Consider the following 144179-nt stretch of genomic DNA (forward strand, 5'->3'; position numbering starts at 1 on the left):
CTAAAAGGGAAGACAGACTCTACTTTTTTATTATAATAATATTTCATCTTGGTTTGAGGATATATTTCAGAAGGTCCAGATAAGACCATAGGATTATAAGAAATGGGAGCAGAAATAAGCCATTCAGCCCATTGAATCTGCCTCACCATTTAATCATGAGCGGTTTTATTTTCCCACTCAGCCCCATTGTCTGGCCTTCCCCATAACTTTTGATACACTGGTTTATTAAGAACCTATCAATCTCTGCCTTAAATACATGCAAAGACTTGGCCTCCACAACTGCCTGTGGCAAAAAAAATCCACAGATTCACCACCTTCTGGCTAAATAAATTCCTCTGCATCTCTGTTCTAAGTGGCTGCCATTCAATCCTGAAGTTGTGCCCTCTCGTCCTAGACTCTCCCACTATGGGAAACAACCTTTCTACATTTACTCTCTCCATGCCTTTCAACATTCAAAATATTTCAATAAAATATTTCTCCCAAATTCTCATTCTCCCAAATTCAATAAGGACAAGTGACATCAAAGGTTGACACTTTCATTCCCGGAATCATTCTTGTGAACTTCCTCTGAACCCTCTCTAACGTAAACACATAATTTCTTAAACGAGGAGCCCAAAACTACTCACAATACTCTAAGTGAGGTCTCACCAGTGCCTTATAAAGCCTCAACATTACATCCCTGCTCTTATATTCGATTGCTCTTGAAATGAATGATAGCATTGGATTTGCCTTCTTTATCACCAACTCAACCTGCAAGTTTATCTTCAGGTTATCCTATTCATAAAATAGTCTGACTGTTTATTTCTTTCACCGAAGTGCATGACCGTACCCTTTCCGATTTTGTATTTCACTTGCCACTTCTCTGCCCACTCTCCTAATTTTGTCTAAGTCCTTCTGCAGCCTCCCTATTTCCTCAACACTACCTTTGTATCATCTGAAAACTTGACTGCAAAGCTATTCATTCCGATAATCTAAATCATTGTTACGCAATATAAAATGAATCAGTCCCAACACCAACCCCTGTGGAATACCACCAGCAACCGACAGCCAAGCAGAATATGATCCCTATATTCTGATTCTCTCCTTCCTGTGAATCAGCGAATGCTCTACCCATGCTAGACTGTTTTCTGTTATACCATGGGCTTCATGTGCGGCACCTTGTCAAAGGCTTACTGAAAATCCAAATACAAAACATCCACTGCATCTCTTTTATCCAACATGCTTCTCACTTCTTCAAAGAATTCAGAAAGGTTTGTCAAGCAAGATTTTCCCTTAAAAGTAATCATGTTGGCATTAACCTATCTTGTCAAGTGCTTCCAAGAACTCCATAATCTTATCCTTGATAATCGACTCTAACATCTTCTCAACCACTGATGTCAGGCTAACTGGGCTATACTTCCCTTTCTGCTGCCCCTCTTCCTTCTGGACATGTACGATTTTCCATTCCTCCGGGACCTCGCCAGAATCTATTGATTCCTGAAACATAATTTCCAATGCCTCCATAATCTCTACAGCTACTTCTTTCAGAACCCAAGGGTGTAATCCATCTGATCTTGGAGACTTATCCACCCTTAGACCATTCAGCTTTCTGAGCAACTTCTCCCTTGAAATAGTAACACCACTCACTTCCCTTCCTGATACCCTTCAGCATCCGACACACAGTGAAGACTGATGCAAAATGCTAATTTATCTGCTTGTCTCCCATTTTTACATCTATAGCTTCATTTTATAGTGGTCCTGCCTCTACTTTTTAAATACTTTTGTATCCTCTGATATTGTTTGCTAACCTACTTTCATACTTCCTCTTTCCTCTCCTTATGTTTTTCAGTTGCCTTCTTCAAGTTTTTAAAAAAACTGCCTAATCCTGTATCTTCTCCACTAAATTTTTCTTCCCTCTATGTCCTCTCCTAATTTTATTTCGGCTTTGACTTCCAGTTGTGGCATTTTTCCATTTGAATATTTCCTCTTTTTTGGTATGTATCTATCCTGCCCCTTTTTCATTTCTCACAGAAACTCCATCCATTACTGCTCTGCTGTCCTCCATCCTCATGCCCCCTTCCAATCTATTTTGGTCAGTTCCTCTCTCATATCACAATAATTCATTTTATTCCTCTGAAATACTGACACATCTGACTTGAGTTTCTCCTTGGTAAATCTCAAATTAAACAGTGATCACTGTCTCCTAATTGTCCCTGTTCCCCAAGCTCTCTAATTATCTCTGAACAACACCCAATCCAGTTGCAGCCGATCCCCTAATGGGTTAATCAACAAATTGCTCTAAAAAGCTATCTCATAGGCATTCTACAAATCCTCTCAAGATTCAGTCCCAATCTAGATTTTCCAATCTCCTTGCATGTTAAAATCCTCTATGGCTACTAAAACATTGCCCTACTTACACGCCTTTCCTTTTTTCTGTTGTAATTTGTTGTCCACGTCCCGGCTGCTGTTTGGAAGTTTGTATATAATTGCCAACAATGTCCTTTTATCCTTGCCATTTCTTAACTCAGCCCACAATGATTCTATATTTTCTGATCCTATGTTACCTGTAACTATTTAATTTTACTCCTTACCAACAGAGCCACACCATCCTGCTGCTTACCTGTCTATCCTTTTGATACACTGTGTATCCTTGGACATTCAGCTCCCAATGATATCCATCCTTTAGCCATGACTCTGTGATGGTCACAACATCATAACTACCAATCTGTAGATGTACTGCAAGGTCATACACTACTTCTTGTGCTGTGCGCATTTAAATATAAAATCTTCAGTCCAGTATTTGTTACATTTTTAAACTCTGTCTCTGTTGCATTGCAACTCATCCCACTGACCGTAATTTTGCCCATCTGCCTCTCCTTCTACACAAACTCCCTACCAGCTATCTCTACTAGTGCCCCGACCACCCCTTCCTCTGCATCTTAACTTTCGTTCCCACTCCCTTGTGATTCTAGATTACCCCGCCTCCCCAAACTGGTTTCATTCCACCCTATTAGCATCAAGTTCCATGCCACTGTGTTGCTGTATATATACGCAACAGCTTGCAGATATTTATTTGCTTCAAGCTGAATCACAATTATTATTAGAAGACATATTCATGAGATAATTATAGTGGCAGCTCACACGTTCCGACTATCGCCAGAGTAACCTTCGGAAGCCCAAGTGTGGATATGGTTGGCCAGAATACAAACCAGGAGCAGCTTAATATTTTTCAAGTAGCTTTAGCAGTCAACGGTCAAAAAAGTGTTTAGATTCAAGAGGAGTAAAGTTGAAATCAATTTTTAATTCTCCTGCCAAGGAAAGGATTTCAGAAATTAAAAACGTCAACAGCTGTGGTTTCCATTGAGTTATTTCTTCATAATATTGGCACATGGATCAGATACATATATGCAGAAAAGTGTGTGTGTGTGTGTGTGTGTGTGTGTGTGTGTGTGTGTGTGTGAGACAGTCTGCAGCTGACTTGGTTCCTTTCTTTGGCTGAGGACAAGGACAATTATTGAATTCTGCCAACTACACTTCAGTTGATTAAAACCGAACCTGCACTGTTTCAGGACTAAGCCCTAAAGGAACAAAGTCATTAAGCCAGAACATTGCTTTAACTTCTTTCATTCTAAGTGTCCAAACTTTGTTCAATTTATTCATAGTTAATTGATTTGGCAGCCCACAGTTCAGTTTGTTAATTTATTCCCCAACCATATCCCTTTTACACGAGGACAAGAATGAGAGTCATGGTGGAAGAAGTGGGCATCTTTATCTTTGCTATGTGGCCTGCCGGGTTTTTCTAGCATTATGTTTTTATTACAATCATTGCGACTGTAAATTTTGTGTTTCACTCATGTGCAAATGCATTTTTCCCCCATATGAAGCTGCCTCCACATTTAGGCACACCAAATGTACAAATCATTCAGATGGAAACTGCCCAAGCAACAACACTTTACAAACGTGCAGATAGGGTGGCACGATTGATGTAGTGGTTAGCACAACACCCTTACAGCACCATGAAATCGAGACCAGACCTGGATTTGAATCCTGTGCTGCCTGTAAGGAGTTTGCATGTTCACTCCGTGCCTGCATGGGTTATCTCCGGTTTCCTCCCACCCTTCAAATGAGTACTGGGGGTGTAGGCTAATGGGATGTAAAATGGGCTGCATGGACTCGTAGGGCTGAATTGGCCTGTTACCGTGCTGTAAGTCTAAATCTTTTAGGATTACATTTCAGTGAAGAGTTAGGAGTTCTGTAAAATAGTACCTCCATAAAGCAAATTTGAATATCTGCAAGAGAACACTTTGCAGTTAAAAATCAGTACCTGTAACTGAAATGGCAAAGTCACATTGAATGCAAAGGATCAAGTATTTTAGGAGAAATTTAATTTTTTGCTGAAACCAAAATTATGTTGAAATAAAGCCTTGTGTTGATTAACTCAGCCCAAGGTACAAAGTACACAAATACACTTTTCAGAATTTTATATAGTTGTTTTTTCCTCTACAAAATTGTACTATATACTATAATTGTATGTTGGATATATTTTATTTTCCTAGCTAAATCAGTCACTGCAAAATCAACTGCCATTGTTATTCTTGTTTTTGTAATGATCCTTCATTTGCTTTATTGAGTCTATAGTCATACCATGGCAAGCAATGCATAAATAATTTGTTCATTTAATTATGAAATAAAAACAAAAGTTGCTGGAAATAATCAAGAGGTCAAGCTGCGGAGAGGGAAAACAAAGTTAGCATTTTAGGTCAATGACCTTTCATCAGAATGTTTGGATGTCGGCTCCAATTCCTGCAAAACACTCTGGAAATTAAAGGATGAAGGTTTTTAGGATTGTGGAGGCCACTGGCAATCAGTGAAGTTGCTTAAAATATAAATGTTTTTAGATATGTCCAGTTTTCACAATAGTTACTTATTTTCTCAATGTGGTTGTGAAATTATACTTGTGATCAGAAAGACAAGAAAATAACAATTGTCGTGCTTCTAAAAGAATGAACAAATATTTAACAAACAAATATAACCAGATGGCATTAGCATCAACTCCCTTGTCTCTCTCTCTCTCCTTCTGCCTCCTTTCCCCACCCCTTTGCCTCTCTATTCAGAGACCCACACACTCCCCATCATCTCAGCTATTTTCTCTTATGCCCTCCCACCCCTCTCCACATATGACTTCTTTCCGTTGATCTATGCTCCTCCCCTCATCTTTATTATTCAGGCATCTGCCAGATTTTTGCTCATACCTTGACGAAGGGCTCAGGCCCAAAACATGGGTTATATATATATATTTGCTTTCTATGGACGATGAGTTTTACGAACACTTTTGTATTCCACCCTACAACCACAGCATCTGCAGACTTTCCTGTTTAAGAACAAACATTTGAAATGTAGAATGTATAGGCATTTTCAGGTGGTCAATTGCCCCGCATGTAAAGCCGCATGTTTAGGCAATATGTGGTTGTTTTGAGGCCACCTGAATGTACAGGAGGTGCTCTTGAGGCGAGCTCCGTCACCCTCCTCCGAGAGGGATAATCAGCTCAGCTCAGTGGCTCCCCCAGCCACCTGAATGCAGCGGGCTGAAAGCAGATGTGAAAGGGTCAGGCTGCTGATCACAGCTGACACTGGGCATGAGCCGGAGTGGGCTCAGAGCTGCATCCTGTGCACCTTCAGGTGGCCAGCGTTGCACTTTAAACGCTGCCGCCTGAACGACAATTTAAAGGAAGGGCCGCTTCTGCTTCTTCAGGTGCATTCTTAGCGTAGAATGCACCTGAAAAAGCCTTATGGTAGTACTTTGCTGGATGATGGACATCTGAATTGTCCTTTTATCATTGACTGAATCTTGCAATGCTAAGTCTGACTGGAAACAATTGTGTCATTTCCGATGGAATGGCTTTGAAGTATGAGGGTTAGAGACAGTCATTGACCCATTACAGTAGCTTAATAGGACCTGGGGAACTTGATTAAGCAATTATGCAGTTACAAGTGAAAATTGTAATGCTAGCAAAGAAGTCAATAAAGGTATTAACTGTAAAATTAACTACCAGCATCAATTTCTTCTCCTTAGTGTGTATTATCAAGTCCAATCACATTATGTTTGTACTATTGGCAAGACTATACTGACATGAACATAATTAACTTATTTTTAAGGTCAGGCTTTTGTGGGCATTTACCTGAGAAACTCGTCAACTTCAGCATTTCCACAAAAATGGGCTGAAGTTGGGTGAAACAGTTCAGAATTGTAGCTCTGAATACTGGACTCCCAGTGGAATCTTATTAGACCCGTTGCAAGGAGCCATTTATTGTTTTCAATGGAGGGGAAAGGCCGTGAGTGACAAAGTTAACAGTATGTTAACCTAGATTTAAAAAAAAAATGATTTATGTATTTAAAGTTTTCAGAGTCCGCTCTATCACACAAACAGGATTGCTGACCTTCCTTTTTGTCTAACTGGGATCAGCAGTAAACTATTGTAAATAAATTCTTCTCTGAAAAGGGACATGGAAATATGGTTATCAGTAGAGCAGCAATAAAATTTAACTCCAGTTTGGCATTTCACTGACAATCTTCCTGGGAGACAATCTGTGGACAAAATGACATTGGGTCAAAGGGTCTACTCGACAACTTTCACTATATATCCAGTAACCAGGTTACCCTTTACAAGAGCTGAGTAGCCGTGTCAAAACATTGTTGAGGACGTCGAAAAAGACATTTACCATTGTATATATTTGGATGACAAAAGGCATAATGGTTGAAGCTTACTTAGATTGTCAAATGGGGAAGGGCCTGCATCAGAAAGAAGTCTCCACAGCCAGCAAGAGGACGAAAGGACTGCCGTCATGAGGCAATATTCACTTGTGCACTATGAAAATAACGTGGGGGTGGGGAGAGAGGGTCTTTAATGGCAGACTGTTTATGTGATGCTATGCAAAGCCTGTGCAAGAGTGGGATTGCTCCTTGATCTGCATTTCTTTATTGATTCATTGAAGAATTTGGATGCAAATAATGCAAGGAAAGGAAGCAGGAGTGGGATATTTTGCTCCTTTTACCCTCTTGACCATGTGGCTGCCTCAGCACCACGTACCTACATTAACCACACGTCCCTTGATTCGCTTCGTGTCTGGAAATAAATTGATGCATTCAAAAGGCTTTCTGAGTGAAACATGAAAGTCTGCAGACGGTGTAATTGCAGGGAAAAAAACCCCACCCTGAACTGCTGGAGGAACTCAGCGGTCTTTCAGCGTCCATAGGAGACAAAGTTTCTGGCCTGAGTCCTTCTTCAAGGAATAAGCTAAGTGAATAAGAAAAGGTTCTCTTTCTATTTGGAAATCACTTTAGTTCCCTGCCCTTGGGATGCCACCTTCAGTTCTTTAAAATAATGGTTATTTTTAAAAAAAAACCCTGTTTAACATCTTTTTAAACCTGCTGAAGGAATTTTTTTTCTCTCCTTTGTACCACAGAACATTTTGGTGTCTTCTTACACATGTGAAGAGGACAGGTGGAGAAATTTAAGAAGGTTTTGTCTCCATTTGTTTACAAGGAAAGCAATATGTTCTCCATTTGTTTTTCCTCTCCACAGCTTGACCTCCTGAACTAATGGAACCTTGATCCCAGTGCCTCTTTACAGTAGAACTGCATGCAGTTTTGGGAATAACAAGTCCATGTATCACAATGACAGGAAAACATCACACATTTTAACTGATTTGACTTAATGCGAACATATGCTTTGATTATCTTTCAAGAGAAGGTTGCTAAATATAACGATTGTTCAAATGAAAGAAATCAAACAGAAAGAGTGAAAAATACTCAGATTTTCAGCATCTGCACTATTTTAGATGCGATAGCTAAAAGTATTCTATAATTCAATTTTTGGGCAAAGTTTTTGCTTTGATGTAATTTCTCAATTCCTGTTGTTTCTGTGCAGGCTACTTTACAAAATTTCTGAGAACATTATGGGAATTTCATGGAGGCTGTAAAATGGACGTTGTAGATTCTCATTCTTTTTGGATAGGTGGTCCCTTGTATTGATTTTGTGAGCACCGTGCATTTATGCGCAGGAGTCCTTGGAGCCACCAGGGTGTATTAGTATTAACCCCAGCTGTGTCTGTTTCATTTTCCCTCTGTCTCTTCTCACAGAGACATTAACGTCAACCTCCGCTTTACAATAAATCCCTCCCCCTTCTTCCCCTTGTCATATTTCCCCCAGCTCTCTCTCTCTTTTCCGTCTCCTTTCACAAGTCAAAATCAATTCTCACTTCTCTTATCCTTTGTTGGTCTGAACTCCTCTCCCTGCCAATGTTCAGTGTCTTCCTTTTCTTTGCTTATTTGTTGAAGAAGGGCTCGGCCATGAAACATTGGAAATACATCTTTACCTCCTATGGACGCTGCGAGACCTGCTGAGTTCCTCCAACATTTCTGTGGTTTTTACTACAATCACGGCATCTGCTGACTTTCATGTTTCACCTAGTACTGCTCCAGACCCAGGTGGAATTAAATTGGGATTGGTCGCAGAACAGTTCAAGTCAGTTCATTATTATTCGATTGCACAATTACAACCCAATGAAACAGCGTTCTCTGCTCCTCGGTGCACGACCAGAAATAATGCAAATAAAGACAAACAATGCACATGCAGGTCAATACTATACTGGATATACCATACATTAAATCACAGCACAAACCTTCTACTGCCATTTGCAATTAAATTAACAACATTCAAAAATTCAATTAATAGACAATAGGTGCTGGAGTAGGTTATTCGGCCCTTCAAGCCAGCACCACCATTCACTGTGATCATGGCTGATCATCCATAATCAGTACCCCGTTCCTGCCTTCTCTCCATATCCCTTGACTCAGCTATCTTTAAGAGCTTTATTTAACTCTTTCTTAAAAGCATCCAGAGAATTGGCCTCCACTGTCTTCCAAGGCAGAGGATTCCATAGATCCACACCTCTCTGGATGAAAAGTTTCTCCTCAACTCTGTTCTAAATGGCCTACTACTTATTCTTAAACTGTGGCCTCTGGTTCTGGACTCCCCCAGCATTGAGAACATGTTTCCTGCCTCTTTTGTATCCATTCCTTTAATAATCATATATTTCAATCAGATCCCCTCTCATCCTTTGAAATGTCAGTGTATACAAGCCCAGTCACTCCAATGTTTCAACATATGACAGTCCCACCATCCCAGGAATTAACCTCGTGAACCTACGCTGCACACCCTCAATAGCAAGAATCCCCTTCCTCAAATTTGTAGACCAAAACTGCACACAATACTCAAGGTGTGGTCTCACCAAGGCCCTGTGCAACTGCAGAAGGATGTCTTTGCTCCTATACTCAACTCCCTTTGTTCAGTGCCTGCTGTACCTGCATGCTTATTTTCAGTGACTGATGAACAAGGAGACCTAGATCTCATTATACCTCCCCTTTTCCTAACTTGACACCATTCAGATAGTAATCTGCCTTCTCGTTCTTGCCGCCAAAGTGGATAACCTCATATTCATCTATATTAAACTGCATCTGCCCGCATTCTCATAACATCCTCCTCACATTTCACATTGCCACTCAGCTTTGTGTCATCTTTCAAATTTGCTAATGTTACAGTTAAACCCATCTCTAAATTATTATGTATATTGCAGTCAGAAGCACCGAAGTCTTGCAGTTCCCCACTAGTTTAATAATGAGTTTGGTGATTGGATCTGATGAAATCTACTCGGATTCCTGTCTACAATCAATTTTTATCTATGTTAATCTATCTATGTCATTACCCAACCCCCAATACCACATGCTCTAATTTTGCCCACTAATCTCCAATGTGGGACCTTATCAAATTGAAACAGTCCATTCTCTCCACAAAGATAAAGGAAGAGCTCAGAAAACCATAGTTTGTCTCCTTCAGCCAATTATATTGAGAATCTTTATTTGGTGATGCATGGTTTAAATACAAAGTGTCAGTTTGAATATTTAATTAAATAAAAACAACATGAAGCAAGCAAAATAGAGTGAAAGAAAGGGAAGGTTTTTAAAAAAAACACCACCAAGTTAAGATATATTCAATGGCAATTAAAGTCTAAATTCTATTCATTTAATGTTAAATGCTGCTTGTTTGGCAGTTATTTGTACTTGGCAAGTCCTAAAATGTTCCCCAGACTAGAATGGACAAGACCTAAATTTTCTGGAGTGATTAGTGCTCATTTATTACATAAATGTGTTAACTTAATGTCCTTTTAAATAATCTTCAAAGCTTTCTCCTGGAGAATTATTCTTAAAGCAAAACATATAGAGGAGTAGGTCAGCTAAGACTGGAAACTCCAGATTCCAACAGTTAACTGCATGGTGTAAATACCAGAAGTTACAATCAGATTATTCTTTAGCTGAGAACACAGTCTCAGTGTTATTTTTATCTTAAATTATCAAAGAACTATTCCACAGAAGAAGGCCACATAGCCCAGACTGTCCTCATTTTGTTGTTTTGGTTATTATGAAGAAACAATATAATTAGTTGTAAATTTTCTACTCACTACTGTATGGAACTCCAATCAATAGCACCATCTCCCTAGACTGCTGTGTTGAAGTGAATTAATACCACCCTGTGTCACAAGATCACTTGATTTCCATTACCCAATCACCTTTCTACTGATCTGAGCTTTTCAAATCCAACTGCCTGAGTCACCTGACTCCAATTGCCAGGTGCAGCCTTCAGTTAAAATCCCTGTTGAAGTCTGCTACAATTATTTATTGTTGTCTTTTTTTTCTTCCAGTTCAGAACATGAATCCTGTATAATCTGAGCACTGCTTGTTAAAGCTTGAAACCATTCAATAAGGTCATTGTGTTACATCACAAACATAACTACTTGGTATATAAATATAACTATTTTATGTAAAATATAAAAAAATTGTAATGAGTATTAAAATATCTCACTCATGGCTTGGCTTCATGAATCAAGATTTATGAAGGGGGCAGTCCATGTTTTCTGCAGGCTGCTGGTGGCTGATGAGACCAATGCGGGAGAGACATGCGCAGCCGCAGCGGACGCAAGGAAAATTCTGTTCTGGGTTTGGTCCTTCCTCCATCTCCTTTTGTCCTCAAGGCCAGCCCTACATGCGTCCTCAAAGGAGGAGATAGACTGGCGAATGGTGTGTTGCCAGGCTGCGTGATCGGAGACCAGAGCAGACTACTGGCAATGGTCAATGTGACAGGCACCAAGGTGTTTCTTCAGAGAGTCCTTGTATCTCATTTTTGGAGTCCCTCTGTCACGATGGCCAGTGGAGAGTTCACCATAGAGCACAACCTTGGGCAGGTGATGATCCTCCATTCTAGAGACAGTGGTAACCTCCACCTGCTCGAGGACTTCAATATTGGTGACAAAGTGACCAATTTTAAAGCATAAAATGTTTGCAAAGAGTTTGTAAATGTTTGATCAGTGTTCAAATTGATATACAGACACAGTAACAATTGTACTTCTCTAAACTGGCACTCTGTGGTCAAGCAACTTCTGTGATCCAACATGTTTTGAATCTACTGCCATTAGTTTGTGGATCTACCACCAGGACTGTGCTGTTAGCAGCGCTAATGTGCCAAAATCTGTTTACACTGCATCCGAGTGTTTTGGTGATGCAGTCCTGTTAATTTCTTATATTCAGCTGTATTTTAGCCCTGGTCATCGTGATACATAGGGGGTTCCCTTAGGGGTCCATTTCTGTGGTCCGGCAATGGCCAGGTCCCAAAGTCACTGGATTAAAGAGGAACACTTGTAACAGTAGTAATCAATACTCGCAAATTCTGACTCCTAATCGAGGCAGAATATTTTCCTATTGTCACAAACATTGACGAGCATCAGGCGGAAAGAAAGTGTTGGAAAGTAGTTAATAATGATTGAGCTGCATGTGAGGACTAACACATTCCATTCTTAAGACTCTATTGTTGGTCTTTGGGAGCATGATCATGTGTCAAGGGATTCATGAAACCACATGTCACAGGAATTTGGTTTTACCCTGCGAGAAATAGTTTTACTAAACCCAAGGATCTAATTTCTTATCAGCAAATGAACATACATGTTTAAACCTCCTCCCCATGTCCTTTGAATCATTTGCATAGCTGACTTGGATATGACTATAATTTTGTGCCTACTCCCATGGTAGAATACACATATCAGGGGGAACTATGTTCACTCGGATAACATCTAACAAGCGCTTCCAAGTAATCTCTGAACATGTAAAAACATTAAGGATGACAAAACCTCAGGTTTTCAAAAAGCTGCATTCTCTCAGACCTCAGCTATTGTGGCAATTCCAATTATCATCACTAGATGGAGCTATAGAATCATGAGTACGGTTTGCTGTCTCAAAATGGTGTTCGATTTGAGTTGGCAGCCTTAATTCTTTGAGTTGGATTTTTTTCTCTCTCCCAAAGCGCGTCCCAACTAAAAGTGGGCTGAGTATACGAGCTTAAATAAAATAACGCCAACACAAGAGAGAAACAGGTAAACATTCAGAAATCCTTGAAAGTCAATCAAAGGAGTTCAATGACAAGGCATTCCACTGAGAGACAAACCCATGCATATTAACTATGGGGTAGTGCATGTTAGAATAACAAAAGAGAAAGCTGAATTCTCAGAAGAAGACAAATAGGAAATATTAAGCAATGTTGACAGGAGAGGAGAAAAAAAAGAAACAGTGAGGAGGGAAACAAGAAATACAATTAAGAGAAGGTCATTCAACTCCTGATCCACCCACCATTCAATGCAATTATGAATAACCTCTTACCTCAGTGCCATTTAACCTCAACAATTGATTTGATTAATATCGAGAAACCCACTGAAAGATAATTCCATCAGAAAAAGGAAATTACAAAATCAAACCATCATGAGGTAGCAAAAAAATAATAAGACCATTCTGTCCACTCATTAATAACAACAAGATAAATTCACAGATAATATCAGAACATTGGCAGAGAGGTTGAATAATTGCTTCACGTTTGACTGAAGAAAGCCAGAAGAATATACAGTCATGAGAATGAGCTTCAAGAGATTGATAAATTTGGGATAGAAAGAAGAAAACAAGAATTGCTAACAAAAAAAAAATGAAGAGGACAAAACCCCAGCTCTGGATTTAGAGACACACGAGGAAGTTAAGGGAGACAGCAAAAGCACTAATTTATGCATGAAGGATCTCTGTCGAAGAGGGACAACCCTTGATGTGGTGCACATAATTGCGGGAAGAACCACAGAAGAAATGGAAATACACAACAAGTATGATGGCCGGCGTTTAGCTTGAAATGCCAACTCTGATTCTCTTCCCTCAGACTGACTGCTTCCACTTTTCATTAATGGAAACTAGATTATCTGACGTAACTTTTGTGATAGGATATCTGTTGGAAAGGAGATGAGAAATAATGATGATATTGAGAAACAGAACCTGGAGATATAATATTTGGTTAAAAAAATGGTCAGCCTACACTTAATAATACCTGATTAAAATTTGAACCAATAATGAAAAGTGCAAGCTGGTGTACTGTTGTTGATTTTTTTTGGGGAATCTATTGTATATGGTGGACATAAGACAAAGGCTGGTGCATGTGGGATTAGGGAACAAGGGGTTGAAAGGTAGTAAACAGATTTAAAGAAAGCAGAGTGTGGAGTGGAATGGTTATTCAGTCTCAAAGAAGATTCTTGTGCCATAAAAACCAGCCACTTTATCCACCAGGGTGCCAATCCATTGATGATGTGAACAAATCACTTCCAAAATATATTTAGAATGCTGTGGGTGAGTGGGAAGTGGCAGTGGTTGTACAAAGGCAGAATGCAAAATAGCCACAGGGGGCTAGGGAAATCCTGCAGTGGGAGAATTAAACTAAATATGTAATGATGAACATTGTTTTGTTTATTCTCTGAATATTGTAGTCGTGGACATCTCACATAGGTGAATGAGTGACCACTGATCCTTTTTGTTAACTAACATGGGGATCGTCCATGGATTGGAAAATGTTTGATTGTAAAATCTGAATTCCTTGCACTGTAATGCGAAACATGAGAGATAAATGATCTTTTTCATGCACTCTTATCTTAAGCAACTGGAGACATTTACCTTGATGTTTTATGTTTTCTTTGAAATAAATGACATGTCAGTCCTTGAAAACTATCAGTTCAGGAAATAAATTCCAGAATATTGAATGTGGCAATGTCAGTACTTTCAGAAGTATTGACAGTCCCGTTGAATCAGTTATGTTTTTTAGACTGCAATGTCGGGAAAATCTCTGAAAAAATATTATTATTTTGAAACATAATTACTGCCCATGTGGTCATTCACACTGGGCATCTTTTTAGACTGCAAGTGCAACAGTCCAGGTGGTTGGACATGCAGTAGAGTGAATGACCGACAACAAATTTTTCGGGTACGACTTACACTCCAGGCTCCCTCCAAAAAGTTGTAAGGATCCTGCAGGATAAATCGCGGTACAGGAATTGACTCAAAATTCCTGTACATTCCTTTTTAGACTGCCCGTGTAGTGGCAAAATTCCTTGATGGTGCCGTTACATGCTTGCAGCCTGAAAACCCCTAATGAGTATTTGGAAGATACTAATAAGCATGAAGTAGTTAACATCATATTCACCTTTTAGTGAAAAGAAAGTTTGTGGTTATGTGCATTGTGAGATGTGATAGCACTTTATAGAAGGAAGATGTTATCAGATAAGTACTATTATGTTGTCATGTAATGAAACAGAGATGCAGTATTTAGCCTTTAGCCTGCCATTAGGCGAGTCCACGCTGCTGAAGATCCAGCTGCGCTGGGTGGGTCACGTCTCCAGAATGGAGGACCATCGCCTTCCCAAGATCGTGTTATATGGCGAGCTCTCCACTGGCCACTGTGACAGAGGTGCACCAAAGAAAAGGTACAAGGACTGCCTAAAGAAATCTCTTGGTGCCTGCCACATTGACCACCGCCAGTGGGCTGATATCGCCTCAAACCGTGCATCTTGGCGCCTCACAGTTTGGCAGGCAGCAACCTCCTTTGATGAAGACCGCAGAGCCCACCTCACTGACAAAAGGCAAAGGAGGAAAAACCCAACACCCAACCCCAACCAACAAATTTTCCCCTGCAACCGTGTCTGCCTGTCCCGCATCGGACTTGTCAGCCACAAACGAGCCTGCAGCTGACGTGGACATTTACCCCCTCCATAAATCTTCGTCCGCGAAGCCAAGCCAAAGAAAGAAAGAAGGCAGACAAAGATTCCCCATTAGCATTGCCTGGCACCCCACTGCAGTCAGAGAAAGTGAAGTGGAAGAGAGTCCCCTCAGAGACAATGAGTGCCCCTGGTTTTGCCTCCAGTGCTCCTACAGTCTCTGTAGCTGCAGTGTTGGCACCAAGGGGGGGGGGGGGGATTTGTGTGCATCTTAAGCCCGCCCCCAATTACGCACAGCGACGTGCAGGCCAAGCCTTTTGCACAAAAAGGAAAAAACCTTTCTCGTTAAAATATATTTTTAATATTAAAAGTTACCTGTTCTCTAAATTAATTTAAACGAAATACAAACAGAAATAGGAAAGGAAAAATACTTACGCTCGTGACATCAGAAGTGAAGTTGAATTTGTAATGCATGTAATGTGCATGCACATGTGATGTCATACCGTGGCTCCACATTTAACAGGGGCAGGTGGAGTGTGACCGTGGCACCACCAGCACCCAACCCCCACCACTGAGCAGGTTTTACAGCAGAAATGTGTGTCCCTATGCTCCCCGCTAACACTTACCCTGGAGCTGACACTGTGCATAAGAGTCCAGTTCAATTCAAACCATCCTCAACCCGAGCCCAGATCCAAACCTCCGACACGAAGAGTTGACGATGCTGCAGAATTCTTTCCAAATTTATCAAATTGTTTGGCACAATTTAAAATCTCCACACAGATCATTCAAGTTTCCAAATGAGACTCAATGGAGATTGGCAGTTGATTCCGTAAAAATTCAGGAAATAGAGTTGGAGATACATAAGTAGCAGGGACCATAACACAGTACCCTGTCAACATCTCCATCCAGACTGTGGAATGCTACACATCTCTGTAAATAGGACCAGGACCAGCCTCATCTGCAAGGGTGTAGGGAGCTCCAAACACACTGACTATAAACTGTAATGTCTGTAGGACCGGTGCCAGACCAGGGCTAGGGTGCAAAAGTGGTGATGAAGTGTTTTATAAGGCTGGTGTTGGTGTTTGAGTGGCAACTTGGATCCATTCAAATTTGCCTATCATAGCCACAGATCTATGCCATCTCACTGGCTCAACACAAAGCCCTGGAACACCTGGATGCCAAAGATGCAATCATCAGTATGACAACAGTTCAGCATTTAACACCATCATCCTCTCAAAATTAATCAGCAAACTCCAAGATCTGAGATTCATCACCCCACAGTGTAATTGGATGTTGGATTTCCTCACTTCTAAACCACAATCAGAAAGGATTGGTAAGAACATCTCCTTGACAATCTCCATCAGTACCGGAACACCACCAGGCTGCTTTCTTAGACCCTGCTCTACTTGCTATACACCTATCACTGTACGAGAACAACACCATCTGCAAATTTGCTGACGATATCACGTTAGTGGGTTGTACAACAAGAGGTGATGAGTTAGCATACAGAAGGAAGACTGAAAACTTGGCCGAATGGGGCACCAACAGCAACCTCGCACTCAGTGTCACCAAAACCAAGGAACTGCTCGTTGACTTCAGGAAGGGTAAATGATTGAGTGATTATTGCAGGATCAGGCATGGAGAGGGTTAGCAAATGTAAATTCTTGGGAGTCACTATCTCAGCTACCCTTTCCTGGACTGAACTCACTAATGGCATTGTAAAGAAAACATGTCAGCACCTTTACTTATTCAGGAGTTTGTGGAGGCTTGGCATGACATCGGAAACCCTGGCAAGTTTCTACAGATGTATGGTGGAAAGTTTGCTGACTGGCAGTATCACGGGGACACCAATGACCCTGAGCATAAAGTCCTTCAAAAGGTAGTACATCACATGTAAAACCCTACCTATCACTGAGAACATCTATGGGGCAAGCTGATATTGGAGAGAAGCAGCAATCATCAAGGTTCCACACCACTTAGCATGCACTCTGTTCTCACTGCTACCATCAGCTGTTCAAAAACAGCTGCAACCCCTCTGCCATCAGACTCCTCAACAACAAACTATCAGGGACATTTAACGACTCTTACTTTTACACTTGATTGATTTTTTTTCTCTCTGTGTTGCACAATCAGTTTGTTTATATTTCTTTATTTGTTTACATGTGTATGTTAAGTCTGGTTTTTTTTTGCACTGCCAATAAGTTATAATTCTACCTCGCCCCCAGGAGAAAGAATCTCATGTTTAGATGTGATGACATATATGTACTCTGACAAGAAATCTGAAATCTGTAAATTGTCATTGATTCACCATGCATCATGACTTCTCAGGCTGGATGCTCATCCATTCTCCACAGTTGGCCAGGCCAGGAGTTGTAGCTGGTCCAGGATGAGCAGGAGCTTCACATGGGTCATCAATGCTGTATGTGAGATTCAAGTTGAAAGCAATCAGTGCTAGAATGACCTGACAGCAGCCAAACTGGAAGCACTACGCTTTGAGACAAGATTGTTCAATGGAAGCTCTTGTTGGGTGAAAGTTTACAGACAAATGTCATAACTTTGCCATTATGTATTATGACATTTTATTTATTATAAATGAAAGATGTTCCGTTTAGGGCAAATTCTTCACCGTACAGAGATAAGTTATAAAGACATGTCTGGTAAAGAGTGTGCACCTTCTCCATCCATTTCTGCATATGTTTTACCCAGGTGTTCCCATTTCCTCCCACCCTCTGAAACGTACGGGGTTGTAGCTAAATTTGGATATAATTAGGCGGCATGAGTGTAAATGGCCAGAATTGGCTTCTACAGTGCTGTAAATAAAATAAAATTTATATATATTTTAAACAAACATTAAACAGGGCTGATTCATTAAAGTATTAATTTCCATATTATTGTGGCAGTAACTGGGAATGACCTCCATTATTTACATCATCTATCCAAGGAAAAATTAGTTCATATAAAGCAGTGCTAATTTTCTTGGCTAAAAGTTAAATGTCTTGGATTCAATTGGCAGACGGAGCATAATGTGGGGGAATTTCAAATCATCTACTTTGGGTGAAGAATATAAATGCACAACATTATTCAAATAGAGAGACTATGGGACACTCTTGCAAAGGGATCTGGTTGTGTTGTTACATGAAATAGAATCAATTGACATGTGGCTACATCAAATAATTCGATTGAGTTGAGATACAAAATTCAATTGTATTGGACATTGACCATATTTAGAACGTTCTATGTGGTTTTGGCCTCAGGAAATCTGTCCCACTACAGTTCTTTTTGGCCCATTTGCCTGAAGTTCAATATATTTTAAATTTTCTCATTATGGCTGGAATTAATTTTAAATTCCTAATGACTAAAATGAAGTTTATTCATTTTATTTTTTATTACATTTATTGCAATCTTTTTAGGAATGAATAAAAGTACCAAATATTTCAATCACATTTCTCAAGAGTTTCTGAAAAAAAAACCATTGATAATTAATTTCTCCCATCCTACAAATCAAGGGCCAAAGTGAAGTTTGTTGTAATGATCATAACATTAAGAATTTGCATATTTCACATTATCATGATTAAATTTAGCTGGACTATTGTCTTTTTAGATCCTTCATTAACCCTCAGAATGTTGGCCTTGAAAGAGAAAGTTGTTGCACTTTGAAGGTCCTGTCTGTAATTTGCAGTCTGTATAAATGCAGTCTATAAAATATCCACAGAGACAGTGCCATGCTGTACCCCTCTCCAAGCTGAATGAAAACCTGTTTTCAACTGCTTCATAAAATTCAAACCACAAATTTATTTTATTTTTAAAAGCAGGTAGAATGTCAGATATTATTTCCCAAATGCCTACAGTTACTTAAGAATAAGTCTTTGTAAAATACAGTTGAGAGACAGATATTTAGAAATATGACGGAGTGCAATTCCATGTTATTCCTGTATAAAATCCATAAATCATAAACTATAATATGTTTCAGTAAAAATGCCAAACCATATCCCTGTTCAATAGTTTATTTCAAAATGAATTTAAAATGTTTTGTGAATATGCATTACATTTGAAAAATATAATTTGTTTTTACATCAATTGAACCTGATTCAGAGAAGTCTGGGCTGTAACATGACAATCTTTGCTTTCATTATACTTCCAAAGTTAGAATGATCATCGTTCATGAATTAACAGAAAGAAGTTATTTGGCCTCAACATTAGGTTATAATAATCACTGAAAGTATGTTGATTATCATTTTACCCATGCCGTCACTGAATGTGAATGACCTTCTTCCAACCTTGGTCAATTCCTAAAGATTCTCTAAAAATGCCATCTGCCATGATTTTAATAAAGAAACAATGAAGATCTCTATTTGACCCCATGCAGAACCTATCGCCTATTCCGTGGCATTCTGTCTTATATAAATCTGCCTATTCCATAACACTTTGTCAAAAGATTTCTGAATATTCACATACATGATGTTGAATAGTCAAACTTCATCCGCCAATCTTGAAACTTTCTTAAAAGATTCATCTCTGTTAAAGTTTGACCTTCTCTCCCAGAAGCCAAATTGAAAGTTGCAAGTAATCACTTCACTGGCTAAGTGGCCATAAATCCTTCTTGAATGATCTCTTCCAGAAACTTGCCTTTAACCTAAGTCAGGTTAATGGACCTATAATTTCATATTTGTGATGAATTCCCTTTTTGAATATTTTTACGGATGAGTGACTATTTGGATGTATTAAAACGTATCTTGACTCCTTCCAATAAAAATAAATTTTTAGTCATCAAACAGAAAAGATCCACCTTCTAGGAATGAAGCAATTAACTTTTCCATTTATCTTGAAATAATTTTGGAAATTTGGCTGAATTTTGCACATTTTATAGAATGCTCACATGAGCAGGTTTGAACCGAGCGGAACCTTGTGCTTTACGTGAAGCATTTCATAAAATCTTTCCTGCTGGGACTTCTAACAGCTTGGGCAACCCCAACTTTGCACTTCTGGGCCAATGTAACTGAAATAAATTATTTCACAATTGCCACGACTCTCTGTTGCTCCTTTGACACTTCAGCTGAATGTTAATTGCTTGTAGCTGAGCTTGTTCACTTTTCTGGCTCTCCTGGGAGGTATTTCCTCGAGTTTGTAAAGAATTGACCTTGTCCTTGACTGGTTAACTGCTTTGACAGTGTGTCACCTTCTGACCTTCTTTTGAATCTGGAAAGACACATGGCCTGAAATAATAACAAGCCACAAACCTTCGCCAAGTTTAAATATTCTGCAGTGGCTTTATTAAACAGAACTTAAGAAAATACAGTAAGTAGACCAATGTCTAGAAAAAGAAAACAGATAATTGTCTATTTCTTTTCAATCTTTGTATTGGTTTTAACATACACAAATTACAAAGTACATGTGATAGTAATGAAAAAGTAAATTAATATCAAATTACAAATATCAAATAACAGTAAACAAGCTACATATGGACCCATATATTAATATCAATGAGGTCGAGAGAAAAAAATCTATAAATTTTGAAAATAATTGAGAAAAGAACCCCAAAGAGAAAGAAGTTAAAATCCATTGTAGTAGCAGAACACCTGATTGTTTTTCTAGAGAAAAACATGCCATCACATGCGAAAACCATGGAGTATGAGTGGGAGGGGCACAGGATCTTTCCATTCAGCAAAATGGCCCTTCTAGCGATGAGGGAAGCATGGGATTGAGAAGAAGTCAAGGCTAAATCCATTGGCCCACTCACTAAGATAGCTAAGAAAGGTCGAGGAGTCGTTAATATCAAGAACTAAGGATAAAGTGCAAAATACGCCTTGCCAGAAATTAAAGAGAGGACATAAAACAGTCGCTTTACTAAACTGAACTTAAGGAAATACAGGAAGTAGATCGGTGTCTAGAAAAAGAAAACAAATAATTGTTTCAATGCTGTTAGTTTTATTAATTTCAATAAAGAGCTGCAATTTATATATTGGCATGAATCTTATCATCTGATATGTTCATCTTCCTATATCCTCCTCCAAGATTTTATCACTTACCCATCTCCTGCCTGTCTTCGGAATATGGGAGGAAACCAAAGCACCTGGAAGCAGTAATGGAGAGAATACTTAAGGTGGTGTGTGAGTGGGAAGGGAAGGTTGAGAACCACTGCTCGAGACCTAATTGTCAGTGAAATATTTTGCTAGAGAAAAATTGTCATTGGCCCATTTCCTTTGGCGTTCTGAAACCGTGCACATAACGAGTCAATGAGTTACGATTGAAACAGTGGTTCTCAACCTTTTTCTTTCCACTCACATACCACCTTAAGTAATCCCTTACTGATCACAGGGCACCTATGGCATAAGGTGGTATGTGAGTGGAAAGGAAAAGGTTGAAAACCACTGCACTAGTGCAACATCTTGACATCTCTTGTATGTTTTCAAACATTTGGAGTACATCATAAATATTTTCTCTTATTATATCATATAAACTCATTATTCCAGTGGTGGTTCCTGTGTAGATCAGCACCAGAAGTAATTCTAGATCTTATATGATCAACAGTAAATGCAATGGTTCTTTGTCAGAATGCAGAAGTGTGGAATTACCTATTTCAGGCTATCCATCCATAGGATGATTATGGTTCCTTTCAGTCAGTTGGTGGGGTTTAGTATGAGGATATCCCACTCCTCAGAAAGGAACAGCATATGCATGAATAGATTTAAGTGAGAAGGGGATGCACAGGTCCAAACCCACCCTCTCGACATCCCCTCCCGGATCCAGCAGCATGATGAGGTCCAAGACAACTGGGGAAAGTTGTTTTCATCCTGCAGGGTGTCTAGTGAGCCTGATGAGGGAGCCGGTTTAGTCACCACCCGACCATGTAACAGTTACATGGCCCTCCGACAAGTGACCTGACTAGAGGAATGACCTATACAAGGAAGACAAATACACCCTTTTATTTAAAAAAAATGCATCTGACAAAAATAGATTTGTTTGTGATTTCTCATGAATAAATGTACAAGGTTCTTGGAATATGAGTTCCTGAAGTGTGTACAGGACTTTCCAATATGTGAGTGAATGGCTGGGGCTGGATTAATCAAATATTGTTTCTGATCCTTGTTTTCTATGTTCTGGTTAAGGCGATGACTCATTTTGTTTATTCTGAGGTTCATTGCTATTTATTTTATTCTTTGGACTCTTTTTTGATGGATACAAATACAGAGTTAATGAACACAGACTGAAGTAAAGATGGGATCAGACAATAGGTAAGAAGAGAGATAGTGAAGGTTATTTCACCAGGGGATGTTGCCTCAAAAAACCTGAAACAGGCAAATCTTCAACCTTCACTTTGCAATCTCCATCTGATCTTTTTGTTTTCCATCATCTGGAGTTTGATTTTCAATCCCAGTTTTCCTCTGGTGCTGCTCCCATGGTAACGTTGAACCTGGAATTCTCCCTCACTGAGGCTGAAAGAAAAGTTTTGTCTTTCCAATCCTGAAAGATGTGGAATTTGGAGATGGTGCTAAGTCTTTAAAATGTTAATAAGAGGTGATCAAAGGATTCATTGTGGAATATAACATGCTGAAACGCATCCTTTCAAACAAATTAAATTCGCATTCAAACATTCAGACTGAACATCATGCTTGGTTTAAAATGAGCAATGATTGTATTTGAGTGACATTATTTTAAGTGCCAAGATCAGTACAATAGGAGCAAGCAGGTATGACCTGCGGAAAGCTATCTCCCAGGCGGAATGGAGATTCCAGATGAAAATGGAAACCACGAAGTTCACCCGACAGATGTGGCAGCGCCTAAATGTTACAAACCAAATCTGATGAAATAGCAGACAGCAAACTTTTTCAACCAAAGTAACTCAATGCCTCCTTCGTCCAATTTGATGGCAGTAAAACAGTGAAGAACCACTCCCACATCCCCTGATGTCTGTGTCTGAGGGTGATGTGCGTCCAGCATTCAGGAGAGAGAATCCGAGGAAAGCATCCAGCATGGCCTACCTAATTCAAACAGGCATCAGTCATACTACTGCCCCATAAGAGCGTAGTAACCTGCCTTAAAGGCTATCCACTAGTAGCGCTTTCATCAACAGTGAAGTGTTTTGAAAGGCCGGCGTTGAAACAGATCAGCTCCTGTGTGAGTGATGACATGGATCCATTCAGGGCCGATGCTAGGAATTGTGGGGCCCAATTAGAAAATTGATAGTGGGGCCTCCACTCTGCAAAAGTCGAAACTGATGTTTTATATTTCATGTAGTATGCCAGTCTTAGCCAAAAAGCATTAAATGCTTGATAAACTAAATATTGAAAGACAATATGAAAGTTTAATTTTTTTTAATACAAGTTAAGACAATTACAGACGTACTGTTTATGCACAGGTCTTTTAGAAACAGAATTTTCTGGCTTTTTTATTTGCAAAATCTTTCAAAATAATTTCAAGGTCAATGGTTTTATTAATGTCATTTTCTATAGATAGCATCGCAAAATTGTTTAGTCTCCCTTGTGAAATTGTTGACCGTAAATATGTTTTAATCAGTTTTAGTTTTGAAAAACTTCTTTCACCCGATGCGACTGTTACGGGCATTGTTAAGTAAATTCTCAAATCAATAAAAACATTAGGAAATGCTGTGAATCAATTGTTTACTACCAGGTACTCAAACAGAGCTTGAGGCTTAACGACACTGAAGGGAAGAAGTTTTCAGAGCTTCAAGTTCTTCGGCCAACAGATAACCATCCACGTCTTTAGTTGTTTCAGTAACTACCCCTCCATCAGTGCTCATTTTTAGTATGGTGTCAGTTAAAGCTGCTTCAAGGTCTGTTGTGTGTTTCTTTATTTCCGCCTTTTGTAAGCTCTGAAAGTTATTTAAAAATCCAAATAATTTTACTTGGCTTTTAAGCTGCCTAAATCTAGACTCTAAAGATTGAATAGCTTTGTCTAGCACTAAGCTGAAGTACTGAACTCTGTATGCTTCTTTTGGATCATCTAAATCTTGATCTTTTGTCTCATATGAAAACATTCTCTTCCTTCTACATAGTTTTTTTTTCTTGAAATTGTCTAAACTCCAATGGTAATTCAACAGCTTCAGCCAATTCATTTGTGCCTATTAGGACATCATTAAAACTGCCCTCTCCATAAATTCTTACCCATGATAATAGTTTTTCAAATGACTCATGCCTTCATCAATGTCCTTTGTTTCACCTTGTAGTTCCTTGCTTACGTAGTTAACTTTAAAAAGTACTTCATGCCAAAATATCAAAGAAACTAAACATTTGTAGTCTTTTAGCTGATTTGCTAAAGATTCAGCTTCTGCTTTTACCTTGGGCTCATCTGTTATCTCTGATATTTCCACAAGTGCATCATATACTTCTCCAACCTGATAACGAATAGCTTTAACACTCCCACCTTGTGTTGCTCAAGGGTTTCACTGATAACCTGCGTACATGTTTGTTAAAAACTGCCCACCTCTTAGCTGATGCTGAGAACAATATGTAGATCCTTTGCAAGATCCCAAAAAATGTTATAGCATCTGGACAACACTTGGCTACATCTCTGAGTAAAAGGTTATAATTGTGGCATGCATAAGGTACAAAGAACTTGAGTTATCCTTCAACAGTCATGCTTGTACTCCAGATGTGTGACCTTTTATGTGGCTACCATTGTCATAGCCTTGGCCTTTAATGTCTTTCACCTCTAAATTTAATTCCTTCAGTGTGTTTAATAATGTTTTATATAAATTTTCTCCTGTGCTACTTTCAACCTGCATAAACTTTATGAAATGTTCATAAACACCTGAAGGAGCCAAGTTACCATCAGACACATACCTGAACGTTAGAGACATTTGATCTTGGTGACTCACATCAGGTGTGCAGTCAAAAATTATGGCGTAGTACTTAGCTGCTTTTACGTGTTTCAGTATCTCATTCAAAACAGCTGTAGCCATAATGTCTGGTAGTTCATTCTGAGTACCTTTTCTTAAATAGTGTTTATGAATTTCGTGGGTTTTGACTTTTCGCAAATTCTCTTCAAGAACAGGGTCAAACTTTCCAAACTGCTCAACAAGACCTAAAAAGTTTCCATTGTGTACCAACTTTTTCCCTCTGTTCCTCTAAATGCTAGATTTCTCTCATCAAGAAACTGCGCTATTATTACTAACCTTTTGAATACTTGCTGCCAGTGTTTTGCATGTTCATTGACGATTATTTCAAGTTCTTTGTCAATTGTCTGTCCACTACAAAGTCTTTGGTGTAACGTCCAGAAACTCCATGTGGCTTCCAATTGTTTTTTAGAATTTTCATGCTCACACAACCTTGTATGAAGATTAGACCAGATGTTGAATCCACTTGTTGATAATGCGCTGGTTGTGTTCTTACTAAAAAGTTTACAATAAAAGCAATAAATTCTATCAGCAGACTGAGAGTATATAATCCAAGGTCTTTCAACTCACTCCCCATTTGGAAGTTTCCTCTTACAGTGAAACTTTGAAAAACACAATCCCTTTTCATTTCGTAGAAAGTTGTTCACTGGAATAGGAGGACTTTCCATTGTTAAATAATCTCTTACATTTTGATTTATGTATGCTGGGCAGTTGGCTGGGTCATCATAAATGTTAATTACAACTGTACTCGTGGATGATCCATCATTGAGTGATGTTTGGGCTTGGTCATTTTTGGCTATAAGTGGACTTTCCGCTTTGGCACTGTCTTCTGGTGTATTGAGATCGTCTTCAATTTGATTCACAGCTGGGTCGTCCTTTTCTAACTTGTTATCAATTTCATCATTGTATTTATCAACTGTAATTGGACTCAAGGCTGTATTGTCATTTTCTAAATTGTTTTTGTTTTCTTCATCCTCAATACATGGGCGCTTCAAAGATGGAGTGACAAGGAATGTTTTTCATTTTCAGCTACCTTAGCCTTGGCCAGTGCTCGTTTCTGGTTGCTACTTAAATACCTATGCTCTTTGTCTCTATCTCTGCTTGTGTAAAATGTAAATTATACATTTAAATTACATTTAAATTAAACTTGTGCCATGTAAAATGACATACAAATTTTAAGCTGCTAATTCTCTGGGCTATATTTTTAAGGTAAAAAAGGTAAAAGAAGTATATTTTAAAATGTTTAGACAAAATTACACAAAAAACTCGACGTTAGCAATTTGTTATAAAATTGGACTCGACATCCCTGATAACATGTCTACGTTGTTCCAACAGTGGAACAATGTTGTCATCGTCGTTGGAGCAATGTAAGAAACCAACGTCAATCCCACGTCATTTTGCTCATTAGCTTTACGTTGCTCCAACGTCAGCTGCTGACCTCGGAGCAACGCACCCAACTCTCAACTTGTGAACGCCACCGAACAGCAAAACAAGCGACCGATTCTGGATTTGTTGAATGATGACAACTTCGAATAAGGTAAGAATTGCGTTTTTTTTTAGTAATGGTTAGGTTAGTTAGGTTAGGTTAGTTAGTTAAGGTTACATTCCAGAACGGGGGGGGATGCACTTTAATTTGCCGGGTTTTTTTAGCCGATTTTCTCATCAAATGTCTAGCGCTAGTTTGTCGCTAGATATTTGGCTAGAAAATCGGCGTAAAAACTGATGCGTGTAATGGATGAAATTCACCCCTGAAGAAAACAATTTCCGCATGGTCAACCTAAACTGCACCTGTTCCAAATCACCAAAAACTTGAAATAGGCTATATTAAGCCCTGGTGGTGCCCTAGCATAGTTAGTAACAGTAGCCTAGTACTATTTTGATACTAAAACAAACCTCTACAAAATTATGAAACAATGACAGAGGCAGCCTTGCTAAGATGAACTTAAACTAACCTAAATTCGGGATAAACAGTCCTTGTACCTCTTCTTTGGTGCACCTCTGTCTCGGTGGCCAGTGGAGAGCTCGCCATATAACACGATCTTGGGAAGGTGATGGTCCTCCATTATGGAGACGTGACCCACCCAGCGCAGTTGGGACTTCAGCAGCATGGATTCGATGCTTGCGGACTCTGCCAGCTCGAGTACTTCGATGTTGGTGATGAAGTCATTCCAATGAACGTTGAGGATGGAGCGGAGACAGCGCTGATGGAAGCGTTCTAGGAGCCGTAGGTGATGCCGGTAGAGGACCTATGATTCGGAGCCGAACAGGAGCGTGGGTATGACAATGGCTCTGTACACATTGATCTTTGTGTGTTTCTTCAGGTGGTTGTTTTTCCAGATTCTTTTGCGTAGTCTTCCAAAGGCGCTATTTGCCTTGGCGAGTCTGTTGTCTATCTCTTTGTTGATCCTTGCATCAGATGAAATGGTGCAGCCGAGGTAGGTAAACTGGTTGAGAAAAAAACGAGCCTTCCGCCTCGCATGCAGCCATCTTCAGCGCAAACTCCGGGAGATCCAAAATGAGTGGTGGACTAGCCTCGCCAAACAAACCCAGCTTAGCGCCGACATTGGTGACTTCAGGGGTTTTTACGAGACACTAAAGGCAGGGTACGGCCCCTCACCCCAAGTCCAAAGCCCTCTGTGCAACTCAGACGGCGAAGTCCTCCTCAGCGACGACTAGGCTGTTTATGTTCAGGCTAACTGCTTAGGCCCTAGGCTGGCATGACGCTATCTCAATCTCATATTAAAGTATAAGTTCTCTTATTGATTAGCCTATAGCCTGTTTTGATCTTGAGATCAATAAGAGATGCTTCATCAGCTCTGGAATACATCTATCTTACTGGGTCAAAGGAATACGAAACATGGAATTTTTAGCTAGGGAGACAAAGGAGGCCTATAGACAGTAGTTTAATCGAAGACATATTTCCTAAAAATATTTCACTTAGATAATACAATCAATTAAGGGTAATAACTTCATGAGTTCACTGACAAATCCCTCAGTTTATAAAGCCTATAGTATTATTATTTTCTTACCAGTTTAAACGAAGTCTGTCACAGTGTTCTCTGCTCATGGCCTGGGCTCAAACACATGCGCGGGACCCAATTTGATCAAATTGGTCAAATAGGCTTAAAGCCGGCCCTGGATACATTCACCTATTGTAGTAACGTCCATGATGGATGCCATCTCACTGGCTCTACACAAAGCCCTGGAACACCTGGACAGCAAAGATGCATACATTAGGGTGCTCTTTATTGACTACAGCTTGGCATTTAACACCATCATCCCTTAAAAACTGATCAGAAAACTCCAAGACCTGGGAGTTAAAACCCTACTGTGTAATTGGATCATGGATTTCCTCACCACCAGACAATAATCAGTGAGGACTGGTAAGAACTTATCCTCCACAATCTCTATCAGCACTGGAGCACCACAGGGCTGTGTTCTTAGCCCCCTGCTCTACATACTTTGCAACTTTGACTGTGTAGCTTGGTATTACACGAACACCACCTACCAATTTGCCAATTTGGTGGGTTGTATAAAGGAAGGAGATGAGTCAGTGCACAGAATGGAGATTGAAAACTTGGTGCATCAACAACAACCTTGCACTCAATGTCATCAAAACTAAGGAGTTGATTGTTTACTTCAGGAAAGGAAAGCCAGAGGTGGACAATCCAGTGATCATTGGGGGGATTCAGAGGTGGAGGGGGTGAACAAATTTAAGTTCTTGGGAGTCACTATCTCAGAGGATCTGTCCTGGACCCAACACACCAATGGCATTGTAATGAAAGCATGTCAGCACCTCTGCTTCCTCAGGAGCTTGCGGAGGTTTGGTATGACATCAGAAACCCTGGCAAATTTCCACAGAGGTGTGGTGGAACGTGTGCTGACTGACTGCATCAGAGTCTGGTATGGGGACTCCAATATCCCTGAGCATAAACCCTCTAAAAGGTAATGGACACAGCCAGGGACATTACAGGCAAAACCCTCCCCACTATTGAGAACATCTACTAGGAACACTGCCATCAGAGAGCAGCAGTAATCATCAAAGACCCAATGTTCTCACTGCTGCCATCAGGAAAGAGGCATAGATGCCACAAGACTCACACCACCAGGTTCAGGATTAGCTGCTACCCGTCTCCCATCAGACTCCTCAACGACAAGCTCAATCAGAGACTCATTTAAGGACTCTTCCTTGAGAGCTTTATTGATTTTCTTTTTTTTATTGCACAGTTTGTTTACATTTGTTACATGATTACTGTTCTTTATTTGTTGACAGGTGTATGTTTTTATTTTGCACTACCAATTAGCGGTTTTTCTGATGCGGCCGCAGGAAAAAGGAATCTCAGAGTTGTATGTGATGTCTGACAATAAATCTGATCTAATGTTTTTTTAAAATAAATTGTCATCATTCTGGAAAAGATCTAGTCGAATGAAATATCGAGAGTTCCAAGATTTTTCCCATTAAAAAAAACTGCTTTTTTTTTAAACAATAATCTTTACAGCTAGAATTTGGGTTCTGAATTGTATTTGTGCAATTGAAACCTGCAGGACAAAAATTTAGATAGTATAATAGTTTCAAATTTATCACACTAATATTGGACTACTGAATCAATTGGAATCAACAGAAAGAGGTATTTTATTCGCAATTCTATTTATTTTTTTTTCCAAAAACCCAATTAAAATTGTCACATCCAATTTGTCTGTTACCAATCAATGGTGGATTTGATTAATGAAATCTTCCTTCCAAAATATTAATTTTATCCCAGATTAAAATCTCGTGGTGATTCTTATGGGGGATTTCCCCAAAGAACTGAAAGGACTACGTCAGGGTGTTGTGCAAGTGGACTTGAAATGGGGAGTATTAGCATTTAATACAGGTTGATTAGGGCAGTGAACTTGAAGGGAAGAGAACAGCATTGAATGCCAGTGGACCTCAAAGGGTAAATACTAAGCGGACCATGTAGGGTGAAAGCGAGCCAGATCTGAAAGGATTACGTCAGTGTGGGGCACAAGCAGACCTGACAGGGTTCACGTCCCAGCAACCCATGATAAGCCAACAGAACTGAATGGGAGAGAATAACACGGATCACTCACGGAACTGATAGGGTGAGGGCGAAGCGGACTGTATAAGGAGAAGGCCTTGCGGACAGAAAAGGGAGAGAATATGGAACAGCAACCAACCTGATAAGAATACCCCAAGGTTGGGCTCTAACAGTCCTGAAGAAGCGAGTGCCCCAGCAGCGCATGCTCGGCTGGTGGACCTGAAAGTGGGAGAACAACATTAATCACCAGCAGACCTGAAAGGGTGAAGCTCTGCAGACGTGGAAGGGATATGCCAGGGTGGTACGCAAGCGGACCTGATAGGGTGAGTGCCCCAGTAGCCCAGGATAGGACAGTGATAATGAACAGGAAAGAACAGAATGGAACACTGTGTAGGGTGAAGGTAAAATGGCCCTGAAAAGAGATGGGAGAGATATGTGGATGGGATGGGTACTGAGGGCTATGGTCTGGGTGGAGCATGATGGGACCAGGTGGAATAAGTAGTTCATCATGGACTAGATGGGCTGGGAGGCCTGCATCTGTGCTGTAGTCCTCTAGGGATTCCCAAATGATAAAGTGACTTGGCTATTCGACAAGGTTTAATCCTTCAGCTAGTTTTTAAAAATTCTGTTGTAAATACCCCAATTTTACACCATTTGAGAATATTTTAATATTCTGAGCCTCTGTTATTTTATTTTTGATACTTCAACCTATAAAACAATTATCATCAAAGCCCAGTGGTATCTCCACTTCAATTTTAATCAATTATTTGAAAGCGACTCTTCACTTTGTTCATTACCTCTCTTTGCATGTCTGCCTGGGATTTCCTATTGCCTGTAAAAGGCAGTCAATGTTTTGGGCCTGAGCTTCTTGTTTACAATGATGAGTCCATCTGGACTTGTTTACTTGTAGATCTTGAGGAGGGGGATAGAAGAACCTCTTTTGAAGGAATTTCCATCAAGATCAAAGTTTCTGGAGCATATTACTTGCGGTCTTGTTTATTTTGGCATCACACTTCTCACTTCCAAATAATGAAAATGCTTTGTAAATTCTCTTCACTGGCTTTTGAGAAATCTGGAAAAAGCAACATTAATTTTTCAGGCTGATTCTGTGTGCTAGCTGCTTGAATAGGAAACTATGAGAAACTCTACCACTTTGTGTGAGAGATATTAAGAACTAGAGTTGCTTTGATTGAGTTATTTATAAACTTTACCTTGCTGCAGTTTTAAAAATGAGGAGGTAAAATGTATTTGAATTCAATTTCCTGTCCAGGTACTTCAAAGACTCCTTAATACAAATAGGAACCATTAAATTTTGTTAATATATTATTCATTATAATGAAGAAATCAAATGTAAAAGGTACTACAGAATTGTATAAACATAGATGCTAATTCCTTGGAAAGGGTTCAACAAACATAAGTAGATAACACTGTAAACCATGTTGAATTTTTTTTAATTCAAAAGAGAATCCAATAAAAGGATTTTCAAAAGACTCCTTTTGACATCCACAGTGATCAAGGCACTTAGATGTATGTATATCATTTGTATGAGTAGAATACTGCCTTTAATGTGGTAAATCCAGAATGTTTATTTTTTTTTATGAAAGACCAAAGAAAACAAGAAAGGCAGGAATGAAAGACCAATGAACCATTTCAGTGCAACCCTCTAGTCATCTTTAGGGGTTTGTCCACTACAACTCAGGAACATCATTGTCTTCAGCACATTTCAGGTGGAGGTGGAATTTGCCTGCAATGTTTGGCCAGCTAAATCTTAAACCATAAGACAGGAATGTGCTTCCGCTGAGACAAAGAGTAAACTAATCACGTGGGAGGCTGCAACAATTAGGTGCTTGCAATTTGAAGCGTGCACCATTCCGGATTTACCAAATGGAGCTTCGAATTACACACCTCTCACCTGGACCTGCTGTGCCATGCTGTGATTATGTCACATCACCGTGTTAAAGTAAGCATTAAAATGGATTAGATTGCTGTCTGATAAAAGATTTATCTTGCTTTTAATACAACCAGTTTCTAATTTCAAAGAAATTCTGCCAGTTGAGCCAAAACTGATGGCCAGCCAGTTAAAACACCAGCAACAATTTACCTGCTCTAATCTCATCAGGTGTTTGGAGCCTTAGTATGCTGGATGAGTGGCAACTGGTGAATAACTGGGAGCCTGTTTTTAATCAATTGTGGAGGGAAACAGTTTTTGGCTCTATGAGCCCTCCCTGCTTTCCATTTGCATTCATTCAAGTGGTTCCTAACTGTCCCAATGCGAGCTCTGGCCAGAAAGATTTAAGCCAGGAGCAGTCAGACTGAGTGACATTGCGCGTCCAGATTTTTCAAGAAGCCGCTACCATCTAGCGGAGAGCAACACATCTGGAAATGAGATGAAATTTGTCCCTGATGATTCCACAAGTGGCCACACATATGGCTGCTAAACAAGATGAGAGTCCATGGAATTACACGAAGGATACTAGCATGGGTCGAGCATTGGCTGATCGGCGGGAAGCAAAGAGTAGGAATAAAGGGATTCTATTCTGGTTGCGGCTATTGGTGTTCTGCAGGGGTCAGTGTTGGGACTGCTTCTTTTTATGTTGTATATGGATTATGGAATATAATAGCCTTTGAGGCTAAATTTGCAGATGGTATTTAGTGTTTAGAACAGTGGAGCTGAGATTGCAGAAAGGCTGCAGAGATTTGGATAAATTAGGAGAAGGGGGAAAGAGGTGGCAGATGAAGTGGAATGTTGGAAAGAAGAAATGCACTTTGGTAGAAGAAATCAACAGGAAGACTATTATATAGATGGGGGGAAATTCAAAATTCAGAGGTGCAAATGGATTTGGGAGTCCTCGTGCAGGATAGCTTAAATGTTAATCTCCAGGATGAGTCGGCAATGAAGAAGGAGATTGCAATGTTGGCATTCATTTCTAGAGGAATAAGCAGGGATGTAATGTTGCGACACAATAAAGCACTGGTGAGACTTCACTTAGAGTATTGTGTACAGCTTTGGGTCCATTATTTGAGAAAAGTCATTCTGGCATTGGAGAGGCTTGAGAGAAGATTTACCAGAATTATACCAGCAATGAAAGGGAGAGCATATGAGGTATATTTTTCAGCTCTTCAACTGTTCTCATTGGAGGACGGAAGGATGAGGGAGAGGACCTCAGAGGCATTTTGAATGCTGCAAGAACTGGACTGAGTGGATGTGGCAAGGATGTTTCCCACAAAAGGTGTCAATTTAAAACAGAGATGCAGAAACATTTCTTTAGTCAGAGGGCCAGGAATCTGTGGAACTTGTTGCCACAGGAAGCTGTGGAAGCAAGGTCATTTGGTGTATTTAAGGCAGAGATGGATCAGTCAGGGCATCAATGGTCACGGGAAGTGGGGCTGAGTGGGAGGATGGATAAGCTCCCGACAGGAGGGTGAAACAGACCTGATGGGCCTACTCCTGCCCTTCTCTAAATTAGACAGGATTTCAGAGCCCCTTGCACTCACCTATTGGTCATCTTGCTCATGCTGATTTGCAGGGAAGTTTGGAGTACAATGGTGTTCTGATTTTTTTTTGTTGCTCTCAACTTCATGATCCCCATTTCTTCCTCTCTGGAAGTAATTCTCTCTGTTCCTACTGCCTTTTCCCCCCTTCTTCTTCAGTCTACTCTTCCTCTAGATCAGGGTGTCAAACTCAAATTCACAGAGGGCCAAAATTAAAAACTTGGACTAAGTCGAGGGCCGAACTAAATATTTATTGAACATTTTCAACAACATCTGCATGTTTTCTCTTCTTTCAACATATGTAATGTTAAACTTTTTCTTATTAAAATAAATGTTTAATAATAGTTTTGGATAAACTCTTTCCAGAAGCATTAACAAATGAGAAATAAAATATTCAATAAATAATATTTCTCTATAGAGGATTTGTCAAATGTTGCTAGTGTGCTGTCGAATAGTAAAATCTGAGGGCTATTGAGAATGTGGGAGAATAACATGATTCCTGGAACAATCAAATGGGTGAGTGATTGTGGGCATGAACTCTAGCAGGGTTATTTGCCATGCCCTTTTTCCATTGGTACAGATATCCTTTGATTTACACACTTTTCAAGTTTTATGCCTAATGAGCTTGTATCCAGGTGCAGGACCATTTTTAACCAGGAATATATTTATCACTGTGACATGAAACTATTGGAAGATCGTTTTATCCTGAGATTAAAGTTCATAATACTGACTCAGGCCTGTGTGCGGGAGGGCGGGGATTGCGGGCGATCGGGTTGGACAACGACAGTGTGGGGGCATCGGCTCTCGCTGCAGGGCGGCATCTCGGCGGATCAGCGGCCCCGTCACCTTGAGTCACGGGTCGGCCTGAGAGGGAGTGGGCAACGGTCCTGGCGAGGTCAGGCCCCCCCTGAATTTCTGCCGGACCCCCCTTGACCTGCTGAGTTTCTCCCGGACCCCCCTTGACCTGCTGAGTTTCTCCCGAACCCCCTCCCCTTGACCTTCTGAGTTTCTCCTGGACCCCTCCCCCTTGACCTGCTGAGTTTCTCTCGGACCCCCCTTTGACCTGCTGAGTTTCTCCCAGATCCCCCTTTGACCTGCTGAGTTTCTCCCAGACCCCCTTTGACCTGCTGAGTTTCTCCCTTCTGGTGTTTTTACAAGAACCACAGTCTTTCGCTCATACATTGATGAGGGGGATCAAGGGCCAAACATTGTCAGGTACCTCTCTGCTGGATAAAGGATACGGTTTAACCCGCTGAGTTTCTCCAGTGTTGGGTTTTCACGAGGTAGAGTCAAAGGGCCGAAGGGCCTGTTTCTGATCTGTAATGTTCTACGGACCCTGCTCTTCTTTCCGTGCCGGTGTCCCAGGACCTTTCCAGGGTAGTCTCCGCGCTCAGGACCGCGCTGGGATCCCGGTCAGCGGTGGAGGAGCAGGTGAGCGCGGCTAATCCCGATCAAGCCCCCGCCACTCCCAAGATTGGCGGGGGGTTCCACCCTACCTGCCCGACCAGCTCGCTCTCCACGTGTACTCTGGGCACCCGCCGCTGGTCCGGTGGGAAGGCGCAGGGCAGCCGGTGGCCGGCGCCCCCTTCGCCCGGCAGGGAGCCCCAATCTTCCCTCTGGTGTCCTGACTCCATCTGCAGCTCCAGGAAACGCTGTGCCACTGGGGTTCTGGGCGCTGGGAAGAGGCCTTGGCTTCCCCTGACACCGGCCAGGCCGCGCTGCAGTGGGGGGGGTGGGCGGGGGGACACGACAGCGTGTTTATAAAACCACCCACCACTACTTTTCAAGGATCAGGATTTTTCTCTCTCTCTCTCACCCTGGGACACAGCGGTTACTGTGCATGCGCTATACTGGTGCGGCGGCCAGCGGGCCACCTCTAATACATTTTTGATATGATCTTGCGGGCCAGAGTTTGACATGTGTGCTCTAGATTAACTGAAAATGGAGGAACTGCAGATGCAGGAAGCCTACATCAAAAACAGAAACTCCTGGAAATACTCAGCAGTGTCTGTGGAAAGAAAAACGTTTTAGGTCAAAGACTTTTCAACAGAACTATTTTTCTATTTTAAATGGATTTCGGGAATGAGGCATTTCAAAGCAGTACGATCAGCTAGACTTCTCCCTTATTCAGTTACTTGAAATTTACTCCCCACTTTACTGCGCCATCAATTGGGGTTCAAGTCCTGTGCTTTCTATAAGGAGTTTGTATGTTCTTCCCGTGTCTGCATGGATTTTTCCTGGGGGCTCCTGTTTCCTTCCTCCATTGAAAATGTACCCGGTGGGGGGGGCGGTTAGGTTAAGGGTGTGTAAATTGGGCAGCATGTACTCGTGGGCTAAACTGGCCTGTTACAGTACTGTAGATCTAAATTTAAAATTTAAATTAAGTTGCTGGCAGAATGAATTATTAACATCGCAGTGAGCAGAGCCATGTTTGGAATACCCAAGACCAACTACCTGCCTCGTTTAGCTAATGAGGTTCAGGGTTAACGAGAGAACACATGAAGAAATGGAGAATGAATGAACATGGAGTAGAAAATAAATAGAGAGGAAGATTTGGACTGAGAAAAGAAGAGAGGGCAGCAAAAAAAGTTGTTAAAATGCCCAGCTTTGGGCAAATGGTAGTGTGAAAATGAGATCCATCTGTCGTTAGATTGCAGTTCCTCTTTTCAAATGTCTTCAATGCATGTTGGAGGTTGTGAAAGGTGCTTTTGAAGCATAAACCCTTTCTTCCACAGGGGCTGGAGCTCGGACTCTCTCAACTAAGTCACAACGGTGTCAGTAGCAGTGTGGGCCCTTTGTTTGATCAGCTGTCAGGGTCAAACAATGAGTGAAGGTGCTTCAACTATTTAACTGTTCCCCATCACATTCCATTAAAAATTCAAACAATAAAATTGTGCAGTCCAAGCCATTGCAGTGTCCCATTAAACATCACTCCAAATCCTTTCTTGTTACTCTTTAGTTATTCCATCTGTGAACTCCATGAAGGTGTTACAAAGCTCCTGGATTCATTAAAGTGGAGCTCTCTCCAAGACAGACGTGAAGCACATTCCCTGACCTGTTTTTACAAAATTTTAAACTGCCAGCTGGTTATAGATGACCAATTCTATTCTGAACCCAAGCTTGCTAGGAGCAGACGAGGGCACGCAACCCGATTTGTCATGCCATCTTCCAAAACAGATGTGTACAGCAATTCATTCTTCCCACACACAATTAAAGCATGGAATAATCTTTGCCTTACTCTTCTCACACAACCAGACCCAATTAACTTTAAGACACCTCTTCTTCAAAAATCTCCTCCTGAAGCCCACCCTCCCCCACCTCCATTTAAATTCCATACGGAATATTTTGGGGGATCAAGTACCAAGAACCAAGGTGAACAGCCAGCACTTTTATCCTGGGGTGACAATAGCAAATGCAGGTTAAATACCCGTTATCCGAATACCTGAAATCCAAAACGATCCAAAATCCAAAACTTTTTTCATCTGTGGTCCCATAAGGTAATTACAATGCAAATATTCGGAAATCGCGATCGGAGAATGGGTCATAGCAGACATAAGTAGTGCATTATAGAGTGTAGATGCATATGTAAATATTTGTATTGTAATGTGAATGCATGTATCTTTAATTCTGAGTGAATGGGTTCATTTTTACAATGGTGTTGCAAAATCCGAAACACTTCTGGTCCCATACTTTTCAGATAAGGGGTACTCAATCTGTACTAGAGGACCTCTGTTTAAAGAGAGTGGAGGAAAATTTGGGGACTTGTCAGAGGTAGTGGTGGGTGCATGGAATATATGGCCAGGGGTGGTGGTGGAGGCTGGTACAATAGGTTGTACATTACGTACAACCCTGAGATTCTTTTTCCTGCAGGCGAGGCAGAATTACTACTAATTGGTCGTTCAAAAAAAAACCGTGCTCAATATGAACATGTAAACAAATAAAGAAATATAAACAAACTTTGCAATACAGAGATTTAAAAAAATCAATGAAGTGGAAAAGTAGGCGTGCTTAAATGAGTCCCTGATTGATTTTGTCGTTGAGGAGTCTGATAGTGGAGGGGTAGCAGCTGTTCCTGAAGCTGGTGGTGCGAGTCTCATGGCACCTCTACCTCTTTCCTGATGGTAGCAGCGAGAACAGAGTGTGTGCGCTAGGTGGTGTGGCTCCTTGATGATTGCTGCAAACTCTCCAATGGCAGATGTTCTTAATGATGGGAAAGGTTTTGCCTGTGACGTCAAGGTTTTATGCTCAGGGATACTGGTGTCCCCATACCAGTTCGTGATGGAGCAAGTCAGCACACTTTCCACCATACATCTGTAGAAATTTGCCAGGGTTTCCAAAGTCATACCAAACCTCCGTAAACTCTTGAGGAAGTAGAGATGCTGACATGCTTTGTTCATAGTATTACTGGTATTACTGAGAGCAGATTTATATTTGCAGAAGATTGCCAGCTTGGGTCTCAGTAGTCATCTTCTCCTGCTTGCATTTTGTCACTGACCTGGGAACTCTTCTGAAATTCCTGGGTAAGAAGCGATCATCCTGATGTTCCACAACATCTGCCTGGATTTTGGAACGGGCCTGTAAAATGAGAGGTACACTTCCTCCCTTGTAAGTAATAGATCAATCGAACAGCACATATACATTTCAGCTGAACAGGCTTCATGGTGGGAGACTTTTAAGGAGCCCTGCCTTCAATTAGCTCAGGAATGAGTTGTCAGGCACATGCTATTACACCTTTAAATGCCATGACCCAAGCATTAACAGCTTAAAGGCAACATTCCATATTTAAAATGTGCTTAGAGAATATTATGAGGATTGTGATCAACCGTCTCACACTGTATCCAACTTGCACAGGCATGAACTAAAAGTGCAACGAATGCTCAGTATTCCAAAGTAGGAGTGTTTCTGTTTTGAGTAGCATTTTCACAAAAAGCTATAAATAGGGAGAAAATCTGGAAGGCATACCAATGAGGGTGGGGAGGGGGGGGGAGGGAAAGAGTAGTCATTGATCAGGTGAGGAAAGTAGAGCTTAAAGCTGCACATGTAAAAATGAAATGGAAAAATCAAACTATGTGAATTTTAAACATGAAATACAAAAGAATCAAATCGGCAGACCTACAAAAATTAGTGCTTATTCTCAAACTATTCCAAATTGAATAGGAAATGTTACACTACCACTGATTTTCATTACCCTGTCCTCATCACCAATCAGAAGCTCAAATAAAGCACACCCGCATTTAAAATAGAGATGTATCTGCACAGATCTTGAACAGCAGATTTTGCACTGAAATATTTCTGGTCCTTGTTGTTATTCTTTCACAAGGATTGATTCAGAGTTTGACCCTAACTATACTTTCTGCCTGGAGGAAACGGATTCGCACACATGCAGTGGCCCATTCTGATATTAACGAGTTAAATCCTGGCTTACCATCTTCCCAGTGATTTGCTTTGCTTCACATTTACTGCATAGTTAACCTTATCTTGCTGCCGTGTTCTATTCGCTAGAAAGGCCAGAGGGGACCAAGCTTCAGAATTCTTCGTGATTACTGAGAAAGATAGCCAATAACATAAAGAACGAGAATACCTGATGAAAATCTACATTCTGCTGAAACAGTTGACTCAGCAGAAACAAATGCATCTCTAAATTTTATTCTTGCATTTTAATTGCTATGCATTTGTTAAAGAACTCCTTTTGTGAAAAGGTTTCTACCATCAGACTTAAAGCCAATGGATAAGTGTGTGTGTGGTGCTGTTAATTATCATCTCTAAATTTTATTCTTGCATTTTAATTGCTATGCATTTGTTAAAGAACTCCTTTTGTGAAAAGGTTTCTACCATCAGACTTAAAGCCAATGGATAAGTGTGTGTGTGGTGCTGTTAATTATCATCTCTAAATTTTTACACGTTGCACCCCATTTGGATGGTATTTCTAAATGAATTTAAAAAGTTTCTTAGACTGTAAATGTCCTTTTTTGTAATCAAGAAACATTTCCCTTCCTGATTAGCTCTTCCTGTGGTGGAGAATTGTAGTTATTTTTTACACAGCAGGTGGAAAGGGTTGAATGACGTGATAATTGTAAAATTAATTACACAAAAGCAAACAACATGAGAGTAAAGTTACTGAAGTCTTCAAAGGGTTCATGAAAAAATACGAGCAGCCAGAGTGCTACCCTCTTCCCAACAGGTTGGAATACAAGTATTAACATGGGATAGACTTTCACACCTGAGAGAGGTTGAAAATTACCGAAATGACATCCAGGCACATTATAAGTGCCATTGAGCAGGTCTGAGAGCCACTTGGAAAGCAAGGCTGACGTACAGAGGACTCGGGTCAATAATCACTGCTTTGTCATTTTCATTAATACATCTTGTTTCGTTGAATTTGGATTCAAAAGTCCACAAATATAAACATTACATAATCTAGTGTTTAGGCCAATGGTTCTCCTTGAACTATCTTCCAAAAAAACAGATGCTGAGAAACAGTGAATAACTTGACTCAATTCAGGAGGCATGTTGTGCAGACTCACTTTGAGGAAAATTGTATCCAGTGTCGGATCACTGAAAACATTTTAATGAAGTGAATATTGACCAATCATATACAAAGTGGAAAAATCAGCATTCCCAATAACCATGTTAACCATGTCTGGCTACATTCAACTGCAGCAACGCAGGCAAAGCAAGCGACAAGCACTTACCTTACCACTTCTGCTGATTGATTTCTTCTCATCATTAATGTTTTTTTTAGACCGCAATATTGGGGGGGGGGGGGGGGAACGCTGAAAAAATTACCATAGTTACTGCTTATGTGGTCATTCACACTGGGCATCATTTTAGACAGGAAGCACCCAAGTGCAACGGTCCCGGTGGTTGAACTTGAAGTAGAGTGAATGACTGACAACAAATTTTTTCAGTACAATTTACCCTGCAGGCTTCCTCCAAAAAGTTGTAGGGGTCTTGCAGGATAAATCGGGGTGCAGGAATCGACTCAAAATTCTTGCACAAATTCACCAAAATTCCTGCACAAATTGACTCAAAATTCCGGCACCTTCCTTTTTAGACTGCCCACGTAGCTGCAAAATTCCTTGATGGTGCTGTTACATGCCTGAACTCTAAAAACCATAATTGTGGAATTCCACAAACATTTGGTAATCGCTATTTGTTGGTCCAATTTGCAGAGCTCGTCAGTAGGTGGTGCAGCTGTACTGAAGGATACTTTACTGCCTTTTGCATATCCTGTCATTCCTAAGCAGGGATGCAGTAGGAAACCATTCCCCTTTGCATACTGCAGAGGTGGGAGAAGGAACAGTGGCCTTGCAGGCAGTGCAAGCTGCCAGGAGTGGGTGAAAGAGGAGGCTGTGCAAAATATCCCCAGAATGCTCTATTCACACAAGATATTTGGGAAAGAAATTTTCCACCAAATAGGAAGAAAAATCAATTGCTTTTTATGGTTCTGCTGTAGTACTGGACCAGAGTAAGAACTGCATTGTCAGAGACTATTTATTTTTATGAGCTTAGCTTCTTCATGACTGGAACTGAGGATATTTCCAACCGTGCAGTTTACTGCCCACTGTGATGTAAGAAAGATCACGGAAACCTTTTTTTAAAGAAGATCTAAATCACATTTCCTTCTTCTTGCTGAGTTCTGACAGGTGAAGTCAGCTTGCATTTCTAACTTCAGTCTGCCTTCAGGGTGATAAAAAAAACGATTGGAGGCTCTGTATGAAAAGTGAACAAGCAACTTCTGTGTGACAATAGACAGTAAATCATCCTGATGAATGCCTGATATCTTGAGAGCTGTCACAGTGACTTCATTCCATGGTAGAATGCTGTGCCACCATACTTCATTTGAAGCTGGTTACTTTAGAACAAGAATTTTCCAGCAATTTCATGGTTGATGACACTAACAATAAGTGCTATGGTGCTGTACTAAATGTGATAGGGCAGAACAATGGGATGAAGTTAAAATGCACCCATTTATTTTTTGACGTCTGCTGGAGTTCTGGCCTGATTGGAAGCTAAGTTTCATACAGTCCTGCTGGTACCGGCACATCATCATCTGAAAGTCGTACTCACCAATCACCTATAGTTCGTTACCTTTCCTTCTTTCTCTTCTTCCATCTTAATGTCTGCTTTCTGTCAATGCAAACATTAAAGTTACCTGTGGTCCTTCGAAAAGTGTTTTATGGTATTATGTGAAAATATTAAGATACTGCTGGAACTAAAGCAATAACTCAAGACATGTTGCGGGCACAACTTTCACACGCTCATTGATGTGACATGTCTTGATATCGTCCAAGCATCAAATCAAGGAAGTCATTGAAATGGAAGTCACTGTTGTAATGTAGAGAAATTTAAATTAAAAAAAAACTCTTAAATTTAGACATAAAGCACGCTTGCTCATGCTGCCCAATTACACCCAATTGAGCCTCACCCCCAGTACTTTTTGAACGGTGGGAGCAAACTGTAGCACCTGGAGGAAACCCACAGGGAGAATGTCCAAACTCCTACAGACAGTGTGGGAGTTGAACCTCAGTCCTGGTCGATGGCATTAGTCCCTTTCAAACTACCATGTAAAATAGGGTTAATCGGGCAATTTTTCTGGTTAGCACCCCAGTTAGAAAGGGTCCAACCGGTAATATTGTCAGAACCAAACCGGGTCCCTGATCTACCTCAGAGGTAGTCAGGAAACCCAGTTAAACTTAGCTAGGTCATGTCCACAGGCTATTTGAACAGGAAAATGGCTGAACCATATTTGGATAATTGTCTTCATCCAATTCCAAGAATAGCATTGAACTTAATAACTGTTAAATGCTTTTTTTAAGAGACAACAAATTAAAATGTTCTCTTCTTAAATGTTTCCGTTAGATCTTTTTATGCACCCATAAGGAACAGCTGGATAATGAACTGAATAACAAACACTGATGACAGAAGTAACAGGAAGAGGTGCTGAGACACAGTGAGATATTTTATTGGATGCAGAGAATACACAATAGAGGCAATGATGGAGGGTAATTAGTTGTATTTGCAGGCATGCAACCTGTGTGAAGAATAGAAATAGAGAAAACTTTACACCACATTTTGAGCTGACTACAACGAATTAACTGTAAGAGGTGAAAGGTAACAGGCCATTGTGTCTCTTTGGATGGAAACTGAAGAGTTACATTATACATAAAGGCTGTGGAACGAGACAACAAAGAATGAATTTGATGCAAAAAAAAGATTTGTGACTTAAATAGAAATGAGGCAGTTTAATCTGTACAACCAGAAGCAGACAGGATTCTCTGATCCTTTCTTAACAGAGCTAAGGTTGTTGTCAAGTAACTACATATGCACAAGGATGAAAGATATTCACATGAGAGTTTGCATTCGTTATGGAATGCAGGAGTCCAGCCTAAGGGAATGAGTGCTGGGAGAGGCAGGGCTTAACTGTGCATATTCCAGTGCAGAGCTGTGGAGCTGAATGTCAGGCCACAGAGGTTGGATAGCAATTTCACCTGTGAAGAAGTGTAAGAAAAAGGGGCAAATGCAGCCACAGTGGCTTTGATGTTGCAAGTATTGTCTGACTGTAGGGTCAGGACCAGAACAAGTCTTAGCAGGGGGCATTAGGGTAAATGCAGGGGGGCGGGGGGGGCACAATCTGACCTTCAAAAACTTGCTCAGCGGGGGTGGCAAAGGGGTGGTGGTGCTGCCCAGTGCAGGCCTGTGAGCTCCCTTCCAGCGACAGCATCTGGTCTCGGAGCATGTGCCCTGCTCTCCTTCAGGAGCTCTTGGGCGTCAGCTGGTCCTAATGCTGTCTGAGGTGTATGCTTCGAGGACCGGGTCTGAGGGTTTCAATGACCCCATTAGTGCTGTGAGGTAGACTGCGATAAACAGTCCCAGAAGCAAGACTTTCTTCCTTCTCTACACTGCAATTCAAATTCAGTTCATTATCATCTGTCTGTACATATACAAAGAGACGTAACAACATATGGTGCGTGCATGCACACAAAATGCACACACACAGACATACACAGAACACATTATCACACATATACAAAAAAATATAAAGTAAAAATACAGAGCTACCAGGTACTTACCTGCCTACCATGAACCTCCTTGGTGCACCTCCCCGACAGGTGGCAGGTAGGAAAGCAACGCAGTGGAACAGCTCCCATCAGCGCAGAGACGGAGACTGGTTCAAAAGGCCCTCAGCAACCCAAGGTGGATGTGATACCACGGGCTGATGTGCAGACTCTTCCCAGCCCGTGTTTGCCACCGTTGACATCTAGGGATTTCTCCTGCTTTGTACCGTCAACCTTGCCATGATGCATTGCGGGCGACAGGCATGCGCGTTTCCCTGGCATTGGCACAGCAGTTCCAGCTGCGTGGGGGTATTGTGGGTGACAGAGATGGCCATTGACCTGGCTGTGATGCTAGGTGCTAGTGACGCCTGGCTGAGGGTCACAGTTCCTCATTTGAGAGAGCACTGGCCATGAGCAGGAGGGTGGGGGGAGGGTCACAGTACCTTGGCCCTGACCCTTTCTGAGTGGCTGAAGTTTTGGGTAAAGGTGAAAGTGTAGGTAATGTAGTTCAAAAAAGCATCTATTTCAATTATAAACATAGGAAAAGTTGCAGGGATGAAGATGAGCCAAGTAGGGACAGAGTGGGTCAGATTTAGAGACCAGTTGAGCACTACGTACCTGATGTCAAACAATGTAATTTCTTTGGCAGGAACACCCATTCGATTTATCCAAGTCATACCACAAATGTAAGGACAAATTGGCCACATTTAATATTGATTCTGAAACAGTATCAAAGATCATCCCAAAGGAAACTTTTGAGCCTTGCATTGGTGGAATTAAACCCAATGAGTCACATGCTATCAATGTGTACTATGGTTATGGTTAAACTAGGATGAGAATTTCAATAAAAACACAACGCTGGAGAAACTCAGCAGGTCAAACAGTGTCCATTACATAGCAAAGGTAAAAATACATAACGGAAGTCTCGGGCTTGAGCCCTTCATCAAGGTATGGAAAAATATCGGCAGGCGTCCGAGCGAAAGAGTGTGTTGTGGGGGGGGGGGGGGAGGTGGTGGGGAAGGTGTGATCACAAATGCAGGAGGTGATAGGTGGAGAAGGGAGGAGAGTCAGCAGTGATCAAGGGGAGGAGGGATGGCTGGGGGAAGGGAGGGAAAAACTGGAAAGGGAAAGGGAAGGGGAGAACAAGTTAGCAGAAACTGGTTGGGGAATGCCTTGATGGAAAATCAGTTGTGGTTCTTTCAATTTGCGGATGGTCTTGGTGGGATAGTACATAAGGCCATGGACAGACATGTGAGTGTGAGAGTGTAACACAGAGCTGAAATATTTGCTATTTCAATGTAAGATACCGATTTGGAAGTAGTTTACTACTACAGATGAGGCTGATAAAGTGATGAGAGCCGAAGATCATGAGGATTGTTTTAATGGAACCAATGCACGGATGATTTTACAGAATAGGGGAAACGAGAGGCTGAAAGTATAACCACGACAACAACTTGTTGTGGCCTTCCTGGAGGAATTTAATACCGAGCTGGAGAAGGCACTTTGTTGTGTGTTGAGCTGATAACTTGTCTGGATCAAAGGATCTCAAATGAAGCCTGTGAAGATGATAACAATTATTTTGGCAGACCAGAAAAGGGGGGGGGGTGGGGGGCGGTGACATCAGCATGCCAGATGTACAGAACAAGCTTTTGCAAATTTAATTTGATGAGAACAGCTCTTAATCTGTTTCAGCATGCCACTGAAGAAGAGTACAATTGAGCTGAGTGGAAAACCTTTGATTGTTGGCACTCAAATGTATTTCTGACCATTTATAAACTGTCCTTTGGACATGGGGAGATTTAAAGCATCCTGCCTTACCATCATTTACACATATAAAGCAATAGAGCACAGAGCCACCAGTAAATACATTACCTCTGTTGGATTGCTTACCTTACCACAGAGAGATTTGTTGAGGCTACAATCTACTAACATGCTTCTATATAAAAAAAATCAAGACAATTCGGTCAGAGCAGGGTGGACAAACTATGGTCTGCGGGCCAACTGCAGCTCGTTGCCCATTTTTAAGTAGTTCGCTAGAACATAGTCTCCAACAATAAATTGTACTGTAGGTACATTGCACTTCTTAATTTCAGTACTAGATGTTGCTGTCATTTTGAACAGCTATTAGACCAGTGGTACTCAACTTTTTTCTTTCCACTCACATACCACCTTAAGGAACCCCTTACTAACCACAAAGCACCTATGGCATTCTCTGCATAAGGTATTATTTAAGGTGGAAAAAAATGGTTGAGAACTACTATACTAGACCTATCTTACCTCAAGTAAAAAGAAACATTTACCTCAGTTGATTAAACATGGAGGACCCGAAAAGATGGAAAATACCAAGGGAATGCCAAACATTTCAGACACAATGGTCACTGAATTCCTTTTCACAGAAGTGTGTTTGCTTGATTTGCAAGGACTCTGTTAACTGTAAAATCCTATCTCTAATAACTTATCTACATTAAATCATAATTATTAAGGTGAACACCTGGGCTATAACCTATATTGTTGTGGAGGAATGTTGGAGACTGCCTTGCCCCTTTCCTGATCTTTTCTCCTGTTCATATTTTGCACCCAGCTTTTTATTTTGCATTGCTTTTTGAATGAGTTTTATTGTATTTATTTGAATTAACTTTAAGAGAAGCAGACACAAAAATGCCAACTGTAATATATATTATTAGCACATATATTACAAACTACTGTATTGTCAACAGTTAAACTGTTCAGTAGTAATGCACAATTCTTCTGATAGAAAATAAATTTTCGGTGGCACTGTGGTTTTCTGGACTGAAAAATGTTTTATTGCAGTGTAACTGGCTGAAAACTGCCAGGCTTAATCTTGTTCGGCCTGTGACTCCTTATATTTTGGCCAGCTCGACCCAGACAGAATGGGTTTATCCCACCAGAAGGCATTAAATGGAAAAAAATAGATTTTATCAAGTTGACTTTCCCCCCCCCCCTCCCGCCCCCACCCCAACACACACAGACAACTTGCCACTCCTGCAGGCAGCAGGACTGAACTTTCCTATCTGTTGCTTGACTGAGACGTGAAAGGCAATGGCTTTGTTTGCAGATGAAAATGATTACTTGCACTCCGCATGCTATGCTCCAAATTCTATTTAGTCAGTACATATTAAAAATGTTCAGACTGCAGCTGCTTTGAAAAGGAACACTTTCCTTGAAAATGGAGTGCAGCTTCAACGCGAATATTGTTCAAGCCCTCCAGTTTCTTTTCGCTTCAGTTTACACTTCATTCAGTCAGCATATGGACTGTTTCACTCCTTTGCTTTCATATAATCCACTTTTCCCAGACCGAAGCTCATTAAAAGTTGCAGCTTGTCCTGCCTGTGGCAGTTAACGTCTTACTTTGCCTTGGGTCTGTCAAACTAAGGTTTGAAACAGGAATCAGGAAAGAAATGTTTTCGACAGCAAGAACCTATTATGTGGAATCAGTTAGAGCTCAGCTGATTTTACTCTCTTCAGTGCAAGAACATCTGACGAGGGTCCATGTGAATGATTTCTTGAACAAACTTTGTGATGCCAAACCTGATATTATTCAGTTTCTTAGTCTTGACCTTGCCCTTCCACTTTCTTTCGGCCCATGATGAAAGACACCTTGCAGTGATATTACTAAATGATAAGTGATCTTTAATATGCAGGCCTGGGGAAGTTGGAAGTTCAGTGACATTCTTCAGTTTTCTAACCTTGCCTTTAGTCATCAACCTTTCCTCTGTGCTATGTCGTGACATTACATTTATTTACACCCAAATAGCACCTAAGGTGATGGACACATTTTTAAAAAATCTATACATCTTTGTAAGGAAGAATGACTTGGATCAAAGACCACAAATATTAGCAAATTCTTTTTTACTTTACTTCCCTTTGCCTTCTTCCGTCTACTCCCCTGATCCTACACTTTTGTTTTGCCCAAGACGTGCCTCACTCATCTTTCCAAAGTTCCTGAAAGGAAAGGATTAGTCCAACTGTAGAGTGAGAGAGGGGAGTGATTTAAATTACACCTGCAAAGAGCTTGGCAAGACTCAATGGCCCAAATAATGTTCTACAATGCCATCATCCATTCTGTGATTCTATGAAACACAAGGTGTCCATGTTTAGGTCACCCCCATCTTTTGAGGACTGTAGATGCAAAATAATTTGCAATTCCTTTAAACCTTTATTGTTTTCTCCCCTTTTACCCCAAAGATAGGTTCGTTATCTGGAGCTGAATTCTAATCTTTTTCAAATCCATCAGCAAACAGAGGATCAAATCCAACGGTCTTATCAAGTCTTGCTATATCTCAGTACACCCTGGTTTCAGAAATACAATCACTTAGATCATTTATTTGAAGTTCATAACCATCAGGATAATGTTTAATGAAACTATTTGGAACAGTTTTATCCCAACTAGCCTTAATATATAAAACTTCATTCCCAAGATATTTGTGGGCGCCTAGGTCAGACTTTAATCAATTACGGCAATGCTGATTTCAATCATAAAGTGACAGCTCATGTGAATTTGTGAGCTACTGGAATAAAGTAGTGAACTGGTTTTGGCCAAAATGTTTCTTTTTCTGGTAACTTTTGCAATCAAGTGCAAAAATAATTCAAAACTTGTGTTTACATTTGTCCCCTAACTGAATAAAAATGTTCATGCTGGTCGGTGATCAGAGTAATTTTCTATGATGTGAACTGTAGGGCCTCTAGTAGTTAGGTTCGTTCTGGAACAATCTGAATCTTTCTCCTGCATCTTATAAACTTTACCCAAAAAATTTTCATTCAGATTTTAGATTTATTTATTACTGTAACATCTATCGAGATACGGAAAGGAGCTTTTTTTGTCATGGCATTCAAAGGTTGGCGAAGAGCAACCATACACTGGCATCATTTTGAAAAAATGAAAAAAAAAATAAAAGAAAGTCCTTTCAGAGATCGTGAGTGGATGATGATCAAGACACCTCCTATGCAGTAGCTACCTCAATGCACCTCCTCCATGGCAGAACCCAATTCAATACTGCCTGTCACATGGGGAACCTGCTCTCTTAAATCAGGCTAAGGCTGGATACTCAGGAACTCAGGACTGTGGCGATTTGACTGAGTACCACGTATAATTTCTGATCAAAGTCCATGCAGTGACATTGAAAATCTTGCTCATAATTATTCTGAGGACCTCGACCAATATCTCCTTTGTGTGTAGCAGAGTAATGTTCTGTGAACTCACAATCAGTTCAGATTGGCTTCATTTCTCTGCCAACAGCTCAATTGAGTCACCATTCTTCACTCTGAAAGAGTCGTCTCTCTGGACCCAACATATCAATTTCAGTGGGACTAGAGTAAGAGATGAAATTAAAAGCTGTCAATGTTCCCTCCGCCAAATTAAATCAAAGTAGAGAAAGGAAGCTAGGAATTCTATCATAAGGTGCAGCACATTTATGGCCTGCATCTGATAAGTTGCTGAGGCAACATTTGCAGATTTTAATCTGTTTCTTCTGCATGAATGGCAGTTTTGTACAGGGTCCACATTTATGCAGGGACCATTAATCCACACAATGTTGTCCAATGATGGACGAGGTTCATTTTGATGTCACTTGGTCATAATTCTATTTTTTCCAAAAGTAGGATGCAGGTGACACAAGGTGGCAAGGTTTGGCCCTACTTCGGCTGCTGGGCAGTCAATGTATCAATTTTTCCTCTTGATTGGCTAATTCATGAACATTCATCATCAATATTTGTTCTTACCCACCTGCAAACTCTTTAGAGCTTTCTCACGATCATTTCAAATGGCCAATCATCTTCCTAACTCCATTCATCTACTAGACTGACTCACTGCCAACCATCCCCACCCCCAGTCATTGGATTCTCTTCCCCCTTCAGGATTCTCTTCCTTCACCCAGTTTTGCAACATTATTCAAACTCACTACAATTCTCTTCATTATATTTCTCACTTATTATTGTTCATGTGGCAGAAAAATAAACCATTCTGCCTATCATATCTATACAGATTTTCAGAACCTTCCAATCAACCCTGCTTCCCTCATTTGTTTAATCTGCCATATTCTCTCAATTTCCTTGGATTCTCTTGTCACCCATATAGAATAGGGATATTTGACAGCAGTCAGCTAGCCTGCCAGAATGTCTTTAGCATGTGGGAGGAAACTAGAGCGTCCAGAGGATGCAATCGCAGCGAGAATGTGAAAACTCACACAGACAGTACTTCCATTTCACATAACCACAATCTGATACACAACATGCTTCTCCTGTAATTTCTGTGGTCTGCAATGTTTCTGTCTGCAAGGGCCATTCTATCGTATTGTATATATGTGGCGTGAATAAATGGTCTTGAGACTGGGGGGAGAACACGTACTTTTATTAGCTTATTACAAAGGGTAGGGTCTTACAATGGTCTTTAGTAGGGCTCAGGGTTTAGGCGGGAAACCTGGGTTATATATGGGTAAATGGGGACGGAGCCAGCCATCAGTGACTCTCAGTTCACTACAATATAATAAACATGAAAAGAACCACAGTGCACCACTCCTTAAGATGTGTTTTAAATGCTTCTAACTTCTAGGCTTAAGAGTTCCCATACTTATAGAGAGTAATTTATTCCTTGTAACACCACAAGTAAATAGATGATTGTGCATAGGGAAAAACAGTGAATTCTTCTGCCAGTGTGAATAAGCTCTGATGCCTTGTATGCTGGATGCTGATTCGGGTTCTGAGCATGACTGTTCTGATACTTGTTCATTATTTGTATTTTAAAATTAATGGCCAGTTTCTTTAAAATTCATTCTTAGATTTTGGATGTGGCGGAGAAAATGGTAATTTCCATTCCTTGTCAATCTGGACAGTTGAGCCTATTCTTAGTTCTATTGATAGTACAGATTCTATCACCAATGTGTATATGTACAGATTGTAGTGTAGGATTACTGTGATTGGCTGAGAGTGTAGCCACACCTACTGGCAGGTCTTAAAGGATTGCTCCTAGCTAGACCAGGTCATTCTGGATTGCTCCTAGCCAGACCAGGTCATTCTGGACTGGTAGACCTACATGTGATACGCTCCAGTCTTTTAGTTAATAAAAGCCTTGGTTTGGATCAACAAGCCTTTGATTCTTTCGACACGCTCTACACCCCTTCCAGGTCGCTTTCCGAGAAATCTATGCAAGGGAAGTAAAACATGGAAGTCTGTAGGCACCGTAGCTGAAGTGAAAAAACATACTGGAGAATCTTAGCAGGTCATACAGTGTACCGTACATAACAAAGATGTAAAACATAACCAAAGTTTTAGGTTTGACCCCCTTCATCGAGGTACGGAAAAAACATGATCTTGTAAACGACTGCATATTGCTTGCTTTAAAGATTTTCTCATTGTATTTCACATCAGGATAGAAAAATAAAGTGTCATTTCTAATAGAATTCAGTGGCTCACTTTGGTGACAATTGGTATTCCGGCACCAGTTTATTTAATGTAGATCCAAAACTCAGATTAGGTAAATTCAGAAACAAATAGTTAATTCTCACAAATCCCCAGGTTAATCAAAGCCAATCATACCTTTAAATTTTGGGAAAAGTCTAGAGAACATTTCACACATAGGAGATGTTACTGCCAAAAAAATTGTGGAAATTTAACTAAATTTATGGCAAATCACAACCAATGGAACACACTATTATTTCATTTGTCTGCGGAGCAATATTACTGTATATTTTGGCGTATAGGTTGACTGGCAGATAGGTTCTCCCCTCTTACCCCCCCCCCACTTTCTTAGCCTTATTTTAATGGTTTTATGTCAACCCCCATTTTTCGGGCTATCTGGGAATCCCAGGAACAACCCAATAATCTGTTTTTTAAAAAAACACCCCATTCTCAAGTAACAAAGCTGTAAATGAAGGAAGTAAAAACCACCTCGGCCTACTAGGCACCAGCGCTGATGGCCCACGGAACTGAAGCGCCAACATTGTGCTCCCGATGGGTGTAGGAACCTCGGCTTGCGGTTATGACGGCACCCAGTGATGGGGAGGTGCTTCCAGCATCGACTTACGCCAAATCATCATCAATCTGGGGTTTTTTTTGGTGAATTTAAGGTCTCAAAAGTACATCCGGTGTACAAGTTGACCCCCCTTTTTGAGAAATTTTGTATGCCAAAATATTCGGTACTTTATATCTGGATGAAGATAATGCAAAAGTATGTTGGAAATGTGAACTCAACTGCCCCAGAACTGTGAGAGAACTAAGAGTTTAATAAATGGAAATCAATGGTTAAATAAATTGGTACTGAAGAAATTAATGGGTTTCAAAGCTGTGAAATCCACATTCCAGGCTACAATGGAAATGGATGCTTCTGCTGTCATCTTCCTCTGTAGTTAACACTGATAATGAAGATTTTCTTTCCTGAACACTTTGGGTGTATTTTTATGGATTTGGGGCTCCAGATCACAAAAATTACCTGAAAATGTTCCTATCATGTACCTTTTTTATAGATATAACCTATTTTTGTGATTTCTTGTCATATTTTAAGACTACTAGTAGATTGCCCTCAGTGGTTTTGGTCAGTCCTCAGTGCAGGCCCTAGACAAATGTGGACTTAGGCCTGGGCATTCAGGGAAGCATGCTGTTGAGATGGTGTTGAGAATTTTCTTGGTAACTACAGAGCACCAATATACATCCAGCTCATTGACAACATGCTTCAAGAATACAAAACCATGAAGTTCACGTCATTGAAAATCCATTTTCAATGGGGGCCACTGCACATTTCAGGGGGTTCACACTTGGACTCCTTCCCTGCTGATCTTGGTACATTCAGTGATGAACATGGTGAAAGGTTTCACGAGAACATTGTGACCATGGAAAAGCAGTATCAGGGCAACTGGAATCTATCAATGCTGGCCGACTATTGTTGGACACTGACATGAGAGGCATCAGATGCAGAGTACAAATGAAAATCAGCAGCAAAGCCTTTTGAGGTCAGTTGAACGAGGCAACGTGTCATCATCATTGCAAATAACCTTTTACTAAATTTACCATGTTTAATGTAATGTTTCTCCAACTTCTTACCTGATACAGCAAATCTGGAATTATCTTTGTGTTCAGCTTGCAATTGTCTATCATAATCCCCAAATATTTTTTTTAAAGGAAGCTAACCATTTGAACAAAAATGTTGTCCAGTGTAATTGACCAATTTCTGGAGGGTAACAAATGTACTGTAACCCCAGTACAGATATGTGCCGCTCAATGTCCAACCACATACATCCATGGTTCCATAATTATTCAGTTACCATGAGCTCGTCCACAGCAATTTAGAAAAGGCGATCGCTAGCTATAGGAAATTATATACTCTATGCCAAAACTGATTCCACAGCCCTGTATCAGTCCCAACTAATCCAACTGCCCCATGTCGGTCCCCACACTGATCTCACTGTCCCATGTCAGTCCCCACAGGCCAGTATTGGTCCCCACACTAATTCCACTGTCCCGCTCTCTCCCCACAGCTCTGTGTCAGTCCCCACACTGATCCCACTGCCCCACTCTCTCCCCACATCCCCATATTGGTCCCCACACTGATCCCACTGCCCCGCTCTCTCCCCACAGCCCCATGTTGGTCCCCACACTGATCCCACTGCCAACTCTCTCCCCACAGCTCTGTGTCAGTCCCCACACTGATCCCACTGCCCCACTCTCTCCCCACAGCCCCACATTGGTCCCCACACTGATCCCACTGCCAACTCTCTCCCCACAGCTCTGTGTCAGTCCCCACACTAATCCCCATTTACAAATAACAAGTTTACAGATACATTACTGTATCCCATATAACTTTGCTAACTATATAATATGGTGTTCACATAACGTCCAATTTCACAGAAGGTATCGTGGACGTTAAGCAGCGCATACCTGTATTTCCAAAAGAACACAGACAACCAGGAACTATAGACCAGTGCGTCTAACATCAGCTGCAGAGGAAATGCTGAAAATGCGATAACAGGACATTGGGAAAGTATCAATGGTATTAGACAAAGACAACATAGATTTATGAAAGGGATGTCTTGTTTGACAAACCTACTGAAGGTTTTGATTAAAACAGAAAAAGAAAATGACGTTTTTGGATTTTCATTTGGACTTTGACAAATTTTCAGGTCAGATGTTAGAGTGAAAACTAAAGTACTTAATTCTCACCCTTTTTTTTGGTTTATGACCCCCCCTCCCCCTTAGGATTCTGCTCAAAATTTATGGGCCCCTTTCCCTGTGAAGCAGTTAAGTTTAGTTGAATTCTTCTGTACATCTTTCCTACTGACTACACAAAAAAAAACAAATATTTTATGATTTCAGTCCGTGAACCCCCTGAAATGTGCTGTGGCCCCCATTGAGAATGGCTGGGTTAGGGTAATATGCTAACATGGATTGAAAAATTTGTAGAGAGATGGGAAACAGAGTATAAATAATTGAGACTGTTTTGGGATGGCAAGTATGAGAGTGTCTGGGTCCCAATATGTGCAAAGATTCTTATAAGGGAAGTGTATGTAATGGTTCTAAATTTGTTGACAACTTAAAACGAGATCTTTTGTGAGGAAGATGCCAGGAGGATTGAATAGATAAATATAGTACAAAGTGGTTAAATGTGAAGCATTCATTAATTATGAAAGAGGTGCATCAAATAACTAAACACAAATGTTTCATTTGTCTTCACTGCAAGAGGTTCTGAGTACAGGAGAAAATGCATTTTACTGAAATGACAAAATTACCAATGTCCTTGAAATAAAATTCCAAAGATATAGATACACATTTGGCTATTGAACAAAAGAATGTCCATTACTGCCATTTTGGCACAGATGTTATTCATTTGGTTTAATCTGGTTAATAGAGCTGCTAAAACAGAATATAAAGGAATGCCACACAAACACATGCAAATACTTAACCAGTAATACCATCAAGTGTAATTTTAAGTCTACAGTTTTAAATATATAACAGAACATTGAATGTCTTAAAAGTCATACTGCATTGTGCATTGAAAGTTACCCTAGCCCAGTGGTTCTCAACCTTTTTCTTTCCACTCATATAAAGTAATCCCTATGGTATCGGTGCTTTGTGATTAGTAAAGGATATGTGAGTACATGTGGGATGTGAGTGGGAAGGGAAGGTTGAGAATCACTGCTCTAGACCCAACTGTAACTGAAATATTTGGCTTGAGAAAAGTTGTCATTGGGCCATTTCCTTTAGAGTTATGAAACTGTGCACTTAATGAGTTAATTAGCTTTGATTAAAACAGTGGTTTCAAACTTTTTCTTTCCATCCACATACCACCTTAAGCAATCCCTTTCTAATCACAGATCACCTGTGGCACAGGGTATGTGAGTGGAAAGAAAAAAGGTTGAGAAACACTGCCCTAGCCCTCATGTATACAAGTTACTACACTTCAAGAATACGCAAATGTCTCTAAAGTATTTGAGAAGGTGAAAGGCATATTTTAAGAATATTTTCATTTTTAGTTAAACAAAGAAATCAAGTCTTCATCCAGGCTGATTTCATCATCTTATTTTATGAAGTGTTGTACTTAGGGAATGCTGGGTAAACATGGTCAATAGCAATTCAATCCCACTCCTACTTGTTGGGCTAAATGTAAACAAATAAAAAGTAATCATGAGAATTTGCAAATACCCACATTTTTCTGTTTTAGTCAAAATACAGCAACAACAGATTACAGAAACAGTGAATGATATTAAGTGAAATATGTGATAGTACAGATTCTATCACCAATGTGTATATGTACATATATACAGATGGTAGTGTAGGATGACTGTGATTGGCTGAGAGTGTAGCCACACCTACTGGCAAGTATTAAAGGATTGCTCCTAGCCAGACCAGGTCATTCTGGACTGGTCGACCTACTTGTGATATGCTCCAGTCTTTTTAGTTAATAAAATTGTAATGCACGTCGAAAGAACCAAAGACTTGTTTACAACGCCACATCTGGTACTCTAAGAAAGACCCTTTGGTTGACAGAGTGACTCTGCTCAATGCGAACCCACATTAAGCCTACGTTGAGTACCCAGACGGATGGGAGGACACAGTCTCGGTAAGGGAACTAGCCCAAGCCGGATTAGACGCAGCAGTGCCTTTAACCCAACCTCCCCCTATTCCTTCTCCCCCAGGTCATGTGCTTGAACAGAGGGACCAGCAACACCCCACCAGCTCAGGCCAGACTGTCGACAACGGCGTTGGGGAATTAAGCGAAGCAGTGGCCGCACCCTACAGGCCTGCCGGTGACACGTCTCCGGTGACCCCAATCCCGGCGCCATGGCGGTCACGGTGGATGGTCAGACCTCCTGACCGGTACAGCACCTAACCTCCATTCACCCTGGGGTCAGTTCTCAAAGAAGGGGTGAATGAGATAGTACAGATTCTATCACCAATGAGTATATGTACATATGTACAGATGGTAGTGTAGGATGACTGTGATTGGCTGAGAGTGTAGCCACACCTACTGGTAAGTCTTAAAGGATTGCTCCTAGCCAGACCAGGTCATTCTGGACTGGTCAACCTACTTGTGATATGCTCCAGTCTTTTAGTTAATAAAAACCTTGGTTTGGATCAACAAGTCTTTGGTTCTTTTGACGCGCATTACAAAATATTATTTTAATCATGAAGTAACCTGCCTTAATGATAATTGACCAGAAGCACTTGCATCAACAGGGATGAAGTATTTTGAAAGGCTGGTGCTGAAGCATATCATCTCCTGCTTGAGCAGCAACATGGATCCGTTCACATTAACCTATCCAGTCAGGCAACGTTCCTGTGTATCACATCCTTATAGTTTGGTGTCTAGGACTGCATACTATACACCAAAAGAGTGGCCCATACAACAAATTGTTTAACTGTAACACCACATCCAACTCTTATAGTATCTTATGCAGTGAAGGTTAGTATGCTATGCAACTTCTTTACCACTTGCCTACCTGTGTCTGCACTTTTAGGGAACAATGTACTTGAATTCCAAAGACTTGCTCTTCAGTAACATGCCACAAGGCCCTGCCATTCAATGTGCTCATCCTGACCTGAGTTATTCACAAAATGCACCACTTCTCAGATAAATTCAATCAGTTATTTCCTTGCCCATATTGTCAGTTGATTGACAGCTGCTGTAACCTTTGACAACTTTCTTCACTGTTGGTGATTCAGGACAATTCTGGTGTCTTGAAACTCTTGCTGTTGTGATCTCAGTGAGATGGCATTTTCCATAGACCTGCTGCTACAGTAGGTTAATGTGAACGGATCCATGTTGCTGTTCAGGCAGGAGCTGATATGCTTCAACACCAGCCTTTCAAAATACTTCATCCCTGTTGATGCAAGTGCTTCTGGTCAATTGTCATTAAGGCAGGTTACTTCACTCTTCTTGGTCATCGATATGATTGGTGCCTGTTTGAAACAAGTGGGTATCTGCCGGAGTGAGATGTATGTATTCTGACAATAAATCACTTTATAAAAGCCTCACTTACCAAACATTTCTTCACCTACCAGAAGCATGTCTCACAAGCAAATCTTTCAAGTTCAAACATTTAGGTATTTTCTTTGAATCAACTCATTTTGCCTAAATTCAAAGTCAATTCTTTCAAAGAGAGGTAAACAAGAAAATCTGCAGATGCTGATGTTCATTGCAGTACAGAAAAGTGCTGGAGAAACTCATCATGTCACATAGTGTCTATTGGGTGGCTGCCTGATTTGCACCTTTCCTGGCCCAAAAGATCGACCGCCTTTTATTTCCTCTGCTGTGTGACCTGCTGAGTTTATTCAGCGCTTTTGTGCACTGTACTTGCCTTTGACAGGAAGATTTTTGCAACTTCACATGCAGATGAATTGTGAGAGTCAAAGAGAAGTAACTTTTTATTTGTGGCAATTTCTTTTGTGGAAGAGCTGCAACATTCTGGCCTATCTGGGATAAATCATTTAAGTAGCAGATGGAATTCAAGTGAAGCAAAGAAAGAACACAAAGATTGCAGAAGCTGGAGTCATGGGAAATGGTAGAAGCTTGAATATAACTTGCTCTTCTATGCTCTGTCATTAAAATGATTTTCATTATTTGTTTGCTCAGTGGTGAAGTCTGAGCACAGTTACCAGCTGGATTCATATTCCAGTCCAAAGTTTTGATTGTGTAATCTAGACAAACATACTTAAAGCAGTGATGAGAAATGTCTGCATAGTTGGAGTTATTTTCCTTCCAATAAGAATTTAAACCAAGGGCTGATCTGCCATGTCAGATTAAAGATCTAATAACTTGAAGGTAAACAGAAGAAACTTCTCAGTATCCAAGCTAACATTTGCCTTCAACCAGCATCTAAAAAATAATCTTTTGATTTATTTCAATGATGTCTGTAGGACTTTGCTATGCAAAAATTGGCTGCTTTATTGTTGGGTACTTCAAAAGTAATTACTGTACTTGGTAGAATGGCATTTGGGAACATCTGGAGCCGTGAACTACTCTTTATGTTATAGAAATATATGTTTCTCAACAATTAAATATCACCAACCATCATGGTCAACCGTCTGATATTCCGCTAGTGACTTGTGCAGATGTCCAGTGGGCTGTGGACCTGATGACTTTTTATGAAATTTTCTTTCTCTTTCTAAATAAAGTATAAAATAGTATGATGGGAAAATCAGTAGTGTTTTTCTGAAAGAAAAAAAAATTATAAAGACTTTCTTTTAGAATCTTCCTTTTAAAAATATGACAAATTGTTGACATTTCCATTGTGGAATGATAATTAATTTCATTGGTATAAATCTAATTTGAATTTGTTTTATGATTTAGCCAGATCTAATTGGAACCAAATGATACTGAATAATGAAGCATCTGAGTAATTAATTCACTCAGGGGATGTGGACAACACTGGACTGCCCCTGGGTTCACTTGAGACTTATAAGTCCATCTAATTCACAAGTCTGGCCAGAGAAAAATGTTGCATCCCAACAGACATTAGTGAATCAGGTTGATTTTTAGTAATCGTTTTACTACTGTTAGTGAAGCTAACTCTTTTCAAGTGTTGAGATTGAGAAGGCAGTCCAATGCTGTCAGTGAGATATCCCAGCAGCTACACTGGGAATATGTAACAGTAGTGATTGCAATAAATACTTTAGGACTTCATGCAAAAGAAAGAAAATATCTTATTTTTAATTACTGCAGTTCTGTTTGATTCTTAAATGACTTAGATGTTTTTGAGTACTTTCATTCATTTTAATCCTTTTATTTATTCAAATGATTTTCAAATATTCATAGCTATGTATTTAATTTCTATCAGTTGAAAGAATGTAATTTCCGCACCTCAGTTTGTGAACATTTTGAAACCTTCCTGTATATTTTTTTTTTGTTTTATCTCTCCTCAGAAATAAGTTTATATTGCAGAATTGTAGGAAGTCTTCAGCATCCAAAATATTAAAGGGAATATAATATGCACCAGTATTCCTCCATGATAATCAAATTCCCATGCCGTGCATGTTTCCTCTCACTTATCCATTGTACTGATATTTCTGTTGTTAATGTCCACAATTACAAACGAGCATATGAAATAGGAACAGGAGTTGGCCATCTGACCTGTTGAGCTTGCTCTACCATTCAACAATACCATGTTTGATCTGGCCATAGACTCAGCTCCACAATGATGCAAAAAAATGTATCAAACCCAGTCTCACTTACATTTATTGAGGCCGCATCCACTGCTTCCTTGAGCAGAGAATTCCACCCATTCACTCATCTGGGAAAAGCAATGCCTCCTTTATCATCCTAAATCTACTCCCTAGAATATGCCCTCTATTTCTAATCTCCCCTACCAGTGGAAATAATTTTCCCATCTCTACCTTATCTATCCCTTTCACAATTTTGAAATGTTTCCATAAGATTCCCTCTCATTTTTAAGAATACCCGCAAGTATAGTCCCAGAATGAACTGGTTTGTCAAACCACTCTTGAGTCATTTAAAAAGCAATAAACACCAGATAAATTAGATTATGGTGTGAAGTGGATGATGCACACTTCTGATTTTCCTTTCTAATGATCTTTAAACTTGCCACCTTCAAATAGTTTAACTGGAAGCAAAGTTTGTTCCCAGTTATTTGCTTACAACATTTCACCATTAGTTGCATTGACAGGGGGGGAGTGTAAAAAGAGAAGGTCGTAAAGCTCATTACATCAAAAAGTGAATCTTTCAAAAAGACCATTTCCTGCAGAATTTACATGAAACAATGAATCAGGAGAGGTGGTGGTGGTGGTGGCGGCGGCGGCGGCGGGGGCGGGGGTGGTGGTGGTGGTGGTGGGGGTGGTGGTGGCGGCGGCGGGGGCGGGGGTGGGGGTGGGGGTGGTGGTGGAACTTATTATTTTCAGCTCATTCAGGACGACTTTATCTGTTATTTCCAAACTCTATTCTTTCCTCACCTTCATGTGCTTCACTTTCACTCTTCTCTCACTCCATTCCTACCATGGCACCAGTCAGGGCCCTCCCTCCAACATGTCTGTGCTTCTGCTTCGGACACACTGTGGAACGGATGCAGTGATGTTGAACAACACGCTTTGTACATGATTTGACCGATATGGCCCAAACACAGAAATGTTAGTCAAGTGGATATCACAAGAGATGCAATTGCAAATTGAGCATGGCAATAATTAATCTGCTGAGTAATTAGTGGAAACTTCAGGGCAAGTTAATTCCAGATAGTTTCTGAGGTACCTGAATTCATACATGCAGAATTCAGAAAATATATCACTGCATTTTTAGGGTTCCTGATGCTAGTTTGGTTCTTGAACACTGCTGCATTTTCCAACTCTTCTTCCCATCCCTTCTCACTCATTGCTCTCTTTCAATAATGATGTGGCATTAGCAAGTTCAAAGTGTAAAACCAGCTACATTAAACAGTAGCATAAATAAATAATTGAATTGTAGAATCAGAAAAATTTGCCACTTCTTTCTTTTCCTTCTTTCCATCTTCTTTTGTTATTCTATGTCAAGGGTCACAAAACTTTTTAGATCATTGACCCCTTCATGGAATACTTGATCCGTCATGGACCCCTAGGCATGGAATCCAAGGGAGGGTGGTGGTGGCACTGGAGGTGGGGAGGGTGGGGGGGTGGGAGCAGCACCATTAAAGATACATATAACACCTACATCTTTCTTCTATACTCTGTCCATCCTACTGTTCGCTCTCAACTTATTCACAGGCCGAAGCCAGCATGGCAGCCACCAAGGAGAGGTTGGCCAGCACTGTCAAAGACGCTACTTTCCGTTGATCCACCCCCACTTTCAATCTTCTCCCCCCCCACCCAGCATTTATCAACTCCCTTTTGACCCTCTGCCATTTACCAACCCATTGGATAGTCCCAGGAGGTTGATTTCAACCACTTTGGGGAGCCCCTGCTGTAGGTCAAGGATGACCTGATTCCACGCCTAATCTGTGGTTCTGTGCTAAATGATGTGATCCCCACAGACTGCCAGAAATAAACCAAGAGATGAAACTCAAAAATTTGAAAACTAAGTATGTTACTCTTTGGGTAACAGAGAATTCAGCTTACCTGTGTGTTCTGAGACACCGCAAGTCATTGGATAGATACTATTGAGGCGGACTCTACAAATGCCTTCAAGTTCACTGCCAGGATAAACAAACTAATGTTAGCACCCTCTCTTGTTGCTAAGGCTCTAATTATGCCTAACCAGCTCCAAAAGGCAGTCCACGTCATTTGCATGCCTGTGCCTGACTCCCAGAACAGATGCTCAGTTACATTCTTCTTCACAGCAAAAGGACTATCAGGTAGACAGAAAATGTTCAACCTACCTGCTGACCAGTGGGCATCGCCTTGAGACATCAACGTGGAGAAAAAGCAGTCAGAGTGTCAATTTTCATCTCCATTCTATGCATTGGGCATTTAATGATTCAGGAGTACCTGCTAAGGCTTGGTGCAGCTAACCTGAGGGCGCTGTGGGGAAGGATCACAGTCTAAAGCCCCCCAATTATTGAGGATTGAGGGGCTGAGACCAAGGAGAAGTCTCCCAATCAGGGTGGGGGGGGGGGGGGCGGAGAACTGACAAGGTGCCACGCTGGTGGGAATGGTGTAAATAGTATCAAATATAACAATGCAGAGTAACAGGAATGAATGTGAAAGTAACGGTTGGAACAGACTCGGAATGGTTTTCCTTTTGTAAATAATTCATTGAGGATAAAGTCTAATTTTGGTAAAAACCAAACAAAACAACTAAGTCCAGTGTAATTGGTGGATAGAGTGTCCACCTTCCTAACTGCCCAAAGTCAGCTCCCACCCTAACTGTGACAGTCTGTGACCTTTATCAGCTACCTGAAAAGCACACTTCTGGAGAGGAAGTGAGATCTCCTCAACCACAAGGACAAAGGAGAAGAGGAAAAAGAAGGAAAAGCAGGGGTGGTAAACTTTTACAATTATAATTTTCTGCCCAGTAAGCCTAATGTCTCAAGCAGAAAAAAAGTGTTGAAAATGGTTTAGTCAGTTAAGGATATTAAAGAACACAATATCAAGGGAATAGAGTTTAGAATAGATGTATGTGATCTAAAAGGGGCAACCAATAAATGATTTTTAATTTCCTAAGGTAGTTACATTTAATATATCTTCATGGCAAAGTATAGTTACCTTAAACCAGGGGTTCCCAACCTGGGGTACATGTACCCCCAGTGGTACATTTGCACTTTTCAGGGGGTACATTGGGTCTGAGAGAATAACTACTACTGTACAATACATGGTGTCGTAATCTGCAGTCAGATTGCACAATGTCGTGTTTTTTTAATCCTTAATTTTGAGGGGTATACGGTAACCTATAAAAATGCCCAAGGGGTACAGAGGAACAAAAAGGTTGGGAACCCCTGCCTTAAACACTACCTTGATTGCTTAAAGGCAATGATGGTTAAATAAGATGAAATATATTTTTCAGGACTGAAAGTTGAAAAGCACTGATGAATGTAAATTTTGACCACTGATGTTTCGATTAATTGTGCTGATGTCTGCTCATTTTTATTTCAGCTATTGGCTAATGCGATTGGGAAAATATGTGAGCGTAAATTAACATTGGCAAGTCTCTGCACTGAACTTTCAAACTGTTTGAGCAAAAGAAATGGAGGGGAAATTGAATGGTGCACATTTCTACAGGTGCAGTTCAGCAGGAAGGATAGTGCTGGTTGAAGCCAGCTGGTACTGAATGGAACAATGAAAGGGGAAGTGATCCTTTTCAAGATGCTGAGATCAAGAGATGCTCTTGTTAAGGAACATATAAAATCATTTTATAGCCAGCAGTAGGGGGGGAGAAGGTCATTAATAAGGTAATCATCCAGTGTGTAACGAGAATATAGATACAATCCCACAGAAGGTTTAATGATCTCACATATGAGGTCAAAGTCAATGAAGATGTTGTGTATCCAAACCCCACAATAGAGGCACTATCCAGGTTATATATCCATCAATTAACAGGAGACAGCACATAGCAAGAGATAGCCCAGATTCCAGACCTTAGGCTATACACGAATATGACTTTACAGGACTCATTGAGAAATTAAACATGGTAGCAGATAGATAAAGCCTAAAGGGAATATGAAATATGCTGTTCCTTGGGGTGCCATCCGGCATCAAACGTCAAGGAGCTTGGAAGGTCATACTTTGTTTGGATAAGGCCTGGCATCACTGTTAGTGCAAATGTGACAATGGACAAGATGGATGAGAACTCTGCAGGACTAAGAAGCTACTTTTATCACTCCTGGAAGGGTTGTCAGTACTCAATAACAAATTCTGAAAAAGGTCAATAAAACACTGACGTTCTTCTATTGAGTCAGTCAATGCCGCAATCACAACTCCTGGTGAAATATTAATTAATTGAAGACTCGGAATATGGTTGAACCTCATGCAAACCAAGAAATGATTTCAATTTCCATGGGCAGACCAGTCCTCTCCACCATCCCTGCATCTTGGTCCTGTACCTCCCCAGTATTATTTTAAACCCCTTCCTCCACCTTCTCTGTAAATGCTCCTTGTATCTCTCCAGTATCCTTGTGCCCCATCCCCTTCTTTCTCTGTCTTCTCTGCATCCTCCTCCTGTATCTTGGTTTGCCTCCCCTCTTCCTCTTGAGGAATGTTCCATCAAAATCCTTGCATTTCTATTGGACAGATATGTGCACATAGCCCTTTGGTTTAGGGCAGGTAAACAACAAACAGCAGCACTTTTCCACATCTAACTTTGGTCCAATTTAGCCGGCAACAAACCTGCAAGTCACTAAGGATCTTGCATATTAAAAAAAAATGATCCTGGACTCAGGTGGGTGTTTTCTCCAGCAACTAAATTCCACGTTTTCCATATATTGATGATTTATCGATCTTCCTGGATCTAGACTATATTTGTCAGGGTGGATGAATTTACAGCCTGCTAATACATTGTATGTGATGCACGTACTAACATAGATCCCAGTCTGTAGAGCAATACCCAAAATAGGTATTTGTAATTCAGTTGTGAAATTCAAACAAATCAGTTATCTAAAGTCAAACTGAAGAGCAGATTGAGACAGCAAACCACCCCGAACACAGATTTTTAGAAATCTTGACCCAATGCATTACCTGATCTCCTTCCTCAGGAGATGCTGCCTGGCCATTTGAGCATTTTTACCCTGACATTCAGTAACAGTGCAGGTAGTCCTTGACTTATGATGGGGGATCACATTCCGATAAACCCATAGTAAGTGGAAAGACTCTAAGTCGAAAAGATATAGTACTGCACCTACTGAATATCATAGCCTAGCCTGCCTTAAATGAGCTCAGACCACTTACCATACAATATAGCAGTAACGAGCATCGTAACTTCGAAAAAGCATAAGTCGGACCATCGCAACTAGAGAATCATCTGTAGCTCTTTTGCTTGTTTCATTTCCCTGGATCCATCAACAATCTACAGTTTAAAATAATGCCATGGATATACTGTGCTTGGAATTTTTTGCATTAAAATGCTTTCAAAAAGGATCACCAGGAAGTATTTTATTTAAGAATTGGATAGGCCCCATCATAATTAATTAATTTCCAATGAAGTTACAGTAAGGCCCACAACACAATGATCCCTATCTTCATTTGGTGGAATGTTCCAGCAGTGTGAAACTATTTCTCATTAGAACTTTTACATGAAGTCAGGCAAGAGAAAAAAATTAGTTGCACAGCAATATACAAAGGTTGGATTAATGTTTCATCGAAGAACTATGATTCCTTATTTTAGAGATGAAATTTATGAAGATATTCTTGGAGAATGATTTGTCTTTTATTCCAGTTCATGAAAACAAGGTATTCACATTTGGTAAAATTGGTTCATAACATCAGAATGTGCTGCGATCTTCCCAGGAAGTCTTCATGATTTATGTTGATCGAAGGCTACCAGTAAACAGTATTTACCCTTCTTATTCTTTTTAATAGTTTTTCCCAACACTGGGATTCAGTGCATTTTATGTGATGTTGCAAGGTTGCTCTATTTCATTATTTACATGATCATGCTCTCCTGACATAACTTCATGACATTTCAGATGATTCTACACATAAATTTAAATTTAAACACACAGCAATAGTAACAGGCCCTTCCAGACCATGAGCCCAGGCCGCCCAATTATGCCCAATTGACCTACAACCGAGGTATGTTCTTTGAAAGGTGGGAGGAAACCTGAGCACCCGGAGGAAACACATGCAGTCATTTGGGAGAACGTACAAACTTCTTACAGACAATGAGGGTTTCAAACCCCGGATTTGAACCCCAGCTGCAACAACATCAATGTTGTAGATATAAAACAGCCATTTGACCATGCTGCATAAACAACCGCAACAAAGCCTAAGACTGAATCACTTTGGGTCTGGTTGAAATTGTTCATTGTTAAATTTGATTCAAAGATCAGGAAGGGTCCAACATTTATGTCAAACCATTTTCTTCTATTCCTGTATGTTTGTTGGCACAAACAGTCAAAAGCATTGATGTGAGACCTCATCGCCTGCTTTAATTCTTTTACGTTCTGGTTAAATAAAATCAGACTTTTGTGATTCATACCTTGAATAGACATGCCACATGAAATTTTCACCAGTACATTTCTCCCAGGCTATTTTTCAAGGTTGCGCTTGTGACATTGTGAAAAGTCAAGCACTTTTTAAAAGCTTTCTAATATTCATTTGTGGCAAACCCAGCAACAAATGAAGCTGTACAGTTTTTAATTATTGGCTGCATTGTTGTATCATAAATATGCGTGACTTTCGGTTCCATTCAGTCTGAACCACTCAAGTGCCTTGGGCAACTTGTTATTATCAATAATGGAACTTTAAGCAAAAATTTAACAAATCAGCCTTATGTATATTTCTGTATCATTTTACAGTGAGCTGTCAATTGGCTTGGATATTTTGGAAGCAGTTATCCTTTTATTCAGACAATGCTGTTTTTTATGTGAGGTTTTACTTGATGTCTTTTGGCGCTTGGCAATTCTCAAATATAATCTTGTGTTAGTTGCACTCCAAGATATTTTACAGTGATCTTTTGTTCATATTAATAATCAAAAACAAAAAGACAGAAAGCCACAAAAAGTGATTGAATCTCAATGACAAAAGTAATTGAATGCGCTTCAGGGAGGCTTTAATATCCCAATAATTAAGTCGCTTCTGCCTCATAATTGCACCAGAGAAGTCATGATCAACAGGTCAAACTGAGGGGAGAAGTGAAGGATTGTAGAATCACTGTGTGAGAGAGATATCTGAGGGTTGAGATAAAGCGGAGGGGATGAGAGGGAAGGAGGGAGCAAAATGAACTGAAGTGAGAAAATCAGGAAAGAAATACAAGAGGTATGGAAAGGAATGATTCAGAGAAGAAGGAAATGGGAAGACTAGGGAAATAGTAGAATAGGCATAGTTAAGAGAAAGACAGACCAGAATTTTCTTCATGAATGTTCTACTTGAGTTGCATGAAATATTTTCAGCCAACGAAAGTCATCACCAGATGACATAGACAGAGATTTATTTTGGGCACCACATCGATGAGGCTTGACAATCGGCAGTGCATGCCCCATAACCAATGTAAAATTAAAGGTGCTGAGAGATGTGGAGAGCAGTGGTTATAGTGGGGAGGTGCTAACTTACAGTGTAGTCTCTCAAACTGCAACAATCTCACAAACCACAGCACATGTCTATTTAATTGTATTTGAAGTATTAGTTGAAGAACTCCTTTCCTTTCAAACGTAGCTATCGAACACTTAACATCCAATTGATCAGGTACAAGAGAGTTCAGTTTAATTTCTATTTAAAAAGACATGTCTCCATCACGTATTCATTTTAAACATCATTTAAATGAGATGGTCTTTATGAAAGAGATGCCACATATCAAATAAACCATTCACTTTTACTACTTAGGAATTAAAATTTACCTATCACACCAGAACCCTGCTATTGTTTTCTACGTGAATGAAATGTGACATTAGTTCATGGTATCAGTAACATAAAACGTGGCCTCCAGCATATCAATTCAATGCCAACCTTTATATTAGTTGCTCATTAATCTCATTTCATTCTCCCCTCTTTCTCATTAACTCCCTCAGAGTCCACCAGTCCTAATGCACTAGAACAATTTACAGTGGCCAGTTAATTAATCAGTCCACTTGGCTGGAATGTGGCAGATGCTAGAAATCTGATGAGAGGGTCACTGACCTTGAATATTCTCTCTGTTTCTCACTCCACATGCTGCTTGATGGCTGAGTATTTCCAGCCCCCTCTGTTAGTATTCTTGCTCCTTTATCAGATGTGCAATTCATGTCAGCAATCTTTTCAAGTGGTTACCCAAAAAAAAAACCCTAATATATTTTAAAATAGCTCTTGTGAGATTTAAATGTTCTGGTAATTTTCTGCAAGAAATTGTTTTCTAATTGCAAATCCTATTGCTGCAAACATCGGGGATTTATTTTTTGTACCAAGCCTTGCTCAGGATTGTTGCTATTTGTGCCATTTCAAGGTTGAAGAGTTGGAAGGGAATATGTTGAAGCAAAGGCGCCATTAACATCTGATGTCCGTGACCAAAACTGACCAGCAACCAACTCCTTCTGAATGGAACGCAGTACTGCGGGCACGTCCTCACTGGGCAGGCTGGCCCAGGACCTGTAGCCCTTCCCCAAAAGATCCTCTAATGAAGGCTGAGAGCCCTAGTTTACTCCTTCATACCTGCCTTGGACGTGAGCCAGCAGCATCGAGAGGCATGTCTGGGTCTTCTGTTCAATAGAGCCTTTGACTCTTGCTTCGTGTCTGCAAGTGGTCATTCATCGCGCCACAGAATCCTTTCATTTCCCTGCAGGTGACTGTCTCACTGGTGAGTACAATCACACTCCACTTCAATAGCATGTGATTATTTTGGCCTGCATTTTGGAGTTCTCTATCCTCACTCAATTAATTGCATGCTGATAGTTGCATAAGTAATATGCCTTCTCTAGAACCAATAAAGGATTATCTTGCTGTGTGCATGGATGTTTACTATGTAAAGTTAGACAGAAAAATCTGCAAATGTTGTGATTGTCGAGAAAAACATAAAAGTGTGGGTGAAACTCAGCAGGTCATGCAGCACCTTTAGGAAGTAAAGGGTAACTAACATTTCAGGCCTGAGATCTTTGCTAATCCTGACAAAGGGCTCAAGCCCAAAATATTGGTTACCCTTTACTTTCTAAAAATGCTGGATGACCTGAGTTTCTGCAGCACTTCGATGTATTTTTTGCTGGTGACTTTACTTTACATTCATGCTGTTGCAATCACCTTCTTCAGCACATCCAAGCCTGTAAATTAATTTATTTGATACCATGCAATTGCATGAAGATTCTCAATCAAGATTTCTCCTGATGTCGAGTTCCTTCTTATAATGAAAAAATGCATTTTATATATTTCTTAACCTAATTACCCCTAGGTTCATGTGCTGCCTGCTCTCTGTAGTCATCTCCCCATCGATTCTTCTTTCTTTGGCTTGGCTTCGCGGACGAAGATTTATGGAGGGGGTAAATGTCCACGTCAGCTGCAGGCTCGTTTGTGGCTGACAAGTCCAATGTGGGACAGGCAGACACGGTTGCAGCGGTTGCAGGGGAAAATTGGTTGGTTGGGGTTGGGTGTTGGGTTTTTTCTCCTTTGCCTTTTGTCAGTGAGGTGGGCTCTGCTCAGAGAAACATAGTCATGACTGTGAGGTCCCACCAGTGTAGGATGCCTCCTTTCTTTTCCTGACAATTCTTACCTAAGTGGAGAAGGAGAAAGACATTGGTAGACTTGCCATTTTACTGCTTGGAGTTTGAGTGAAAACTGTAGTGCTAGAAGAATGGACAGGGCTGTAGGAAAGTGAGTGGAATCTGGAGTGTGTGTGTGTGTGTGTGTGTGCGCGCGCGCGCGCGCGCGTGTGTGGAGAGAATAATAATCGATAGATTGATATAATGTCTCATTTTGAAATATCCACTCAAACCATTAAGTAGGTGATTTTGTTCCATGAGGATAGGTGCTGTAGCCAACCCTATCCAAGTATTTCCTGTAGACAGCCCTGTTGGCGGGGGGGGGGGGGGGGGCGGGAGGGGGGAGGCGTCTTCCTGACTCCTTCCTGGAGAACAGGAAGGAACTCCATCCTTGCATCGATGGCACAAATGAGCTCAAATAAATTGCACAGTGTGAACCGAGGAGCTTGTTCCCTCTTCCCTGCAGAAACTTTGACTGACCATTGCTGCCATGTCATGTGCCTGCCGCTATCTTTGCCTATTGGGTTTTTAAGAGCTGATTCTGTTTGGAACAGGTGTGGAGGAGAGTGTGTGCCCATCTGCTCAGTTGAGTTGTGGAATCTGCCTTGCAAAATGGGGGCAGGCCCCGCTTCACAATCTAACATTGCACAGTAAAAGGATCTCCTTAGCACTTTTATTCAGTGTGCTTTCAACCAATTTTACAAATCTTTTTCTGGGGAAAACTCATCGGCTATTAGCATTATATGCATTCTCATTTAGACAGCCACAATGCCTAATGCCTAATTTCTGAGCAAATTTTACCTATTAGTTCCATGGTGGGAGAAAAACATATTTTTCAAATATGCAAACTTAGATGAGGTTTTCCAGTTTTGCCCTGTTTTATAATTACATGCACAGTGTTGTGTAACTTGATACAACACATTTTGCAGACTAATCACTGAGTTATTTTGGATGATATAAATTTGGTTTGGCTCATGCTCATTGCTAATAACTCAAGCGTTTATCCATATAATATGGCTTTTTTCTGATTGAACTCTTCATGTCAGTTTATTATTTTGTTCAACTTGATATGATGCGAATGAGGGTTTCATTTCTGATCAAAGGAAACATTCCCAATAGATTCAAATGACAGACTCAGAAATTTTAGCAAGTGTGATCTTGAGCTCCTTTGAAAAGATTGGTGTCGTTGATGAGTTTAACTTTAGCCTAAACATAAGAATTCAAGGAGACAGTGTCTGAAGAATCAGTGTGTCAAGTTGAAGAGCCCTTGTCAGAAATGGGAAATTGAGAATACAAGTAGGGTAGCACCCATGTTGAGCTTGTCACTGTTATCCACTCTGCTGCCTACTTTCACCCTGACCTCAAATTCACTGGAAACACTCTCCCTTTTCCTGATCCCTCTGCCTTCATCTTGGGAGACTTCCTCCAGATATTTTCTACAAACCTGCCAACTCCCACAATTACCTTGACCACACCTCTCCACTCCTTGTCCCCTGCATGGATTCTATTACTTTCTCTTGATCCTTCTGTCTCTGTCACATCTGCTCCCAAGATGATGTCTTCTATTCCAGATCATTCGCGATATCCTCCTTCTTTATAAAACGTGGCTTCCCCTCATAATGGTAATCAATGCAGCACTTGGTCTCATCTCCTCCATTTCCCACATATCTGCCTTGGTCCCAACAAGAATTGAATTCCCCTTGTCCTCACCAACCCTCACCACCAGCCTCAGCAATTATTATTCCCCAAAATTTCTGTCATCTACAACATAATCTTGACCTTCTATAGAGACTGTTCTTTCTGTGACTCCTTTGTCCTCCTATCCCTTCCCACTTTTTCCACCCTTGTCATCTACCCCTGACACTGAAGAAAATCCTCCACTTGTGCCCACACTATCAAGTTCCTCAGAGTGTACCTGGTGGAGAATCTCACCCAGTCTCTTAACACCAGCTTTATAGACAAGAAAGTCCAGCAGTGCCTCTACTTCCTGCGATGGCTGAGAAAACACCATCTCTCACCCTCTATCCTCACTACATTTTACAGAGGATGTATTGAGAGCATCCTGTGCAACTGCATCACTGCCTGGTTTGGAAGCTGTACCACCTCGGACCATAAGACCCTGCAGAAGATAGTGAAGTCAGTGGAAAAGACCATTGGGGAACCTCTTCCTAGCATGAAGGACATCTACTATACTTGATGCAAGAGGAAAGCAATAAACATTGTGAAGGACTCCACACATCCTGCATGTAAAATGTTCTCCCTTCTGCCATCTGGCAGGAGGTACCGTAGCACTTGGGCCCTTATGTCTAGAGTGGGAAACAGCTTTTTCCCCCAAGCCATCAGGCTCCTGAACTACCAGTACAGATGTGGATAGTGTGCCATGGACTTTCAGTGAGTATATCTTAATACCTTAATATTTTAATGTGTTAATTACGTTCTGAACTTGTATCTGTGTAAATATGTTCCTGGAGAAATGCTATCTTGTCCTACCGTGTGAACATGGTATGAACAATAAATAAAGTTGACTTGACTTCCTCCCTTACCACCCATTCGGGGCCCAAACATTTCTTCCAAATGAAACAACACTTCACTTGTGAATCTGCAGGGGTCATTTACTGCATCCAGTGCTCGAGTTGTGGCCTTCTCTACATCTGAGAGACTGGACACAGATTGGGAGATCACTTCGCTGAGCACCTTTGCTCTGCAAAAATGGAAATGCACCTGTCATGATCTGGCTGAGCATCTGACTACTACATGAAGAGATGAATGACACTTGTCCAGGCAACTGTTTGATGATCGGGGCAGCAGCGAAATGCCAAGCATGAACAAGCTACATTTTAAATTCAGAAATATGAGGTCGTTCACCAGATACAAGATGGAGATTGAAAACTTGGCTGAATGGTGCAGATACTATACAATTTCAAACAGGTCTGTTTATTGTACATTGTCCAATGGATTTAGATTAATCTAAAATACCCTTAACCACCTTCTAAGGTGCTTTTCATTAAAGACTGAGATGTGACCCAATTGGATGAGTTTCTCTGAGCATCCCCCCATATCCTTGAATGCCAATCAGATCCTATTTACCTACTCACATTATCCTTAGTTGCTGAGATGACTTTGGTCGCACTCATAAAACTGCATTAACCAGAGATATGAAGGGTTCAACTGTTGAAACAATGAATACGCCACAGAAATGACTAGAAGCAAGGAGAAAGAGCTTTTGTTTCGAGGCGACATCACTTTATTTTATAGGGATCATGTCTTACCAGTGAGCTAATGCAACAAATGAGTCATGGATTCCTTTATTGACGTGTACTAGCCAGTATTAATGCAAATGCAGAGGAGGAAGTGAATGTACATATGGATCTGTTTAGTGGATAGGGTTATTATGTGAATCAGGATGCCTGGTCTGAAAGTCTGACCAATGCAGAGCCGGTTATGGGAAACTCCATAAGAACATCATTTCTTGTCCTTGCAATGACAGTTTCTCCCCTCTTCATATGAAGGCTTTCTTTGGGGATACCTCGTCCTTCCCTTTCCCTTTGTCATGTGTTTTTCCAACGTGAAAGGTCCTTCCTTCCTTCTTTTCCTCTGGACAGTGGTGCTGACTTGCAGCAGGCAGCACAAAGAGCTTCTTGGGGCCTGCCATTAAAGAGTTCATCAACACCCCTCTCTGGTTTCACGTGAGTGAACTCCATGCAGGCAATCACACTGACAACCTGGTCTTGGCAGAAGGAAATGACATCATCATGAACTTTTATCTGTCCTACTCCAATCCCTGTCACATTGCCTCCAAATAATATCTCATTCTTCCTTGCTTCCCCTCCTGATACAGTTGCCTTTCACTGTAATTCACTCCTCAGTCTTTCCTGCACTTATAATTAAGTGGCCTTTTATCCTGCCTAATCACGCTCATGTGATGTTTGGAGAAGATTAGATGCTCAACTTCTGATCTGAATGTAAATTTTCAAACACTGTGGGGACCCTTTTTGAATTACTTTTATAATCTTTAATTTGATATAAAGTGTTGACTAATGAGGTAATTTATCACTGATAAAAATTCTTGTCTTCCTTTTTGTTTGGCCAAACAGCTTTTCTTGGTAGTGCGTTTAGATTTTTTAAAAATCTGATAAAAATAATAAAATATCAACACAGTAAAATCTGATTAAAACTTTGGAGCAAATTATATGATTTAAGTGTTTTGATTTTGAACACATCTTTATGTACTCTGTATTTTTGGATATGAAATTGCAACATTTTTGAAAAAGACAAAAAAAAGTCTCCTTTGCTGATTCTCTTTCCAGTAAATGGACTGAGCTGCCTTGGTTCAAATCTTCCTTCCCCTACATATTTCTATTTCTGTTAGCATCTATATTACGGATAAACATCGATCTCAAATATCTTTCACATGCCCAGAATTTTAGTCTTTCACCTGTTTATGGTGCTATTTCTACAATTGCTCATCTATTGAAACATAGTCTCTCAAATACCGTGTCCTTTCACCCCATTAATTCGTGGCTCCAACCCTTTCCAGATATTACCCATGAAATTCCTCACCCTTTTCCCACTTGTAGTCAAATAATGGTAAATTTGAATGTCTTTGCAGTCACCAAGTTTAACCAGCTATTAGCAGCTCTCCTTGGACCACCAAGTATTGATGTGCTGTGTTCCATTATTAAAACAGAAATCTACTCAATGATTATTCAAGATTGCAAAAAAATACCTTCAATCCCCTGTGCCTCCTTCATTCTCAAGTTGAACACGTGAGGAACTTAGAGAATTCTTTGGCTTTGTGATTGATTCTATTCACTTATTTGCTTCTGCTGTTTCTTCTGTTGTCCACTGAACCCAGTGTTTTCTGATGCTGATATATACAACAGATGCAAGGATCGACAACGAGATAGACAACAGACTCGCCAAGGCAAATAGTGCCTTTGGAAGACTACACAAAAGAGTCTGGAAAAACAACCAACTGAAAAACCTCACAAAGATTAGCGTATACAGAGCCGTTGTCATACCCACACTCCTGTTCGGCTCCGAATCATGGGTCCTCTCGGCATCACCTATGGCTCCTAAAACACTTACACCAGCGTTGTCTCCGCTCTATCCTCAACATTCATTGGAGCGACTTCATCCCTAACATCGAAGTACTCGAGATGGCAGAGGCCGACAGCATCAAATCCACGCTGCTGAAGATCCAACTGCGCTGGGTAGGTCACGTCTCCAGAATGGAGGACCATCGCCTTCCCAAGATCATGTTATATGGCGAGCTCTCCACTGGCCACCGTGACAGAGGTGCACCAAAGAAAAGGTACAAGGACTGCCTAAAGAAATCTCTTGGTGCCTGCCACATTGACCACCGCCAGTGGGCTGATATCACCTCAAACCGTGCATCTTGGCGCCTCACAGTTTGGCGGGCAGCAACCTCCTTTGAAGAAGACCGCAGAGCCCACCTCACTGACAAAAGGCAAAGGAGGAAAAACCCAACACCCAACCCCAACCCACCAATTTTCCCCTGCAGCCGCTGCAACCGTGTCTGCCTGTCCCGCATCGGACTTGTCAGCCACAAACGAGCCTGCAGCTGACGTGGACATTACCCCTCCATAAATCTTCGTCCGCGAAGCCAAGCCAAAGAAAAGAAATATGTGGATGGTGGAGAGACACGTGGCCTCCCTGCCTATCTGGAATATTGTGGATTCTGGGTGGCCACATGTCCTCGCTGTCCGAAACGTATTCAGAAGTCACATCACCTGTCAATCAAGGTTGGACTCCGGCCACCTATTAATACATGCCTTGCTGTTAGCTAATTTAAATCACCTAGGATCATTATTGGGTAGACGCCCTGATCAAAACTATATAAGACATCAATGAATAACACACTTTTTCTCTCTACCTCGTGGTCCAAGCCCTGGACATCACTCCACACCAGGTTGCTACTGTGGACATGTCGCGGGTAAGGTGTGCACTACACTGAAGCTGAGCCATAGTACTGTGATGGATCATTGCTTGCAGGGAACTGGGAGTGTGTGTAGTAGTCCCTGTCTGTAAAGTGTATGAGAGTGTAGAGTATAGGTGGCCACTGATATCGGATTCCAACCTGAGCCCGATGTGAATGTCTGTATAGCTGTTTAGTAATAGAGTAATTGGGAACCATTTGACATTCTCCCCTGTTTGTCTCCTGTGTGTTCACTAAAGTTACCTGTGATTGTAACTTGTGTCCAGACTCTTCTCTCCAAACGCACTGAACCTGATATTCTTCCAAACACAACAGATGCTCATGCCATTCACTGGATGTTAACTCATTTATTGATGTTAGCTTCTTAGATTACATTCTCCCCAAACTATTGACTGCCTAACTTTCATTGCTAGCTGATATTATTTTCCTGGGGTCTCCATGTTGATGCAATCATGAAAAGGCAGTTTGAGCAGATTTGTCAAGTTACCAAAGACCCTTGTAAATTTCAACAGGTGTAACGAGAGCATTCTGATTAGTTGCATCACTGTCTGATATGGAGGTGGCAATGCACAGGACAAGAAACAATTACAGAGAATTGTGAACTTGGCCAGCACCATCACAGGCACCAGACTTCACTCCATCGAGGACATCTACAAGAGGCGGTATCTTAAGAAAACACCCTATATCCTCAAGGACCCCCCCCCACCACCCAGGCCGTGTCCTCTTCACTCGGCTACCATCGGGAAAAAGGTACAGGAGCCTAAAGACAAGCACTCAGCGGCACAAGTTAACTTTCAGACTGGTGATTTTTGACCTACCATCTCCCTCTAACAATGCTGGACCCCTGCATGTATGTACCCCTCTAACAATGCTGGACTCCAGTATGTCTGTACCCCTCTAACAATGCTGGATTCCTGCATGTCTGTACTCCTCTAACATTGCTGGACCCTTGCATGTCTGTACTCCTCTAACAATGTTGGACCCCTACATGTCTACTCCTGTAACAATGCTGACTCCTGACTGTCTGTACCCCTTTAACAATGCTGGTCTCCTGCATGTCTGTACTCTTTTTCATAACATTATTGGAGGCCTTTCCTTCACTTGCAATTATTTCCCTAAACTTCTCCATCTTTATCTCTCTCTTTCCTTGATGAAATCCACCAACTTTCAGCATGTTTTTTTTTTAAATAAAATCTTTGTGAGGTTACTGCATTCCACCTGGGAGAGCAAACTTCAGAGTTTTTGAATATCTCCTTTGATCAAGAATTGATAATACTGAGGAGAAAAATTGTAACATTTGTTATACAATATTCTGACTGAAAGAGTCTCCACTGAATAAAAAAATCATTTAGCAGGAAAACGGAAAAATCAATTTCGCTTGACTAATGGAATACTTATCAAGATGCATATCCTATTATAAAGGGCTGGGTATCAATTTGTGATACTTGGCAAAGGGGTTGTGTAGAAATGTGTTAATCACTTCAAGTAAACGTTTTATATTGTATGGTTCAGTATAGAAGGTTACAAGGCTAAATATATGTTAGGCAATGGGCTCTGATTGTTCTTCAGTGGTTGAAGAAGTGTAGGATTAGACTTTTCAATGATAAGCCTTGCAGCTTTTAGATTAAACTGTCTTGCAGATTCACCTGATATTCTTGGGTAAGTGGAAGAGGGGCAACTTTGCTGTAATTTCAAAACTTGGAGGACAGTTTTCTCGCCTCAGAAATTACTTTTTGACAGGATATAGGGGAATTTAGTTGTGCATACATGCAGTATGCTTGGATTTGTTTAAATAGATGGAAATTTTGCTTAAACTTGCTCTCAATTTTCTTGTGTGCAGTTTCACTGGGTGGGACTACCTGTCAAATGCACTTACTCAGAACGATACCCGCTGTACAAAATAAATTGAGTTCTTGATTAGACAAGTCATTCAACTGAGCTGTGAAAGTAACAAACCTGACAAGTTGAATGGCTAGTTTTGATTACATACATTTGTTGTTAAATAAATAGTGGTTCATTATTGTGGGTATGAATGATAATGATTCTTAAATATACATAATTAAATAACTACTACTCTCGATACCTTCAGGAGAAACAGAAACCAAGTAAAATCTCAGTCCCATTTATAAAGTCCTTGTTGTTGTTTACATTTATGTTGTGAAGTCCTGAACCAGATGTAAGTCATTAAATTAAACATGTCAGAAAGCTTTGACAGAATATTTAGACAGTGCAAATTAATTTAAATTGCAAACATCTGCTTGCCAAGCATTTTGTGCGGTGAGAGAAAACACTGATTTGAATCTTAATATGATATTTCCAGCACTAAACTTCACACGCAATGTCAATGTATTCAGATAAGGTTTTAAAAAAACTGTATCACCTCAACCAGTTCTAATGCAAATCCTTTCAGCCTTTGCCCAACTTCCAAATTACCTTTAATTGTAGCATTTGGATGGATGCACACTGCATGTGAATGCTGCGTAATCAAGATTGAGATATTTATAATTTCTTAGCCAGTAAACCATTCACTAGCTAGTATAAATATTTATTTCTACTCTGTCAAGATCCACTGTGACTTTCAACATCAAATTGCAAATTAGATTATTTGATTATAATCATATTTGATGTATGCTCATTGGTTGCTTCAAAAGAGTGCTTCCTTGTAAAAGTTGTTATGAAATGGGAAATATTCTTCTTTGTGAAAAAAGCTGCTGCTTGACCTGGTTAACATCATTAATGGGATGAAGCAATCCAATCTAAACATTTATTTAAAGTGAAGACGTCTTGGTCTAGATGTGCCATAAGTAATGATTGATAAATTAGAATAGTTGACAATAATTGTATTGTAGCGTGTGGTGCAGTTAACTGAGCACAACAGGAGTCGTCTGTGAGCTGAACCAACGGAACTGTTTGATGGAACCTTTGCAGGAGTTTAAATACATGCAATTGGCGCGCTGTCACCATCACCTGACGCCGGAAGTCACGCACCTCCCAGAGTCCTTTATGCCACCGGGAACTCCCAAGGATCCACACCTACGGACGTCGGTTCGATAATGGAGTGGTGTGTTTCGCCACAGTATTGCCTTTCCTCTCTTTACCTTTCACATAAAACTCAGCATCATATTTCAAAAAGCACTTGCTGGAAATCTGAAATCAAAACTGAAACTGCTGGAAACTTTCATGCTTCTGTCTAAATAGAGTTAATACCTCTGATCTTTAATACTCCATGGATTTGAATCCTTCCATTAATCAGATGCATGGAGACTATTATTTAGACTAAACTTTGAATTAAATCTTCACTGATATCCATCACTGCAATCTGTGCAATCAACTTAGAGCCTCTTGAATTTTCATGCTGTTGTCTGTAAATTGCACATTCTTCCTTATGTTTTGGTCATTTGTCAAAACATACTCTGTGAAGAGCAAAGGGTATAAAGTTCAGCCTAATGAGTAGAATATCCTTTCAGTCCTTAAATAATGTATTAACCAAAGCTTCATTTACTGTACTTTAGCTGATTTCCTTTCTTTATATTTATGTTCTCTTTGAAGCCGTTTTTTTTAAAAATCAACAAACCTTCAATGTAGCTCCTCGTCGAACATCTTTTAAAACTTCACACAATGATTTTGATCCTTTAAAATTCTTTTTTAATCAATTCTCTACTTTATGATCTTAATAACATGAATAAAATTACTATTCCTCATGAGGGTGAAGAACATCTTCCCCGAGCAGTGGGAATACTGAGCGACCATCACACTAATCATCCGAGACTCTCATATTAATGAAACAATATTTATTTATTCGGATACATGAATACTTTCCCTACATGTGTATTTTTTTTGTTTGTATGTGTGTTACATCTGTGTGGTTTGCACCGAGGACTGGTGAACGCTGTTTAGTCAAGTTGGACTTGTGTTATCAGATCGCAATAAACTTGACTTGACTAAATAAGTCATACTTTACGAAGCGTTAACTTACTTGATGTTAATAGCTCCAGAACTCTATCCACGCCATATTTCAGGACTGTAGTAAACTGGTATTCACTAGAAGTGTCCTGCACTGACGACTGGTCCCGCCTCCCAGCTCCTCCCCCGGGAACCCGTATATAACCCCAGTTTCCCGCCTAAACTCTGAAGCTTGTTGATGAACCCTACCTATGTTGTAAGCTAATAAAAGCGTTAGTTCTCCCTCCAGTTGAGTGTGGCTTTTATCTACGCTACAAGGACATATTGGAAATGTGTCTGCAAGTCCCATGAACATCGCTCAGAAGGACTTGATAGATATTTGAGAAATTATGTGAGGCATTGATAGGGAGATGATCAGAAACAGAGAGTGGAAGGTGCTTGGAACAGTTTGCCAGGAGTATTGGTGGAAGCAATGTGTAAATGGGGCTTTCAGGTCTGCAAGCAGGCAGAGTCTAAGGTTAGTTAAATTTTCTGCACAGGCAATCATAGGCCATAGTGACAGTTCCAGAGCTGTACTGTTGAAAGATCTGCGCCAACTGCTCTCTCTGTTTTAGGAACACTGTTTAGCCGGCAGAATATCTGGCAAAATAAAGTGAACGTGAAGTGTCAATGGAATGCTCCTGATTGTCCTTCCAGCATCAGAGCCCTCATACTAACCAGACTGTGTGTCATAAACTTACATTTCTTTTCGTGGTTTGCGTCGCAGGTTAACCACTTCATTGCTTTTCACTTTGCCCGTGCACACATTTTGCCGATGTGATTTCCAAATGGCTAATTCCCAACAGACACAGCATCGCGTTGAGATGCAGGGAGGTGAGGAGACAACAAGGGGAACAGGGCATGGTGAGGAAAGGCCCAAATTAATTTTATTTCAGACTTTCTCTTCATCTTTGAGCACTTGATTCAGTATCATTTTAATACTGTACATTCATTTAGATATTCATTTATAAGGAGAACACTGCATGAAATTGTATGGTGCAAGTAACAGCACATTATTGTGTTGAAATATTCCATAGCAATCTGAACAAAGTGAATGTCTGAGCCATAGTATAATGGATTGATTGTAGAAAGTGGAGTTATATGACTTGTTGGCGGATGCTGGGCTTCTGGAAGAGGCAACCATGATACAAGGCCTGTTAGAAATGCCTTTTCCTGTGAAGTTATGATTCAATTTGTGTACAAGATAACAGAAAAAGATCTACAGCACATGCCATCTTACTGGCTCTACACCTGGACAGCAATGATGCCTACATCCAGATGCATTTTATTAACTACAGTTCAGCATGTGACACAATCATTGTCTTAAAACTGATGAGCAAACTCCAAGACCTGAGCCTGAAATCGCAACTGTGCAATTGGATCGTGGATTTCCTCACCTCCAGATCACAATCACTGCAGAATGGCAAGAACATCCCCTCCGCAATCTCCATCAGCACTGCTCAATCTACACCAATGACTGTATGGATTAGTATGACAGTAACACCGTACATAACCAGCAGCGTAGACTGTATAAGAAGGAGGGAGATTGAAAACTTGACTGAATGATGTACTAACACAACCTCACACTCAATGTCACCAAGACCATGGAGCTGATTATAGAAAAGAAAACCAGAGGTGTACTATCCAATGATCATTGGGATCAGAGGTGGAGAAGGTGAGCAAATTTAAATTCCTGGGAGTCATTATCTCATTTCCTGAACCCATTATGAAGAAAGAAAGGTCCATGTAGCTACTCAGACAGGAGCTGATTCAACTCCGGCCTCTCAACACACTCATCAGTGTGGATACTAGTGACACTGGTTGATAAACATGAGTGGCCTGGTTTTTGTTATCTTGTACACAAATTGAATCATAACTTCACAGGAAAAGGCATTTATAACAGGCCTTGTAGTACGGTTGCCTCTTCCAGAAGCCCAGCATCTGCCAACAAGAAGGCAGCTTCCACTGGCTCTGAAGGAGAAAGAAGGATTGATGTAGAGAGAAAAGGCCTTGTCTATCCACTTTGGTAGGTAATGAGAAATCGATGGCAAGTCGATAAATTGCTTTGACAATGATGGAGTTCTGAGGAGGAGCCACTTTTATACGAAGTCAGATATTTTACCAGGTGTGAGTTGAACAAAAATATTCAATGTGTTGGATGTAAAGAGTGAACTCTGGCATGGATTGCTTGTTCTACGTGTTTCAACATGCCATCTATTCATTATCATTAGAGAGGAATGCCTTTCAGAAATAAGACAGGACAGAACAAATTTCAACAAGCACTTCTTGCACTTGAAGGCCTCAGTCAGGAGCCGGCCACAGCAACTGACACACTGGGTCTTTGGAGAAGAAGCAGGCAAAGAGGAAGAGTTGGATCATGATCAGAAGATGAGAGTCCCTGATGAGCAAATGCAAGAACAGAAATTGAAGTCAACAAATCAAGAAAATCCCTTCCATGAGCCATTTTCCAATCTGTCAGCTGTTGATTTAGGCCATGAGGAGGTTGCCATCCTCGATGGGACAATACATCGTTTGAAGCAGATGGGAGTGGGACAGAATGGAAAGAGACATGCCTTGAGGTTGAACCTGCTCTTGGACCAGACATTTATCCACTGCAGCAAGGAAAATATCCTTTTCCCGCAAGCTTCCAAGGTCAAAGCTATTCACCCGTCTTTTCTGGAAGCAAATGGCTGTCTCTGCAGAGCAAGAGGAAGTTTCTAGAAGTTGGGGTGAATAGGGAGGTCAGACCATGTACAGAAATGAAAGACAAACAATTCAGCTTTGTCAAGTCCCAAACCCTGGCCAAAGTTTAGCCACATTGGAAAATGTACATGGTGTGGTTGATTGCTTTTATTGGTGGACAATTTATTGAAAAAATAACCATTAATTAACAAGTTGAGAGGAGAATTTGCCAGATATAACATCTTCAGGATGCAGTTCATGTAAAATGGGCCACAGCATAATTTGGAAAGATTCTCCGACACTGCAGCTTGATTGCTTGGTATCATCCTTTCACTTGTCATAAAGGATTGGAAAGGCAGGAAAATGGTGAAGTTGGCCAGGGAGCTGCCAGAGAAGACCGAGTCATCACAGATAGCCCTGTCATTGAGCATTCTGGCCCAGTCCAAAGTCCAGTCCTGTGCAGATGCCTGAGAACTTTATCCGCAAGCGCAGAAAGACTGCTGGAAGCTGCAGTGCAAAGACATGATGGATAACTCTAGGTATTAAATCTGAGGTAGCCAAAAGAAATCTTGCTCACTGCCATCACAGTGGTACTGCAAACCTGTCACCGCTAACCAGAAGGAAATTTCATGAGGGGTGCAGCACACAACAGATCCATAACAGGTGTGATAAAAGATAATGATGATGGAGATCCCCAGATCCTATGGGATCATGAAGGAAAAAAATGTTCTGAACTGGGAAAACAAGTGCCATCTCAAGAAGACAACTGGAGAGGCTTGGTGAATGGAAGCAAATATAGAGACTTGGGAAGTTGCACCACTAACCTTGTGGAGCTAGAACATCCAGTTCAGCAACAGGGTCAGGGAGGAACTGTGATGAGAGTGGACCTAATAGAGAGGACAGTCCAACAACCCAACTGGATGGATCACAAAATTCCCAAATGGATCATTTTTTCTTATTATTAATTTTAATTTTTAAAGAAGAAATAAAACGTATATATCCTGTGCCCAGCTGCACTCAGTGTTCGTGCAATATTGTTTATTTTGGAACTGACCAGCAAATTTGTTTATTGGAAAATCCACAAAGAAGAATGTTGCCTTGGCTCCACAATCTTTTCTTTTACCTAATAAAATGCCCTTGCTGTTTGAATTATTAATTATCCTCCAGCATGAAAGAGAGCGAGAGAGGAGAGAGGGGGGGGAGGGGGGGGGGAGGGAGAGAGAGAGAGAGAGAGAGAGAGAGAGAGAGAGTGAGTGAGTGCGCGGCCTGGGATCAATTTTCCAAAACTATAATAGAAAAGGAACAGTACACTGGACAGGTATCTCTACCCATTGCTTCTGATTGCCACCATATTGAGGCCTTCTTGGAATTTTTAAAAATTGTATGTTTCAATTAACTTCATGGATCACAGAAGAGAAATATACCACACTCAGCATGCAGGCTGCCAGATGTAAGCTGTTAAATTTCTTATTATTCTGAGATCTTTGTACAGTGCTTCACTCTGCATGTGTTGGGATGGGATTCTTCCAATTAGCATGCCTTTAATTTAAAAAAAAGTGGCTATACTTACTAGCTCAGCCCAATGTGTAAATTAGCCATGAAAACAATGTGGGAGTAAAAACAGCCATTTGCCTGTCTGGCTTAGCTGATCACAGCCACAATTGATTCCAAGGAGAGAAAAAGACATCAGGTAGGTTTTATATACCTAATTGTTGACTAAGACCTCTCATCCACCTCATAATTATGCAAACATCGGTTGAGATGAGAAGTACAGTCATGAAGGTAATGGCTAATTTCAAATGTTACAATTACAATTCAACTTTGCAAGTTACTTGAGTCTCCATCTGTGCCTCAACTTCTGGGGAATGGACAGGAAAGGAAATTTACATTTTTAAATAGGGAATTTGTGTTATAATATTAAGTGGAGTTTGGTATCCTAACCTCAGGATGGTGTCTTCCTTGGGAAGAAAGATACACAAGATGGATGCCTGGGATGAGAAGGATATGAACTGATGAAAGATTTAGTAAAATGCACCTTCATTCTCTGAAGTTTAGAACATTAATTCATGTTTTTATTGAAACAAAGTTTTGAATGGGGTGAATGTGGAGAGATGGTTTTTGTGGAATGTGTAGAATTAGGTCACATCATGTTAGAATAAGTGTTGAGTATTTAAGATTAGGATCAGGAGTTCTTCTACTCAAAGATTTATGAAAACGTAAAAGTTCTCTGACCCTGTGATACTCAAAGCTTGAGATTATAGATTCGTGGTATCCAGGAGAACCAACGGATTGGGGAACCATTTAACGTAAGAACTGAACTTGTAGAATGGAGGAGCAGTCCTGGGGTTACTTGAGGTCTTCTGTTCATCTTATTTCTTATCCATGTTTCTTTCAGAATCATTGCACATTATGTAATGATTAATTACAATTTTTTACATCAATTATATTTGACCCCTGAAAAATTAAAAAAATATGGTTTTAATGAATCAGATTTGTGTTTTAGATGTGGTGATACAGTTGGAACTTTTCTTCATGCTGTTTGGTCATGTATACATATACAATCTTTTTGGAAGAAAATCCAATCGTTTTTAGAATATCTGTATAAGATTAAAATAGTTTTAGATCCAACAGTATTTTTATTGGGTAGTTTGCAACTTCTGAAAGGCTTGGGATTAGATAAGTTTCAGCTTGCTTTTGTATATTTAGCTTTATCCGTAGTGAAAAAATGTATTGCTAATACATGGAAAGATACAAATATGATTGATATTAATAGATGGCATAATATTCTTTAATAATGGAAAAATATGTATGTTTTGCATGATAATTATAATTTTTTTATTAATATGGCTGTTATACTCAGAATATTTACATTTCAATTAATATTGATTAGATTTTAATATGTATATTTAACTTTTTTTATATTCTTTCTTTTTTCTTTTTTTATGGCTCTCCTTAGGAGAGTTGGCTGAAGGGGGGGAATCTTTTTTTTTCTTCTTTTTATTTTTTTTTCTCTTTTTGTAATATATATATAAAAATGTTCATGTTTAATTGCTGTATATGTCATATATTATTTGTTTTTTGAATGATAAATAAAGTTTAAAAAAAAATTATAGTTATTTAAAAAAAACACATCCAGTCTCAAACTGACACTGGGGAAACAGAGGAACGGGATGAAAGATCATTATTAAAAATATCCAGAAACTGAATAAAGTCATAATAAAGAAAATAATCACAGATTCAGAGGCAAATATGAGTAAATGTTTCTGTTAATTATGTCTCTGCATGTTGGATGTAATCGTGTGGTTTTTGACAATGACGCAAAGTACAGGCCAAACGTGAACCCCAAAGAGGTCAGAGAACTATACCTGATTCTATCCTCAGCAGACAAGTAACTTCTAGATGAGAGATGGGGCACTAATTCAACAGCTGTCCAATATGTTCAGCTGATTCAGACAGGGGTTTGTGGAGAAGGAGTTCTGCCCTTTGTTGCTTATTGCCAATTCTCCTCACAGTGTGCCTAGTAAAGTTTGTACGAACAGTTGTGTGTGTCTTGATTTCAATATTGAAATCACTGTTACACAACCTTTGAGATTTCAATATTGATTCACTGTTACACAACCTTTGAGAATGTTTAGCATGTGAATCATAGAAAATTGCATAGTGTAGAGCACATCGCAAGAACCAAAGGCTTGTTGATCCAAACCAAGGCTTTTATTAACTAGAAGACTGGAGTGTATCACATGTAGGTCAACCAGTCCAGAATGACCTGGTCTGGCTAGGAGCAACCCTTTAAAGCCTGCCAGTAGGTGTGGCTACGCTCTCAGCCAATCACAGTCATCCTACACTACAATCTATACATATACACATTGGTGATAGAATCTGTATGATCACACACAGACAATAAGTTATCAAGTGATGACCATCTACAAATTTACTGATGATACCACTAGTTGCGTTCAAGAATAGGCTTGATGGGTTCAAATATGTTTTTTACACAGCCACTGCATCCCAGGAAATTATTCCCAATTTCTCAGAAAGCAGTCTGTGTAAAATGATCGGAACGGGAATGAGGGACTCATTCGACCCCTAGATATTTTCACGGATCACCTGCAGTCTAAACTGAACTGCAAGCGATCTGTGAAAAATGGGTGAATGAATCGGATGTGACTGACGACGTTGCCATGGTGGCGCTGTATGTCTCACGCATGTTATACATCACATTCAAACATCGACACAGTGGCGTCACAAGTCTCACCACTTACCTTACTTCCAGTCATCTATCTAAACTCGCGGACAGTTATTAATATTTGGAGTTTTAGTCGTTCCTGTGTGAAAGGCCACTGCCGGAAGTTAGGGAGACACTTCAGAATAAAAAAAATCACACAAGGTCTAGGTAAAAAAAATATAATGAGAATCAAGGCTGGACACGTGTTACCAACAAGTAGTGGGTTTTATTTATACACAGGGGGATTCACCAAAGGACACACACACAGATTAACCCAGAATAATACACAGATACCGTATATTTTGACATATAAGATGACCTTCAGATAAGACGGGTCCCTAATTTCAGCCTGACTTTCATGCTTTTATCATATATCGGGTATATAAGGCGGCCCGCAAAAATACGTGTGTTGACTGAGCTGGTGTCACATTGACTGAGCTACTGGGCATGGCCAGAAGGTGGGTGTTGTCACGGAGCCTCCAGCAAAATGAAAAAAAGTATGAAGCCATTTAAAGATCATGTGCATGAAGAATGGAATAAATGAATGGAATAAATGAAGAATGGAGATGGAATAAATGGATGATGAGTGCTGAAAAGTCCTTTACAAAAAGGCAGGGCAATGCTTGCTGCATCACCTGATGAGCTGTGTGATTTTTGTGATCAAAGCATGGGATAACGTGAAGTAGAGACATAATAAAATCTTTCAAAAAGTGCAATGAATGGTACGGAGAATGACTTATTGTGGGAAAATGATGACAAAGTGGAAGCTGACTCATCAGATTCTGTCTGGAACCTGTATGATGACCATGTAAACAGTGAGACTCCGGATGTGCTTGCCAAGTTCTTTGCCTCAGACGGTGATAGTGATTTTGAAGGATTTTAGATGTGCTCTTTTTACAATAAATATGTCTTTATAATAACACCGGTATCTAAAAAAAATTGTTGTAGGGTTGGGTCTGAGTGGGTTATGGAACCAATCAATTGGTATTTTGAGTAAAATTTTAAGGTCACATTTTAGTATCTGGCCTATTAGACGATCCCTGTTTTTGGGTGCTTCGGGTCGTCTTATATGCCGAAATATACGGTAACTATAAATCACAACTAAACATTCTCAACTACCAATTTGGAACACAAGGGTTAAACACATAGTATCATCATCTCTCTCTAACAAACAATAAATTAATTACAACTAACAAGTATATCAAATGAACCTGGTCTCCAGCATTCTCCACAGCTTGGGATCAGGGATGTGCACTTTATTGATTTTTTAAAAAAATTCTCTCTATATTTACATTTGTTATCTTTATTTGTTTGTATGTATACACTGTGTACAGTTTTTTAAACTATCAAATAAGTGGTAATTCTGCTTCACCCACAGGAAAAGAATCTCAGCATAGTACATGATGTCGTATCTATAATTCTGACAATAAATCTGAAATCTGCCATTTTTCAAATGGAGATTCTTGCCAATGTATTTGATAGATGTTACAATTTAATTTTGTTGTAATGCAGAACTCATTATAGGCACTTTCTTATTTGAATTAAATGTTCATTTTCATTCTGTTGGATTTTTTGAGGGGCCTCAGGAAACGGGTTCCACCAAGTTTTCACTGCATGATATATGCTAAAATATTACAAATCCACATGAACCCAGATTTAAATTTAAATTTAGACATACAGTACAGTAACAGGCCATTTCGGTTTATGAGTCTGTGCAACCCAATTTACACCCTGTTAAATTACACCCCCAGAACCTTTTGAATGGTTGGAGGAAACCGGAGTCCCCAGAGAAAACCCACGCAATTACAGGGAGAACGTACAAACTCCTAACAGCGCGGGATTTGAACCCTGGTCTGGTCCCGATCACCGGCGCTGTAAAGGCGTGGCATTAACTTCTATGCCAACCGTGATGGTGAGAAAAAATAATGAGTCACAAAGAAATAGCATCACTCATTTATTTTATAATTCATTAATTCTAGTGAGTCCTTTGCTCTCTGGCATGAACTCATGGCTTCACCACAAATTGTTAGGTTAGGTAGACCAGCGCTGTCATTTTTTGCCACTCATTCCTTAACTTGACCCTTTGCACCAGTTTAGACAGAAACATCCAGAGGAACCATTTTGGAACTGAACTAGTTTCAGATACAGCATCAAAATGCACCCTCCATGGCTAATTCTAGCTTTCATCATTTGTACCATGTCTATGTTCATCCCACCAAAAAGATTAGCAATAGAGCATGTTGTAACTGGAAGGATAAAACTTGGAGAAGTGGAGAAGTCTTGGTAGTGACAATCAGCAAACTTTTTTTTTCTCCTCACATACCACCTTCAGCAATCCCTATTCCATAGGTGCTCTGTGTAAGGGATTACTTAAACTGGTATGTGACAGGAAAGAAAAAGTTTGAAACCTCTGTTTTAATCGTACCTCACGGACTCATTATGTGCACGGTTTCCTAACTCCAAAGGAAATGGGCCAATGACAATTTTTCTCAAGCAAAATATTTCAGTAACAATTGGGTCAAGAGCAATGGTTCTCAACCTTTTATTCCCCCACTCACATAACCTTAAATAAACCCTTATTAATCACCGAGCATTGATGGCATAGGGATTACTTAAAGTGGGATGTGAATGGAAAAAAAAATTGAAAACCACTGGTCTTGTACAACTGAGCTAGTAGACAATACTATTTAATCCTGATCAGTGCATTTGTTGTACAGGGGTACATTTTTTTTCCAAAGTACCTCAACATGGAGTTTGACATATTGCACAAACATATGCCGAAAGGGACATAGACTATTTTTAAACACTTGGACTCTCTGTTCATTTGGACAACGATCAAAGAGCAGGATAGTGGAAGAGCCAATTGTGAAATTTTATTTCTAGCAAGAGTGGATCAAAATTCAGGGAATTTGGGATCATAATAAATTTCACGGAGTTAAACCTTGGAATGATTACCGGATGTCTTCTTCAGACGATTATTCACTATTCTGAATAATGTCCAGAAAGAAATAATGAGCTTTAGGCCCCAGTAACCTTTTAAAACACACAAAAATGTATTTTCGCTGACATTTAGGTGTCTCTGATTCCATAGCCTTTGAGAGAAAGGAAGTGGTGTGTTTCCAAAATCTGTCTGTGCTTCTGCCAATGTGTGTGGTAACAGCCTGTAGTCAGATTGCCACTCAATGCTTTCCCACTCATCAAATATTAACAGATGTATTAAGCAACGTTTTGTTACATCATTGCTGATGTATGCACTCTGATGCATTGACCGCTAGGCAGATGACATCATCTGCAAGCAACTCAGAATGCTTTGTAAAGCAGTTGGATTATCATGGAACTCAACTCATAGTATTGCTGCCTGTGGAAGTTTAAAGGGATGCTTGCACTGCCAGATCATCATTAAGCATCGTAATTTGGATCTAGCGTCCAATATATAATGGCAGACGTATCTACGAAATTCAAATGCCACAGCATAATATTAATGGGGCTTTGGGCCTTATGGTGGACAGCCTTGTAAATGGAAGTTGCCAATATCTGAGAGGAAAGCCTCAAGGAATGAATAAAATAAATTTCAAGGGTGAAGAAGTGGGCCTAGCAGCTTCTGAAATAAAATGAAAACCAAAAGAATACAGTAAAATCCTCTGAATCCAGAATTCAAACAACTGGCTTCCTAATGAATGGGCAAAAGAAAAATCCATGAAGAAGGAAATTAATGGGATTAAAATTAATAAAAATGACAATAAAATTTGTTGAAGTAAATATTCCCCGAAGCCACACACAGCCCCTTGGCACCCAGGGTGAATATGTCGGCTGATGCCGCTCGCTGCTGGGCCATCAGGAAAGAGGTATAGGAACCTCAAGATTCGCACCACCAGGTTCAGGAACAGCTGCAACCCCTCCACCATTAGACTCCTCAATAACAAACTCAATCAGGGACTCGTTTAAGGACTCTTAACATGTGCACTTTATTGATTTTCTTTTTATTCTCTTTGTATTGTACAGTCAGTTTGTTTACTTTAGTCATTTGTTTGTGTCCAATTTTTTTTGCACTACCAATTATTTGTGATTCTTTCACTCCCACAAGAAATGCATCTCACGGTTGTGTGATGTGATAAATTTGAATCGGCACCATTCAAGGTTCTAGATTCATGATTCCTTTATTGTCTTGTAATGAAAACAGTGCAATATTACACAGATTCGCCGTTCCCAGAAATTTCCTGAAGTACCTCTTACAGTCAGAGAAAGAGAAGCAAAAGAAAATCCCCCTCAAAGTCACCCAGTGTTAAATCAATGCCAGGACTTCAGAGAGCCAGGAATGCCATAGATTCTCGCAGCATAGAACAGGCCCTTCGGATCAATGCTGACCAAGATTGTCTTCTGAGCTAATACCATTTGCCTGCACGGTCCATATCCATCCAAAAATACACAGAAATGCTGGAGGAACTCAGCAAGTCTCACAAGCATCAATTGGAGGTAAAGATTAAAGGTACTGACATTTCAGGCCTGAGCCTTTCTTCAATATGAATAAAGACCGGTGAGAGAAAGAGGGAAGAATTAGAGGAGGAGGAGGACTGACCAACAGACAAAAGGTATTAATTGGAAAGGTTTAGAGGAAAGGTGAGAATTGATTTTGGCTCTGGAAAAGGAGAAAATTTGATGTTATTGCCACCTGGGTGGAGGGCTCCAAAATGGAAGATGAGGTGGTGTTCCTCCAATTTGCAGGTGGTCTCTGTCTGGAAGTGCATGAGACCATGGACAGACATGTCAGTAAGAGAATGGACTGGTAAACTGGCCACTGGGAGATCCACACTATTTCCGCAGGCAGAGTCAAAGTGCTCAACGAAAGAATCTCCCAGTCTATGTCCAGCTCTCTGATGTAGAGGAGACCACAACAGGAAAACTCAATACAGTAGATGACCCCCCCCACAGATTACCTTGAAGAAGAGCTCAGGCCCGAAACATCAGTAGCATATCTTTATGTCCTATGGGTGTTACAAGAAAGGCTGTGTTTTTATTACAATCTCAATATCTGCAGACTTTCGTGTCTCACTTCATATCTGTCAAAACCCCTTTTATCCATAAATATGTCCAAATGCTTTTGATTATTGTTCTGCTGTCTTATTTGGCAGATCATTCCAGATACATGCATGGTTGAGGAAATTTCTGGATACAATATCCAGCTCTATTTTATATTCACTGGATGCCATTAAACATGTCCACATCCCCCAATATCTGAATTGACCAAATGGACAGAAGAGAAATTCACAGACTTCATGAAAGCTCTCCATCTGAAGCTTGTGCTTTCTTCCTTTGACCGCACAGGGTTCCCCTGGGAGAACTGATTCCCCCCACATCCCAAAGATACAAGTTTGGTGTGTTAATTGCCTACTTTAATTTGTTCTAAATATGTAATAGTGGAATCTGGGGGGTATGGGAGGCATATAATGGGAATGTGGGGAGGATAAAATGGGGTGAATTAGTATACTCATTGGAGGTTTTGTGTCACTGCACCTCTAGCATTGCTGGACCTTGGAAATACAAAAGAAGTGTGTGTGTGTGTGTGTGTGTGTGTGTGTGTGTGTGTGTGTGTGTGTGTGTGTGTATCTATGGATGTGTGTGTGCGCGCACACACTCAGGTTTGCTGTGAGGAATAGTGATTTCTGATCATTATTTTTGGTTTGCTGATAAATTTGTGCAGTCACTAGGAATATCATCTATGTTAAATTGGGTAATATCCACAGGGTTTTTTGAAAATTAACATTAAGAATGGAAAAATTATACTAGGGCTCCCACCATTGATGTCTCCATGTTCGTTTTAGGCAATTTTGTGATTATATTTGCCTTTGTTTCCAGTTTATTTTATGTTCAACCATCCAGAGAGCAATTCCAATGGAAGGTATCAGTACCTGAATGTTGAAAATATATGACATGTACTTGTTCATCATTGTTTTCTCCATTTGCTTAACAGAATTTAATTAATATATCTGAAATGTGCACATCCACATGATAAAATAACCGGTAAAATAATTTTATATGAACTTATTTATCCATGAAAATGAACATTCATTTCATTGTTTATGTTTTAAGGTTTTCAAACTTACAATTACTGAAATGTGAACTATTTGAACAAGATCTAAAGCAGAAATAGCTAGGTTATTGGGGAAAGTTTGATCCTCCACTCAAACTTTTCTATCAAAAATCAGGATTTCGTTTAATCTCTCAGGGGATGTTCGGACATAGGCATGTGGTTCGTCATTGCATCAAAGCCAGTCTATTTTAAATAAATATTTGAGATTACTGTTGGTATATATTCAAAGAGGTGTCACAATATTTCTAGTGCTGAATCTCTGATAAAGGAGTTATATGGCACAGAAACAGACTCTTTGGCCCAACCTATCAATCACACTTAGATGGGCACATGGATGTAAGAAAAGTAGGTTGACATGGGTCAGCACAGCATTGTGGGCTGAAGGGCCAGTACTCTACTGTGCTAGAATATTTTGTGACTGAATCCAGCATAATTTCAGTTAAATTGTGAAGCACATTTCTCAATTAATTCTTTATTCAAACAAAGGAGATAGAATAGTATGGAAATGGCTTTGCACGAGCAGGGCATTCAGTCTAATTAGACCTGGGTGGAATTTGTCTTCCTTGTTGGCTTCTATCCTGTTCCTGTTCCTTTCTCATTGCATCATCAAGCTTCTTGTTAAAGGCATTTATATTATTTACTTCAATCATGTTTTGCAGGAGATATTTTCACGTGCTGCCGTATGACAAAATTAATTCTCTGGAGTTGCTCATGACATAAATTAATATTATTTGATATTTTAGTGGTAAGTCTTGCTTCAAGTAAGCCTTATAATCCTGAAGTGGATACATGGATTGCCTAGCAGACAGTTCTGACATTATTTATCACTGTGTTAAGCCATGATGAGCCTTATGTGCAACAGTATCCACTGCAGTCATGCATGATGTTGCTTTTGGAATATTATTTTGCATTTTAGGCAGTTGTTCTCATCGAACCACATTTAGTGCGACTGACCATCAATGAATTTCTAGATAGAAATGTCTTATTTTTAAATGATGTTCACTTGATTTCTTTGTGTATTATTTTAACCCGTGTTTTCTCTTTAATTCCATTCTCCTCAAGTTTACTCTGCCCCCAAGGGCATCTGTTTCCACCTTGCTTAGAGCAGGCCTTCTCAACTTTTTTTTGGCTATGCCCCACCCTCCAGGTCTCTGCTCAAAGTTTATACCCCCTGCCCCCCCCGCCCCCCCCATGAAGCAGTCAAGTTCTGGTATCTTCTGTACTTCTCTCCTACCGACGACACAAAAAAAATATATTTATGCTACATGAGGCGAAAAGAAAACAAGGGTTTTACTTAAGTGTGCTGCTGTCCCTGGGGTGAGGGGGTGGGGTTCTGCGGGGGAAATGTATGACCTCCGTTGAGAATGGCTGGCCTACAGTAAGCAAGCAATTGAATTCACGCCTTCCGCTGTAATCCCAGTCATTTCCCTTACCTCTGTCTATGTTTGTCCCAGGGTACCAACCTCCACACCCTCCTCTTGTAACCCAAACACTGTGACTGCTATATTGTTAGTCCAACAACTTCACCCATTGTGAATCTTTAACACCTCAATGAAAAGATACAAAGGGGAAAAAAGAGGAATCTAGTTCACTTTTGCATGCAAGGGATCAGAAGAAGCAAGAAAAATCAGCATGCATTTTCTGCTTTCGTTTTGAGGTTTTAAACAAAATATCTTGGCCGCGACAATGAAATATATAATTAAACTATATATTTTAAACCATGCCAGGGTGGCTCCCAAATATAATTTTGAATGTATAAATTTGCAAGAACTCTATACTCTCTAATCCATTGACTTGGGAAGGGCTTTATATTAGTTCCATGTAGATTCATTCACGCCATTTATTAGAATAGAAAGTCTATTCTAAATAATTCAGCTATAATTATCATTCCAAACTATTTTTGACACCAACAATAGCCAATTGCCTTTTGGTGTTTTAACTCCTATTAAACAGCAGGGGTCAGAATAATCTCATTTTTAAGCCACGCCATCAGATTCCTCACAAGATGAGCTCACTATGGAGCCAAATTGTTCAGTGGTGTCCTAGTGTTTAATTTTGCTTGTTAATGTGAGAGTATACCATGCCCATACCAAAATTCCCATGGTTTCTGCTCCTTTGGAAAGGTATGCACATCTGCCAGCTCCAAGCAGCGAACCATGCATCACAACATTAATCCAAATTAAACTGTGTACAGATGTGCCCACTTTCAAAACCCCTTCTGAAGTACAGTATTTAATATTTGGTTCAAAAAAATGTGGGCACCAAGTCCAAGTTTAGCTGCATCAATTAGCCCAATTTGTATGTTTTTCAATTTCTGAGGGGCTCAAACTTAACTGCTGAGAAATTCCAAAACATCTATTAAATGATGTGGCTGTGGAATTGTGACCACCATAAGATCTTTGAAGGTGATAAATTACAACCTGTGTGCCCTGGAGCAGCAGAACCCAAAACAGTAACTAACCGAAAAAGAAAACCCATAATGAACACAACAGGCTTTAGTGAAACCAGGCAGCCTATGCTTTGAGACCATTTTCCAATGATTAAAAAAAAATTAATTGACTGAAAAGGTATTAAAATATTTTATCTCCACTAAATAACAAAATTAAAATATACAAATTAAAGCATAACAAACAGAAAGTCCTGGGATAGATTCACCTTTACCATTGTTCCAGTGAATAAAAAAATATTTTTGTGAAGAGATGAATGACATTTTATAAAGCTTATTTATAACTTGCTTCTAACGGGCAGTGAGGATGCTGAACGATGAAATGAACTGCTCAACTAACCATCTGAAACTCTACTATTTATTAAACATATTTATCTTCTTTATATGTGTGTGCGAGTGTGTATACAGTTTATGTGTGTGTATGTGTATATATAGGTGGTGCCGGTAGAGGACCCATGATTCGGAGCCGAACAGGAGTGTGGGTATGACAACGGCTCTGTATACGCTTATCTTTGTGAGGTTTTTCAGTTGGTTGTTTTTCCAGACTCTTCCACCAGCGTTGTCTCCGCTCCATCCTCAACATCCATTGGAGCGCTCACACCCCTAACGTCGAGGTACTCGAGATGGCAGAGGTCGACAGCATCGAGTCCACGCTGCTGAAGATCCAGCTGCGCTGGATGGGTCACGTCTCCAGAATGGAGGACCATCGCCTTCCCAAGATCGTATTATATGGCGAGCTCTCCACTGGCCACCGTGACAGAGGTGCACCAAAGAAAAGGTACAAGGACTGCCTAAAGAAATCTCTTGGTGCCTGCCACATTGACCACCGCCAGTGGGCTGATAACGCCTCAAACCGTGCATCTTGGCGCCTCACAGTTTGGCGGGCAGCAGCCTCCTTTGAAGAAGACCGCAGAGCCCACCTCACTGACAAAAGGCAAAGGAGGAAAAACCCAACACCCAACCCCAACCAACCAATTTTCCCTTGCAACCGCTGCAATCGTGTCTGCCTGTCCCGCATCGGACTGGTCAGCCACAAACGAGCCTGCAGCTGACGTGGACTTTTTACCCCCTCCATAAATCTTCGTCCGCGAAGCCAAGCCAAAGAAAAGAAAAGAATGTGTATATATATATATATATATATATGTGGGTGTGTGTATATATATATATATATATATATATATATCTATATATCTTTATATGTATGTATGTATATATGTGTGTGTATGTATGTCTGTGTATATATAAACACACACGCACACACACACACACACACACACACACACACACACACACACACACACACACACACACACACACACACACACACACACACACAAATCTATATGTTTACATATACACATACATAAATAGCACTAAGGACCAGGGAACCCTTTTTTGTCGGGTTGTACTTGTGCCATTGGATGATAAATAAACGAGCTTGATTTAGCTTAATGATGAGATTCATGGTCTCACATCCTATATTATTCAAAGATGTCCACACCCCCAACCAGGGGCCACAGCACATTTAAGTAAAAGCCTTGTTTTCTTCACTTCACATAACATAAATATTTTTTGCTTTTTATGTAATTGGTAGGAGAGCAGTATGGAAGAAAGTAAAATGACAGTTTCACAGGGAAGAGGCCCATAAACTTTATGCAGAGTCCTAAAGGGTCCGTAGACAAAAAACAGTTGAGAACGGCTGCCCTAGAGGATAGTAGAGGATCAACAAACTTTGGAGTATCTCATCTCAACAACTTTTGGCACGGGGAGAAAATGAAATCTAATGGAAATTACATTAGTTTGATGCTTTATTTGTTAACATTCCTATTAAGTACTGGTTCAAAATAATGTTGACAGGTTTGCAATTGGATGAAAAACATTGAATGTTGCATTGTATTTGCTTGCACAGATCTTCTTTTGCAGAAAGCTCATCATTAAATAATTTACAACCAGTTTACTCTACTGGTCATCTGCCTCCACAAAGATGTGTCTCATAGATATTGTGCACCTAGTCCCACCCATTCAATCAATCGGTGGCGTCACTAGGGTTGGTGTCACCTGGTGCAGTAACTCATGGTGTCACGCCCCAAGGGGTGGTGGTGGCGCCGCTGTCCGGGGTGGGGGGGGGGAAATGGATGGCACTGACGGGGAGGGGGGTGGCAGCGGAGCTGACAAGAGGGTGGGTGGCTGTGGCAGCGCTGAGCGGGGTGGGGGTGGGTGACGGTGGTGTCACTGACCCTGTAGTATGTGCAAATTCAACCACGTGACTCATTTTGGTTTCACCCCCTCTGATGGTGCCACCTGGTGCGGTCCACACCCCCACAACCCCTAGTGACGCCAATGAATCAATTTTCATATCCACTGACCTATATTGGATCCCAGTATTCCTTTGTCTCAGTTTAGAATTCTGACAGCTGCGACAAATTCTTGTCATGTTCTCACTTTTCCCTACGTCTGTCACCTTCTCCAATTCTGCCATCCTCGAGAGCCATGCCATCCTCCTGGCCTTGTTTGCATCTATTTTCATCACACTGCCATTAACAGTTGGGCCTTTGTTGCATTGACATTTAACTTACTGAATTCTTGTCTCCGCTCCAGACCACTTTGGAATAATAGACTGAAAATTCATTGATACTTGTGCTTAAAAAAAATTAAGCAACTTATAATTTATGTAACTGCTTAAAATTTGGACTGGTTGGAAATTGCGTAAGTGCAATTAATTTAAAATTTCTGACCTGGACATTTATAGTTGCAAAAGGAGACAGAGTCTTGACTATTCAAGAACTCTGCCCAGTATGGAACGGATTTTGCTTTGAAATTTTGCTTTGGGCAGCCTTCCACCCACACCCCTTCTCCTATCCCAACTCTTAGTTATGTCCATGTATATGTTTTTGAAGCCCATGGATGCAAATTATACCAATTAAGACTTTTGAAGCCTTCTGGAAGTTACTTTCCTTGATTATTTTTTACAATAAAGAAGGATCCTTCTTTTGTTGAATAAGCTTTGATATGGGTCCAAAGGTTTTAAAAAGCATTATTCAATCCATGTTATGCCCCTGTTGGAAACTGATCTACTTATAAGCATAGATCAACTGAAGTTGCTCTGTCTGAGGCAGCAACGTGAATGACCCAGCCCTCATTATTTGGCCTGTATTTCTGATTTTGGGATGAGATGGGTCTGCCGCACAAATACTTGAAGAGCTGAGCAGCTAACTTACATTTCTTTAATGTCGTTAAGCATTATACTTGTATCATACAGATGAAATCACAGTGTATGTTGGACAGGGTGTCATAGGGATAACATAAATTTGATTAGGAAGCTTTCAGGAGCTAGATCTTCAATAGCACCTTTGTACAACTAGATTGCAGTCACCTTTGACCAAAAAAAAATGATCTTCCAGCTAGTTTGTTTGGTCAGTTTAAAGCAACCTCACCCTTCAAAAGTGGGACCTCATTTTAAATATACGATGTCTGGCGTGATACGCTGGCTGTTTAGCACAGGATCAAAGAGCCTTTAAAAACAAATACTGCATCTCTCTTTTTCTGTTGTACATTTGTTGGTAATGATTTGCAATCCTCCATTTGACAATGCGTAAGATTTATGCAGGATTTGAACTAGCTGTATATTGTCTGCTAATTTACTAAAAGGCCACCTGAAATCATTTACAAGACTCCATCAGGACAGGAAGTGCTTGAAAAGAATACGCTTTTTTTATGATGCAAACTTTCACAGGAGCTTGGGGAACGAAAAAAAGTGCCTCAAAGTGCAAGATAGAGAATTGTGGTGACTGGCACTTCAAGTTAAAATTCACCACCCGCTCTGAAGTAACCCAATCTTGAAGAAAGGGTATCAGCTGATATGATAGATGAATTGCCATATTTATAATTTATGTTTCCAGGCCCATTATATTGGGGAGTTGTTTGGTGGGTAAGGACATTAATTATTACTTATTTTAATAGACAAGAGGGATATACTTACTGTTAATTCTAAATGCTGCAGATTATTTGCAGCCACTCTTGCCCAAGGATATGGTATCTATTAATTTCTTTGCATTGTTTCTCACTGAAACAAATTAACAAAGTAGATCTATGAATAAAACATCCTTTATTAAAGGCTGTTCAGTGCAATGATGGATCAAAGTAGTATTTCGTGGTACATTCAATTTTTTTAAGCTAAGCTTGTCTATGCTTACCATCCATTTATTAATTATACAGTTGATTGTTTAGTTAAATAAACTGTACAAAATAAATCACACATAAATTCTTGCAATCGCTTTGTCTCTGTTCACTGAATCCTTTACTCCAAGTAGCAGTGCATGTTACTGAAAAATCCACACCAAACATAAGTTCACTCAGCGGCACACATTAGTTCTCATGTCATGTTCTATAATTGTATCTCATCTTTCACAAATCCCGAATCCCATCTCCAGCTCTGACTTCTTTAGACACACCTGATCATTCCTCGGTACCATTGCTGTGGTTAATATGCTTATGGATTGTAGTATAATGGATAATGAGGAAGACTTTCTAAGAGGACAATGGAATCAATGGGACAAGGAATTGCAGATGAAATTTAATTTGGATAAGTGTGAGATGTTGCATTTTGGTGAGTCAAACCAGGGTAGGATTTATAAATAGTAAGGCCCTGGGGAGTGGAACTGAGAGACCTAGTTCACTGCTGGGACTTGCCAAGTATTTGGAGAATTTTGGTAAATTTCTGCCCATCCATCGACTATAACTTGCAGAATTTCTTTCATTAGCCTGGGATGCATTCCATCAGGATCAGGTGACTTCTCTACCTTTGGACCCACTAGTTTGCTCAGCACCTCCTCTTTAATAAAAGCAATTGTATCAAGGCCCTCATCTCCCATTGCATTCTTAACATTTCTCTTTGGCATGTTGGGCATGCATTGTACTGTGAGGACTGACAGAAAATATTCGATCAAGGCCTTGGCCTTTCTGCATTACCCAATATTAATTCCCCCATATCTTCCAAGGCACCTACATTCACTTGAGCCACCATTTATCAATTTCTAAAAGATCTTACCATCTGTTTTTAATATTTTGTGCTAGCTGACACTCGTGTTGTCTTTTCTTTCTTTATTGGTTGATTAGTGCTTTTTTTGTTGCTTTTTAAAGTTTTCATTTATCCATTGCTCTTGTATGTATGAGCTTTTAGTTTCATTCCTGCTTTTATTCCCTTAGTTATCCAAGGTTGGCTCTCCCAATTCTCACTGATGTTGTTTTTAATTTAATATATTTTATTGTTCACTGTGGAAAAACTCGACAACTGTGCTCCTCGGAGAGTTTGAAAAATCGAAGGTCGCTGGCCTGTTTTTTCAGGAGTTCAGCAATTGGGATATGCCAGCAGTTAATGGAGGCAAAATGAAGAACTAAAAGTGTATTTGTCCCACTTGCAAAATTTCCGACCTCCTGCAATCTATCTGTCCAATGGAACTTTGGAGCAGTGTCTGAGCAATATCTATTTATTTCCTGTTGACTGAAGACCAGTTTTCCTATGATCTATTCTCTTTCACTTACCATCAACTCCATCTTCATTCTCTTGCCAACCATCTAACGGTGGGGTAACTTTATAGTGACCATTTATGATCCCGTTAATGCATTGCTGAATGAGGGAAGGAAATGGCAGCCCGCAAGGAAAACGTGGCCAAGCACAGAGACAGGCACAAACTCCACAAGGACAATGCTGGCGGTCAGAAGCGAAGCAGCATGGACTAGCCTCTCTCTGCACCATAGAGCTTCCCACTGTTTTGTCCTTCCTTTCAATGAAGCATAGGTCGAGTCTGTGTGCTGCTCTGCAAGGGAATCAGGGCACTTTCAGAGGGACACTGTCACTTTTCCCTGTAGATAGCAGTGACCATTTTGCGGGCAAAACAGGCAGAATGATGAGAGGGCCAATGCTTCAAAGATCAGCTTGAAGAATGATTTTGATATGCCCGTTTCCTTTTAATAATCTGTGGTGGAAGACAAACATTGAATTAACTGTTGATTACAGTTTGAATTGGATGAATTTGATCAATCTCATCTAACTATTTGCAGTGATGAAATAGCACAGCTATACAAATGATAAACAAAAAGCTGTGAATGCTTTTCAGAGATGATGTAGGTTTGATTAATATACATCAAAATCAGAATTAATCAGAAACTGAATTTATTGTCATGAACATGTCACAAAATGCATTGTTTTATGGCAGCATCACAGTGCAAACATTTCTAAAAACTACATTTTGAAATAAAGAAAATAGTGCAAGATAAAGAAAAAAGACAGGTGATATCTGTGGTTCATGGTTCACTCGCAAATCTGATGGCAGAGGGGAAGAAGCTGTCCTTGTGCCACTGAGTGTTCGTCTTCAGGCTCCTGCACCTTCTTCCTGATGGTAGCAGAGTGAAGAGGGCATTGCGTGGTAGGAGTCCTTTAGTATAGAGGTTGCTTTCCTAAGACACCTCCTTTTGTTGATGACCTCTGTGGAATGAAGACTGGTGCCGTGATGTTGCAGTTCGAATTAACAACCATCTGGAGATTTTTCCTGCCCTGAACTTGGCACCTCCTTAACACACAGTGATGCAACCAGCCAGATTGCTCTCCACAGTACACCAGTAGTTTCGAGACTCTTTGGTGACATACTGAATCTCTTCAAACACCTCACAAAGTCTAGCCACTGACATGGACGCTACAGGACAGATCTTCGGCAATACTGACACCCAGAAATTTGAAGTTCTTGACCTTCGGTTAGTATGAATTGGAAACAACATCTCCTCCTCACTGATTATCAACACAGGCGCACCCCAAAGATGTGTGCTTAGACCAAGGCTCTTCTCATTATACACCCAGGATTGTGTGGCCAGGCACAATTCCAATGCTATCTACAAGTTTGCCAATGACACCACAGTTGTCGGCAGAATCACAAATGGCAATGAGGAAGCATACAGGAGGGAGATAGTTCAGCTTGTTGAATGGTGTAATGACGACAACCTTGCGCTTAATGTCAGCAAAACCAGGAGGAAGTCAGGGGACCATGACCCAGTTCTCTTCGAGGGCTCAGTAGTGGAGATGGTCAAGAACTTCAAATTCCTGGTTGTCATCATCTGTCCTGGAGCCTCCATGTCGATGCAATCACAAAGAAGGCTCACCAGTGGCTATACTTTGTGAGGTGGTCTGAGGAGATTCGGTATGTCACTGAAGACTCTAAAAACTTCCACAGGTGTACTGTGGAGAGCCTTCTGGCTGGTTGCATCACTGCCTGATATGGAGGCACCAATTCTCAGGTCGAGAATAAACTCCAGAAGGTCGGTAACTTGGCATCAGACTTCACTCCATCGAGAACATCTACATGAGGTGGTGCCTTAACAAAGCAGCCTCTATCCTCAAAGACTCCCCACCACCCAGGCCATGCCCTCTTCACTCTACTACCATTGTGAAAAAGGTACAGGAGCTTAATGACAAGCACACAATGCACAGGGACAGCTTCTTCCCAGCTGCCATCAGATTCCTGAATAATCAATGAACCAAAGACACTGCCTTACTTTTCGTGCACCATTATTTTTATTTGTTTTTTATATAGTGATACCGTACGATGGTTATTATATGAATGTTTGCTCTCTGATGCTGCGGCAAAACACTGAATTTCCTGACTTGTTCATGACAATAAATTCTGATTCTGATTCTTATTCTCCACTGCTGACCCCTCAATGAGGATTGGTTCATGTTCTCCTGTTTTTCTTATGAAGTCCACAATTATCTCCTTGGTTTTGGTAACGTTGAGTGGTGTGAAACCACTCAACTAGCTGATCTATCTCCCTCCTGTACCCTTCCTCATTGCTCCCTTCAATTCTGCCACCATCTGTGGTGTCATCTTGCAGATAACCTTTTTGGCTTGCTTGAACAGGTAGTGTTTCGGAGTAAGATTGCAAACTAAAAACAGAAATCCCTGCCAAGGGTATTTCTACAGTCATTCCACTTGTGTTGGCTTGGTTTCCAGTTAATATGTAAAAACCTGCAGAAGCCACAGTGTATTGTATGAACTTGCCCAGCAATGAGCTTTTCCATCTGTTGGATGCAATCACATTTTTTACTGTAGGTTGAGTTGCGTCAGGCAATTTCGCTTGGTCTTTTGGTGTACTTGATAGGACTACCTTCAAAAAACCTATCACCATACACACAGAAAAGACTCTTCTACTTCTGAATCATTTAATTTGTAAAATAATGGTTTTAAATATTCTTATTATTGTTATAATTAAGTAACTGATGGTGGGTTTTGGGCCATTGCATCCACTCAAATCTAGAACAGGAGCTATCTGATGATCCATAATCTATAAACCTGGCCCAGACTATTTAGCAGAACTATCCAATTCATATTTCACAGTCTGAAGCTCTCTTGATGAAAAATAACTTCATCTCAACTTGTATAGATACTGGATACTTGAAATGCTAGATGGTGCTCTACACTGTCTACAATATTATTGCCTGGGAATAAATTTCCAGGGAGATGTTTCCATTTATGCACAAGATTCAAATGAATCAAGTTAGGAACTTAGGAGAGGCAAGTTTGTGGAACCTAATACCTACCTAAAGGTGTGGTTGAGACAAATAGTAACATTTATTGAGGTTGAGAGAGAAAGAAGTGGAAGGATCTGCTGATTGTTAGATGGAGAAGAATGTGGGAATCCACAGGTGTGTATGCACCAGAGTGGAACATTTGAGACATGTAGTCTAACCGTGCTGTAAACTGTAAAATGAAACTGAGTTTAGCAGGCCTTATCTTTATCTGGATTCACCTTAGTGATAGCGTTCATTAAGAGGTTGGAGGTTTACAGCCTTTTGTTTTTACATTTGGATAAATCTGTATAAACGCAGAGCCTCTACTTTAAAGTTTCATACTATTGATTGGAAATCATTGCATCACTGAAATGAATTCATTCCAATTCACCTATCATAGCAACAGGTCTATGGCAAATGGCATGACAAAGCCCTGGAACATCTGGACAGCAAAGATGCATACATCAGGATGTTCTTATCACTACACTTTGTCATTCAACACCATCATCCCTTCAAAATTGATCAGCAAACTCGACGACATGGAACTCAATGCCCAAATGTGTAATTGGATCCTGGATTTCCTCCCCTCCAGATCACAATCAACGAGGATCGGTAAGAGCATCTCCTCCACAATCTCCATCAGTCCTGAAGCACACAGTGCTATGTTCTTAGTACCCCTACTCTACACTCCTATGACTGCGTGGCTCAAGCAACAACATCTACACATTCACTGACAATTCCACCGTAGTGGGTTGTATAAAAGGGGCAATGAGTCAGCATACAGGAGGGAGATTTAAATTTGGCTGAATGGTGAACCAACAACACACTCAAGATCACCAAAACCAATGAGCTGATTATGGACTTAAGCAAGCGAAAACCAGAGGTGTCCAATCTAATGATCATTGGGGGATCAGAGGTGGAGAAAGTGAACAAATTTAAGTTCTTGGGAGTCACTATCTCAGAGGATCTTTCCTGGACCCCACACACTAAAGGCATTGTGAAGAAAGCACATCAGCCTCTACTTTCTCAGGAAATTGCAGAGGTTTGGTATGACATTGGAAACCCTGGCAAATTTCTACACGTGTGGTTGAAAGTATGCTGACTGGCTGCATCACGGCCTGGTATGAGGTCACCAATACCCCTGAGCATAAAGCCCTGCAAAAAGTAGTGGACAAAGCCCAGGACATCACAGGCAAAACCCTCCCCACCATTGAGAGCATCGACAGGGAACGCTGCCAACAGAGAGCAGCGGCAATCATCAAGGATCCACGCCACCCAGTAGATGGTCTGTTCTCGCTGCTACCATCAGGAAAGTGGTATAGTTGCCACAAGACTTGTACCACCAGGATCAGGAACAGCTGCTCCCCCTCCACCATCAGACTCCTCAACAACAAACTCAATCAGGGACTCATTTAAGGACTTTATTGTTTTTCTCTTTTTGTATTGCATGATCAGTTTGTTTACATTTCTTTATTTGAGTTCAGTTTTTTTTTGCACCATCAATAAGTGATAATTCTGCCTCACCCACAGGAAAAAAAAATCTCAGTGTTGTATGTGATTGCCTGGTGTACTCTTAAAAATCCTTGAACAAATTCATTTTTAATATGTTTAGTACCTGCTTCGACTATTCATATTTGCTCTTACATCTGTGAATTTTTTTAGCTGATTTTTCTCTTTGTTCTTTGTCCAGACAGAACTTAATCCAATTATAAGTTAGTTAATCTGAAAGCAACCTTCAATTAAACATTACATGGCTTCAGAGTCCAGGATTGCTTGATAAAAACACATGGCAAGGATGAGGCAAGCTGAGAATATGTATTTGAGCAGAGAGTAACAAAACTTCTGATTAAAGATTTTGAAAATGAGCAATATTCAGTAGAATTTGAAGCATTGGAAACAAAGGGTTAAATCAGCACACAGGATGAAAAAAACATGCAAGGGAAAGCTACAACTTTAGAAGCAGTACATAACTTCTTAAATGTTCTTCATTTTGTTGATAATACAGTTAAACTAGTGTTGTAAAGTGAGGATGACTCTGACAATTGCAAGAAGACCCAAGAGCAAAACAATGGGAACAAAGTATGTTGGTTCTAGAGGTGAGAATGGTTTAGATCATGGTGGAGAGGCAGAACAGAACATGGGCCAAATGGCCTACTTCTGTTTCTTTATCTTGCGATATTCCTCTCTGAACAAAGCAATTAAATAATTCTTAAATTGGTTTGTGATGTCCAAATCATGGGGAGATTCCTCCTATGTCCCCAACATCTGTGCTAAATCAGTCTTCATCATTATGGCTGATGGAGAAATTTCACGTGAGGAAGGATAAAAGAAAAAAAAATCATACCTGATAACTAAAAAGAATATTGAAGAGAGATGTGCCTGTTGGGAGTTTGTATGCTCTCCCCATGTCTGCGTGGGTTTTCTCTGGGGGTTCTGGTTTCCTCCCACCCTTTAACAACGTACCGGGTGTAAATTAATGGGGTGTTAATTGGGCTCGAAGGGATGAATTGGCCTGTTGCAGTGCTGCATGTCTAATTTTTTTTTTTAATTACATTTAAATTTAAATTTTAAAAGTAATTACATTTAAATTGAAAGCGATGGACAAAATTAGCAAAAATATTGAATAATGATATGAATGAGTAAGGCATAATTAAAGAACAAGAAGCAGAAAATAAATTATGAACCAAATGAAAACGGGTAATGTCTTAAACTTGGTTTTGTAAAGGGGTAATTTCAGTTTGATTCACCTTCAGGAATCCCAGGTGGAGCATCCATTGTTCAAAATACATTTCAAAATCATAACAAGGGACCCCCCCCCCCACCTGTTTTTAGTTTAAAATTCTTGCAATCTTTGCAGAATGAATGCTCTTATGAGATTATTTCAACAGAGAGAGTAAAATCAAAAAAAGGAAAATTAGTTTGAGAAGACTATTAATGTAAATGTTCTTGAATAGAATAAATCCATAGGTAAAAACAAAACCTCAAGAGTTTCCATTATCAGTTTGATTTAGGAAAAGATTAGGTGACAGAAGGAAAATTATTTAAAAAAATTAACAGATTAAAACACTATTAGTGATAAGTAATAATGGTTCTTGCTAACTGCACAATTTTCTTTTCAGTCTGGTTACATTTAAACACGAAAACATACATTTTCCGCTGGGAAACAATGAGGTCACAGGATGGCAGAGTGGTGTAATTGGAAGAGCTGCAGTCTCACTGCTGCACTGACTGAGGTTCCATCCTGAACCTTTGGTGCTGACTGTGTGGAGTTTGCACAATCTTCTGTGACTGCTTTTGCCTTCCATTGTTCCCAATTAGCTACTTGCAGTGTTCATCTTAAGATGCTGTAATCACCACCTCATGAAAATATCGTACCATACTATTGTACACATTGAGACACACCAGTGCATACAAGACCCAGACAAAGAGCAAGCCTTGACTGTTACCAATAGATGAAACATCTAATCTGATTTAACATCTAATCTGATTATCAATGCACAACAAACATCTAAATTATACACTGGCAACAACAGAGTGAATTTCGACTTTGTCTTTTTTGCTTTATTGCCCGTGGTTTTGGACAATCCCAGGCTTTGAGGCATTACCAATCATTTTGATGGAGACAAATGGTGAACTGGGATGCCAATCAGTGGAATTTGGAATGATGAATGGGAAATGCTGCAGGCTGAAAATTTGACATGTTCACCTCCAACATTTTCAGGGAAAGTCCCTCACAGCCGTCCACATAGTCAACCAATTCGTTTTTATGCCCGCAATATATATTTATAATTTCTATGGGTTGTGATTTTAAGAGATACTGATATATCATGCCTTATTCTCATCTTTATTAAATCAACAAAGCACCCAATCTTCACCCTAGCAGATTGGACAGAGACTGATTCACAGCATGTTTGTGGTTTTCCATTGTAAAGTTGCTAAATATTTAAAAAGGAGATATAAATCTAATGAAAAGAGCTTACATAAAGTTACAGCTTAAGAGATGTTAAAATGTGATGATTCCTGTCTACATGTTTTCACTTTCCTTAATTTTAATGGGAGAAAATGTGCACAGACTTGTTAAGTCCCTTGGCTGAATTTCCGACATGCATTCCTGTCAAGCAAAATTCTACACTAGGAATGCAAGTGTCAAATCATCCCCCATGTTAAAAGGACATTGGATTACTTTAAGGGTAACTAATAGAATTTTTTTCTGACATTCAAATATGTAGAATATATATTGAAAATATTAAAAATTCATTTCCATGCAGAATAGACCATTTGAGAGATGTAGTCTAACTGTACTGTAAATTGTAAAATGAAACTGTTCATCAGGATCTGGATTCACCTTAAGAGGTTGGAAGTTTACAGCCTTTTGTTTTTATGTTTCTCAAAATTGGTATAAATCAGATTTCAGATTTATTGTCAGATTACATACAAGACTGAGATTCTTTTTCCTGTGGGCGAGGCAGAATTACCACTATTGGCAGTGGTAAAGAAATGTAAACAAACTGTGCATACAGAGAAAAAAAAAATCAATAAAATACAAAAGTAAGAGTCCTTAAATAAGTCCCTGATTGAGTTTGTCATTGAGGAGTCTGATGGTGGAGGGGGAGCAGCAGCTGTTCCTGAACCTGGTGATATGAGTCTTGTGGCATCCTGACGGTTGTAGTAAGAACAGGATGTGCGCTAGGTGGTGTGGGTCCTTGACGATTGCTGCTGGTCTCCGATGGGAACATTTCCTGCAGATTTTTTCGGAGGGTTTTGCCTGTGATGCCTTGGGCTGTGTCCACTACCTTTTGGAGGGCTTTAAGCTCAGGGATAGTGGTGTTCCCACACCAGACTGTGCTGCAGCTTGTCAGCACAATTTCCACCACACACCTGTAGAAATATACCAGCGTTTCCAATGTCATCCCAAACCTGCCTAAGGAAGTAGAGGCGGTGATGTGCATCTGTCACTATGCAATTAGTGTGTTGACTTCAGGAAATATCCTCTGAGATAGTTACTGCCAACAACTTAAATTTGCTCACCCTCTCCACTTCTGGTCCCTCAATGATCACTGGATTGGACACCTCTGGTTTTATCTTCTTGAAGTTAACAATCAGCTCCTTGGTTTTGCAGACAAAGTTTTGAGTGAGAGGTTGTTGTTGGAAAAGGGTCTCTATCTTAAAGTTCCATACAATTCAGTCATTAATAGAATATTTGAATACCTTTAAAGTGAATCTGAAGTTATTATTAAACTCAGTGCCTATAGACTTTTGCATTTTACTTCTGAAGTTTTTGTTGCCCATTCAGGTAATTTGGCTTGTTTGCGGGCAGGATGAAGTTCTGAACTGGGGACCAAGAGGAAACAGGTATATGTGAATGAAGCACTGCTACAATAATCAATGGTCCTTAAAGAAACAACATTTTTAAAAGGTGGCTCTTTAGGCAGTCTTAAACAAAAAAACATTACCTTCGAATCAGATGCAGGAAGTTTAGAGATAATGTCAGGAACTCCTCCTTTACCCATAAAGTGGAGATCTAAAACTTGCAAAGCAGAGAAAGGTTCATCTTTATTTAGCAAGAATCATGCGACACAGAACTGACACAGGTGGATGCAATGCAGCCACAGATTAATGGCTCTGCTTGTCTCACAGCTCCAGTGACCAGCTTCAATCTTGCCCTTCCATGCTGTTTGATTGGAATTTCCACTGGGGGCTTTGATTTCCACTCAGTTCTCAAAGACATGCAGGTCAGTAGGTTAACTGGCCCCGGTAAATGGTGGAGGGAAGTTGATGGGAATATGGGGAGAATTTGTTTAGGAATACTATAAATCACCCTAGACCTGGAGGTTCCCATATGCACCAATTATATTATCCTCAGAAGAACTTCTGTGCAGGTGATGAACAATACTTTTCCTCTCCATTCACTAAGTATACTCCTGCAGAGGAGCGAAGGTGACAAACCAACCTTTTACCAACCAAGCCCATCGCTCTTGAATAATTTCCCTAACTTTCTTTTCCTTCTAGTATGACCCTCCTTACCTTATGAAGCCTCTCAGGTTCACCTTTCTTAATTCTTCTTCTAACAACTTGGTCTTGTTGGCAAATATCTTGGGACGTTTAGCTATGATTTCGCGCATATGAATTGCCGCTGCTCCTTTTAACTATCAGTCAGCTCCGATATTGATGTCAAGAGCAAAGAGAAAAGGCAAAACCACAATAGACAGGTGGGCAATAAAATGTGAAATCCACATCCAACAAAAAAAGGTTTCAAATTCTTTTTCTTTGACAGTCCCTTGAGATCCAGAATGACCTCAGTTTTTGTAGGTAACAAAATGGCTGATAGATCAACATGAGAGCTACAGGTGATACCAGATGAGGTTGGGTTCTTCAACTGTCATTCACAAAGGGCTTCTGTGTGCTCCAGAGCCATGCCTTTTAGGTTCCCAAAGTACCATCGCAAATACACCTCTGCTGAGTGCAGTCAGGAGCCCAAAAGAGACCCATTTATATCCATTATTTCCTGTTGGCCAGTTAATCTTCTATCATGTCAATATTTTATCTTCTTTGTTGTCTTTTAATTTATTGTACATATCGTTGATGTACCATTTCATCAAATGACATCTAAAAATTGAGCTTTGGTCTTCTCCTTCATCAATAAAAGATTTCCAGAATTTTGGTCATGGCACAATTGGTGAGAAAACCCCTTTAATGCATACATCTGTACATATACTGTATAGATTGCAAAGCATTTAGAATGAATATCCAGTTCAGGTCACATGGGAAACTACGGTCACATGGGAAACTACTGTCACATACCGAACCTGCTGAAATTATGCCCACAAAAGGCACACCCACAGAAACAATGGGCTGACTTTTGCAATAGTAACAGTGAAACTGCGACCATACACAATTGTTACTCCATGAAATGATAGCTGTGCCAGCTATGAAATCAGCTGATATTTTGTTATGAATGAAACAAAAAGCAATGGAGCCTGATTACAAAGAATAAAAGCAGAGAACGGTCTAAATACTCAGATGATTAGGCAGCATCGTTGAAGAAAGAAACAGGGTTAAGTGAATTTTCACTGGAATGGTGAATGAGATTATTTAATTACCAAATCACATCTGAGTGTAATATTTGACACCAAAATATTAAAAAGGACTGACTGTTTTCCCAAATTTCAAAGAGCAGCATGGTAAATGTATCCAAAATTTATTCCCATGATATTAGACAATATCTCAGTCATTTGGCTGATTATATTTTCCAAGAATATGAAGGAACCTGAAAAAAATCATCTATTGTCTCCAGAGAAGGAAAAGCAAACTTCATCTTTTTAGTGCACTTGTAAATTGTGATTCCCAGGTTTCCACCATTCAAGCGGCCCATGGATGGAATGTGTTGTAAAGTACCAAGGCATTGTGACCCTGAGAGAAGTGCCAGTAAATGAATTATGATTAACATGGAGTTATGTGTAGGGAAACCTAAGGTATTCTCAGATGGTGGAAAAAGGCACATTTCAAGAGATTATATCGACCCATGTTAGAAAGGAACCACCTAACTGCAATATCACATGACAGGGCAGTGGAACAGAATGATTTGACAAGGGAGGAAATGGATAACGCATCCCGTTTGCCATCATGGAGGTTACCAGTAGTCACTTTAATGAGACTGCACGTTAGTGTACTACATTAGTATAAGCACTTATCACACCTGGGATAATGTGGAAATGTTATCATTACTTTCAATGAATGGTTTTGCAAGTTTTTCGTTCTCTAGCTCTTAGCTTCAAAAGCTCAAATATTGACTTAGAAAATGCACCATCATGGATTAATGAGGAAAATGATCCAACTGCAACTCTTCTATAACAATTTAGAAATATACTGTAATGGCACTGATTTAACACAGCTTACAAACATGGAATGAAAAAGCTGACACCTCCATCAACAGGTTGAAGCTGATGTATATCGACGGTCCGTGTTCTACGTCAAAGTCAGATGACCAGTGGCACCCTTGCCCTTTGGACTGTGTATCACCTGTCTTGCACTATCGTTTGAGGTTAGGCCGAAATGTCAGGCCTCTGGACTGTTATGTTGCAGGTCAGTTCCAATCAGTCACCTCCTTGCATGGCTCGGAGGCTGGTGGTGGTGGGGGGAGGGGGTGGGGGGGTGGGTGTCGTGGTCTCATACTTACCTTCATCAGGAGGAGGAGAGTGAGTGTCAGGTTCATCCATGTGGCAGTGACCCATTGAGAAGGTCAGAGGAGTTTAGCTGGGTGGTATTTGGGGAATTGAAGAATGAAATGTTGCATCGAGTGAATAATAAAAAGAAAGTCGACTTCATGGTGTGTTAAAAGAATCTAGTGAGTACATTCTTTATGCTTGTAAGCTGTGGTAAGTCAGTGCTCTTACAATACTAACCCTCTCAGCTTTGCCTCCTTTCAAAGAAGTATAATCGTAAGGTTAGAAAAGGGGAATTAGCCCCACACAATAGTTGATTGTAATCTGAAAGCATTTTAGATCATGGAAAATTTACACAGATCATCTAATTTCAAACATAAATACAATTGTATATTGGCAGGAAATTGTTGATTTCGTTGCTGAATATAATGGTTCCAGTTTCACACAATTTTCAGTTTTAACTTTTCCTCAGAGTTCAGAACTAGCTGCTTAAAACAAGGAGATACATTACTGATTATTTAAGGAAGTAAACGCTGTGAGGGGATTGTTGCTGCATGGAAGGTCGTAAACCTTTTACCATTACTAATATTATGGCTGCCTTGCTTATTCCTGAGAGTGAGCTTTTGTGTAACTACTTAACATGAGGAGTTCCTGGAACTCCGAAACATTAATAAATGTATCATAACCTCCTCTTGTCCATGAAGACAATGGTTAAGGATGAGACCTGTTCATGTGAAAATCTGAAGAGAAACCGGGCACTTCTCTGAAAGGCCCAAGAATGCACTCTCAAAAGTATTTGTGAAGATTCCAGACAATTGTATCATATGCTTAAAGCAACCAAAGACTAAAAAAGGTTGCTTTAATCCATATATTTGGTGAATGCACATAGGTTACAAAGTTTAAACAAGAAGCAAAACTCTTTAGCTTGGTAAGAGGTCCCAAGGCATTTTACTGCATGTAATGAATCATAATTTTACAAGTCTTATTGGAAGATGTTAGAAAAACTGAGCCAAACCTGGACAGAAATAGGTTTAAATTACATTTAAATGAAAGAGAAAGGTGGACACATTTAAGTACAAATCTCCAGAGCTCAGGACATGGTAAATGCTCACCCACTTTCAGTAGTAGAACATAGACTGGTATCTTGAGACAAGGTATTACTTCTCTCCAAATAATAGCTAGCAAGAAGAAAGCATTTGTCTCCAGCTGTTATTTATGGCAAAATAATTTACAAATACAAATTGTATGTAGCTTATATTTATTTGGAAAAGATAATACATGAAAATGCAACTCCTGGGTGGAACAGGAGAAAATATTGAGATATTGTTTTCTTGCCATTAGTTTAAATTGTCATTTAACATATCAGGAAACAAATGTAAAAACTTAACTCAAATTCCTTGTGAAAAGTGGATTGGTAATGGATCTTAACATGTTCTCTCTGTAAGTGCACCATCTTCATAATATGAAACAGTTACAATTTATGCCGACACAGCTCTATGATGAACCATTTAAAATTCTCGAAGGCTTATCTATACCTGTTCGTCTATAAAAATACAAACACAGTTAGCATGGCAATGATGTAGGAAGGAGATCAGGATCAAGATCCATCTTGCTCTTTAAATTTTGGTTGTCAGATGAACAATTCTGTACAATACAAGTCTGATGGTAGGATTGATTAAAACATGGTTGGTTACAATGCATCTGTCATATCGATCCTTTAATACTCCAATGAGATAACAGATGATATAACCTGTGTGTGTTTGGTTACTGGACTCTGGACAATCCATACCAAGCAAATTCAGTGTAAAGGGAGACCATCTCCATTTATTCATAAGGCCAAGCATACAGCTTGGTGAGATTTCATGAGCGGAGGATTATAATCTATATTCTGCATTTTCTCATCAGATCTTTTGGAGTCGTTGCCACATTACAACTGAACCTTGATCTATTTTATGCAGTATGAAAACATTATGTATATATCAAATATTCCTTGTATTTCACAATGAAAATGAATATGTAATTAATTTATAGTTACAGAGCTGGTATATCAATAAATATGTTTTTTTTTCTATAAAAATACAATGCTGATCTGTACAAAAACTCAGCAGGTCAAACAGAGTATATTATGTAATAAAGACAAGGATACATGACCCACGTTTTAGCTTGAGCCCTTCATCAAGGTCTTTCCTCAATTTTACCATAGTTAGATTTATTTTATTCCTTTCATTTGTAATAAATAAGTAATTAAATAAATATAAAGCAATCAATAATAGAGAAAATTCTGCTCCCCCTCTTCAATGTCTGAAAATGAAGTGCTCCTCATGCTGGCCTTGTTTTTAATTAAACACCGTCATGAAAATTCATCTAGATTGTCTGGTTTTTGAAGTTTTAATTTCAGGGATTCTGGGATTCCTGTACAAATGCCAACCATCTCCCAAATATAACCAGGATTCATACAAACCTGTTGGTCTGAAGACTACCCAAGGATGTAAGGAGCACCATTCCCAGGAAACCTATCTTCTTGAAAGAACAAGCAAAACAGGAGGGCCAGGGAGAAGCCCTAGCTATCTAAGGAATCTAAAGTGCTCAATAGCTGGTTGGAAAAACAGCAACACTTACAGGAATTTACACCTGGCCCCAAGAATTTCAGGGTAACATCAGAGAAAATTGAAGTCCACAGAATTTTTGCCCTAAGCATTTCTCACATGGATTAATCGATGATTTAATTTACCAAATCGTCCATTTCAAGAAACTTCACATTTTAAGTTATATTGATATTCTTCCCTGCTTCAAAGGCTCTTTTGGTTTAAAGAGAGATGCATCATGTTGTACACCAACATGTCACAATATAGGGGAAAAAAAATCATTTGGAATATGCTAATTTACAGAGGACATAATAGAATTCCTCAAATAGTTTTCGACACTAAAATCTACGTTGAAATAGGAATTTCAGGTAGAAATGCAGAACATGTGTGGCTGCTTGGAAATATGCTGTGACAAGCTACTTAATTGCACTTTACCATCAAGGTTTACAGTATTTATCACTCACTTCATTTTATTCCTTTCTGCCTAAAATATGGTTTAATTCAGTGAACTCTACCATGAATTATATTTATACTTACTGTAACATATTCCAAAAACCAAGCCCTAACTGCAGTGAATGTGTTTGAAACCCTGGTTTCTACTAAGGCCTTAATATGAGGCTACCTCAAACAATTTCCATCTGCTTTCTTTTCACTTAGCCTGTTGTACAGAAGTGTTGTACATGTTTTATTTTAACAAACGCATGTCTACGAGGGAGAAAAAATTATTAACAGAGTATGATACAAGCTGTGGTGTTTCTTTCATCAGCTGTGTTAAGTGGAATATTTGTCACAGACGGATCTACATTATTTGTGTCCATAGCAAATGTTTAGCATCAGAGTGATGTGGTTTTGACTTACTTCCAATGAAACGTTGAAACTCCTGGCACTAGGCTGGGTGAAGTCTGATTTCCAGCGTATTTTGCTGACATTATCGGCCTGCCACTTTCACGGACCAGGCAGAATACCTGCAAAATGTTCCCAGGATTTCTGCTCCCTTAAACCTAAGCCAGTGCTTAGAGGGCCTCATTACTGGAAGGAATGGCTGTGAATTTGTGAGGTTATTAACAAAGGCCCCATACATTTACCAGACTAATTGCTTTAGTCTTCATGCTTAATGGGAGATCAGAATTATTCTGGAACCTCAGCCAGAGTGAGAAAGGCCATCTGACACGTTGTTTGTGACCAGAACTTTTAAAATACCTGACCAGGTACTGCTCCCATAGACTTGGAGTGGGATCCAGTGTCATACCAGTTTGGATGAACAAATTTCCAGGGATGGTACTGTTGGCATAGCAGTGAGCGCAACGACTTTACAGCACTAGAGATCAGGACCGGGGTTTGAATCCCGCGCTGTCGGCAAGGAGTTTGCACATCCTCCCCATTCCTGCATGAGTTTTCCCCAGGAGTTCTGGTTTCCTCCCACCGTTCGAAATGTACTGGGGGTTGTAGGTTAATTGGGTGTAAATTGGGCGGCACGAACTCGCGGAATTTAAAAATTTTTAAATTCAAAAAAATTTAATTTAAGAAATTCAAAAGGAGTCAATCAATTTAGTTCAATCAAAGAAACCATAATTGATTAAGCAGAGTGAACTACTTCCTCCACTCAATTTAATCTCACCTGACATGCAGGTACTTAGGAGTGCAATTCCCTACATTGGGAACTTCCTGCATAATTCAAATGGAGCCATGATTTGCCACAATAAACACAAATGCATCATTGCATTTCACTGGAACATTGCACTTCTCCTGCAGTTCATATGTGCCACGTTCCTGCTTGTTTGGGAAGAGATTTGTTCAATCATAGCATCCCTCTGGGCACCCAGGGGAAATATCAGCTAAAGGATGCCGCTTCCCTGTTTGTGGAGAATAGCGATCTACTCAGGTAGGCATCCCTTTGACCCTGAGAGCCCTGAGGTGCTCATGCCTACCATCACTGTGTCCATCGACAGCAGCTTCCCACTCGTGGCTGACATCTCATTACTCAGGGAAGTTTTCCACCTGCTCACGAGAGACATTTTTCAGCTCAGTGAAGATGTTGAACTGCTCTTGGGTAATATTCCACTGTCCCTGAAGAGCTCCAGACTGCTTCAATGTGGTTGGATCAAGGTGGGTCCATGTAGATGCACAGAGCATCTGTGCCTGCCTCCACTGCAGCTCTTTAGTGAACCAGTGGGTATTGCATGATGGAATTGTTTCCAAGATCATAAAGAAGTGTGTACCCTTATGGAGTAGAGGTCGTGGCCTCTGGGCTCTGCACAAATCCCCTACAAAGTGGGAGATGGATGCTGTCGTGGTTCTCATCTGGGACTTCTGGGAGAGTGCAGACTTGTATTTTCATTTAGAGATACAGCATGGTAACAGGATTCTCCCGCCCATGCACCCAAATTCAGCCATAAACAATGAACCTTATAACCCTTTTGAGATCGCTTTGATGAGCATCTCAGCTCTGTCTGCAACAATAGCGTGGATTCCACAGTGGCCACCCATTTTAATTCCCTTTTCAACTACCTTGCTAGCATGTCTGTCCATGGTCTCATACACTGCTAGACTGAGCCCACCCGCAAAATGAAGGAATAGCATTTCATCTTCTGTCTAGACACCCTCAAACTGGATGGCATTAACATTGATGTCTCCAGTTCCTATTAAACCTTCCCCTCCCCTTCTTCTTTCCCCTGTCTCCTTTCCCTTGTGCTCTCTCCCTCTCTCTCTCTTCCCTTTTCACTCTGAGCCAAAATCAATTCTTACCTTTCATATCATATCATATCCAATTGACACCTTTTTTGGTTTTTAGTCTGGACTCCTGCCCCTTTCTCTCTCCAGTCAGATGCCTTCCTCATTTTTGCTTACACATTGAAGAAGTGCTCAGGCCCAATAATATATCTTTAATTCCTTTGGTCACTGCGAGACTAGCTGAGTTCCTCCAGCATTTCTGTGCTTCTAACCATATACCCTTGGACGTGTGGATATGTCTTCCAGCAAGACTCTGCACCAGAGCCCCTATTCTCCACCCTGCCATTGCCTGACATATCCCCCAGAGAACACGTATTCCAGAATCTATTCTTCTTGTCCATGGTGATACCTTGGGGTGCCAGGAACAATGACACACCATTGTCATCCCAGTTCTCTTCCTTCTTCCTGATTTCCCTCGTGTTCTGCTACTCTGGAGAAACAGGGATCCTCTCCTGAGACCCTTCAAAAGCAAATGAGGAGATAATTGCACTCATAAGTTGCACCAATGCCACCTTCATGATGAGGTCGCATCATGCATGGTAATGAAACCAGCCCACAGGCCTTTCCTACGAGGAAGACTTCTACAGGGCTTCTGTGTCCCACTGTGCTCTTGCCCTTGCAGCCTCCCTCTCCCCTCTCCATTGCTACTGTCTTGCTCTGGTAGGGAGCATGACTTTCTATGGCTACTGCATTGAATTGAGCGTGGTCCCATTGGAAACTGGGCTAGTCTTTTTTTTTTAATGCTTCATTTTTCGTTGTAAATCACCCTAAAACTAATGCAACTTCTTGACCACTTTTATGATTTCTTTTGAAGATAACTGATTTGGCACTAGCCCTGAAAGCAATAATTTTGTTACACAATAAAAATTGGTAAAAATTCCATTATTGTCATGTGATACTACATTTAGAATGTAACATATATGAAATTCTTTAACCTTTGTTGACCATAAGGCGGACAAGAGAGCTGCCGCTTTGTCCAGTGTCCCTCACAGAAATCTACAGCACCCAGAGTCTCTCCTCCAAGTACTGACCAGGCCTGAGCCTGCTTAACTTCTGAGATCAGCCAACTCCAGGCCTACTCAGGCTATTAGGGTGCAATTCATTTGAGGAAAATTGATTGAAAGAAATGATAACACAAAGTAGTGTTTGAATTAATTGATTTTGCAATGAAACTTGTATTTTCTGCAAGGATTATTACCTGACAGTAATTGTGCTTTAATACTTGTCTTTCTTCAACCAAGTGTGAATGGTTAGGTTGAACTGTAAGCTGCTGGTGACCTAATTGCAGAAAGAGCTAAGTACAATGTCACATGTTTTTCTCTTTGTGTAAAAACAGTCCTTTGAAACTTGGGTAAGCATTAAAAACACCTCAAGCCTCCTTTTTGCTCTGCATGGTATCTTAAATGAAATAATAGTGCATTAGTGATACAGACTATTCTTCTCTCAATGCTCAGGGAAACCTCCAATAGAATTGAAATTTTGTGTTGTTCTAATCTTTTTTTTGCTACACACACACACACACACACACACACACACACACACACACACACACACACACACACACACACACACACACACACACACACACACACACACACACACACACACACACACACACAGTCAACTGTAAATTTCTTCTTTGCTTAATATAATTCCTGCACAAATGATAAAGAAGAAACAACAATGATTAAAATTCAACAGTAGTCAGAATCTATTTGCTTGGTGTGTTTACCTGAAAGATTACTCTGTAGACATTCATTATTAAAATATGGGCAGTGGTTAAATTTGCTCAGCTGTGTCTGAGGGACAAGGTGCATTGACTGAATTTCAGTTCTCATTTGTGGCGACTTGAATGTTTACAGTTATAACCCTGAAAATTTTACCCTCAAGATTTTTTGCAACAGGGTCCATGCTTCCAGGGTCTCCCCATTGTGACATATTCTGCATTAATTAATCTGAATAAGTTTGCAAAGAACAAAAAATAATTCAGAGCACATCAGCAGCTAAGATCACAAATACAAGCATAGTTTCATGAATGTGCATACTGTATAACAAGAATTTTTTCTGATCTTTGATATTTCACAGCATGTGCGAACAAGAACCAAATGATGATAAATAGATAATCTAGAGGGGATAAGACCATGGAAAAAATAGCAAAAGAGGAAAGAATTGCCCTTGGGTAAATAGCAGAAGTAGATTAACTGAAAGGTAAACAAAGTTCTCATCACTCTGACCATACCTGAAGATTTCAACAGGTGAAATACTCAGAATGCCTGAGGCATATATGAAGACTTTTTGTGTTCGTGTGTTTGGTGAGCTGGGTCAAGCTATTCTTTCCCTTTCATAAAACTCTGGTATGGTAATGATCCAACTCACTTTTAATGATCCAACTCATTTTTACCATTGTCATCAGTAACTGTTGAATAATGTAGTTTAATCCATGTTCGTGTCCAGTTGTGTAACAGTAAGACACAATGAGAGTTGTGAGGCGGTGGCTACACTTATACTCCCAGCCCGGACCTAGCTGAGAACCGCGCTGGAGGGCGCTGACATCACCGGGCATCACATGGTCCCCCAGTGTGGGTTTCTGAGTCCCGTGCTGGAAGGAAGGGAAACCCCCGACACCGCCATTTTGGCAGGCTGCCCTGCTGCGTGGAAGCGGGGTCGGTTCGCCTGCCTTGTGGTGAGCCGCCACACAGCAACCCCTCCCCCAGAACCGGCGGCAATGTCATTTTTCGCCGGGCGGCTTCGGTTCTTGGGCTGGGCAATGACCATGGGCTTGGTGGGATCAAGGTGCGCTGGCTTCATCCTGTCCATGGTAAACATCTCCCGCCTGCTGCTAATGTCCAGCGTGAACATTGAGCCAGAACGCTGCTCTACCCAGTACGGCCCCTCGTATGGTCGCTGCAGAGGTGCCGTGGTCGGGCCCAGCCAAATGAAAATGTACTCCACAGAAAGCAGTTCGCTGGGAATGTGAGACGGGCGGGTGCCATGCCTGAGTGGCAGTGGGGGGTTGGAATAAGTACAAGTGTGCCCTGAGGTGAGGAAGTAATTCGTGCGGTGACCGCTGGGGATTGTGAGGTGCGTTGACGAACTCACCAGGTAATACCAGCGGCGCACCATAGACCAGCTCAACTGATCTTCCTTGGGTGTGGAGCAGATACCCAGGAGCACCCAAGGCAGTTCGTCGGCACAGTCGGGGGCGGTGAAGCAGGCCATGAATGCCGACGTTCGACCAGTCCATTGGCCTGCAGGTGGTAGGCCGTGGCGCAGAGTAGTTGGATCCCCAACCTGTTGGCGAGCTGTACCCAGAGCGAAGATGTGAACGGTGCGCCCCGATCACTGGTGAGGTGAGCCAGGACGCCGAACTGGGCGACCCAACCATGCAACAGTACTCGGGAGTAGGATTCGGTGGAGGCATCTGGCATCAGGATCGCCTCAGGTCGGCGAGTGGTGCGGTCCATCACCGTAAACAGGTAACGGTTGCCCTAGGAAATGGGTAAGGGCCCGACGATGTCCCGAACATGCTCGAACTCCTGTACGGGTGCCCTGGTGTGCTTGTGCTCTTTGGACGTCTGGCAATGGATACATGTTCTGGCCCAGCCCGCGATCTACTTCTGCAGCCCATGCCATATGAACTGTTCTGCCACCATCCGGACCGTGGACCTGATGGACAGATGTGAAGGTTGTGGATGTGACGGAAGACCTGCCTACGCCACTGCTGGGGAACCACTGCCCACAGGGCGCCCAAGGAGATATTGCACAGGATGGTGCCTTTGCCGCTCAGAATCAGGAGGTCTCGGAACCACAGGTCCGTGATGACGGTCTTGAAGGCCCTCATCTCCTCAACAGATTCCTGGTCCCGGGTGAGATGGTCGAAATTGAGGCCAGGCGACAACGTGCAGATGGCTGGTCGCGAGAGTGCATTGGCAACCACATTGTACTTCCCTGCCTTGTGCCGAATGTCATGGTAAACTCCAACACAAAGGAGAGGTGACGCTGCTGGCAGGCTGACCAGGAATCCTTTGCCATCACGAGTGCCTGGGTGAGGGGTTTGTTGTCGGTGAAAATGGTAAAAGTCCTCCCCTCCAAAAAATAGCGGAAATGCCCCACTGCCAGGTACATGCCCAGTAACTCACGGTCGAAGGCACTATACTTGCATTCCGGCAGGTAGAGCAGGTGGCTGAAGAATGGCAGCGGCTTCCAATGTCCATTTACCTGCTGCTCCAGGACGGCTCTGATGGCTGTGGTAGAGGCATCGACAGAGAATGCCATATGCAGGTCAGTGTGCGGGTGGGCATGCATGGTGGCCTTCGCGAGGGCGTCTTTGGTGGCCTCGAATGTGGTGCAGGCTTCTGGGTTCCAAGCAAGCATCTTGTGATTGGTTACGATGAGGGCGAATAGTGGCTACATGATGCGTGCAGCTCCTGGGATGAAGCTGTTGTAAATGTTGACCATACCCATGAACACCTGCAGCCACTAGAGGCTGTCCGGGTGTGGGAACACCCTGAGAGCGACGACCTTCGCAGTGGTGGGCATGGCTCCTATGACCTTGATGGTATGGCCCAGGAACTGCATGGACTCTTTCCCAAACTGGCACTTGGCCGGGTTGATGGTAAGGGCAAGTCGGCCAGCCGGGAGAAAAGGGCACGTAGGTGGGCCTTGTGTTGTACTCAGTCCTTGCTGGCGACGAGGATGTCGTCCAAATAAATAAAGATGAAATCCAAGTCCCTGCTCGCAGAGTCCATGAGGTGCTGGAAGGTCTGAGCAGCGTTCTTGAGCCCGAACGGCATGCACAGAAATTCGAACAAGCCAAAGGGGGCGATGATGGCCGTCTTGGGTATGTCCTCAGGGTGCACCAGGATTTGGTGATATCCGTGCACCAGGTCAACCTTGGAGAAGACTCTTGCACCGTGCAGGTTGGCCGTAAAGTCTTGGATGTGAGGGATGGGGTAACGGTCAGGAACGGTTGCCTCGTTGAGCCATCAATGGTCACCGCAGGGATACCAGCTGCCAGAAGCTTTTGGGACCAGGTGGAGCAGCGAGGTCCACTGGCTGTCGGACCGCCAAATGATCCCCAGCTCCAACAGGTGTGAAAACACCTCCTTCGTGCCTTGGTGTGAACCAGTGGGCCCTGGGTGGGGATGTGGTGGAACACCCCGTGGTGCAGCGAGGCAGTGGAGAACTGTGGCTTGAGGAGTGTCGGGAACTCATCCAGGATTTGCTGGAACTCGTCTCTGGGCGTGCTGATCATGGCCATCTGCAGTTGCTCCGAGCGGGAGGTGTCGAGGAGAACGGCCTGGAAGGTGCGGGCATCCACCAGGAGCCTTCCTCAAATGTCCACCAGAGGCCTGTGTGTGAAGAGGAAGTCTGCACCCCAGGATGGCAGTCGGGAGAGACGAGACGGTGAATCTCCACGCGAAATTCCGTTGGCCAATCTGGAAGTGGACTGTCTTGTCTCCATACATCCGGACTGCCGTTGCGTTGGCCGCAAGGAGGGGAGGTTCACGAGGTCGGTACCTGGACTCGATGACTGTGGCCAGAATGACACGAGGAACCGCCGGCCGCTGACTGAGTCCTGCAGGTAGAGGAAGCTGTGTTCTTGGCCAGCCACCGCAGCCTTTAACACCGGCCAGCATGGTCATTTCCCTGGAACGAGCAAGGTTGACGACACTTCCGAGCCTTGGCTGGTGGTAGAAGCAGAGGCCTGAAGCGGATGCTGTGGCCTTGGTTATGCTCTTGGGGGCCCCTGCCGGGGCCGGGTGATCTACCACAGTGCTAGGGGCGGGCTTGCGTGGTCATGCCCATGCCTTGTGACCTGCTGCACCACTGAGCCCCCTGGGAATCGTGCAAGCCATAGCTCTTGGGCCTTCTGGGCGGCCTTCCTCGGGTCGGTGAAGCTCTCCTGGACCAACAGCAGCCGGATGTCCCCGGGCATATGGTCGAGGAAGATGCGCTCAAAGAGTGGGCAATTGGTACGCTCACCCATGAGCACGAGCATCCAATCCATCAGCTCCATCGGGTAGCTGATGTCTGGATAGTCTGAGGTACCCGGTAAGCACTCGCTTGATGGTCTCGTATTTGTCCTCAGTGGGTGGATGCTGAACAAGGTGTGGTACGCATCTGGCGGTGGTCTGGTCCAGGTCAGCAACCACATGGTAGAATTTGGTCATGTTGGACGAAATCTGGTGGAGGTGAATCTGGGCTCCGGCTCCTGTACCAAGAATTCAGGCAGTTTTACAGCTCTAGCGCTGATCCCAGGCTCGCTCATGATGGGTTCAAAGACATTTGAACCAGTTGAGGTCACCAATTGTAGCGGTGGCTGCACTTATATTCCCAGCCCAGACCTAACTGAGAACCACGCTGGAGGGCGCTGACGTCACCCGGGCGTCACGTGGTCCCCCATCGCAGGTTTCTGAGCCCCGTGCTGAAAGGAAGGGAAACCCCCGACGGCGGCATTTTGGCCGGCTGCTCCGCCGTGTGGCTTATGAGCAGGGCCAGTACGCCTACCTTGTGGTGAGCCGCCATAGTTGAATGTTTTCATATGTTGGTGAACTGTCATATTAAAGAGAACCTGTAGTTTCTCATCATGCGAGGAAATCGCTAATCGTGTGTGTGTGTGTATGTGCGTGTGTGTGTGTGTGCGTGCATGCGTGCGTGCGTTGTTAAGATATCCTGCAGTCAGTTTCTTCAAAGTGGAAAGCTCACGCCTTCCAAAGCCTTTCAGTTTACTTCCAACAGGGATGGAAGCTTTTCAGCCTTTCATCTGCATTGAGACTCAGACCAACCTCATCAATCCCATTCGCCCACTCAATTCTCTATAACCTACTTTCTCTTGCATGCTCATTAACATGCATCTGATTTTTCACCCACCCACCTACACCACGGTAACTTACAGTCACTGTTCCTTCTAAGCTGAGTGTGTATGAAATTAATAAAAGGTTAGTTACCTCAAGTAATGTAGTAATTAATAATTACACTTATTGAAAATAATCTCTTAGCCAACTGTTTATGTTAACTAGTAAGTTGGTTAAACAAGTAGGTAATAATATTTGTATTACATGCCAATACAGTTTTATTAGCCTTGAGAATAGGTTGTTCCAGAACGCTCTTGAAACAATTTCACGTTTACATTTGCACAAGCATTTGTCACAGGAAAAAAATGTGCACCACCTAAGATTTTTGCACACACTAAAAATTGGAGGGAACATAGCTTACAGTGTCCAATGAAACTCCCAACTCTCACAAACTTTGGGTGGTGGGAGGAAACTGGCACATCTGGAGGAAAGCCACACAGTCACAGGCATTGTTTCCTCTCATTTTTAGTCATCAGTGTGTGCAAAAATCTTATGTTGTACAAGTATGATTGCATTCTACAAAGTAATGTTTTTAGTTAAGATGTTATTCTATGCTTGAACTACTTTGTGCACGCATTTATTCCCTTTGGGTGCTGGTTGCACTACGTGTGGGTCCACGCGCACGTGCACAGCTCAGAGGGAACAGGGGTCACAGCGAGATCTCCACACTGAGCCCAGGATTGGAACTGCTTTGCAGGAGCTGAGAGGCTCAGATCAACTGGTTGTGCCACTGGACCGAACAATTCTGCAAACAGTTTCTCCTCCAAACTGATTGGATTACCAGTGACAAAAAGAAATTATCACAACTTCTCCCGAAAACTCTACTCTTTCATTATCAGAATGGCAGACTGATCTAAAAAGAATCTCCCTGGAGATTTCACTGTTGGTGCCAAGATCAATGCAGTGGGATTAATGCTTATAGCCAAAACATTAGCAAAGTGGTAGGTTTTAAGGAAGACTTTAAATGTGGAATAGATATTGCTTGTTAAAGACATTTAATGAATGGATTTTAGAAGTGTAGACTCCATTGGTTTAGCTCTATATTCTGGAATATTGTTTGATGTTGATTATATCCTACAAAAGCAGGGTCGAACACCATAAATGGCTGTGATGCTTCATTACCTGATGAGCTGAACACTTTCTATGCTCATGTTGTGGAGAACTCAGCAGTGCCTACGAGAATCCATGCAAAGGCTGATGACCCTGTGAAATCTGTCGCTGAGGTCGACGTCAGAACAGTGTCAGACCCTGATGGCATGCATGACAGGGTACTGAAAATCTGTGCTAACCAAATGGCTTGAGAGTTCATGGGCATTTTCAACCTCTCACTGCTGCAGTCGGAGGTTCCCACCTGCTTCAAAAGGGCCCAAGAAGAACAGAGTGAGCTGTCTCAATGCCTATCACCCAGTGATGAAATGGTTTGAGAGATTGGTCATGGCCAGAATTAACACGTACCTAATAAAGGTCTGGACTCACTGAAATTTGCCTGCCATCGCAATCACTCCAAAGCAGATGCAATGGCACACCACTCAGCTGTGGATCATCTAGACAGCAATATACATGCCACTATTTTTCATCGACTGGAGGTCAGCCTTCAGCACCATTATTTCCTCAGTACCGGTCAACAAGCCCAAAACCCTGGGCCTCTGCACGCCCCTCCACAACAGGATCCTTGACGTCCTCATCGGAAGACCACAGACGGTATGAAATGAAAATGTTTCCTCCTCACAGGCTCACCTCAAGGATCGTGCTTAGCTCACTGCTCTACTCACTGTGCACCCACGGCTGTGTGGCTATGCACAGTTTAAATGCTGTCTAGAAATCTGAGTATCTGCTAAAAATTTAAAAACAGGAAGATTCTAATATTCATTCAACTCCTTTGGGAATCCCCACATCCTTAATCTGCTTGCCTCACTCAAATCTAGTCTTTACAGTTTTTAAATTTTTAGTGAACCTGATTTTCAACTGCTTTTTACAATGGGGAAGGTTTTTGGGTTAATCACGATTCTAGAAAAGTGGTTCATAAAAGATATGGATATAATTTCAAAGTTATATTCTTTTCCTTCACTATCCCACAAAATAAATAGTTCTCTTCATCCCACTTTTTATTCTTGGAACTTTCTGCTTGCTATCTCCCTCACCCTAATGGCAAAGTATCCTGTTATAAGGCAGCTCTATTGAAGGTAAGGTTGGCTTTAGTGCTGCCAGTCACTCTCTTAATGTAGACAATGAGAAGCAAGAGGAACTCAACCAGTCAGGTAGTCCCCATGGGGAGAAATGGCCAGTCAATGTTTCAGGTAGGGGGTTCATATCCAGACTAAAGTTGGAGGGGGTGACATCAAGTGTGTGATCTCTCATGCGTAATCTAGGAGTTTACAGATTCAAGTAGAACAGGAACAACCTCCCAGCAGTGAGACTGCGGCCACTGAGGGGACACCTGATATAATGATATGACATTGAAACTCAGTCCGAGGTGATTAAAGGGGAAAGAACCAAGATGTTTAACTTGAAAGATACACGTATCTGTTGACAATTTCACTTTGTCATGGGTAATTTTCAATACATAGGTTCTGCTTCTAATTTTGTTTTAATCTACATCACATTACGTTTTGTGCTTGTACAGAGGATAATGAAAGGAGTGATGAAAGAGAAAAGGAGAAGGTCTGTGGTCGAGTGGAAGGGGTGGGTGAAAGGGAGCGGGAAAGAAATAAAACCTGCGTCTGTATGAGATGTAAATAGGACGATGTTGTGTGGAGGAAATGTGGCCTCCCTGCCAGACAGTATATATTGAGGGTGGTCACATGTCCTCCCTGTCTGAAACATATTTAGCAGTCACATCACCTGTCAATCAAGGTTGGACTCCGTCCAACCATTAATGCACACCTTGCCATTGGCTAATTTAAATCATCTAGGGTTATTATGGCTAGAAGCACAGATTAGCACTGTATATAATACCAATGCATAGCACATTTCTCTCTCTCTGCCTCATCGTCCAAGCCCCGGACATTGCTCCACGCCAGGTCACTACTGTGGACATTGCTGAAAGTCTCGCGGGTGCAGTGTGCACTGCACTAAAGGTGAGCCGTAGTATTGTGATAGATCAATACTTTCAGAGATCTGCACCCTCGTTGGAAAGGGAACTGGTTGTCTGTCAGAGTCCCTGTTTGTAGTGTATGTATTCAAGAGGGTGAGTGTGTCAAGTATAGGTTCACTATTATTGGAATCTAACCTAGGTCAAAGGTGAATATCTGTTGTGAGTGAGGAAACTGGTTTCGTAGGTCTCAAAGGCAAAGACTCTGATTTAATTTACAGAAGGCAAGTGTGGGAAAATGGTAACTGATGCAGAGCACCCATGTCCACACAATGAACTGATACATACAATGGTCAGGGGAAAATCACTAAGATGCCCCACCACCCCTTGACTCAGTGCAGGCGCAGCTCTAAGCTACATGGGAAACTAATTAAAAGCTCCCAACCCTTTTAATAGTGCACATCTTACCAACAGTTTCTCTAACACCTTCCACATTTCTAGGCCTGGAGTGAAGCAGGGTGGTCCCAAGCTGGCAAAGAGAGAGAACAAAGAGGACATGGCACCTTTATAAAGCTAGAAGGACAAGCCCACATCATTTACTGGGGGCCAATAGCTCAGTGGCAGGGAGGGTTAATCAAATTACAACAGACAATGGCCCAAGGCCAAGTACAGGCAGGCTGGAGAGTGCAGTCCAGGTAATTTATATGGAGCCAACAGTGAGATGTGCACTAATGGGTGGGGTGGAACCAAACCTTGATTGGCAGCTGGTGTGTCGCATGACAGCCACAACCCTTCCCAATACAATATCTGTATCGTTGCTTAAGTGAAATAGTAATTGTGTACCATTTAACGTTTTCCCCTGTTTGTTTCCCATGTATTAATTAAAGTTACGTATGATTGTAAAATGTGTGTGCAGACTTGTCTCTCTGTGAACCCACCAAACCTGATACTCCTCCCAACACAACAGAGGAGAGGAATCAATTAAGACTATTAAGCTCTGTGATCACCTGAAGGCTTTAATTCATCTATTGATAAGATGAGGTGCTTCTCACAAGCTGATTGAAAAGAGCTATTTGCATTGAATGATTGAACTAAGAGTTTATTATCATATACATGAGTATAATATACAGACACAATCATTGTCTTACTCTCCATATTGAATTAAAGTATCAAACTTTCAGGAGTTTTAAGAAATAATCAGTCTGATTAAAGATATCACGTATAGATCAGGATATCAAAAATAAAGATTAAGCAAGACATTGGGGAAAACTCTCGAGATGTGGGGTGAGGGATATTTTCTTCCTGCTGGGTAATGTTGATCAGGCCTCATTTTAAAAGGCCTGGACAAAATAGACATGCACAGATGTGGTAGGACAAGAGCGCAGAACTTCAAGATAAAAGGGCATCAATTGAAAACAGAGATGCGGAAAAAATTCTTTAGTCAGAGGGTCGTGAGTTTGTGGAACTTGTTGCCACAGGCAGCTGTGGAAGCGAGGTCTTTGGGTGCATTTAAGGCAGAGATTGACAGGTACTTGATTAGTCAGAGCGTCAAGGGTTATGGGGAGAAATCAAGGGAATGGGGCTCAGTGGGAGGAAGGCTCAGTTCATAATTTGAATAGTGGGGCAGACTCAATGGACCTACTTCTGTTCCTATATCTTGTGATATAGTGATCTTGTGATATAGTGATCTTGTGATAATTTATGCTTCTTGTTATTGGACTGGAGTTTCATCCTGGATTATACACCAAAATCTTCCAGCATTTTATTTGAACCAACACCTTTTCCCTTGTGAAGCATAATGTTATCACTGAGCAAAAGCTGACATCCCACCATTACAAAGAGTTTAAGCTTGCATATTAAACCTCAAGTTATTCTATAAAATAGGTTATCCCATTTTTCATCATTTTCTGCCAACACAACATAATTGTAATGTCTTCTGTGGCAAACAATGTTAAAAGAAGCATCACATCTGTTCGATATTATTCTGGAGTGTTGATACTTGCTGTAGGTTATTTTACTTCTAAGCACTTTCTACTGGAAACAAATATCATATTAAAAATAAAAGCCCCTTTTCTTCTTAAGGAAACACTTAATTTGAATTTGATGCTTATCCTAAAATTAGCTTTCAATTTATTTTGCTTTCTTTTTTTTAATGATGATTTGTCACGCAGTGAACATAGAACACATGATATCTGAGTCGACCATGATGCTAAATTCAACTAAATCCATATGTTTGCACGTGATGCAGATCCCTTGATTTCCTGGATGTTTAAGTGCATGAAAATGTTTAAACATTGCTATCATATCTGCTTTCCCCCTCCACAACCACGCCTCCCCCACCCCACCACTCCTCCCCCACCCCACCACTCCCCCCCCCAACCCACCACTACTCTCAGCACATTGAAGACACCAACCAATCAGTGCAGCAACAAAACTTGCTTCATACATTTCCCTTTAAACTTTCCACTTCTATCTTTAAAACTGAACATCATCTTGGGACACTTCATCTTAGGAATGCCTGGGGTTATTTTGTGTTCAGATTTACGAATGGTTATTATAAAGGGTGTATCATAAAAGAGCAAGAACTTCCTTGCCCATGTCTGACAAAATTCTACGTGTCAACTAAATGTAAATATGTCTCTGTAAATGAAGAGAGGCACATTTAGGTGACTGGTGACTTGGTTCCATTAACCCAGGTTCCATTCTGTCTTCTGTTTCCTGTTCTTCCTTTAATTGTGGGGGTTTTCTCAGGCTGCAGTGGAATCCTTCCACTTCCCAAAGACATGCAGGTGTGTAGGTTAATTGGCCTAATGAGTATGTGAGTGATAGCATCTCAGAGGGTTGATGAAGGACGTTGATCTAGAGTTAGTTTAAATAGTGCTTTGTGATTGGCAGAGGCTTGGTGGGCAGAACTCCAGTGCCGTGCGTCTCTCTGACTCTCTCGGCTGATTCATAATTAGTGTAGAGTGTGAGAAGAGCTAGCAATCACCAAACACACCTTGTGGAGCCATTCACTTTTACTGCGTAAAATTTGCACACCATGTGTACAGGTGAGGAACCCTTTGGGAAATGTACATCCCATGTGCAGTATGATATTTTCCAGATCCAATTATAAGTGTCTCTTAATTACTTTGACATAGGGCTAAGATTTAAGACTACGATCCTGTTGCCGAGAATTCCTTAAAAGAAATTGTTTAAATTTAACTTTGGCAGTACTATTAAAAAGCTTGCCTGTCGCATTTTTCACATACTTATATATCTAGTTTTGCCAAAACACAGATTTACTGTGTTCTATCTTTAGCTCAACTAAACAATATTAGTTACTAATTGTGTTTTTTTTAAAGTTGATATTCCTGTTTCACTTCCTTGGTAGTTTCGACTACCTGGGTGCAGCACATCGAAGAGTATTGAGCTCAATGAGAAGAAATAACCAGAATAGACAGATTGTTGGCTAATGACAGGAGCAACACCAATGTCCTGACCTGTTTGTTCCTTGAAGAAGAAGAACAACCTTGCGCATTTTTAATGCTTAAACAACTTTATTTTTTGAGCTGCTTGAACCAACGACACCCTCGACTTCTGTCGTAGTCCACTTTTGTTCCCGCATCCCTCGTGCTCAGTTCTTTATTATACACGCATACTTTAATTAAAAGGGGAAGAAACACTCTTGTTATGTCTACATAACAAGAGTATCTATATTCCATAGCCAGTCTCTTTCCACTCTGCAGCTTTCAATCAGTCTCTGAGGTGGTTTAACAGTCCCTTTAGGTCTGGTATGTGCTTCCAACAGTGCGTTGCTTTGTTAGTATTTGTGCCTTTCTGTGAACTCTGAATGTGTTCCTTTTCTACATGGGCTGGCCCCTTTTGTGTACTGGCAGCTAACAAGTCATGACTATGGGTTGGAGCTCCTGGTCTTGATCTGCGTGATTCCTTCTCAGAGGTGTCCCTCCCTCTGTGTGGACCTGTTAGGAATGTGGATCTATTTCCTCTTGCACATACCTTGGCATGGACCAAGTGCCCGAATTGTGGTCTCGGGTTCACACTTGAACTGCAGGCTTCAGGACTGGTCGGCTTTTCACAATCTTATCATGATGACACTGTTTCTGTTTGAATTTCTCTTCCACTTTAGCTTGTTGGACCTTGTGTGTTCCTTTAGGTGTCCACAGATTTTCATGCATTGGAAGATTGGTTTGTATGTGACGACCTACCAGCATTTGGGCAGGAGAAAGGCCATTCTGTTGTGCTGCATTTCTGTGAATCATTAAACTTCTGAGGAAACCCCCTCGTCCATTATGTGCTCTCTCCATAAGGCTCTTCACCACCTTGATAGAACTCTCCACAAGGCCATTAGACTTTGAATGATGTGGGCTTGAAGCTATATGCCAAAAACCCCCAAAAGAGGCAAGTTCACTGCTCGAAAATCGTGGTACATTTCCTGATCCTACTTTACCAGGAACTCCATGCCTCGCAAACACATTTTTCATGTAAGTGATAACTGCTTTGCTGGATGTTGACTGCAGTGTTGCTACCTCTGGGTAGTTGGAAAATAGTCTGTTACTACTATATGACTCTTCCCATTACCATCAAACAAATCTATGGCATCTTTGAAGTATGACCTGTCTGGCACAGGGTGTGGTCTAAGTGGTTCTGCTTGCTGCTTTGATCTATAGGTAAGGCATATTTTGCATATTTTTCTTATGTCTAGGTCCATTCTTGGCCAGTATATCACCTCTCGAGCTCTATGTTTGCATTTTTCCTCACCAAGATGTTCTTCGTGTATCTTCTGGACCATTTCCTTGCATAGCCACAATGGAATCACAAACCTGTTTCCTTTGGAGACCAGAGGTCTCACAACTGAGAGTTCATCTCTGTATGCCCAATCCTCTAGAATACCCTTGGACAGTCATTCTTAGCTGCCGGCCATCCTTTCTGTCTTGTATCTTTCAGCTCTTTCATTTTTTCATCTGTCCCTGTTGCTTTCCTGATTTGCTCTGTTCTATCCTGGGATATTGGAAATAAGGTGATAATCATGTCAACATAGGCCAGTATCTCTGCATTAACCTCTTGGTCGCTCTTTTCTTTCTAGTCAACTGCCCTAGATAGTGCATCAGCTGCAAATATGTATTTTCCTGGCATGTAGATCATTTTCCCATCGTATTTTTGCAGCCTTATCAACTGCACTGCACACTCATGGGAAAGTCATTCAGTGGTTTGGACATAATTGAGACCAGTGGCTTATGGTCTGTCTCCACTTCAAGAGCTTGTCCTTAAATGTATGATGGAATCTTCCGCATGCATCAGTGAATGCATGCAAGAAGCTTTCTCACTATCTGTACATAGTTGGTGTTTGCCATTGTTAAAACCCTTGATGCATAGGCCATGTGTCCTCATGCTGCTGCAGTAGAACTGCTCCAAGGCCATGTCGGATGCATCAGCCGAGATCCTGGTGCGCCTATATGGATCATAAAATTTCAGAACAGGCTCTTCTGTTAAGACTTTTTTGAGAGCCTGGAAGCGCTCTTCTTGCTGGTGTGATCAGATCCACTCATTCCTCTGTTCAAGGAGTGACCTAAGTGGTGCTGACACAGTCGAAAGACGAGGGATGAACTTAGCCAGATAAGTCTCACTTTCTCTTTGTTTTGGGGCCTCACAAAATTCTCAATGGCTGATGTCTTTCTTGGATGAGGCTTTACTTCCCTGTTCAGATTTGACATCTCCTATGAAGGTCAGTGTCTTTATGCCAAACTCACATTTCTCTTTATTTAATTTCAAATTGACATTCCGTGTCTTGTGAAGCACTTGCCTTAATCGCGTATCATGTTCATCCTTGGTGGACCCCGATACCGAGATGACATCCATCATGGTCTCAACTCCAGGTATATCTTCAAAGATCATGTGGATCCTATTATGGTAGACCTCATGAGGACAAGATCCCATATGGTAGGTGAAGAAGGCAGTACCTTCTTTGTGGAGTATTGAAAGTGCATAATCTTGAACCTGCCTCATCAAGCTTCATTTGCCAAAACCCTGACGACACGTCAAGCCTGTTAAACCACTTGGGCATCTGCAAACCGGGGCATGGCGGCAATTCAAAATGCTCTCTCTTGATGGCTTTATTGAGATCTCTGAGGTCCAGACATATACACAATGCTCCATTTTTCTTTTGCACGATGAACAGTGAGCCAACCCAATCTGTAGGTTCTTCAATTTTCTGCATGACTTTCATCCATTCCACGCGCACTAGTTCTTGTTTAAGTTTGTCTCTAAACGGAAATGGAACTTTCCTGCATGCATGGACAACAGGAGTCACCGTCTCATCTTCGTGGATCTTGTATGCAGCAGGTAAACATCCAAGCCCTTAAAGACATCTGCATACTCTTCCATGAATGTGTGTATTCATGGTCTGTGAAGCCACTATGTAAACTCTTTTCACCAGGTTGAGTGCTTCAAATGCACTCAAGAGCTAATATTGGGAGTATTCTCTTTTCTACAATCAGTAGCTGTGACTTTAGATGCTGCCCTTTGTGTTTGAACATCACAATGCAGCCCCCTTTTACTGGGACACCCTCTCCAGTGTAGCCTGCCACTTTTAATTTCACTGGATAAATCTTGCTCTTTATGGTGATAACAGGTTCACCTGGGCTCCGGTTGTTATATACTGAGGAAACCCGGGACTATTCTATGCAAGAGCATGAATACTAACACTGTAAGAGCCACACCACACTTGAGTGGTGCATGTGCGGTGAAAGACATTGTATCTATATGTGACCCAGTAGCCTGATGTAAGTAAAGAAATGTGCTGCAAACTTTCAGGCCTTTCTAGTGTTTATTTTAATGTTTTTTTCTATTACAGTGTTAGTGTTCATGCTCTAGCATAAAATAGTCCCAGGTTTCCTCAGTATATAACACTGGTGTCAAACTTAATGGAATTACTGTTTCATTCACAGTCACTAGAACGATCCATTCCATTTTACCAGTAGCAACAGTTTATAGTGAATCCATGAAGAACTCTTCCATTTCTTCACCCACTGTGTTCACCTTTCTCTTGGCAGCCCCCGCTTTGCAGCACTTTGCAAAATGATTCTTCTTTCCTCAATTATAGCAAGACTTTCCATAGGCAGAACATATCTTTGGAATATGTCTACCTGTAAAGGTTAAAACTTTGTGTTTTTGATTTTTGTTAATTTTATGACTATCCCTTTAAGGATAAATTGTTTTTGTAGTGTTACCATAGTTCCTATGACATCATATGTAGTAATATCCAGGCGAATGGGGAGTTAGTGTTCAGTCTTCAAAGAACCATGGAGGAAGCGTAAGCATCAAAATACTTTTCTTTGAATTCATCTCATCATATTAATCATCTTACTTTATTTTAATCATCTTAATTTTAGTTTAACTGTTTAAAGAAGAATATTATTATACAGACTGCTTTATTTACTCAAGTTACGAAAATCTTGATGCAAAATGTTTATATCAACTAATTAAAGGCTACATAAAGCTGAAAATATGAAGTTTGGTTTATTGGAGTGATAAGATTGTAATTCGGAATATCAAAGCTTATGTTTCTTAGAAGATTACATGTTTTGAAATTGGGAAATACGAGCGAGTGGAATATTTCATCTACACTATCTCCGTACCTGCTGCATTTGCTGTTTGACCTTGCCACCTTGCTCTGCTGTAGCTTTTGGAAACTGCTGGTCCTCCACTTCTCTGTCTTCACTGCATGCACCGTTGTGTCTATCCTGAGCAGCTCCTTAGTTTGTGCTCATGTGGTCCCTGCTGCCCTACCCATAATAGTCCAGTGTCAAATCTCTTCATGCAACAGTCTTTCTCTAAGCCCGTAAACTATCCTATCTCTAATGAGTAAGTTTTTCAAATTTCCAAATTCATAGGACTCACCCAGTGTTTGAAGCTCTGCTAAGTATTGGTTGAAGCTCAGACCTTGGTCACAGGGGAAAAACTTGAATCTCTTGACTGTGATGTTTTTACTTGGAACGAAATACTCCTCTAATTTTGTCATCAGAGTGTCCAATGTGAAAGTTGTCTCATTAATTTGAAAACTCTTATAGATGTCCAAGGCATCTTCACCCATCACATGTAGAAATATCGATGCTTTCTATTTTTCATCATCTCTCCCGCTCCACCAACCTCTAAATAATTTTGAAACACTGTTTGAAGTGTTTCCAATTATTGGTTAGACTGCTGATAAACTGTATCAGTGTGGGAGGACTTAACTTATCCATGATGGGAACTATTATCTTTTCTTACTTACTCACACACGTCTGACACCATGTTATGTTCTTACTTAAAGAAGAACACCTTCTGTCATTTTAATGCTTAAACAACTTTATTTTTCGAGCTGCTCGAACCAACAACACCTTCGACAACTGTCGTAGTCCACTTTTGTCCCCGCACATTGCCTTCTGGGAAATGCAGTTCGTTACACAGATAATAACACATGGCCCACACAAACCTTGACTTCGCAACACTAGAAAGATTAAAGAGTGGAGAAGGGTCTGGGACAGACTTAATGATATAATTCCAATTATATCACACCACAAATTTCTAGCCATAGAACAAAGATCTGCTCACTTCCAGTAATAGTCTAGGTAAACTTCAGTCAGACTTATGACAAAGATGGACTGATTACTACACAGTAATGGTGAAAATATTGTTCTTTAAGTGATGTGATTACTGATGGTCATATTGATTGGATTACACTGTGGACAGTACATCATCAGTTGCTCAGACAGAACCATACAAGGATCAATGTGTAGTGACAGCTGTTTGGTGTCTGAAGGGATGAACATCTAACTTTCAATATTGAGTTATTTGGAAGAGGAGAAGGTGAAGTGTTGGAATTGGTCCAAAGGATGGGACAGAAGATTGTTAGAGAGTGAGTCCTAAAAATGTGCTGTCAGATGTTGGAGAACAGCAATTGCAGAGACCTGGGAGGACCATTCTCGGTATCTAATCCTGTTAGGCAATAAATCGTGCCTAAGATCAAAGACCTAAAAGAAAGTTGTTTTGTATAGAACTTGTAATGTGTCAATGAAAGTTGGCAACTTGGGTCAGGTTTTACCCATTATTTTCTGATCCAACAAGATTGGACATTTTCTTTTATGATCAAGGTACCTTTCACCTGCCAATACTTTACCAGTTTATGTGTGGTCCTCAGCTGTGAGTCAATTAACCTGCCAGAAAATCTGCATTGTGCTCACTACCTCCCCATGTCTGTCTGCTTCATCTGACTTAATTGGATAAAACACAGTGAAGGCAACAACCCCACAGGGCTCGGTGCCCTTAAGGAGCATTTCATCCACCTAATTATTGCAGAATTGGACATTGATATTCACTAATATTCCAGAGGTCAGTCCAGGCACTGTGTGTCATTTGTGTGGTAACAAAATTATATCGAACCATAGAGCAATAGAAACAGGCCTTCAGCCCTTCCAGTCTATGCTGAATTATTATTCTGCACCAGATGCAGAGGATTTAGAGGATAATTAAAAAAGACATTTTAATTTGAAAATGACTTCACATTTAGATCATGAACACTCTCCAAAGGGAAACATCAATTCCCAGACTGCAATCTAGAGCTTCATGGTGGGGGTGGGAGGGGGGGGTGAGAAATGGATGAAATCTCAATGGTTCCTCTTTCATAAATTGTAGGACATTAATATCATTGCGGACTGTTGAAAATCCAAGGCTTCTATAAAACAGCCTGGGAAAGCTGGTGCTTAAAAACTGTTAACAAGGGTGTTCTGTGCCCATTCAAGATGTGCAGGTGGCATCAATAAGCAATTAGAATTCTGACTTCCGATGATTAAAGCATATTTAATATCCCCTTCAACAAGAAGGATAATGTATGTCCTTCCTAATTTAGGCATTGAGCTGTCTGCAGACCACAGATGGCAGTAGCAGTCAAAGCAGTAACCATCTGGTCCACAGGTGTACACAAAGTCCTTCATGTGGGGCAGAGGATGGGACTAGCTCAACTTGAACATTTTACCTTGCTCCTGCTGCTTCCAATGCATCAGGGGGAATTATTGATCCACTGATATACTGTCTTGAATCGTATTGCTGAGCAATCATCATGTTTTTTTGATGTGTTCTTTCAGTGACATAAGGCGACTGGAAGTTTGACAGTGAGTCACTGTCAAACAGTGAAACTTTCACAGGTACAATGTTTGAAAAATGTTAATATGCAAATGTAACTAAAGTTAAATAAACAGAGGGCACATCTGATTACTCCCAATTTACCCAGTTTTTTGTCTGAAATGTGGTGGTGAAAGCTGTTCAATGGGTTTCACTTTGCACTTGCAGGAAACATAATTGACCTCTTTCTACAGGGTAATATCAAGCTTGAATTTATATCATCATTTACACAACCAGATGATAAGGCATTTTATTGGACCACAGTGCATGCACGTACACACATATTACACACCATGTAATAATCGCATATACAGTAAAACCCCTGGTATCCAGAATTCAAACAACCGGCAAAAAAATTGAGAAAAATGGATTTTAAAAATTAAGGATAAAACAATAGGTTAAAAATACCTAAGTTTAAAATTGTACATGTTCTCTGAAGTAGCACATAAACCTGAATCTGGGAGCAAATATTCAACCAGTGGAGGGAGAGGGTTGTGCTTTGCTTTGCTCAGAGCAGCTGTTGTGTGAAACAACAATGGTGTTGCCCTGGATGAAGAGCTGGTTGGTGCTGCTTGCTCTTGGGTGACTCTCTTAAAGTTTCTCCTTATCCTCGCTCAGTAAGAGTTCCCCCAGCCACGGGCTTTATCTGTAAACTTGGGGGACGGGGGAGGGTTAATTATCCATAATGTTATTGTTTGCCTTTTGGGTGGCTCCATGGAGGGGGAAACCAATCTCTAAATGCAGCAACAGTTAAATGTTTTCAAAGAATGTGACTGAAAATAAAGTCAAATATTTTAAGGCTTTATATATTCATGCCAGTGAAGTTTGTCCAGTGTAATATTTTTGTCTTTTAAACAGTCTATTCTTAATGCAGGTTTATTAATTAGTTAGGAACTGAAAAATGCACTTATCCAGCACCTACCAATCCCCATAGGTACCAGATATCAATTGTTTTACTTTATACAGAAGAATATAATTTAAAATAAAAAAATGTAAACATTACTGTAGAGCTCGTCAAAAGAACCAAAGACTTGTTGATCCAAACCAAGGCTTTTATTAGCAAAAGAGAGGAGCTCTTCACAGGTGGCCGACCAGTCCGGAATGATCCGACCTGGCTAGGGACACAACCCTTTAAGGCCCAGACAGTAGGCGTGGCTTAGCTCTCAGCCAATCGCTGTAAGCACAGTCTAGATACAGTAACTATATACACTATATAGATCTGTACTATCACAATTACATTATTACAATGCTTCCCAAATTCATGGCAATATAAATGGTGAAGTTGTTCCTTTTTTTATTGAAGATGAGATGTATTGTGGCATTTGAAGTGATTTTAGGTGCTCCAAATATTAATCAACAGTGATCTGGCAGGATTTACTTTCTGATCTGATTTGGACTCCTTCCGTGATAAGTGAGTTTATTCACAACAGCAAAGTTATATTTGGATGTATTTATTATTGTTACAGGTGTTGAGATACAGAGAAAATCTTTATTTTGTGTGTCGTTGATAAACCAGCAAAGAGTCATACTGTGCTGGAGGTATTATGCCAAAAAAAAAGGAGATAAAGGAAGAAAATCCCCTTCAGAGACAGCGAGCAGCCGAGGATCACACCACCTCCTCCAATGTGGTCTGTCACTTCTGCATGCTGAGCTCAAACCCTGTACGCAGCTGCCATCTCTGCATTACATCCTGGCCAAAATTATCTGAAGCTGTGAAAAGCCATCAGTACCTGAGCCTATTCTCCATCACACTCCTGACCCTTCTTTCTGATTCACATCAGCACCTGGCTGAAGGCTACAGAATTGTATTCCTGTGCAGCACTTCAGTCGTTCTTCACTTAATTTTACCTACAGTAATTAATGAATCAGTAAGTTAACATACAAGTGCAGGCATTCAGATTTTCTAGCAAAAACATGCTAGGTACTGTTAGGTCTGCTTTGTTCATGAATGAGTGAGACAAACACCAGGCTGAGTCGAAATCAGGGTTCTTTGTTCTTTATTACCGGATTGTAACACTTGCAACTAACCATGTTAGTCGGAGAATGCATTCTGCCGTTATCAGCAAAATGGTGATTTTTTATACCCTTGGATACATGCTTAGAACATCATCATATCATTACTTGTCCAATGACTAAAACTGTTGCTATCCTTTCCCTGCTAGCTTCCTGCCTCTCAATCCATCAATGTCTCTCTTATCTTGTAAGTACAAGGATGCATTCACATCTTGTTACAGCCCTGTACATTCCCATCTCATGATGTTTTACCTAACAGGAGTACAAGGACACCTCCCCTTCTTGTTACTGCCCTGTACAGGGTAACTCCCTACACATTCCCATCTCATGATGTTTTACCTTACAGTACTCAAACCATTGAAGATTAAATGGGATGGTGCATGTACTTTTTAATGCTTTGCAACTGTTCACCACACTCAAAAATGCAGGAGCTACTCTAAAGTCGAATATACTGACAGAATCGTAAAGTTATACGGCATGGAATAGGCCCTTTATCCAACTCATCTATGCTGAGCAATTGGCATTCTGAGCAGGCCAATTGCCTGCTCCATCTCAGCCTTTCCTGTCTATAGATCTATCCAAATGTCTTTTGAACATTGTAATTGTTCTGATTCTACACCTTCCATTACAGATATGATTGACCCTCAAAGTTTCCTTTAATCATTCATTTGGTTTCAATGCCTAATAATGTATGAGTGGCTGACAATCAAATCACCACTAAAACTGAAACTGGGTCTGAGGTGTGAAATGAGACCAGTTACAGACATAGCTGGGATCTCCCAGTGGCAATATGCAGGTGTCATCAACTTCATCCAGTGCTTCCATTGTGGCCTCCTCTATGTTAGAGAGACTGAATGCAAGCTGGGAGATCACTTCACTGAGCACATTTTCCTTTTCCACTGCAATACTGTGGATCTCCCAGTGACAACCATTTCAATTCCACATCCCATACCATTGATGATATGATTGTCCATGGTCTCATGCACTGCCAAACCAAGGCCACCCACAAATTTGAGGAACAACACCTAATATTCCATCTGGGCACCCTCCAATTTGAAGACATTAACATCGACGATATAGCTTCTGTTAGTCACAGATTCCCCCCCATTCCCTCTTCACCATGTCTCCTTTCCTCCAGCTGTTTCTCTCTCACTCTCCTCATCTTCATTCCTCCAGCTCTGAATTCAGAGCTCTCCTCCTTCTCTCCACTGATCAATTCTCACCTTTTCTCTCCTGTTCCAATGATCTCCTATCCATGTCCAATGATCTCCCAAACAATGATCTCCCATCCATTCAATGATCTCCCAAACAATGATCTCCCAAACAATGATCTCCCAAACAATGATCTCCCAAACAATGATCTCCCAACCAATGATCTCCCATCCATTCAATGATCTCCCAACCAATGATCTCCCATCCATTCAATGATCTCCCAACCAATGATCTCCCATCCATTCAATGATCTCCCAACCAATGATCTCCCATCCATTCAATGATCTCCCAACCAATGATCTCCCATCCATTCAATGATCTCCCAATCAATGATCTCCCATCCATTCAATAATCTCCCAACCAATGATCTCCCATCCATTCAATGATCTCCCAACCAATGATCTCCTATCCATGTCAATTTTTTTGTTTTGCCTTTTGGCCTGTGCTCTTCCACTTTCTGCTTCTTCCCTCTGCCCCTGCTTTGTTTTTTGCTCATATCTTGATGAAGGCTGCAGGTAATATATCTTTTCCTCCTATGGACGCTGTGGGACCAGCTGGGTTTCTCCAGCACTTGCAGGTACTCTCCTATATTAGTTTAAAACATCTGGACTCTGCTTAATGGTTCTAGGCTAATCTTATGTATGGTTTAAACCTGTTTATTCTTATAATTTCCATGAAATCAGAGTGGATTCAAAAATTTCAAGATTTAACATTGCTGAAAGGGCATAAATGAGGAATTTACAAAATATGTATTTTTCATTGAGATATTCAGTTTTAACAAAATTGGTTAGTGAGGTAGAGACTAATGATATTTAAAAAAAAAGAATTTTAAAAGGAGAATGATGTGTATGGAGAAGGGAATGATATCAAGCTAAAGGTTTGAGCATCAGAACAAATGGATGGCCCTTGTGAACTCAAAGGGTGAAAGTATTTGAGTGTGGTGGCATGCCATTAGGCAGGCGAATCAGCCCCAAAATGGCGCCATTGGGGGCTTCCCCATTGACCTTGGCATCGGGCTCAGAACCCCGTGCTTGGGGATCCACGTGATGCCCTGGTGACGTCAGTGTCCCCAGCACGGTTTTCAGCCAGGTCCGGGCTGGGAGTATAAGGCCAGCCAGGCAGTCTGCAATAAATCAGTTCTGCTCACTGAGCTCAACCCCTCTGGTTGTGTGTTATTTCAGATAGCGGTGTAGCTGCTGCTACATGAGTTTCATTTTGCTATCAGCAGAAACTTGGCAGTTGCATTATGGAAAAAAAAGTAAGAAATTATTGCCTGCATTTGAACAGGGCATCCAATGAACATTATCTAATCTTGTAGTAAGAGATCAAGAGCTTCAATTTGGAAGTTTCACAGGCAAAGAAATGTCACAAATGACCCACTGCTTCTTGGTGCAATCTCCCTAATCTCCAATGTCGTCTGCAGAATTATCTGGTTCACTTATTGCAATTGGAACTTCTGTGAAGTTGACTCGATTACATTCATTTCAGACATAATGAGCCTAATTGCAATGGGAAGATGAGGAGAGTGGCACTTACATAGTGAAGAGTGTTATTGTTTTATTACGAAATTAAAGATCTCCGATATTTCTCACAAAATAAGAATTCCATTATGATAGTACAGATTCTATAACCAATGTGTCTATGTACATATGTACAGATGGGAGTGTAGGATGACTGTGATTGGCTGAGAGTGTAGCCACACCTACTGGCAGGTCTTAAAGGATTGCTCCTAGCCAGACCAGGTCATTCTGGACAGGTCGACCTACATGTGATATGCTCCAGTCTTCTAGTTAATAAGAGCCTTGATTTGGATCCACAAGTCTTTGGTCCTTTCGACGCGCTCTACACCCATAACTACTACTTAGTTTATACCTGGGAACTATTCCTTTCTAATTCACTTGAAGAGCCAAATCCTCCCACTTCTGATGCTCTGTTCACCCAGATATCCCTGTAGCTCTCCTTTTCTTCAACCACACTCTCATCTCAACTTTCAATGTCTTTGTCTCCATTCAAAGAAAAATATTGAGATGTTTTAGTCCTCAATTCCCTCTCAATTTCTCCATTCCCGAGCCCTTAGGTTATCTGAGGCTAAAAGCAGACTCTTAGCAATGTTTGTCTCCACAAACCTTGGCCCCATCACCAACACCACATTTTCAACTCAGTATTGTTGGCTTATATTAAAGCTGGCAAGGACTAGTTGGGCTATATGACCTGTTGGAAGGGCTGAATGACCTTCTCCGATGCCTAATTTTAATGTTTCTGTGTCTTTTGTGTAGTACATTCGATTTTGCTTCGTGAAATCCTCCAATGTTCAGTCATGCGTATAGACATGGACTTTCTCTCCAATTCAATGGCAGTGTTTCATTATAATTTTCTTCTCCTACATCTGAATCAGGAGACAGCCAGAATAAAAGGTGGCATGGAGGAAATCAGGGGAGACGTAAACTGGGCTACCAATTCATTATCACTTATTTAGCACGCTCGCAAAAAGTTAAAAAAGGCCTCCTGTACCATTGTATATGAAACTGACATAGTTAGATCCTCTGATTAATAAAACAAACTCAGTTTCAATCGTATGTTCTCCCCATGTCTACGTGGGTTTTCCCTAGGAGCTCTGGTTTCCTCCCATTGTTCGAAACGTACTGGGGTTGTAAGTTAATTGGGTGTAAATTGGGCAGCACGGACTCATGGGCCGAAATGGCCTGTTACCATGCTCTATGTCTGTGATGATCTGTTTCCTCCATTGTATATAGTTATTGTTGACTACTGTATATATGGAGCTGACCCATCCACTGATAACTCATACCCTATGACTCCTTCCCCCTGGTCCTGGGGCATAAAGGTTGAGCCACTTCTCTCTTCCCTCCATTCCTATACCTGGATCTGAGCCAGCAAGGTTCTTCTGTATATTAAAGCCTGATAGAGGAATTCAAAATTATAAGGGGAACAGACAGAGTCAATGTGGACAGGCTTTTTCCATTGAGAATGAGGGAGATTCAAACAAGATGGCATGGATTGAGAGTAAAAGGGGAAAAGTTTAAGGGAAACATAAGGGGAAATTTCTTCATGCAGAGGGTTGTAGGGGTATGGAATGAACTTCCGGCAATGGTGGTAGAAGCGAGATCCATGTTAATATTCGAGGATAGGTTGGATAGGTGTATGGACAGGAGAGGTGTGGAGAGTTATGAGCCAAATGCGGGTCAGTAGAACTAGGTGGGAGATGATGTTTGGCACAGACTAGTTGGGCCAAACTGGCCTGTTTTTGTGCTGTACATGGTTATATGGTTATGGTTATCGTTACCTCAGCCTAGTCTCTGTAGTTACTGGTAGTGCCCTATCAATGTCTAAATTCTAAATTTATAATTCAAACAATATTTTATGAATAGCATGTAATAACCATGGTTTAAAAAAAATGGAATGGTAAAGAGCAGTGCGTTTAGCTAATATTTTCAGCAGGTTTTCAGGAATCCTGATGTTAATGCCTTTGGGGAAATCAAATGCAAGAGGGAAATTGTTTTATTGGACTTATGTCAATAAGGAATGCATTAAATCACATTTAAATGATTAGGTGAAGAATTTGTTAAACCTTCTCCCCACATCCTAAATAGGGAATTGCCTGCAGCACTGCACAAGGTTTATCAAAGAAAATGAAAATGGAAAGAAATGCAAAGGTGCCCTGTGATTCAATAACCTGAATCGTTTTACACTTGTTTTATTCTGTTGCTAAAATTCATGATCATAAACTCTCCATATGCCAGGAACTCCATATGCCAGGAATAAAATGCCACTATTCTAGGAGGGTTAAATCACCAGAAATCTGCTTCTTTCATATGCTCATAGTCCTCTTTTGAATCATTATGCCATTCTATGAAGCAGGATATTTGGGAATATGGAGGTACTGCCAAGTTTAGAGGTAAAACTGTGTCATTTTTTTTCAACCCTTTCCTACACTCCAGCCAATTGGGTAAATAGAACAGCTGGGTGCTTGGCAGGAAGTTCAGTGTTTGAAATCTGCAGCGATGGCCCGTTGAGAAGGGCCCTTTGGAACATAAAACATTGTTGTCCTGTCAAGCTTGAGGAATATTGCTAAATTTGCATACTATTATGGACTTAATCCATTAACCCTTTCAACTCTGTAGAGATTAGTAGGTGTCTTCAAACCTGGCCCAGAGAAAATAGACGTTGAAGAGGAAAGGGTCAATCTAATCTCTTCTCCCATCTATTGTGAACAGGTTCGGATTCCCACAATGTGCAAAGTACTGTAGTTAAATACCTATATGACAGACGATGTCTATTATACTTCAGGTTATGCCTTATAGGGCAGTCACATTATCCTTCTCAACTAAAGAGTTTCTTATGTTTTCATTCTGGCAATTTAATCAAAAATAAATTATTTACCTCTACTTTTCTGTTCAAAAAATTACCTGCAAAAATGGGTTTCCAGCTGTCATTTTACAGAACCGACCTTTCCCTGAAGCTGTTGAGTTGGAAATGATGGAGAGTATCAGTGATAACTGTTTTAAATTACAGACTAGTCGATGTGAATAAAATAACGTTTGGCTCTGCCGTCGAAATTTTGATCAGGTGTTAATATTTCTATTCCTTGATTCAGAACCGTTAATGTGCACTCAAGGTTGAAAATACCACTAAACGTAAAAGTCTATGGAGACAAATACGATTTTGACCTTCTAACGAACTTGCTCTCTTGTCCCAGCTCTTGTATCCAGAGCAGCAGCTCAGTCTGTCAGTGACATGCACA

General features: G+C 40.8%; 3 long non-coding RNA genes across 7 annotated transcripts; 1 reads left to right on the top strand and 2 right to left on the bottom strand.

The window, feature by feature from the left end:
* Nucleotides 1–19136: 19136 nt before the first annotated feature.
* On the bottom strand, nucleotides 19137–38192 carry LOC138748264 (uncharacterized). Of its 2 annotated transcripts, none has more exons than XR_011347911.1 (4): nucleotides 37979–38192; nucleotides 27982–28163; nucleotides 21126–21169; nucleotides 19137–20295 (listed from the first exon to the last, which is right to left on the bottom strand). It is a non-coding gene; the product is annotated as an uncharacterized lncRNA (long non-coding RNA). The 2 variants fall into 2 exon arrangements; XR_011347910.1 differs by lacking the exon at nucleotides 37979–38192 and adding an exon at nucleotides 30131–30213.
* Nucleotides 38193–49905: 11713 nt separating this feature from the next.
* LOC138748930 (uncharacterized) lies at nucleotides 49906–61800 on the bottom strand. 3 transcript variants are annotated; one of them, XR_011348325.1, is made up of 5 exons: nucleotides 61343–61800; nucleotides 61083–61156; nucleotides 59952–60050; nucleotides 58055–58197; nucleotides 49906–50697 (listed from the first exon to the last, which is right to left on the bottom strand). It is a non-coding gene; the product is annotated as an uncharacterized lncRNA (long non-coding RNA). The 3 variants fall into 3 exon arrangements; XR_011348323.1 differs by lacking the exon at nucleotides 49906–50697 and adding an exon at nucleotides 54267–55142 and having other exon boundaries at nucleotides 61343–61796; XR_011348324.1 differs by lacking the exon at nucleotides 49906–50697 and adding an exon at nucleotides 54268–55142 and having other exon boundaries at nucleotides 58055–58150; nucleotides 61343–61796.
* Nucleotides 61801–64232: 2432 nt separating this feature from the next.
* Nucleotides 64233–110748, top strand: LOC138748203 (uncharacterized). Of its 2 annotated transcripts, XR_011347863.1 has the most exons (7): nucleotides 64233–64944; nucleotides 67531–67881; nucleotides 87333–87493; nucleotides 92329–92414; nucleotides 103073–103284; nucleotides 107966–108024; nucleotides 110606–110748. It is a non-coding gene; the product is annotated as an uncharacterized lncRNA (long non-coding RNA). The 2 variants fall into 2 exon arrangements; XR_011347864.1 differs by lacking the exon at nucleotides 87333–87493.
* The last annotated feature ends 33431 nt before the right edge of the window (nucleotides 110749–144179 follow it).

This window comes from Narcine bancroftii, chromosome 13, assembly GCF_036971445.1.
Source record: "Narcine bancroftii isolate sNarBan1 chromosome 13, sNarBan1.hap1, whole genome shotgun sequence".
Classification (NCBI taxonomy): domain Eukaryota; kingdom Metazoa; phylum Chordata; class Chondrichthyes; order Torpediniformes; family Narcinidae; genus Narcine; species Narcine bancroftii.